Below are 144,179 nucleotides of genomic sequence, written 5' to 3'. Positions count from 1 at the left end.
TATCTAAATCCAGGGATCGAAGGTATCGCTGTACTCCTAATTTTCCCATTATCCAAGCCTCGGAATCGAGAAAATTGAAATACTGCTAGTTTTCAATTAACTGCCTTTTTCATCAGCATGCTAGGTTGTTCCACAACACTTCCGGCAGCAACTCACCCCAACGATAGACGTCTCATTTAAATGGAATCACATTTATTTGTTATGTCTTATACTTCCTTGTGTTGTGTACTTCTTATTTTACCATTGCGTTATTTAGATTATTTTTAGCCATTGGTGGAGAGGTACTGTCTACTGATGTGTGCTAGCCTTTTGGGAATAACAAGTAATTTATAAACCTTTATAAAGTGTATATATAGGGGCTATTAGTGAGGCACTGAGGTATTAGTAAGTGCATGTACTCACATTCATAAATGCACTCATTTATAAATATGTATATAAATGGTGAGTCAAACCATTAATCTACCATTAACAAATGCCTTGACAATAACTCTTTTATAACTGGTTTACAGTACATTAGTAGTACATTATTAATCATTTACAAATTGTGAACATAAAATCATCAAACACCTTATTTATTATATGATAAGTCATGAACAAATAATTTAAAATAGCGTTTATATGATGTGTAAATAACTATTTATAGATGTCTTATTGACATTTACAAATGTAGGAATAATGATTAATAAATGGTAAGTAAACTCTTTACAAACAGTTTTTTAAATGGTATATTAAGGGACCTTAATATAAAGTCTTACCGAACATGTTGATCCATCGATGAGACTTCATCAATACAATCCATTATCATTAGTCTCCTAACTCATGTATCTCTATGACATGAAACTGATGTGCTCTGTTTTTCCTTCCTCAGCCACCGTAACGCTCGGGTGAGGAGCTGCACTGCTCAGCACCTGGAGAGACTGGCTGAGGTCATGGGGATGGCTCGTCTCCTGTCTGTGAAGAAAGACCTCACTGACCATTTCTTGATTGCCGTCAGTAAACTGGCTGTGGACCCTGCACAGGAAGTCAGGTGGGAAGTTCCTCCTGTAAATCAGCTTGCTTCAACATAACAGTTAAGGCCGGGATTCAATCCATGGCTCGCTATAGCACTAGATTGCCGACAATGCAGCTTTTAAAGGTAATTTAGTCTTGAGTCAACATCTGCAGCGTTTACCACGAATACAAATTGAAATTGCCTTTAAAAGCCACATTGTCGTCTGTCTACAGCATCTATGCTAAAGGGTGTCATGGATTGAATTGCGGATTTTAGGTATTCCAAAACAACCAGAGGTTCTCTTGGAGGGAAATAGTATTTGAAAACAAAAAGGAAAAATTATAAACACAAATAAGTGCTACGTGGCATAGGAAAATCCAAGTCCAAACCCACTCATGTGGGTTTGAAAGTTAAAAAGCCAAAAGCTTAGCTGGGATGTTTGGCCGGCAGGGATGTTCTTCTCCCATCGCCAACTAGCGACCTCCTGTGGTGGGCGGAGTGCAATGCACGCTGACACTTTCACCAAGTGTATGGTGTTTCCTCCGACACATTGGTGCAGCTGGCTTCCAGGTTAAGCAGGCATTGTGTCAAGAAGCAGTGCAAGTTAGCTGGGTTGTGTTTCGGAGGACGCACGGCTCTCGACCTTCGCCTCTCCAGAGTCCTTACGGGAGTTGCAGCGATGGGACAAGATTGTAACTACCAATTGGATAACACGAAATTGGGGTAAAAATAAAAAATGTAAATGAGTCCAAATAGTCAATACCTGATTCAGTTTCCTTCCTTCTGTTTGGTGCCCAATGAAGACAACCCTACTTCATCACAATGGTCGACCTGAAACAAGCGCTGTGCAGATTTGCTAAGATTTCCATAATAACGAACGGTTAATACCCAGTTGTTAGATAGTTGAGGTGATTTGTAGATCAGGTAATGCGGTGATTTACTCAAACCGACCCTCTTGCAAATTCTACCTAATGTATGTCTTATTTTGATGGGATACTTTTTCTCATGTTGCCATCAACTGAGTACTGTTTTTAATCACAGACAGCAGAAATGATTTGATATGTTGCACGTTTAAGATGATATTAATATCTTTGTCTACAGGCATCATGGTCGCAATATCTTGAGAAACGTGGCCACCAATGGCGACTTTGCTAAAATGTGGGACAAATTCGCTCCGAGGAAAAAGCGAGAATCCTTGAGGGAGGTCATCTCAAAGGTTAACCTCAAAGAAAGGTACATTCTCTCTGGATGATTAGAAGTGTGACAAATGAGCTGATATGATTACAGAAATCCAATCTCACTGGGCACAGACATCAGTTCAATGTCTAGTTTTGATTTAAATTTGGAACTCAACCAAAATGTGAAATCAACCAAAAATGTTGGTTAAAAGTTGGGTGAAAAAAATCTAATTGTGTTTTCCACATTGATTCACCATCATCACATAGATTTTTTTGTTGTTGAAATGAGGTGGAAACAACGTTTATTCAACCAGTTTTGGCCCATTGGGATGAATTTAATATACTGTAAGATTATATCTTTCTGTCTTTTCTCTTTTTCAAAGGGATATCTGAATAATCCCCAACTTATTTGTATCTAAATATTTGCACATTTCCCAACTTGACTATTATCCCCTCCAGTCCCCAAACTCCAATACTTTCGCTCATTCTAAGAAATTTGACTCTATCATCCAAACCCCCATGTAAATACATCTTTAATCTGCATTGAGTCCTTGTCCAAGTCTTGAATCAAATCAAATCAAATTTATTTATATAGCCCTTCGTACATCAGCTGATATCTCAAAGTGCTGTACAGAAACACAGCCTAAAACCCCAAACAGCAAGCAATGCAGGTGTAGAAGCACGGTGGCTAGGAAAAACTCCCTAGAAAGGCCAAAACCTAGGAAGAATCCTAGAGAGGAACCAGGCTATGTGGGGTGGCCAGTCCTCTTCTGGCTGTGCCGGGTGGAGATTATAACAGAACATGGCCAAGATGTTCAAATGTTCATAAATGACCAGCAGGGTCGAATAATAATAAGGCAGAACAGTTGAAACTGGAGCAGCAGCACGGTCAGGTGGACTGGGGACAGCAAGGAGCCATCATGTCAGGTAGTCCTGGGGCATGGTCCTAGGGCTCAGGTCAGTTGAAACTGGAGCAGCAGCACGGCCAGGTGGACTGGGGACAGCAAGGAGTCATCATGTCAGGTAGTCCTGGGGCATGGTCCTAGGGCTCAGGTCCTCCGAGAGAGAGAAAGAAAGAGAGAAGGAGAGAATTAGAGAACGCACACTTAGATTCACACAGGACACCGAATAGGACAGGATAAGTACTCCAGATATAACAAACTGACCCTATCCCCCCGACACATAAACTACTGCAGCATAAATACTGGAGGCTGAGACAGGAGGGGTCAGGAGACACTGTGGCCCCATCCGAGGACACCCCCGGACAGGGCCAAACAGGAAGGATATAACCCCACCCACTTTGCCAAAGCACAGCCCCCACACCACTAGAGGAATATCTTCAACCACCAACCTACCATCCTGAGACAAGGCTGAGTATAGCCCACAAAGATCTCCGCCATGGCACAACCCAAGGGGGGGCGCCAACCCAGACAGGATGACCACATCAGTGAATCAACCCACTCAGGTGACGCACCCCTTCCAGGGACGGCATGAGAGAGCCCCAGTAAGCCAGTGACTCAGTCCCTTTAATAGGGTTAGAGGCAGAGAATCCCAGTGGAAAGAGGGGAACCGGCCAGGCAGAGACAGCAAGGGCGGTTCGTTGCTCCAGAGCCTTTCTGTTCACCTTCCCACTCCTGGGCCAGACTACACTCAATCATATGACCCACTGAAGAGATGAGTATTCAGTAAAGACTTAAAGGTTGAGACCGAGTTTGCATCTCTGACATGAGTAGGCAGACCGTTCCATAAAAATTGAGCTCTATAGGAGAAAGCCCTGCCTCCAGCTGTTTGCTTAGAAATTCTAGGGACAATTAGGAGGCCTGCGTCTTGTGACCGTAGCGTACGTGTAGGTATGTACGGCACTGGAGTAATATGATCAAATTTGTTGGTTCTAGTCAGGATTCTAGCAGCCGTATTTAGCACTAACTGAAGTTTATTTAGTGCTTTATTCGGGTAGCCGGAAAGTAGAGCATTGCAGTAGTCTAACCTAGAAGCGACAAAAGCGTGGATAAATTTTTCTGCATCATTTTTGGACAGAAAGTTTCAGATTTTTGCAATGTTACGTAGATGGAAAAAAGCTGTCCTTGAAATGGTCTTGATATGTTCTTCAAAAGAGAGATCAGGGTCCAGAGTAACGCCGAGGTCCTTCACAGTTTTATTTGAGACGACTGTACAACCATTAAGATTAATTGTCAGATTCAACAGAAGATCTCTTTGTTTCTTGGGTCCTCGAACAAGCATCTCTGTTTTGTCCGAATTTAAAAGTAGAAAGTTTGCAGCCATCCACTTCCTTATGTCTGAAACACATGCTTCTAGCAAGGGCAATTTTGAGGCTTCACCATGTTTCATTGAAATGTACAGCTGTGTGTCATCCGCATAGCAGTGAAAGTTAACATTATGTTTTCGAATAACATCCCCAAGAGGTAAAATATATAGTGAAAACAATAGTGGTCCTAAAACGGAACCTTGAGGAACACCGAAATTTGCAGTTGATTTGTCAGAGGACAAACCATTCACAGAGACAAACTGATATATTTCCGACAGATAAGATCTAAACCAGGCCAGAACCTGTCCGTGTAGACCAATTTGGGTTTCCAATCTCTCCAAAAGAATGTGGTGATCGATGGTATCAAAAGCAGCACTAAGGTCTAGGAGCACGAGGACAGATGCAGAGCCTCGGTCCGATGCCATTAAAATGTCATTTACCACCTTCACAAGTGCCGTCTCAGTGCTATGATGGGGTCTAAAACCAGACTGAAGCATTTCGTATACATTGTTTGTCTTCAGGAAGGCAGTGAGTTGCTGCGAAACAGCCTTTTCTAAAATGTTTGAGAGGAATGGAAGATTCGATATAGGCCGATAGTTTTTTATATTTTCTGGGTCAAGGTTTGGCTTTTTCAAGAGAGGCTTTATTACTGCCACTTTTAGTGAGTTTGGTACACATCCGGTGGATAGAGAGCCGTTTATTATGTTCAACATAGGAGGGCCAAGCACAGGAAGCAGCTCTTTCAGTAGTTTAGTTGGAATAGGGTCCAGTATGCAGCTTGAAGGTTTAGAGGCCATGATTATTTTCATCATTGTGTCAAGAGCTATAGTACTAAAACACGTCTCTCTTGATCCTAGGTCCTGGCAGAGTTGTGCAGACTCAGGACAACCGAGCTTTGAAGGAATACGCAGATTTAAAGAGGAGTCCGTAATTTGCTTTCTAATAATCATAATCTTTTCCTCAAAGAAGTTCATGTTATCACTGTGTTGTCTGTGAATTTATAGCACGACTTTTGATGGTCCTTGGTTGGGGTCTGAGCAGATTATTTGTTGCAATTGCAAACGTAATAAAATGGTGGTCCGATAGTCCAGGATTATGAGGAAAAACATTAAGATCCACAACATTTATTCCATGGGACAAAACTAGGTCCAGAGTATGACTGTGACAGTGAGTGAGTCCAGAGACATGTTGGACAAAACCCACTGAGTCGATGATGGCTCCGGAAGCCTTTTGGAGTGGGTCTGTGGAATTTTCCATGTGAATATTAAAGTCACCAAAGATTAGAATATTATCTGCTATGACTACAAGGTCCGATAGGAATTCAGGGAACTCAGTGAGGAACGCTGTATATGGCCCATGAGGCTTGTAAACAGTAGCTATAAAAAGTGATTGAGTAGGCTGCATAGATTTCATGACTAGAAGCTCAAAAGACGAAAACGTCATTTTTTTTTTGTAAATTGAAATTTGCTATCGTAAATGTTAGCAACACCTCCGCCTTTGCGGGATGCACGGGGGATATGGTCACTAGTGTAGCCAGGAGGTGAGGCCTCATTTAACACAGTAAATTCATCAGGCTTAAGCCATGTTTCAGTCAGGCCAATCACATCAAGATTATGATCAGTGATTAGTTCATTGACTATAATTGCCTTTGAAGTAAGGGATCTAACATTAAGTAGCCCTATTTTGAGATGTGAGGTATCATGATCTCTTTCAATAATGACAGGAATGGAGGTGGTCTTTATCCTAGTGAGATTGCTAAGGCGAACACCGCCATGTTTAGTTTTGCCCAACCTAGGTCGACACAGTCTCAATGGTGACAGCTGAGGTGACTACACTGACTGTGCTAGTGGCAGACTCCACTATGCTGGCAGGCTGGCTAACAGCCTGCTGCCTGGCCTGCACCCTATTTCATTGTGGAGCTAGAGGAGTTAGAGCCCTGTCTATGTTGGTAGATTAGATGAGAGCACCCCTCCAGCTAGGATGGAGTCCGTCACTCCTCAGCAGGTCAGGCTTGGTCCTGTTTGTGGGTGAGTCCCAGAAAGAGGGCCAATTATCTACAAATTCTATCTTTTGGGAGGGGCAGAAAACAGTTTTCAACCAGCGATTGAGTTGTGAGACTCTGCTGTAGAGCTCATCACTCCCCCTAACTGGGAGGGGGCCAGATACAATTACTCGATGCCGACACATCTTTCTAGCTGATTTACACGCAGAAGCTATGTTGCGCTTGGTGATCTCTGACTGTTTCATCCTAACATCGTTGGTGCCGACGTGGATAACAATATCTCTATACTCTCTACACTCGCCAGTTTTAGCTTTAGCCAGCACCATCTTCAGATTAGCCTGAATCCACTATAAGGCAATATGAACCACATTCAAAGCACTAAATTACCTTTCCTCGAAGCGCCTATCTGATCTACCAGTAGTGGTCTACTGAAACCATACACACCATCTCAGGGGGTGCTCAGATCATCAACCACTGACCTCCACACCATCCTCAAAACCAGCAGTCCTCTTTTGGAGGCAGATTGGTCAGTGCTCCTGTATGGCACCAACATTGTGGATTTTCATCCAATACTTCTGGACTATGAGAACATTCTTTGGACAATAAAATTAGGTAAAATGGAAGCTGGCTACAGTCTCAGTTTTATCCTCCAAGACAGTGTGAGGATGTGTAACAACAATACCTGTGGTTTAACTTGATGATCAGGGCCAGATTACCGAATGGGCACGCAGGGCACCTGCCCTGTGGGCCCCGACCTCCAGGGAAAATCATCATAACATCCAAAACTAAAAGTATTGTGGATATATATTACAGTACGTGGACGTTTTACAATTCGTGAGCTCGTTTCATAGTTTGTGGGTATGGTTGTGGGTATGGGTATGGTTATATCCTGCCTGTTTTGCCCTGTCCGTGGGTATCGTCGGATGGGGCCACTGTGTCTCCCGACCTTTCCTGTCTCAGCCTCCAGTATTTATGCTGTGGTAGTTTGTGTGTCGGGGGCTAGGGTTAGTCTGTTATATCTGGAGTATTTCTCCAGTCTTATCCGGTGTCCTGTGTGAATTTAAGTATGCTGTCTCTAATTCTCTCGTTCTCTCTTTCTCTTGTTCTCTCTTTCTTTCCCTCTCTCGGAGGACCTGAGCCCTAGGACCATGCCTCAGGACTACCTGGCCTGATGACTCCTTGCTGTCCACAGTCCACCTGGCTGTGCTGCTGCTCCAGTTTCAACTGTTCTGCCTGCAGCTATGGAACCCTGACCTGTTCACCGGATGTGCAAGCTGTCCCAGACCTGCTGTTTTCAACTCTCTAGAGACAGCAGGAGCGGTTGAGATACTCTGAATGATTGGCTATGAAAAGCCAACTGACATTTACTCCTGAGGTGCTGACCTGTTGCACCCTCGACAACCACTGTGATTATTATTATTTGACCCTGCCGGTCATCTATGAACATTTGAACATCTTGGCCATGTTCTGTTATAATCTCCACCCGGCACAGCCAGAAGAGGACTGTCCACCCCTCATAGCCTGGTTCCTCTCTAGGTTTCTTCCTAGGTTTTGGCCTTTCTAGGGAGTTTTTCCTAGCCAACGTGCTTCAACACCTGCATTGCTTGCTGTTTGGAGTTTTAGGCTGGGTTTCTGTACAGCACTTTGAGATATCAGCCGATGTTCGAAGGGCTATATAAATACATTTGATTTGATTTTGATTTGATTTAAGGCAATTTAGTGCTAAAGATGGCAGCGGTGTTATATCCCTTGTATGAACATCATAATGCTGCCAAAGTTTGAATTGACCAAAGAGATGACAATCATGAAGACTTGCACAAACAACAACAAGGAAGATAGCAGTGGGATTCAAACCCATGCCTCCAGAGAGACTGGAGCCTAAATCCAGCACCTTAGACCACTCAGCCACTCTACCCTGTGCTGTCAACAACCCCACAATTTGTCATCTGTTACCTAAGCATGCTAAGCGCCCATTGATTTCAGTCTCTTCTTTTTTCATTTTTCGTTTGTATTCTTCATTTATATCATGTTGCTTTTTCTTCCTGTGTCAACACACCATTTTTTTTTGCTGCTTTATCTGAAGAGCACGTTTGTAGAGCCCTTTAACAAGCTCAGAAAGGTGGCTCTTGGCCAGCTGGTGGGAGGGGCCACTGCTATAGAACAGGATGAGGTAGTTAAGGCAATGTAGTGCTAATTCAATGTGTTCTGCACTCGTGGGTTTGACTACACACAACATTTCTTATTTCCCTTGTAAGAATATTGAAACGCTGCAAAAGTATGGATTGAGTAAAGAGATACCCACACTGAAGCCTTGCACAAACATTGACAACGTCAAAGATGGCAGCATTGTGATACAAAGCCAATCCACCAGAGAGACTTGAGCCTAAATCCAGTGCCTTAGACCACTCTGCCACGCTACCCAGCCTCTTCCACAAAGCCAAACTTTCTCATCTGTTACCTAGGCTTGCTAAGCTCCCATTCATTTCAAAAACAGTGTCTCCCGTCATGCCGAACTAGAGGCATGACTGATAGGGATAACTAGCAGAATGTCGAATAGGGCCTAAAAAACGTTTTTCATCCTTGTTCATGAAAAAGTGCTGAAAAATATGTTTCAAATTCATGACCCAAAAACGGTGTCTCCCGTCATGATGAACTAGCGGCATGACGGATATTGACAACTAGCAGATGGCAGGGCCTAAAAAAAGTTTTCCGTCCTTGTTCATGAAAAAGTGCTGGCAAATATGTTTCAATTTCGTGACCAAGAAACGGTGTCTCCTGTCATGATGAACTAGCGGCATTCCAGTTGGCGCCAACAAACTAGTGGCATAACGGCTAGGGCCTAAAACAAGATTTTCGTCCTTTTAATTTAAAAAGTGCTGAAAAATCTGTTTCAAATTCGTGACCCAGAAACAGTGTCTCCCGTCATGACAAACTAGAGGCATGAAGGATAGGGACAACTAGCAGAATGCCGGATAGGGTCACAAAAAAGTTTTTTGTCCATGTTTGTGAAAAGTGCTGAAAAATATGTTTGAAATTCACGATCCAGAAACGGTGTCTCCTGTCATGCTGAACTAGCGGCATGCCGGATAGGGACAACAAAACTGGTTTGCATAACGGTTAGGGCCTAAAACAAGAATTTTGTCATTTGTCTTTAAAAAGTGCTGAAAAACATGTTTCAAATTCAGTATAGGTCTGGCCTGGTGTTCTGCCCTTAACCCTGTACTGCTTCTCCCCCACCTCACAGACATTAGGAGAGAGAAGATAGACAACTTATAAGATACAGCAAATAATAAAAGACCACATTATGTATTTTTGTAATATCACAAACCTGTATTCATCACTATTTTACCTGCTCGATGTCAGATGAGTTGACGATGCTCTCCTGGGCCAGAAAACATGAGCGCCGAGTTGACCTTCTGACCATGCCCAGCGGCCAAGGGCATTTTCAGAAGGTCAAATAAGGCAGGGAGATTGAACACTTTTGTCCTCTGGAGGATTTTATCCTTAAGGACCCGCATTGCTGCCTCAACAAAGTTATGTGTTGTTCCCTTGAGTTGGCAGCTTCTCCCGATAGTTGAGTGCCCAACACTCTCGACGACTGAACAGTCGATCGAAATAAGACGTGAATTTCTTCTACCTGTAATTAGGGTAAAATATGTACTTGAACAATGTCTTGTACTATAACATATTGGTTACAAAATATTGGGAAAATGTATCCAAAATAACAACATATCCCAAACATGGACTGGGCAAATGTCTTTGAGAAAAGACTAAAACTGATCAGCAAGTTCTGGTTTTATCGTAAAAAAGTTAATGAGAATAAAGCATAGGATAATAGATTGCACATCATTATACTGTTATACTACACTAACCTGGCTACAACTGGGTTTTGTTTGGCCTGCTGATAGAGGGGCTCAGCCATCTCTTCCCTGGAATACATGATGTCTTTGACAGTGAACTGGTTCTGCCTGTCTCTCAGGTCTACTCCACAGCCACCTCCACACTGCCTTGAGTAGGTGGAAGGTGCAAACGCTCAGTTTGGCTCCTGGAAATGCCCTCCCTCCGTCCCTTCTCTCCCTTGCAGTTATCTGTAATGATGATGTGAGGACCAGCCTGACCTCTCCCTGCAAAGGCGTCCTCCCTCAGTATGTCCTTCAAGAAAGAATCTCTGTGGCCGACGTGAGTAAGACGTTTAAGCATGTTAACCCTCGCGGGCCAGACAGCATCCCTTGCCGTGTCCTCAGAGCATGCGGATACCAGCTAGATTTAGTGTTTACTGACATATTCAATCTCTCCCTATCCCAGTCTGCTGTCCCCACTTGCTTCAATATGTCCACCATTGTTCCTGTACCCAAGAAAGCTAAGGTAACTGAACGAAATGACTATCGCCCCGTAGCACTCACTTCTGTCATCATGAAGTGCTTTGAGAGACTAATCAAGGATCATATCACCTCCACCTTACCTGACACCCTAGACCCACTTCAATTTGCTTACTGCCCCAATAGATCCACAGACGATGCAATTGCCATCGCACTGCACACTGCACTATCCCATCTGGACAAGAGGAATACCTACAGTGGGGCAAAAAAGTATTTGGTCAGCCACCAATTGTGCAAGTTCTCCCACTTAAAAAGATGAGAGAGGCCTGTTATTTTCATCATAGGTACACTTCAACTATGACAGACAAAATGAGGAAAAAAAATCCAGAAAATCACATTGTAGGATTTTAAATGAATTTATTTGCAAATGATGGTGGAAAATAAGTATTTGGTCACCTACAAACAAGCAAGATTTCTGGCTCTCACAGACCTGTAACTTCTTCTTTAAGAGGCTCCTCTGTCCTCCACTCGTTACCTGTATTAATGGCACCTGATTGAACTTGTTATCAGTATAAAAGACACCTGTCCACAACCTCAAACAGTCACACTCCAAACTCCACTATGGCCAAGACCAAAGAGCTGTCAAAGGACACCAGAAACAAAATTGTAGACCTGCACCAGGCTGGGAAGCCTGAATCTGCAATAGGTAAGCAGCTTGGTTTGAAGAAATCAACTGTGGGAGCAATTATTAGGAAATGGAAGACATACAAGACCACTGATAATCTCCCTCGATCTGGGGCTCCACGCAAGATCTCACCCCGTCAAAATGATCACAAGAATGGTGAGCAAAAATCCCAGAACCACACGGGGGGACCTAGTGAATGACCTGCAGAGAGCTGGGACCAAAGTAACAAAGCCTACCATCAGTAACACACTACGCCGCCAGGGATTCAAATCCTGCAGTGCCAGACGTGTCCCCCTGCTTAAGCCAGTACATGTCCAGGCCCATCTGAAGTTTGCTAGAGAGCATTTGGATGATCCAGAAGAAGATTGGGAGAATGTCATATGGTCAGATGAAACCAAAATATAACTTTTTGGTAAAAACTCAACTCGTCGTGTTTGAAGGACAAAGAATGCTGAGTTGCATCCAAAGAATACCATACTTACTGTGAAGCATGGGGGTGGAAACATGCTTTGGGGCTGTTTTTCTGCAAAGGGACCAGGACGACTGATCCGTGTAAAGGAAAGAATGAATGGGGCCATGTATCATGAGATTTTGAGTGAAAACCTCCTTCCATCAGCAAGGGCATTGAAGATGAAACGTGGCTGGGTCTTTCAGCATGTCAATGATCCCAAACACACCGCCCAGGCAACGAAGGAGTGGCTTCGTAAGAAGATCCAAAATGGCGTAGCAGTCAAGACGTGTTTGTCCTGTCGTGTCCCTTGTATATATCGTTTTACATATTTTTCGTCGCATATCCTTTAAAATATTTTGCTAAACCTCATCATCTAAATACTCTACTGCAACCCGCCTCACCCAATGTGGCGTGGATCTGCTTTTTTTCCCTAAAGTATTTATATTTACTTCGGATCTGGAATCCCTCAACTGAAGCTAGCCAGCTAACTACCAGATATTAGTCAGCAAACCATTGCCAGCGGTCATCAGCTAACCTTCAGCTCGGAAAGCTCTCGCCAGTTCGAACAACGTGACTCTAACCAGAGCATAACGGACCTGTTATTTTTATCCCCGGATTCCTACCGCAAACTGAACATTTTCATCTGGATCTTCACAACTAGCTAGCGTTTCCATCCCAGAGCAAGCACCAATTTAGCTTGAAGCTAGCCCGGCCAGGACTCTTGTGCTACCACCGAAGCATACTCCAGGGCTACAATATCGGCCTGCTAGCTACCTAGAGCTACTTGGAACCCTACTAATTCCACGACTGGTCTATTGACGTCACCGCACGAAGAGGCAAAAACAGACTTACCCCCATCGCGACGTCCTCCCCCCAAAGGCTAACTTTCTGGCCCCTGCTATCTGCTTGCTTGCTAACCCGGTCTGCTAACTGCTAGCTTGCCCTGGTCTACCAACTGCTAGCCCATGCTAACTGCTTGTTTGCTAACCCGGCCTGCTAACTGCTAGCTTGCCCTGGTCTACTAGCTGCTTGCTTGTTTAGCTCCGGCCTACTAACTGTTAGCTTGTTAGCCTGCTAACTCTCTGAATCGTTGTGTCCCCAGCCAGCCCAACCACTCACTGGATCCATATGTTCACTTGGCTACGCATGCCTCTCTCTAATATCAATATGCCTTGTCCATTACTGTCCTGGTTAGTGATTACTGTCTTATTTCACTGTAGAGCCTATAGCCCTGCTCAATATGCCTTAACCAACCATGTTGTTCCACCTCCTACATATGGAATGACATCACCTGGTTTAAACATCTCTAGAGACTATATCTCTCTCTTCATTACTCAATGCCTAGGTTTACCTCCAATGTACTCACATCCTACCTTACCTTTGTCTGTATGCCTTGAATCTATGCTATCGTGCCCAGAAACCTGCTCCTTTTACTCTCTGTTCTGAACGTGCTAGATGGCTAGTTCGTATAGTCTTTAGCCGTACCCTTATCCTACTTCTCCTCTGTTCCTCTGGTGATGTGGAGGTTAATCCAGGTCCTGCAGTGCCTAGCTCCACTCCCACCCCCCGGGTGCTCTCATTTGTTGACTTCTGTAAACGTAAAAGCCTTGGTTTCATGCATGTTAACATTAGAAGCCTACTCCCCAAGTTTGTTTTACTCACTGCTTTAGCACACTCTGCCAACCCAGATGTCTTAGCCGTGTCTGAATCCTGGCTTAGGAAAACCACCAAAAACCCTGATATCTCCATTGCTAACTATAACGTTTTCCGCCAAGATAGAACTGCCAAAGGGGGCGGTGTTGCAATTTACTGCAAAGATAGCCTGCAGAGTTCTGTATTACTTTCTAAGTCTGTACCCAAACAATTTGAGCTTCTACTTCTAAAACTTCACCTTTCCAGAAACAAGTCTCTCACTGTTGCCGCTTGCTATAGACCTCCCTCTGCCCCCAGCTGTGCCCTCAATACTATATGTGAACTGATTGCCCCCCATCTATCTTCTGAGCTCGTGCTACTAGGTGACCTAAACTGGGACATGCTAATTAACACCCCGGCCATCCTACAAACTAAGCTTGAGGCCCTCAATCTCACACAAATTATCAATGAACCTACCAGGTACAACCCCAAATCAGTAAACACGGGCACCCTCATAGATGTCATCCTAACTAATTCACCCTCCAAATACACCTCTGCTGTTTTCAATCAAGATCTCAGCGATCACTGCCTCATTGCCTGCATCCGTAATGAGTCTGCGACCAAACGACCACCCCTCATCACTGTCAAACGCTCCCTGAAACACTTCTGCGAGCAGGCCTTTCTAATCGACCTGGCCGGGGTATCCTGGAATGACATTGACCTCATCCCGTCAGTAGACGATGCCTAGCTATTCTTTAAAAGTGCCTTCCTCACCATCTTAAATAAGCATGCCCCTCTCAAAAAATGTAGAACTGTTACGGTGAGTGAATGAGGACCCAAAAGCGAACTAACTTAAACAGAGCTTCTTTAATAACCAAACATAGGTAGGCTCAGATGGACAGGCAGATTCCGACAGGACAGGACAAGGTTACAGCAAACATGACGATAGTCTGGCTCAGGCATGAAACACAACAAACAAGAATCCGACAAGGACAGGAACAAAAACAGAGAGAGATATAGGGACCTAATCAGAGGGAAAAAGGGAACAGGTGGGAAACGGGGTGAATGGGTAGTTAGGAGGAGACAAGGCACAGCTGGGGGAAAGAGGGGGAGAAAAGGTAACCTAACAACGACCAGCAGAGGGAGACAGGGTGAAGGGAAAGGACAGAAACACACAACATGACAATACATGACAGTACCCCCCCACTCACCGAGCGCCTCCTGGCGCACTCGAGGAGGAAACCTGGCGGCAACGGAGGAAATCCTCGATCAGCGCACGGTCCAGCACGTCCCGAGAGGGAACCCAACTCCTCTCCTCAGGACCGTACCCCTCCCAATCAACGAGGTACTGGTGACCACGGCCCCGAGGACGCATGTCCAAAATCCTGCGGACCCTGTAGATGGGTGCGCCCTCGACAAGGATGGGGGGGGGGGGGGAAAGACGAGCGGGGGCGCGAAGAACGGGCTTAATACAGGAGACATGGAAGACCGGGTGGACGCGACGAAGGTATCGCGGAAGAAGAAGTCGAACTGCGACAGGATTAATGACCCGAGAAATACGGAACGGACCAATGAACCGCGGGGTCAACTTGCGAGAAGCCGTCTTAAGGGGAAGGTTCTGAGTGGAGAGCCAAACTCTCTGACCGCGACAATATCTAGGACTCTTAGTTCTACGCTTATTAGCAGCCCTCACAGTCTGCGTCCTATAACGGCAAAGTGCAGACCTGACCCTCTTCCAGGTGCGCTCGCAACGTTGGACAAAAGCCTGAGCGGAGGGGACGCTGGACTCGGCGAACTGAGATGAGAACAGCGGAGGCTGGTACCCGAGGCTACTCTGAAAAGGAGATAGCCCGGTCGCAGACGAAGGAAGCGAGTTGTGGGCGTATTCTGCCCAGGGGAGCTGTTCTGACCAAGACGCAGGGTTGCGAAAAGAAAGACTGCGTAAGATGCGACCAATAGTCTGATTGGCCCGTTCTGCTTGACCGTTAGACTGGGGGTGAAAGCCGGAAGAGAGACTGACGGAAGCCCCAATCAAACGGCAAAACTCCCTCCAAAATTGAGACGTGAATTGCGGACCTCTGTCCGAAACGACGTCTGACGGAAGGCCATGAATTCTGAAAACATTCTCGATGATGATTTGTGCCGTCTCTTTAGCAGAAGGAAGCTTAGCAAGGGGAATGAAATGAGCCGCCTTAGAGAACCTATCGACAACCGTAAGAATAACAGTCTTCCCCGCTGACGAAGGCAGTCCGGTGACAAAATCTAAGGCGATGTGAGACCACGGTCGAGAGGGAATGGGAAGCGGCCTGAGACGGCCGGCAGGAGGGGAGTTACCGGACTTAGTCTGCGCGCAGACCGAACAAGCAGCCACGAAACGACGCGTGTCATGCTCCCGGGTGGGCCACCAAAAACGCTGGCGAATGGAAGCAAGCGTACCCCGAACGCCAGGGTGGCCGGCTAACTTGGCAGAGTGAGCCCACTGAAGAACGGCCAGACGAGTAGGAACGGGAACGAAAAGAAGGTTCCTAGGACAAGCGCGCGGCGACGGAGTGTGAGTGAGCGCTTGCTTTACCTGCCTCTCAATTCCCCAGACAGTCAACCCGACAACACGCCCCTCAGGGAGAATCCCCTCGGGGTCAGTGGAGGCTACTGAAGAACTGAAGAGACGAGATAAAGCATCAGGCTTGGTGTTCTTAGAGCCCGGACGATAAGAAATCACGAACTCGAAACGAGCGAAAAACAGCACCCAACGCGCCTGACGCGCATTAAGTCGTTTGGCAGAACGGATGTACTCAAGGTTCCTATGGTCAGTCCAAACGACAAAAGGAACGGTCGCCCCCTCCAACCACTGTCGCCATTCGCCTAGGGCTAACCGGATGGCGAGCAGTTCGCGGTTTCCCACATCATAGTTACGTTCCGACGGGGACAGGCGATGAGAAAAATACGCGCATGGGTGGACCTTGTCGTCAGAGAGGGAGCGCTGAGAAAGAATGGCTCCCACGCCCACCTCTGACGCGTCAACCTCGACAACGAACTGTCTAGAGACGTCAGGTGTAACAAGGATAGGAGCGGATGTAAAACGATTCTTGAGGAGATCAAAAGCTCCCTGGGCGGAAACGGACCACTTAAAGCACGTCTTGACAGAAGTAAGGGCTGTGAGAGGAGCTGCCACCTGACCGAAATTACGGATGAAACGACGATAGAAGTTTGCGAAGCCGAGAAAGCGCTGCAGCCTGACGCGTGACTTAGGGGCGGGCCAATCAATGACAGCTTGGACCTTAGCGGGATCCATCTTAATGCCTTCAGCGGAAATAACAGAACCGAGAAATGTGACGGAGGAGGCATGAAAAGTGCACTTCTCAGCCTTCACAAAAAGACAATTCTCTAAAAGGCGCTGGAGGACACGTCGAACGTGCTGAAGATGAATCTGGAGTGACGGTGAAAAAATCAGGATATCGTCAAGGTAAACGAAAACAAAGATGTTCAGCATGTCTCTCAGGACATCATTGACTAATGCCTGAAAGACAGCTGGAGCGTTAGCGAGGCCGAAAGGAAGAACCCGGTATTCAAAGTGCCCTAACGGAGTGTTAAACGCCGTCTTCCACTCGTCCCCCTCCCTGATGCGCACGAGATGGTAAGCGTTACGAAGGTCCAACTTAGTGAAAAACCTGGCTCCCTGCAGGATCTCGAAGGCTGAGGACATAAGAGGAAGCGGATAACGATTCTTAACTGTTATGTCATTCAGCCCTCGATAATCTATGCAGGGGCGCAGAGACCCGTCCTTCTTCTTGACAAAAAAAAACCCCGCTCCGGCGGGAGAGGAGGAGGGGACTATGGTACCGGCGTCAAGAGCTACAGACAAATAATCCTCGAGAGCCTTACGTTCGGGAGCCGACAGAGAGTATAGTCTACCCCGGGGGGGAGTGGTTCCCGGAAGGAGATCAATACTACAATCATACGACCGGTGTGGAGGAAGAGAGGTGGCCCTGGACCGACTGAACACCGTGCGCAGATCGTGATATTCCTCCGGCACCCCTGTCAAATCACCAGGCTCCTCCTGTGAAGAAGAGACAGAGGAAACAGGAGGGATAGCAGACATTAAACATTTCACATGACAAGAGACGTTCCAGGAGAGGATAGAATTACTAGACCAATTAATGGAAGGATTATGACAAACTAGCCAGGGATGGCCCAAAACAACAGGTGTAAAAGGTGAACGAAAAATCAAAAAAGAAATGGTTTCGCTATGATTACCAGAAACAGTGAGGGTTAAAGGTAGCGTCTCACGCTGAATCCTGGGGAGAGGACTACCATCCAGGGCGAACAAGGCCGTGGACTCCCTTAACTGTCTGAGAGGAATGTCATGTTCCCGAGCCCAGGTCTCGTCCATAAAACAGCCCTCCGCCCCAGAGTCTATTAAGGCACTGCAGGAAGCTGACGAACCGGTCCAGCGTAGATGGACCGACAAGGTAGTGCAGGATCTTGAAGGAGAGACAGGAGTAGTAGCGCTCACCAGTAGCCCTCCGCTTACTGATGAGCTCTGGCTTTTACTGGACATGAAGTGACAAAATGACCAGCAGAACCGCAATAGAGACAGAGGCGGTTGGTGATTCTCCGTTCCCTCTCCTTAGTCGAGATGCGGATACCTCCCAGCTGCATAGGCTCAGCTCCCGAGCCGGCAGAGGAAGATGGTAGTGATGCGGAGAGGGGGGCAACGGAGAACGCGAGCTCCTTTCCACGAGCTCGGTGACGAAGATCAACCCGTCGCTCAATGCGAATAGCGAGTTCAATCAAGGAATCCACGCTGGAAGGAACCTCCCGGGAGAGAATCTCATCCTTTACCTCTGCGCGGAGACCCTCCAGAAGACGAGCGAGCAAAGCCGGCTCGTTCCAGCCACTGGAGGCAGCAAGAGTGCGAAACTCAATAGAGTAGTCTGTTATGGATCGATTGCCTTGACATAGGGAAGACAGGGCCCTGGAAGCCTCCTCCCCAAAAACAGATCGATCAAAAACCCGTATCATCTCCTCCTTAAAGTCCTGATACTGGTTAGTACACTCAGCCCTTGCCTCCCAGATTGCCGTGCCCCACTCACGAGCCCGTCCAGTAAGGAGAGATATGACGTAGGCGACACGAGCAGTGCTCCTGGCGTAAGTGTTGGGCTGGAGAGAAAACACAATATCACACTGGGTGAGGAACGAGCGGCATTCAGTGGGCTCCCCAGAGTAACACGGCGGGTTATTGATTCTGGGCTCCGGAGATTCGAAAGCCCTGGAAGTGGCCGGTGGATCGAGGCGGAGATGGTGAACCTGTTCTGTGAGGTTGGAGACTTGGGTGGCCAGGGTCTCAACGGCATGTCGAGCAGCAGACAATTCCTGCTCGTGTCTGCCTAGCATCGCTCCCTGGATCTCGACGGCTGAGTGGAGAGGATCCGAAGTCGCTGGGTCCATTCTTGGTCGGATTCTTCTGTTACGGTGAGTGAATGAGGACCCAAAAGCGAACTAACTTAAACAGAGCTTCTTTAATAACCAAACATAGGTAGGCTCAGATGGACAGGCAGATTCCGACAGGACAGGACAAGGTTACAGCAAACATGACGATAGTCTGGCTCAGGCATGAAACACAACAAACAAGAATCCGACAAGGACAGGAACAAAAACAGAGAGAGATATAGGGACCTAATCAGAGGGAAAAAGGGAACAGGTGGGAAACGGGGTGAATGGGTAGTTAGGAGGAGACAAGGCACAGCTGGGGGAAAGAGGGGGAGAAAAGGTAACCTAACAACGACCAGCAGAGGGAGACAGGGTGAAGGGAAAGGACAGAAACACACAACATGACAATACATGACAAGAACTAGTAATAGATATAGTCCTTGGTTCACGCCAGACCTGTCTGCCCTTGGCCAGCACAAAAACATCCTGTGGCGTTCTGAATTAGCACCGAATAGCCCCCGTGATATGCAACTTTTCAGGGAAGTTAGGAACAAATACACACAGGCAGTTAGAAAAGCTAAGGCAAGCTTTTTCAAACAGAAATTTGCATCCTGTAGTACTAACTCAAAAAAGTTATGGGACACTGTAAAGTCCATGGAGAACAAATTCACCTCATCCCAGCTGCCCACTGCTCTGAGGCTAGGAAACATTGTCACCACCGATAAATCCGCTATAATTGAGAATTTCAATAAGCATTTCTCTACGGCTGGCCATGCTTTCCACATCACTACCCCTACCCCGGTCAACTGCCCGGCACCCTCCACAGCAACCCGCCAAAGCCCCCACTATTTCTCCTTTACCCAAATCCAGATAGCCGATGTTCAGAAAGAGCTGCAAAATCTGGACCCCTACAAATCAGCCGGGCTAGACCCTCTCTTTCTAAAATGATCTGCCAAAATTTTTGCTGCCCCTATTACTAGCCTGTTCAACCTCTCTTTTGTATCGTCTGAAATTCCCAAAGATTGGAAAGCTGCCGCGGTCATCCCCCTCTTCAAAGGGGGTGACACTCTAGACCCAAACTGCTACAGACCTACATCTATCCTACCCTCTCTTTCTAAGGTCTTCGGAAGCCAAGTTAACAAACAGATTACTGACCATTTCGAATCCTACCATACCTACTCCGCTATGCAATCTGGTTTCAGAGCTGGTCATGGGTGCACCTCAGCCACGCTCAAGATTCTAAACGACATCATAACTGCCATCGATAAGAGACATTACTGTGCAGCCGTATTCATCGACCTGGCCAAGGCTTTCGACTCTGTCAATCACAACATTCTTATTGGCAGACTCGACAGCCTTGGTTTCTCAAATGATTGCCTCGCCTGGTTTACCAACTACTTCTCTGATAGAGTTCAGTTTGTCAAATCGGAGGGCCTGTTGTCTGGATCTCTGACAGTCTCTATGGGTGTGCCACAGGGTTCAATTCTCGGGCCGACTCTCTTTTCTGTATACATCAATGATGTTGCTCTTGCTGCTGGTGATTCTCTGATCCACCTCTACGCAGACGACACTATTCTGTATACTTCTGGCCCCTCTTTGGACACTGTGTTAACTAACCTCCAGACGAGCTTCAATGCCATACAACTCTCCTTCCGTGGCCTCCAACTGCTCTTAAACGCAAGTAAAACTAAATGCATGCTTTTCAATCGATCGCTGCCCGCACCTGTTCGCCCGTCCAGCATCACTACTCTGGACGACTCTGACTTTGAATACGTGGACAACTACAAATACCTGGGTGTCTGGTTAGACTGTAAACTCTCCTTCCAGACTCACATTAAGCATCTCCAATCCAAAATTAAATCTAGAATCGGCTTCCTATATCGCAACAAAGCATCCTTCACTCATGCTGCCAAACATACCCTCGTAAAACTGACCATCCTACCGATCCTCGACTTCGGTGATGTCATGTATAAAAGAGCCTCCAACACTCTACTCAACAAACTGGATGCAGTCTATCACAGTGCCATCCGTTTTTTTCACCAAAGCCCCATACACTACCCACCATTGCGATCTGTACACTCTCGTTGGTTGGCCCTCGCTTCATACTCGTCGCCAAACCCACTGGCTACAGGTTATCTACAAGTCTCTGCTAGGTAAAGCCCCGCCTTATCTCAGCTCACTGGTCACCATAGCAGCACCCACTCGTAGCACGCGCTCCAGCAGGTATATCTCACTGGTCACCCCCAAAGTCAATTCCTCATTTGGTCGTATTTCCTTCCAGTTCTCTGCTGCCCATGACTGGAACTAATTGCAAACATTTCTGAAGCTGGAGTTTCACATCTCCCTCACTAGCTTTAAGCATCAGCTGTCAGAGCATTTTACAGATCACTGCACCTGTACTTAGCCTATCTGTAAACAGCCCATCTATCTACCTACCTCCTCCCCATACTGATATTTATTTATTTATTTATTTTGCTCCTTTGCACCCCAGTATCTCTACCTGCACATTAATCTTCTGCCGATCTACCATTCCAGTGTTTAATTGCTATATTGTAATTATGTATGTTTTGTTTATTCCACGTGTAACTCTGTGTTGTTGTATGTGTCAAATTGCTACGCTTTATCTTGGCCAGGTCGCAGTTGCAAATGAGAACTTGTTCTCAACTAGCCTACCTGGTTAAATAAAGGTGAAAAATAAATAAATTAATACATTTCAAGGTCCTGGAGTGGCCTAGCCAGTCTCCAGATCTCAACCCCATAGAAAATCTTTGGAGGGAGTTGAAAGTCTGTGTTGCCCAGCAACAGCCCCAAAACATCACTGCTCTAGAGGAGCTTCTATCTCCAGGCCATCAGACTGTTAAACAGCCACCATTAACATTGAGTGGCTGCTGCCAACACACTGACTCAACTCCAGCCACTTTAATAATGGGAATTGATGGGAATTTATGTAAAATATATCACTAGTTTCTTTAAACAATGCTACTGAATATAATGTTTACATACCCTACATTATTCATCTCATATGTATATACTGTACTCTATATCATCTACTGCATCTATATGTAATACATGTATCACTAGCCACTTTAAACTCTGCCACTTTGTTTACATACCCTACATTACTCATCTCATATGTATATACTGTACTCGACACCATCTACTGCATCTTGCCAATGCCGTTCTGTACCATCACTCATTCATATCTTTATGTTCATATTCTTTATCCCTTTACACTTGTGTGTATAAGGTAGTAGTTTTGGAATTGTTAGGTTAGATTACTCATAGGTTATTACTGCATTGTCGGAACTAGAAGCACAAGCATTTCGCTACACTCGCATTAACATCTGCTAACCATGTGTATGTGACAAATACATTTGGTTTGATTTGAGATCTGCATGGAGGAATGGGCCAAAATACCAGCAACAGTGTGTGAAAACCTTGTGAAGACTTACAGAAAATGTTTGACCTCTGTCATTGTCAACAAAGGGTATATAACAAAGTATTGAGATAAACTTTTGTTATTGACCAAATACTTATTTTCCACCATAATTTGCAAATAAATTCATTAAAAATCCTACAATGTGATTTTCTGGATTTTTTCCCCTCATTTTGTCTCTCATAGTTGAAGTGTACCTATGATGAAAATTACAGGCCTCTCTCATCTTTTTAAGTGGGAGAACTTGCACAATTGGTGGCTGACTAAATACTTTTTTGCCCCACTGTATGTAAGAATGCTGTTCATTGACTATAGCTCAGCCTTCAACACCATAGTAACCTCCAATCTCATCATTAAGCTTGGGGGCCCTGGGTCTGAACCCCGCCCTGTGCAACTGCGTCCTGGACTTCTTGACAGGCCGCCCCCAGGTGGTTAAGGAAGGAAACAACACCTCCACTTCACTGATCCTCAACACAGGGGCCCCACAAGGGTGCGTGCTCAGCCCCCTCCTGTACTCCCTGTTCACCCGTGACTGCGTGGACACCCACGCCTCCAACTCAATCATCAAGTTTGCAGACGACACAACAATAGTAAGCCTGATTACCAACAATGACGAGACAGCCTACAGGGAGGAGGTAAGGGCCCTGGCGGAGTGGTGCCAGGAAAATAACCTCTTCCTCAACGTCAACAAAATGAAGGAGCTGAACGTGGACTTCAGCTTGGCCCCACAAACTTTTACAGATGCACAATTGAGAGCATCCTGGTGGGCTGTATCGCCACCTGGTATGGCAAGTGCACCGCCCACAACCGCAAGGCTCTCCAGAGGGTGATTCGGTCTGCCCAACGCATCACCAGGGGCACACTGTCTGCCCACCAGGACATCTACAGCACCCGGTATCAAAGGAAGGCCAAAAAGATCATCAAGGACATCAATGACCCGAGCCAAGGCCAGAAGGCGAGGTCAGTAAATGTGCAACAAAGCTGGGACCTAGAGACTGAAAAACAGCTTCTATCTTAAGGCCATCAGACTGTTAAATAGCCATCACTAGCCCATTTGAGGCTGATGCCTTTATACATAGACTTGGAATCACTGGCCACTTTAATAATGGAACACTTGTCACTTTAATAATTTTTCAATAATGTTTAGATACTGCTTTTCTCATCTCATATATACATACTGTATTCCATTCTACTGTATGTTAGTCAATGCCACTTTGAAATTGTTCAATCTAATATTTATATATTTCTTAATTCCATTTTTTTTACTTTTAGATTTCTGTGTATTGTTGTGAATCATTTTTAGATACCACTGTACTGTTAGATACAACAGCACTGTTGGAGCTAGGAACACAAGCACTTCGCTACAACCGCAATAACATCTGCTAAATATGTGTATGTGACCAATAACATTTGAATTGATTTTAAAAGTAATGTTCACTAGATCGCTATCATGGTAACAACAGTAATACAAATAACAAAAAATGATTTAATGCTACTATTAATAATAATTGTAATAACAATATTAATACTATTATTATAATTACAATAATCCATTTCAGAAAACTTTTAAATCCAATTGTTAATTAGTCCATTCGTATTGCACGATGTTCAGTATGTTTTCCATATTGGACATACTGCACCGTAGTACACAATTTCCTGTACATTGTGTTGCAGTAAGATGGGGGTCCATTCTACTCAGGAGCACCTCTATTTTCCAAATCCAAAGTTTACAACACAAGGAACATCACAGCTCTTTCTGCTGCCCTTAACTAAAGACTGGCCTTTCAGCTTAAATCCAGTCAGTTTTTCATATTGGACATACATTCTGCACTGTACCGCAGGGGTGCAACTTTCACTGGTGATGGGGGGGACATGTCCCCCTTCACATTCTGAAATTGCATTTTTGTCTCCCCATTTTTATCATTGGAATGTGATGCAAAACAAGGCAAATGTGTGCTTTAGGACCATGCGGACGCCTCCGAGTGGTCGAGTAGGCTATTTGGAGTGTTTATCCGACTGGATAAAAAAAAAATATATATAGATGTTATGCCCCCACCCTTCAAAAACCAAAGTTGCGCCCCTTCCCTGTACATCGTGTCGCAGTAAAAGGGGTGTCCATTTTACTCAGGAGCACCTCTAGTTTCCAAATCCACCGTATACAACTCAAGGAGCATCGCTACTCATTCTGCGGCCCTTAAAGGCCAATCAGCTAAATGGTCAACAATATTTTTTGTTTGTGTACTCCTATAATTTATTGCACCATACTCAATATGTATGTCCAATATGAAAAATAAATACAAATGAATGACATAATATCTTATAGAAATACTTGTAATTATTATTTGTGTAATAACTAGTATAAAATCGTTCGATAGTTCCTTCTTTGCCCTAATTATTATTTTACAACGTATACAGGAAAGCACTTTTATTCTGAAGGATTCCAAAAATCCGTGACCTGGAAGTACTTCACAGCAGTGCATCGTTGGATACTTTCAAAGGTAAGCAACGGTTGTAGCTCGTTATAAGTATACATTTGTACATTTATTTTTACCTCGGCTTTTCATGTTCATTCCCAAATTATTTAAAAAACACTTTCATGAACACCTAAGACAACATAATACTATTTTAGCATGGTCTCGGAAAATGTCTACTATCTTATTTTTTTCCCCCTCGCGTTTGTTTTGTCTGCATTGCTTGACTACAGTTTTAGGTACTTTGCTTGTTATATTTGCCGAGTTTCTGGTTAGTTGTCATTGCCCTTTTCTTTACTGTTCTGTAAAACATATAGTGAACTGTAACTGAATATCTGATTTGTTGTACCTCTCTTGCCCTCATAATTCCGCGATGGCAAAGCCCGCCAGCCTTCCCAGCTAGCACGCTAAATCATAATTAAGTTCCCCAATCATTTGATCCACGGCGCATTTTTATTAAATTAGTTGTAGCTGGGTAGTTATTGAAACAAGTACCCAAAGGTTCACATTTGCTAGCTATTAGTTTCCAATTAACATTAAGGGTGGGTTCGTAAATTAACTCTGGCTATAAAGTCTGAGTGCCATAGCGCAGAATAATTGATGAATTTATGAACGGCCAGAGCGCACTCCAGATTGAATTTACGAACACACTGGACTGTGTGTGGACCTCAATTCGTCGTTCAATCACCCACGTGGGTATGTGCTCCTTAACACCAATGAGGTGAGGCGGGACTTGCAACGCTTTCAGCGTCACAATAGAACCAAGTTCTGTTATAGCGCCTGGCTACACAGTACACAGATGCGCGTGAGCAGTGTAGGTGCAATCAACAAGGCAGGTTTTGTCGCACCTGGACTATTGTTCAGTCATGTTGTCAGGTGCCACAAAAAGGGACTAAGGAAAATTGCATTTGGCTCAGAACAGTTGGATGTACACAGAGAGCTACTATTAATGTAAATCTCTCCTGGCTCAAAGTGGAGGAGGTTGAATGCACAGAGCTGTCTGAACTACTGGCGCACAGCTCTGATACCCATGCTACAATAGGTATTTTCACAGTCTGCAAGGCCAGAACAGACTATGGGAGGTGCACAGTACTACACAGATCCATGACTACATGGAATTCTATCCCACGTCAAGTAACTGATGCAGTAAAATTTGATTAAGATGAGCAGATAAAAATACACCTTATGGAACAGCGGGGACTATGTAGCAACACAAACATGGGCACAGACACATGCATTCACAGACACAATAACATACACACGTACACATACAACATACATACACATACACACGTACACATGGATTTTGTACTGCAGATATGTGGTAGTGGTGAAGTAGGGGCCTGTGGGCACACAGTGTGTTGTGAAATCTGTTAATGTATTGTAATGTTTTTAAAATTGTATAAACTGCCTTAATTTAGCTGGAACCCAGGAAGAGTAGCTGCAGCAGCTAATGGGGATCCATAAATACAGATGATTGAATAACATGTATGTGTAAATGTATTTTGCAATGCTCGCGCACGTGACGTGGCCAGTGTGGTAAGCATGTAAGAGTAAAATAAGACCATGCTGCAGATATTAATGTATTCCCGTATATGATTCCTATATTTTGGTTACAGCTAAACTTTTTTTGTTTTGCTGGGTGGATTCAGGTGTCAAAATGGAGTTCGGTAATGTTATGTTGGATATAGAGCAGATCGTTCTGGGGGAAGAGGTGATGACCAGTAGCACAGCATCCATCATCAAACCACAGACTGTCCCTGCTCCCCAACCCTGTAAGCACTCATTTTATTATTTCAGATTGTTGTTCATATGTATGAATTTCAGGTGCAGTATTGGTGCGGCAGGTAGCCTAGTGGTTAGAGCGTTGGGCCAGTAATTGGAAAGGTTGCTAGATCGAATCCCCGAGCTGACACGGTAAAAATCTGTCGTTCTGCTCCTGAACAAGGCAGTTAACCCACTGTTCCTAGGCCGTCATTGTAAATAAGAATTTGTTCTTAACTGGCTTGCCTAGTTAATAAAGATTAAATAAATAAATCTCCTCTTATTACAGATCAGCATGACAGCGTACAGTGTTTTCAGTGCTTCATTACATTCTGTAATGCCAAGTCCAGGGAGAGACACATGAGGAAGAGCCATCGTGAGGAATACAAGCAGTCGCTCCAGCAGGTATGGAACGGAGAAAATAAATGCAAGTGTAGGGTGAAGTTGCCCCTAGATGCTGATTTTGGGTGAGTTTAACATTTTTTTCAGTAGTGATTAAGTTTAACATTTTGGGGGTAGGGGGAGCTGATTCTACAGGGGAAACTTCACCCCGTAGCTGCAAAGCACACAGCAAAATGCTGTAGGCCTATATGCACAGCATAACTAAGACACTGTTAATTATTTGCTGTTTTATGTTATTCTGCAGACAGATACGCTGTTCACCTGTTATGTGTGCGATCGTACCTTCTCCTCCTCTGAGGAGCTGACGCAGCACCAGGCCTCACACAGCCTGGAAGACAAGCCCTTCTGCTGCACCCACTGCCAGGGAAGCTTCCGGACTTTCTCTGAGGTGAGAGTGGTCTTTCAATGGAAGGTGTAAAGTTTTAGTCTGTAATGACTTTTAGTTACGTGTAAGTGCCCCAGTAATCTCATTTAACCCAGAACTAAAACTTGCGTAATTTAAGTGATTTCAATGGCGCTTTATCCAATCTGATTTTTTAAAATGCAATTTCAAACCAAAATAATGTATCAATTTCTGCATTTCCTGCACTTTTGTTATCATTTACGCACTGCCACGCAGGGTTGCATGATATTGGCAAAAAATCTAGGCCTAGTTAATTGGTGAACTGTTGGAAATGGAAATATAATGAGTATAGTGAGCACCACCTTGAATACATAGTTTGACATGGCAACAAATGAATAAGTCAGGGAGTTATTATTGACAGGGTAGGGACTAAAGTGTTGCTTAGTTTTTCCATGGGACCCTAATTAGATGGTACATTACAGGTTTTCTTACCTCATGTAGTTAGCTAGCTAACATATTCATGCTTCACCAATATAATTCCTATCTGATTTAGAAGATACTGTTGGGAAAAACAACATTTCTTGGCATACACCAGCACTGGTACTAACTAGGCTATATTAGCTAGTTACGTTTGCTCTGACTCTTAGTACATTTAGCCAGCTAACTAGCGATTAACATTAGCGGCTAGTGATTTATTTACAACTTGCTAAGACAAACTACCAGACAGTCCCCTTGACTGTAATTATAGAACGCTTGTGGAAAGCACCATTGTTCTCACCAACATATTTTTGCATCTATCTGACCATGCAGGCGTCAGAGTGAACAGCAAGAAAGTACTCATGACTCCATGGTGGAGCAACTGCTCTCTCATTGAGTGACAGGGGGCGGGGCTAGGTGTGGGAAGCGGCATGCAGCAGGAGGAGAGGGAGAAAGGCAACTCAAGTAGCAAATGGAGTAAACTATAATAACGGACATCATACATTCCGGAGTTGCGTATCACATTTAAAAACCAAGCATTGAAATACCATTTATAGAAGGTCAAGTAAATCTCTGTAGTGTATCTGCCTTCTGTTGTCCATTGGTGCCTCTGTCTCCATGTTTGTTTCCTCAAGGTGGCCTGAGCCCAGGATTTCTGTTAGCCAGTTATTGCCAACTTTTGGCTGCATAAAAAAGTTGATAAGTAAATTTCCCGGTCAATGGTCAGAAAAAAAAGAAAAAAAAATCCATTGCTAAATTATGCATTTTAGCCTATTCATTGATTGAAATACCAGTTGATGTAGTGTGAGAGCTCAAACAACTTTGTTGCTGTTGGATTGAGACGTGCTTTAATATGCCCAATCATTGTGCAACAATTCTAAAGGTAAAAAAAACCAACAACAAAAACAATGGCCACGATTAAACATTTATTTATTTTATTTCTCAAATGGTAATTGAAGCATGCTTCTCATTCACCATTCAAGTGCATAGACACCTAGTTAGGCTTCAGTGCACCACACCACTTTGCAATGGGCTGGAGGCAGTATGTATTTTAAAAAGATATACTTAATTGTGTGAAACCTGAACATTTTACTACATATTATGAGGCATGTCTTACCTTGCTTCAAAGTAGCCAAGCCAAAATCCAATAAAACGTGCAGACAATTATTTTATAGTCCTCCATATGCCATTGTAGCCTTTTTCTCTCATGTTCTACTGGTTTTCAAATAAACTTTCTTTCATTGTTCAGTATCCAAAGTCACAATCCTATTCATATTAGCTACTCATGCTAGTTGTTGCGTATTTAGATCTTCTCTCTTTCTAAATTTCAAACAGATATTTTCATCTCTGTCGCATGATGGGCATAGCCCATCTGTAAATAGCCCGTCCAATTACCTCATCCCCATACTGTATTTATTTATCTTGCTCCTTTGCACCCCAGTATCTCTATAAGGCACATTCATCTTCTGCACATCTATCACTCCGGTGTTTAATTGGTATATTGTAAATACTTGTAAGATAGCCATGGCCTACTATTCCTAGATTTCATAGTCATAATTTTTGTCTAGAAGTATAACTCATTCATTGTTTAGAGTAGGCCTAGGCTATAGGCCAGTGGTTCTCAGCTGGTTTTGCCTCGGGACCCAAATTGAACCAGGTAGTCTGCCACGAGCGAATATTTGCTTTGCGAAAAAGAATCGCCAAAATAGAATCTGGACAACTATTTTTCATGCTGTATTGATAGTAAATGTAGCAATTATATGACAGGAGAACAACATTCCCACCATTTTCAATAATACAATTTTGACAATATTATTGATGAAGAATGTTAATGAACTCACTGGCTTGAGACCACAAAATATTGCTGCTAATAACTCTACTGATAATACTGTGATTGTGACCCTTTATATGACTGGAGACATGAGCAGAATCTTCTTTAATATGACACAAATTACAGGGTAACCTTCTCTGCTGACACTAACAAACAGATCAATAAAAACAACATTGTCCGAGTCATATATTAGGCCTATGAAAAGGAGAGACACAAATACAATTTGACATCCATCTAACCTGAAGGAGAAATGATTGTATTAAACAAGAAGTGGCACTAACCCAATGATAAAGACAGTAAATATGGACACTTACTGAGGACATGGCCAATATTCTTTGCTGGTGCCAATAAGATAGGCTACTCTTTGCTTAATTAAGTTTAACAGTTTCATAACTAAAAGACAGATTGGAGACGTTTCATTGTCTTCTCTTTACAGCAATAGCCATTTGTTTTCCAAACAGTTTTTCTGCAATTGTATTTTTAAATATTATGGTATGCCTGGCTGGGTCTCTATGCTTTTCACTGACAGTCTCAACTCGTCAATCACCCAAATTGCGGGCCCTTCCGACTGTAGGCTATGCCATTTTAAACAATCAACAGCTTTTGATTTTTAAATAAGTTAATGATCCTCTATGGCAAAATCATGCTTTCTGGTGTAGTAGCCTATTTTGAATCATTGAATGTATTTCTGTATAGACAGTATGCTAATTAGGATATATCATTTTGGAAATTCAATTCACTTTTGGTAAAGCTCAGCTTCCCCGAGCCTTATGGACGCGCCGTCTATGTATTCTAATATCTTCAGATTGCTCATGGGAGTTCGGTAAGAATGAGGCACCCCGTTGCATGTTCTGTTAAGATGAATTACCATAAACTAAATGTGTTTTCTGTCATTCTAAGAATCGTAGGTGGAAGCCCTAATCATATTACCCAACCAATGCATATGGGTCCGGTACCTTTTTTTAAATGTCGGGTAAATTAAAATGCTGCCAGGCGAATGTCCGGCGCTACCTTTTCATAACGGAAACCCTGCCTGAACCTCTTTGTAATTTTTTTGTCTCTTGATGTCTCTCACAGTTGACAGTCCACCGGCGACAGCTGTGCAAGGAGCGTCAGTGTGCGTGCAAGAACTGTGGCATGGTATTGCGGGGCCCAAACCAGTTACGCACCCACTGCCTCACCCAGCACCCCCAGCTGATGGAAGAGGAGGATGATGACACCAAGACTCATCGTTGTGGCAAGTGCGGCCGCAGGTTTGAGATGGAGGTGGAGCTTGTGCTGCACCAGGAAAACTTTGTGGGTCATCGGCATTGTGACGCAAAAGTCCCAGCCAAACAACGCGGACGCCCTCCCAAGAAAGTGTCTGTGGCTGAGCCAAAGTCTGCTGAGCGAGAGGCAGCTAATGGAGAGAAGAGTGGGAAAGCTGGCGATGGGGGAGAGGAGTTTGTGGCAAAAGGAGGGAAACGACCAGGTCTACCCCATAAGGAGGAGCTCCAAATTCCCTGTCCTAAAGCTGAGTGTGACCTCATGTTCTCCTCTGTTGCCCTTCTCCGGGCCCACAAGAAGGAGAAGCACAGGCGGCCACCTCCACCTCTCAAGACTCACCCCTGCTCTGAGTGTGAAGAGAGCTATACTCGACCGGAGCAGCTCAAAGCCCACATGGCCATGGCTCACGGCTACGGCCAACACAACTGCCCTACCTGCGGCAAGACCTTTGGCCGGGAGAGCAACCTAAAGGCACACCAGAAGACCCACACTGAGGGAGAGGCAACAGACAAATAAAATAGATAATCTGGGGAAAGGAGAATGTCATCATGGTCAATTTATGTAATGGTTAAAGGTGCAATATGCAGAAATTGCTTACCATTTTCTGGTTGCTAAAATTCTAATAGTTTGCCTAATTTTAGTTTGTGATAAAACAAGCAATGTATAGAATAGATAATCATTATACCATCTAAACCACTGTGAAATATATTGTCAGCTGTTTGAGACTGGTGTACAAACCCAAAAGTAAAAGCCACAAAATGAAACTTAAGGGAGTCATAGAAATAGCGCACATAGAACATATCTACTGCTTCTTAGACTTGTTTTCGATGAGTTGTTTGCTTTCTATAACTCATATTTCTATGTGGATTTGGTCGGGTTACCTAAAAAGTTTCATGCTGCAGCTTTTAAGGGTTGGAAAAATATAATTTGGTTAAAACAGGCATTGACGTGGGTGGGTTTTTTATGTTCAAGATGGGAGTTTGGAGTATGTGACATACCATTATGGATAAGCACTTGGTTGGATCATTAGCTTGTTCCTGGTTGCTCCCACGGATTATTTTGAAATGCTTTTAGAACCCTCTAATGATGTGTACATGATCGTGAATTTCAACTGCCAGCCCCCTTCCAGGGTAGGAATCTATTTCCATATTACCTCAAATGTGAGCAGATTTAGTAACTTATCATATTGATTTTAGTAGGAAATCAATGGGTTTTATGGTTTGCATTTTAGTCATTTAGCAGATGCGCTTATCCAGAGCAACTTACAGGAGCAATTAGGGTTAAGTTCTTTGCTCAAGGGCACATCAACAGATTTGTCATCTAGTCAGCTCGGGATTCGACCTTTCAGTTACTGGCCCATCGCTCTTAATCGCTGGGCAACCTACCGCCTTCAACATTCCACTCATCATTTAGTTTACGTTCCTGTCAAGGCATCTTCTGATCATGTAAATGTATATATATTGGTCCGGAGAATATATTATTCTGTGAAGGATGTCGTTGTTGTGATATGATCTTGTACTTTTTTCATCCATAATTAAAGAGTAAGGAGTAATTTTTAAATTGCAGTCTGTAATTTATGTGAATTTGAGGTTATGGGAAACTAGTGTGTGAACCTGAAATTAATGGAAAAGATGAGTACTGAGTAAGATTGTATGGTGCTTATCTTTTCCATTCATTGAGGTTGTGGCAGAAGGAGCTAGTGAGGATGGAGAATGAGGAGGAAATCAAAAGGCAGAAAAGGGAAAAGATCAAGGGTGAATGAAGGTAAAAAAAACTGCTTGTAGTTGAGAATGGGAAAGAGGAGAATAACACCTGGAACCAGATAAGGAGTGAGCTGGAGATTAACCTGGCTAAGAGGAGTGGGGGAGAAAAGGAGACGGGCTAAGGAGGGATGGGTCCAGGTCAAAACCATTCTGGAGAAGAGCAGCAGAGAAACAGGAAAGAGGGATGGTGCTGTGGAGGAGGAAAAGAGTAGATAGGTTTACGAGGGATTGGTCAAGAAGCAGTAGGGATCAGGATATATAAGGGTGGTGCTGTTGAAGGAGATGGATGCTCTGAGAGTCACCATATAAAAATACTGGCAGGTGTTGAGCCAAATGGAAATTAGTATCATGGAGAAGGAATGCAGAGAGGAATGACATCGATTTTGAGGGGTATTGCTGTGATCACCACTTAAGATCCTCATTACAAATAAGAATCTGTGTGGTTACCTGCACAACAATATATACATATTATGGCAGAAAGGAGAGGAACAAGTGGGCAGAAGGAAGAAAAAGGGTAAAAGTTGCAAACATTTACTGCAAGTGGACTGAATACTGAATAATAATGTATTTTACTATACATGTATGTTTATTTTATTTCCTTTTAATACTTTTTTACTTAATTGAAATATAAAACACGAATAAAACTAAATGTATATGTACTCCACATTCATAAACACTCAAAAAGAATGCGGAGAATTCTGAAACGCAACAAACTCGTTTTCCCATGATGCAACGGTATTTCCTTCCTATCTCGCGCCTTTCCATCTTGTTTCACCAGAAGCGCTACAGACACAGCGCACCACCACCGTTGTTGTTATAGTAGTGAATAATGGCGGCAGTGGGAGGGGGATTATCATCTCCCGCTAATGGCGCTTGTTCCAGCACGCCGGCCGTAGCCCGGGCCCGTTTCCCGGGCCGGCCATGGACATCTCGTATTCGGCTACGATCGGAGAAACGTCCGCAGCGGGGAAGGTTGGGCTCGGAAAGTGGAGGCATAGTCACTGGAGGCCGGAGGCCCATCAACATTGGACTAACGTTGAGCGAGGACCCGTCACTGCTGCGTTTACTCGGGATTGCTGATAAACATAGGCGCCAGAGAGACGCGGGTTTCTACTCAAGCGGGAGCGGAGAGGTGAGTTTCCAAGCCGTGCAACAGACCCAATTAACACGTGTATGTTCCACAGCCTTCGCGGTGTAATATAGATTATATTGAGAATCAAGTGTCTGACAACGTTCGTTACCTGGCTACAGTAGGTATCCAGCTATACAATTGTTCAAACTTGAATTCTTGCTGAACCAGAATCTGGGTTTACAGATGACGTTTTAGCCGTATTCAACGCCTCTTTATAAATCCATATTGTGGTTCAGATGTTTGCTAGTTACTGTACCAATCCACTGTACTCGGAGACAAGTACACGTTAGTAGCTAACAGTGAAAACATCTCCTGACAGCCTCCTAGACTGACATTAACGTTACCAGGATCTTTGATAATCGATGATTTTAGGCGGTGAAATTGGCGGTAGCCAACATTACTATATCTGGATACAAGTTTTTCTGCCAATTTAACTAACTGTACTAAAACAATGTAGTTAGCAAGGGATGCTATCTAGTTAGCAACTTTTGCAACAGTCACATTTTCACACAGCCACCATCACTCTACGTAGTATCAGCACATTATAACGTCTTTGGTATCGACGTAGCCCCTGTTCAGTCAGATTATGCCATAGTATCTGTCATTTGGTCCACTCCCGACAGCCCCCATCGTTCGTGAAAGATGTCTGGCCTGTGGAACAGAAGCGATTTTGAGACATTCCACTGCATGCTTTAAGTGGGCTACACCAAAAGCTTGGCCCGTGTGTCATTTAAACTAAGAGCAGTTTGTTCTAGCTTATATTTAACTGACTTCTCACACCATAGCCTACTAGTATTGACAGTTATCTTTTATGTGAGCTTGTCTTCGCATTCTCAATCGAATTGGCGCTCATGCCATGCTCACAACAACTAGGCTAATTGCTGCGTGACATGCCCCATTCGGCAAGCAATGTAGAACTGGTCTACTGAGACCAGTGGTCACCAACCATTTCTGAGTGAAGATAACTTTGAGTCAAAATGCAAGCCAAGATCTACCGATCAGAATACATTTTTTACATGACTTAAAAAACGTAAGCCTATGCAACATTAACGTATTAACAGCATTACTCTAGCAATGAGGTTTGCGAATCTAATAGCAACAATTATGATGTGTTGCTAATATGACTAGGATTGTGCCTTTGGATTTCTGGACAATGAGAGTTGATATGGAAATAGAATAGGAGAGAAATGCTGGTTAATTGCATGAAGAAGTCTTCATAAAATGCCTCCACATTTCTGCTGATGTATTTTCGCAAGGCAACTTTGAAGCAAGGTAAAACAGGCCTCCTTATTCAAATCAAGTCAAATGTTATTTGTCACATGTAAGGTCTACAGCAGGTGTACATTTCACCTCACAGTGAAATGCTTACTTACAAGCCCTTAACCAACAATGCAGTTTTAAGGAAATCTCTAAAAAAGTAAGAGAGAATTACAAATAATTAAAGAGCAGCAGTAAATAACAATAGCGGGACAATATACAGGGGGTACCGGTACAGAGTTTGTGTCAAAGTGCGGGGGCACCGGTGTCGAGGTAAATATGTACTTGTAGGTGGAGTGATTCAAGTGGCTATGCATAGATAATAACAGAGAGCAGCAGCCGTATGGGGTTGGGGGGACAATGCAAATAGTCTGGGTAGCCATTTTATTAGCTGTTCAGGAGTGTTATGGCTTGGGGGTAGAAGTTGTTTAGAAGCCTCTTGGACCTAGACTTGGTGCTCCGGTACCGCTTGCTGTGCGATAGCAGAGAGAACAGTCTATGACTAGAGTGGCTGGAGTCTTTAATTTTTTTTAGGGCCTTCCTCTGACACCGCCTGGTATAGAGGTCCTGGATGGCAGGAGTCTTGGCCCCGGTGATGTACTGGGCCTTACGCACTATCCTCTGTAGTGTCTTGCGGTCGGAGGCCGAGCTGTTGCCATGCCAGGCAATGATGCAACCAGTCAGGTGCTCTCAATGGTGCAGCTGTAAAACCTTTTGAGGATCTGAGGACCCATGCTAAATATTTTCAGTCTCTTGAGGGGCAATAGGTTTTGTCGTCCCATCTTCACAACTGCCTTGGTGTGCTTGGACCATGTTAGTTTGTTGGTGATGTTAACGCCAAGGAACTTGAAGCTCTCAACCTGCTTCACTACAGCCCCGTCAATGAGAATGGGGGAATGCTCGGTCCTCCTTTTCCTGTAGTCCACAATCGTCTCCTTTGTCTTGATCACGTTGAGGGAGAGATTGTTGTCCTTGCACCACAAGGTCAAGTCTCTGACCACCTCCCAATAGGCTGTCTCATCGTTGTCGGTGATCAGGCCTACCACTGTTGTCATCAGCGAACTTAACGATAATAATGGAGTCGTGCTTGGCCGTGCAGTCATGAGTGAAGAGGGAGTACAGGAGGGGACTGAGCACGCACCCATGAGGGGCCCCAGTGTTGAGGATCAGCGTGACGGATGTGTTGTTACCTACCCTTACCACCTTGGGGTGGCCCGTCATGAAGTCCAGGATCCAGTTGCAGAGGGAGGTGTTTAGTCCCAGGGTCCTTAGCTTAGTGATGAGCTTTGAGGGCTCTATGGTGTTGAACGCTGAGCTGTAGTCGATGAATAGCATTCTCACATAGGTGTTCCCTTTGTCCAGGTGTGAAACGACAGTGTGGAGTGCAATAGAGATTGCATCATCTGTGGATCTGAAGGTGCGTGGGTTATGCGAATGGAGTGGGTCGAAGTCAAGTAAAACATTTAGGGTTCAAAACATTTTACTGGCTCAAGCTCACATTGCAAAGTGCTGATAGTCAGGCTATAGTATTGACAGTTCTCTTTTTTTTTTGTGAGCTTGTCATCGTATCAAATTGGCGCCCATGCCATGCTCACAACTAAGCTAATTTCTGCTTGACATGCCCAATTCTGCAAGCAATTTAGAACTAGTCTATTGAGACCCGTGGTCACCAACCATTTCTGAGTGAAGATCACTTTGAGTCAAAATGCAAGCCAAGATCTACCGATCAGAATATTTTTTTTTTTACATGACTTAAAAACCGTAAGCCTATGCAACTATAACCTATTAAAAACAGTACTATAGAAATTAAGTCTGTGCAGTAGGCTATAGGCCCAATTAGGGATGCACATTTTGGCAAATTTTGCTGCTGACTAACTGACCCTCATCAACCTGTCAACAAACAGTTAAATTGTTTCTAAACAGTAAAATGAAGTGTCCAACAGAAAATACTATTAGAGATCTGTATATAATGGCGAGATGCTTATGTTTCCGTCCTAACAATTGGAGCCCAATGCTGGAAGGCAAGCAACAAGTTTAGACCCAAAATAAGCCCTAATTAACATATTGGTCTTATTTTGGACATATTTTTGCAAGGCAACTTTGAAGCAAGGTAAAATAGGCTTCATTATATGAATTAAAGTAAAACGTTCAGGTTTTAAACAGTTATACTACCTCAAGCTCACATTGCAAAGTGGTGGGTGACTGATAGTCAATGGTAGGCAGGCTATAGCCTATACGGGTGGTTCCCAACCCCTTTCGGGTATTGTACCCCCAACTGAATTTTGCTCTGCCCGGAGTACCCCTGAAGTACCCCCTTGTGCATTTTACCAGTAGGCCTATGGTCTCATGAGTCTTCTCACGTCCCCCCTGTGGATAGGCCAAGTACCCCTAGGGGTCCTAGTACCCATGGTTTGGAACAACTGGCCTATACACCTGAATGGCGAATGGCAGGCAAACCGGTAGTAGATCAGTTGTTTATTACTTGTGAGGAACAGCTGAGTGAGCATACATTTGAATATTTTACTGGGCTGATGGTGCCTTCATCTGATGGTCAGTCTCAGCGGAGGGAGAGAGCAGGAGGAGACTAAGGTTCACCTTTCAATGTCCCGCTACTCTCCCTTTCCTCCACTGACCGAAAAGGGACACTGTCTTCCAGCTAATGGCACACTTGAGTCGCACCGCATTATTTCTTCCTCATACAGAAATTCATGTTGCTACTCCTATGAACAGAGATATTTAAATATTTCTACATATAAAAAAAAGACCTAAGACGCTAATAATGATGCAAGCCTATCAATACACTTTCCTACTCATTCATTACAGCTGCAGTATTGGTTGCAGTGGAAGTAGGAAGAATGCACATTTTAATAGCATATAAAAGGGTTGACAGTGCTAAGTAAGAACTTAAACTCATAAAAACAGCAGCTCTTTTCTGTGTTCATTGACAGTCTCTCGGTTCATGGTTTTAAAAGTTTTGAAATCTCACAATATCAACTTTGTGCTAGCTTTCTTTTACGCCTGCTATGTTACTGCAGACATGGTAGTCTAAGCCATCCGATTGGCCAGCGTTAGGCCTATTGTGCACTTGATTTGTTCTCTAGGCCCGCCGGGAAGGCCGAATTTGTTACTTCAGACACGTGAAATGGTTCAAAATGGGAACACTGAGCCTTTCCGGTGTGCAGTACAGCAGTGGCATGGTTTCTCTGACAGGGATTTATTCATTCTGATTCATTTACATTTGAGTAATTTAGCAGACTCTCTTATCCAGAGCGACTTAACCCTAATTGCTCCTTTTAAGTCGACATATTTCACTTAGCCAGCTCTGAAATTCGAACCAGCAACCTTTCGGTTATTGGTCCAATGCTCTTAACCGCTAGGCTACCTGCCACCCCTGAATTAGAGGTTGACCGATTTATGATTTTTCAACGCCGATACCGATTATCGGAGGACCAAAAAAAGCCGATACAGATTAATCGGACAATTTTTATGTATATATTTGTAATAATGACAATTACAACAATACTGAATGAACACTTTTATTTTAACTTAATATAATACATCAATAAAATCAATTTGGTCTCAAATAAATAATGAAACATGTTCAATTTGGTTTAAATAATGCAAAAACAAAGTGTTGGAGAAGAAAGTAAAAGTGCAATATGTGACATGTAAAAAGCTAATGTTTAAGTTCCTTGCTCAGAACATGAGAACATATGAAAGCTGGTGGTTCCTTTTAACATGAGTCTTCAATAGGGTGTAGTTCTTATAGCACTATTTCTCTCTATACCATTTGTATTTCATAGACCATAGACTATTGGATGTTCTTATAGGTAATTTAGTATTGCCAGCCTAATCTCGGGAGTTGATAGGCTTGAAGTCATGAACATGGCTGTGCTTCAAGCATGGCAAAGAGCAGGAAAGTCCTGTCTGAATGAATGCTTACGAGCCTGCTGCTGCCTACCACCGCTCAGTCAGACTGCTCTATCAAATCATAGAAATACGAGCCGTATGTCATTATTATGTTCAAATCCGTAAACTATCATTTCGAAAACAAAACGTTTATATTTTCAGTGAAATACGGAACCGTTCCGTATTTTATCTAACGGATGGCATCCATAAGTCTAAATATTGCTGTTACATTGCACAACCTTCAATGTTATGTCATAATTACGTAGAATTCTGGCAAATTAATTTGCAACGAGCCAGGCGGCCCAAACTGTTGCACATACCCTGACTCTGCGTGCAATGAACGCAAGAGAAGTGATACAATTTCCCTAGTTTAATATTGCCTGCTATCATGAATTTATTTTAACTAAATATGCAGGTTTAAAAATATACACTTCTGTGTATTGATTTTAAGAAAGGCATTGATGTTTATGGTTACGTACGTTCGTGCAACGATTGTGCTTTTCTTCCAAATGCTCTTTTGTCAAATCATCACTCGTTTGGCGAAGGTTGCTGTCTTTGTTAGAAAGTCTTCACAAAGTTCGCAACGATCCAGGCGGCCCAAACTGCTGTATATACCCTGACTCTGTTGCACAGAACGCAAGAGAAGTGACACAATTTCCCTAGTTAAAAGAAATTCATGTTAGCAGGCAATATGAACTAAATATGCAGGTTTAAAAAATATATACTTGTGTATTGATTTTAAGAAAGGCGTTGATGTTTATGGTTAGGTTCACATTACTGCAACGATAGTGCTTTTTTCGCGAACGCGCTTGTTAAATCACCCGGCACCGCATCAATTATATTCAACGCAGGACAAGCTGGATTAACTAGTAATATCATCAACCATGTGTAGTTAACTGGTGATAATGTTAAGATTGATTGTTTTTTATAAGATACGTTTAATGCTAGCTAGCACCTTACCTTGGCTTCTTGCTGCCCTTGTATATCAGGTAGTCAGCCTGTCACGCAGTCTTCTTGTGGATTGCAATGTAATCGTCCATGATTGGTGTCCCAAAATGCCGATTACCGATTGTTATGAAAACTTGAAATCGTCCATTCCGATTAATCGGTCGACCTCTACACTGAATGAGATTTACCATTCGCAGAATGTGAAGATAGATGTGTGTATAAAATATGTATGTGTGCCAAAACGCACCTGTGCACTCTCAGTGAAGTTTATATACTGGTTGGTAAATGTTTGCCTACATGCATTGGTTTGTGTTAGATATGTTGCAACTTCTTCTTAAATGGGAATTATTTTTAGTCAAGCTTCAGTGAGATCTTTACTTTAAAATGGCCTTTGTTACATTGTAACTATAGCAATTCACATTTTCGATTGATTGCTGAATGCTGACTATATTTATGTTCAGGAAATGTTATGTAGGCTGTTCACTGATTCAGAGGTATAGTTAGAGGATACTCACCTTTAATTTATTTTATTTTATTTGTATTTATTTATGTACAGTACCAGTCAAAAGTTTACACACCTACTCATTCAAGGTTTTTTTAAAATTATTATTTTTTTTTTTACTATTTTCTACATTGCAGAATAATAGTGAAGACACAAAAACAATGAAATAACACATGGAATCATGTAGTAACCAAAAAAGTTTTAAAGAAATCCAAATATTTTATATTTGAAAATTCAAAGTAGCCACCCTTTGCCTTGACAGCTTTGCACACTCTTGGCATTCTCTCAACCAGCTTCACCTGGAATGCTTATCCAAAAGTCTTGAAGGAGTTCCCACTTTTGCTGAGCACTTGTTGGCTGCTTTCCCTTCACTATGCGATCCAACTCATCCCAAACCATCTCAATTGGGTTGAGGTCGGATGACTGTGGAGGCCAGGTCATCTGATGCAGCGCTCCATCACTCTCCTCCTTGGTCAAATAGCCCTTACAAAGCCTGGAGGTGTGTTGGGTCATTGTCCGGTAAAAAACAAATGATTGTCCTACTAACCGTAAACCAGATGGGATGGTGTATTGCTGCAGAATGCTGCGGTAGCCATGCTGGTTAAGTGTGCCTTGAATTCTAAATAAATCACTGACAGTGTCACCAGCAAAGCACCCCCACACCATCACACCTCCCCCTCCATGCTTCATGGTGGGAGCCACACATGCAGAGATCATCCGTTCACCTTCTCTGCGTCTCACAAAGACACAAAGACACGGGTTAAAACCAAAAATCTCAATTTTGGACTCATCGGACCATAGGACAGATTTCCACAAGTCTAATCTTCATTGCTCTTGTTTCTTTGCCCAAGCAAGTCTCTTCTCATTATTGGTGTCCTTTAGTAGTGGTTTCTTTGCAGCAATTTGACAATGAGGGCCTGATTCACGCAGTTGATATTGAGACGTGTCTGTTACTTGAACTCTGTGAAGCATTTATTTGGGCTGCGATCTGAGGTGCAGTGAATGCTAATTAACTCTGGGTCTTCCTTTCCTGTGGCGGTCTTCATGAGAGCCAGTTTCATTATAGTGCTTCATGGTTTTTGCAACTGCACTTGAAGAAACTTTCAAAGTTGTTGAAATTTTCCGGATTGATTGACCTTCATGTCGTAAAGTAATGATAGACTATTGTTTCTCTTTGCTTATTTGAGCTGCTGTTGCCATAATATGGACATGGTCTTTTTACCAAATAGGTTTATCTATTGTATACCACCCCTATCTTGTCACAACACAACTGGTTGATTCAAATGCATTAAGAAGGAAAGAAATTCCACAAATTAACTTTGAACAAGACACATCTGTTAATTGAAATGCATTCCAGGTGACTACCTCATGAAGCTGGTTGAGAGAATTCCAAGTGTTTGCGAAGCTGTCATCAAGGCATAAGGTGGCTACTTTGAAGAACCTCAAATATAAAATATATTTAGATTTTGTTTAAAGCTTTTTTGGTTACTACATGTTTCCATGTGTTATTTCATAGTTTTGATGTCTTCACTATTATTCTACAATGCGGAAAATAGTAAAATAAGAATAACCTTTGGTACTGTATCTTAGGGAAGTGCAAACCTACTAATGTGTTGAGTTTGAATATTAAACTAAATTGTCTGACGGAGAACCTTGAATCAGTAGTCTTTTGCATGAATACAAATTTTTAATGTGAATAAATGGAGAGTACCTTTTCAGTAATGAACTAGATGAGTAACTTCCAACCTAATTGATGGGTATTTTAATTTATTGTACAAAAACTAAAGTGTGCAAATGGATAACATCATTGCAGCACAATAGCCTATAGGAGGAGCCAAAATACAACAGAGGATTTCATCACATTTTAAAGTCAGCTATTGGAACTTTTAACTCAATCAACATCAATATGTTATTTTATATTCACTCACAAATATGGCATCACAATTTGTGTATATCAACACAATTGTTATTGTGGCAAAGTTGAAGGAAATGAACAAAGTACGTTCAAGAAGATGAAACTAGCAAATTGATTGGAGAAGTGGAAATATCAGCAAGATGTATGCTCTTTTGGTCTGCAATTTTGTGGTCATCCAGTGTAGTTTGTTGATGATAGGTTTGTAACCAGGAGTAAGACTCTTCCTCAGTCCTGTGGCTCTGCTCTTGTGAATACAGCCATGTAATTCTGGGCCTGTATTCAAAAAACATCTCAGAGTAGTAGACGGAGTGCTGATCTAGCATCAGTTTTTCCTTTTAGAACATAATGAATAAGCTTATGGAGGGGTAGGGTTGCAAAGGGTCGGAAGCTTTCCGGTAAATTTCCAGAATTGTTCTGGAAATGTTCCATGTGAGGATAAGCCCAGGAAGATAATTTTGCTCAAATTCATCCAAAATGTTTTTTAGTGGGATACACATTAGGCAATTCTAGGTCCTGTGGCATATTTTGGTTAAACTATCCCCAATTCTATGGAATTGCAACCCTCTGCATGCACAGTGCACTCTTCCATTACATGTAAAGCTGATTGTCAAGATCTTGCACACTAATGAGATGCTATTGAGCCCACACTACTATACTGAGCCCAGGATTACATGCTTTCTGGTATGTTCCGATTACAATACTGGGTGGGGTGAATATATTTTATATGACATACATGCTTCTTTGTTAACTAGTAAATAGTATCCTACAGCAAAGTGTGTTTAAATCATTTCTAACGTAACAATTTCTGCTTGTTTGTTTTTGCTACCATGTGGGTTTCTATACATATTTCATTTTAAAACATTTATCTTACAAATATATATATATATATTTTTTTTAAATTAATTATTTTACAGGAAAATGCAACGGGCACAATCTGATGTGTGGAGGCATTTCACTGTAGCTAATGTAGAAGGAAAAGCTGTGTACATTTGCAAGTACTGTGCCAAAATCATATGTGAAGAATGCAACAAAGATGCAGAATCATCTGGCCAAGTGCATAAAGTTCCCTCAGCGCTCACAACAAGCAACCTCTCACAAAAGTCCCTCTACTTCTATTTGAGGTGAAAATTATGAATCAGACACCTTATCGATAGCAACAGCTCATGGTCCTCCTGGAATCAGAAGTTTTTTTGACTCAATAGAGAAACGTAGTCAGAGAAATGCTGATGAATGTCTTGCTCGAGCTGTGAATGCAACTGGTTCACCTCGGATGCTCATAGGCAATGTGTATTGGAAGAGATTTCTGAATGTTCTTCTCCCAGCATACACCCCTCCAACCAGACATGCTTTATCTACTCATTTACTGGATGCACAGTTCAATATAGTTCAAGTGAAGGTCAAGCAAATCATAGAGAAAGCAGACTGTATTGCAATCATCTCTGATGGGTGGTCGATTGTTTGTGGGCAAGGAATAATTAACTACATCTCCACCGCTCAACCAGTATTCTACAAGAGCACAGACACAAGGGACAAGACACACCGGTCTCTTCATTGCAGATGAGCTGAAGGCAGTCATCTGTGGCCCAAGGTCATTGAAGGTATTTGCACTGGTGACAGACAATGCTGCGAACATGAAGGCGGCTTGGTCTAAAGTGGAGGTGTCCTGCCCTCACATCACACCTATTGGCTGTGTTGTTCATGCATTGAATCTGCTCCTCAAGGACATCATGGAACTGAAAACAATGTATACACTCTACAAGAGAGCCAATGAAATGGTTAGGTATGTGAAGGGTCATCAAGTTATAGCAGCAATCTACCTCACCAAGCAAAGTGAGAAGAATGTGAGCACCACATTGAAGCTGCCCAGCAACACCCATGTCATCAAGTTTGACAGTCTCTTGGAGGGGAAGGAGTTTCCAAGAAATGGCCATATCAGTCTGCCGATATGGACAGCCCCATCAAGAGGATCCTCCTGGATGATATATTTTGGGAGAGAGTGGTAAGCAGCCTGAAACTCCTGAAACCTATAGCAGTAGCCATTCCACGGATTGATGGAGACGATGCCATCTTGCCTGATGTTCAGACTCATCCGTACTGCCCTGCCCACTTCACTGTTGCTCTAAGCAGAGAACACTACAGTACTGAAATACATCAAAAAGCGTGAAGACTTCTGCCTGAAGCCCATACACGCAGCAGAGTACGTGTTGGACCCCAAGTATGTTGGCAAGAGCATCCTGTCTGGTGCAGAGATCAACAAGGCCTATGGTGTCATCACTACCGTGTCTCACCACCTTGTTCTGGATGAGGCAAGGTTCTTGGCACTCTGGCGAATTTCACTTCCAAGCAAGGGCTTTGGGGTGGAGAAGCAATATGGCATTAATGCCAACATATCTCATCAGCCACCTGGTGGAAGGGACTTTGGCAATCTCAGGCTCTTTCTGCTGTTGTCTCCATCCTCAAAATCCTACCAACATCAGCCGCCTCCGAGCGCAACTGGTCCTTGTTTGGGAACACACACACCAAAGCACGCAACAGGCTGACCAAAACAAGGGTTGAAAAATTGGTGGCCATCCGGGGAAATTTGAGGCCTTTTGAGCCTGACTACGAGCCATCCTCAGCAAGGTTGGACAGTGAAGATGAGGCCTCAGACTCTGATGTTTAAGAGGTGGACATTGAGGAGGTCCAGGGAGAAGACGTGGATGCCTGAGAGGATGACAACCAAAGCTTTAGTTTCTCTACTTTCATTTTACAGATGTATGTTGAAAGCATTTTTTTGGAGATGCGATGGATCATTGGGATCATTCAATATTCCCTTTTGTTGTTCAGTGAAATCATCCCATGTGAAGAGTCAACTCATTTAATTAAAGTTCAATTTGTAACTAAATGTTTATTTCTATTGGAAGGATTTAATCATTTGCAATTGTCTACTTTTGATAAGGTAAAAAGGTTTATGTTTCTGTCTCCATGTGATATGGTAAATATATCCAATGCAAAAAACATCTGTTTAAATGGTATTAATATTAATTTGCATATATTTCTGTAATTCCCATATTCCTTTTAATTCCCAAGGAAAGTTTCCACCTCTGAATGTTCCCCAAAATGTGCATCCCTATGGAGGGGGGGGACCTGATCCTAGATGGTTTGTGTTTACTGGCCCAGGTCCCCCTGTCAATTCATTATGATCTAAAAGGCAAAACTGATCTTAGATCAGCACTCCTACTCTGAGACGCTTTCTGAATACAGGCTGCAACAGGCAGCTCTGCATGTAACTTTATACAAACTCAGCTAGTCATGCGTGTGTCTTGTCTTTTCACAAATAAAGTTCCCTTTGCCACCCTGGTCTTTCTATATCCAATCCGATTTTACTTCCAGTAAAAAGCTAGTCTCCGGCCCCTATATCATCTTTGCAGTTTCTTTTGTCACGCTTGACTGACTGCATAAAACTGGGACAGATTGCATGGTCGTAGGTTGCTCTCTCGGATAGTGAGATGCTAGCTATATTTAGCCTATTAAGCTGATGCAGTTTTAGTCTAGATCAATTTTTGCCTTGTTATTTCTTATTGTTCCTTTTCTTACACATCCTCATCTTCCGGCAATGTGGAAAAATAGTATTCAGATCAGTATTTGTGAACATTGTACATTTCAGTGTACATTTCAGTGTACATTTCATGATGGTGTATGTTTTCTGTGGAAAGTAGAGTTTGATCAATGTTCACACTTTGCATTTGCAATAGCCTAGACCTAATTGAAATGGACACATTTGCAGTTATACCCCACTACATTTTGAAGCCTGATCTCTCAAATCAGTTCAGTGTGACGGTTTGTAACCAGATATCAGCTGGGTTGCTGCCCATGGATTCATCTGATCCCACCCCTTACCAACCCTGTGATGAGATCGAGGTGGCCTAAACATTTCATTATTAAGTCCTTCTGTAGTATACATGCAAAGTATTAAATTCGGCTTGTTATTATGTATTATATATTTTTTTGCTGAACACAGTGTGATGTGTGAACATTAAATTATGCATTATGTTCCTACCCTGGGTTTTTGTGTTTTAGGATGAGGATTTCCCTGGGTTTGGGACTGAATACCGGCCAACACTCTCAGCACACAATATCTCTGAAAGTAAGTAGGCTAATGATGAACAATAATGTGAGATATCAATTGTGCTCAGGAATTCTCACATTTCCTAGCAGAAATTTGCAGTAGCCTTCATGTTTGGGATTTATAGCTTTGGTAGCATACCTTATAATATGCATCAACTTATTGTCTGACATTGGTCTATTCGTATTAAGACACTTATGTTTCCCTGTCTTGTTTCTAGGCAGGCCTCTCCAATTATCATTGTTGAAGCCAGAAAATCCTCCCCCAGCTCCAGAACTTACAGCAAAGCTTGAGAAAAGTGGAGTGAAGGGCTCCAAAGAAGACCCTAAAGTTGGAGAGGGTCAGGAAGACGAAAACGCTGTGAAACCCCAAATAATTGCCAAACTGGCAGCCCAAAAAATGTCTCCCAGTTCTGGGATTAAATCTAGAGGAAAGCAGGCTACTGGAATAAAGGCCTCAAAAGGCAAGGGCAGTGCAAAATCAAATGGTTCCAACAGGAAAAGGGGAAGGAAGGTGGTGGAATCGTCTTCAACAGCCAGAAAGAGGAACAGGCAAGACCAAACAACAAAGGTGGGTAGGGGAGGCTCAGGGTCCAGCACAGCCCGACCCCAAACCAGCAGAGACAAGCAGGGAAAACTGGTGTGGACCCTGACAGTGGTCAAGGGCAAAGGGAAGGCCTCCAAGAGCAAAGAGGCCAGGGAGGTAACAGCAGACAAAACCGAACCAGACCAATCTGAGCCACAGATGTCTGGGAAGAGAAGAGGATCTCAGCAAGACCAAACAGGCCAAACTGGTGTGGACCCTGACATTGGGCAAGGGGAAGCACTGTCCCCTAAACCTGTGAATAAGCAGCAGCAGAGGAGGAGAGTGTCCAAGGGAACAGGGGAATCCCTTGAGGCTGGAGCTGAGATGGAGCAGAATCCAGCAATGTCCCTGAAAAGAAAGAAACCAGCACAGAATAAGCGCAAGTCCCTATTTGGCCACAGGAGGAAGCCCGGGAATGTGCAGAGGCTTAGTACGCCAGAGTCTGTTGTGAAACGCTTTCGTCGTAAGTTTGTCTTCTACACCTACGTGCCAGAGTACCTCCCAGACCCAGTGAAGCAGGAGGGAAAGGAGCAGCAGCCGCAGGGGGAGAGCACCAGGACAGAGGGCGAGCCTCTCCTGTCCCCTGGAGAGCTCGAGCAGGGAGCCAGCAGTAACTTCTCCTCGCCAGTGGTGAGCGCCAGATCTTCACGCGTCATCAAGGCACCCAAGAGGTTCCTCAATGACGAGATAATATCCTGGCACAGGGGCTCCCTGAAAAAGAATAGCCAAGGCAAGGTGAAGGTGAAGGAGGAGGATGCCATGAGCCTATCCTTTTATGATTCAGACAATGATGACATTGACCACTTGTCTCGAACCCCAGGCCAAAATGAGTTCAAACCTAAAGTTTCGGGCTCAACTGGTAAAAAAACACTTCAGACCAGCCTGTCCTCAACCCTGTCTGTGAAGGACTCAACGCTCAGCCCAGGCTCATCCCACCTCGAGGTCTACGAGAGACTCAAGAAGCTGACCCTCAGCCTGGCCCAGAAGAAGAAAGGCCTTGGTGCTGCTGAGGGTGAAACAGCAGAAGAAGAAGAAGCCCAGGAGGACCGGAGTTTGACCTCGCCGGTTAGGAAGAGAGGGAGGTCCAAGCTGAAAATGGAGGACCTCAACTCTCCTGGGGTTGTGAGGAAGCTGGCTGTGCAGGTCCGTAACGCTGCCGCTGAATCCCAAGCTGCATCATCTGTGACTATGGAGGAGGCAGCAAACGACACAGAACATTTCCAAGGTAAGGCATTTTGTGTGCTCAGTTACATACATTTGAAGTCGAAAGTTTACATACACTTAGGTTGGAGTCATTAAAACTCGTTTTTCAACCACTCCACAAATTTCTTGTTAACAAACTATAGTTTAGCTAAGTCGGTTAGGATATCTACTTTGTGCATGACACAAGTAATTTTTCCAACAATTGTTTACGGACAGATTATTTCACTAAGAATTCACTATCACCATTCCAGTGGGTCATACGTTTACATTCACTAAGTTGACTGCCTTTAAACAGCTTAGAAAATTCCAGAAAATGGTTTCATGGCTTTAGAAGCTTTTGATAGGCTAATTGACATAATTTGAGTCAATTGGAGGTGTATCTGTGGATGTATTTCAAGTCCTACCTTCAAACTCGGTGCCTCTTTGCTTGACATCATGGGAACATCAAAAGGAATCAGTCAAGTCCTCAGAAACAAAGATAATTGTAGACTTCCACAAGTCTGGTTAATCCTTGGGAGCAATTTCCAAACACCTGAAGGTACCACGTTCATATGTACAAACAATAGTACGCAAGTATAAAGACCATGGGACCACACAGCCACCATACCGCTCAGGAAGGAGACACGTTCTGTCCCCTAGAGATGAACATACTTTAGTGTGAAAAGTGCAAATCAAATCACAGAACAACAGCAAAGGACCTTGTGAAGATGCTAGAGGAGACAGGTACAAAAGTATCTATATCCATAGTAAAACAAGTCATATATCGACATAACCTGAAGGGCCCAAAACTGCTTAAGCCTGAACTGCTCCAAAACCGCTTAAAAAAAAAAAAAAGCCAGACTAAAAAAGCCAGACTACAGTTTGCAACTGCACATGGGGACAAAGATTGTACTTTTTGGAGAAATGTCCTCTGTTTGGCCATAATGACCATCGTTATGTTTGGAGGAAAAAGGGGGAGGCTTGCAAGCCGAAGAACACCGTCCCAACCATGAAGCATGGTGGTGGCAGCATCATGTTGTGGGGGTGCTTTGCTGCAGGAGGGACTGGTGCACTTGACAAAATAGATGGCATCATAAGGAAGGACAATTATGTGGATAAATTGAAGCAATGTCTCAAGACATCAGTCAGGAAGTTAAAGCTTGGTCGCAAATTGTCCATTTGGAAGACCAATGACCCCAAGCATACTTCCAAAGGCTTAAGGACAACAAAGTCAAGGTATTGGAGTGGTCATCACAAAGCCCTGACCTCAATCCCATAGATCATTTGTGGGCAGAACTGAAAAAGCGTGTGCTAGCAAGGAGGCCTACCAACCTGACTCCGTTACACCGGCTCTGTCAGGAGGAATGGGACAAAATTCACCCAACTTATTGTGGGAAGCTCGTGGAAGGCTACCGTAAATGTTTGACCCAAGTCAAACAATTTTAAAGGCAATCTTACCAAATACTAATTGAGTGTATGTAAACTTCTGACCCACTGGGAATGTGATGAAGGAAATAAAAGCTGAAATAAATAATCCTCTCTACTATTATTCTGACAGTTCACATTCTTAAAATAAAGTGGTGATCCTAACTGACCTAAGACAGGGAATTTTTACAAGGATTAAATATCAAAAATTGTGAAACTGAGTTTAAATGTATTTGGCTAAAGTTTATGTAAACTTCTGACTTCAACTGTGTGTGTGTAATATTTTGCTTAATGGATATTTAGGAACTATCTGTTTCTTTATTCCAGAAAATGATTTGGGCTTTTGTGATAAAAGTATTATTCTTCGATGTTTTAATGCATTTAGGAAACCACATTTTACCATAGGATTGAGAAGTATAGCTTGCCAGAAGGCTCTGGTTAAAAGTAGTGCACTATCTTCCTGTTTCCTGCTTACAAGCAAAAACTAAAGCAGGAAGTACCAGTGACTCGCTTAATACGGAAGTGGTCAGATGCGCGGGTGCTGCGCTACAGGACTGTTTTTCTGTAACAGACTGGAATATGTTCTGGGATTCATCCAATGGCATTGAGGAGTAAACCAACTCAGTCACCGGCTTCATCAATAAGTGCATTGACAACGTACGTAAATTTCCTAACCAGGAGCCATGGATTACAGGCAACATCCGCACCAAGCTAAAGGCTAGAGCTGCCAATTTCAAGGAGCGGGACACTAATCTGCACGCTTATAAGAAATCCCGCTAGGCCCTCAGACGAACCATCAAACAGGCAAAGCGTCAATACAGGACTAAGACTGAATCTGACTACACAACTCGTCGTATGTGGCAGGGCTTGAAAAATATTACAGATTACAAAGTGAAAACCCAGCCACAAGCTGCCCAGTGACGCGAGTCTACCAGATGAGATAAATGCGTTTTATGCTGCTTCTAGGAAAGCAACACTGAAGCATGCTTGAGAACACCAGCTGTTCAGGATGACTGTGTGATCACGCTCTCCGTAGCTGATGTGAGCAAGACCTTTTAAACAGGTCAAAATTCACAAAGCTGCGGGACCATACGGATTACCAGGATGTGTACTCAAAGCATGGGCGGACCAACGGACAAGTGTCTTCACTGACGTTTTCAACCTCTCTCTGACCGAGTCTGTTATACCTACAGGTTTCAAACAGACCAACAAAGTCCCTGTGTCCGAGAAAGCGAAGGTAACCTACCTAAATTATTACCGCCCCGTAGCACTCAAACACTTCATGGCTACTGACGTGAAAGGCTGGTCGTGGCTCACATCAACAACATCATGCCGGAAACCCAAGACCCACTCCAATTCGCATACCAACCCAAGAGATCCATAGATGACGCAATCTCTATTGCACTCCACACTGCCCTTTCCCCCCTGGACAAAAAGGACACCTATGTCAATCAATCACATCTTTTTTATAAAGCCCTTTTTACATCAGCTGATGTCACAAAGTGCTGTACAGAAACCCAGCCTAAAACCCCCAACAGCAAGCAAAAACTCACTAGAACGGTCAGAACCTAGGAAGAAACCTAGAGAGGAACCAGGCTCTGAGGGGTGGCCAGTCCTTTTCTGGCTGTGCCGGGTGGAGATTATAACGGAACATGGCCAAGATGTTCAAATGTTCATAGATGACCAGCAGGATCAAATAATAATCATCACAGTGGTTGTCGAGGGTGCAGCAGGTCAGTACCTCAGGAGTAAATGTCAGTTGGCTTTTCATAGCCAAGCATTCAGAGTATCTCTACTTCTCCTGCTGTCTCTAGAGAGTTGAAAACAGCAGGTCTGGGACAAGGTAGCACGTCCGGTGAACAGGTCAGGGTTCTGTAGCCGCACCTATGTGAGAATGCTGTTCATTGACTACAGCTCAGCGTTCAACACCATTGTCCACACAGAGCTCATCACTAAGCTAAGGACCCTGGGACTGAACACCTCCCTCTGCAACTGGATCCCGGACTTCCTGATGGGCCGCCCCCAGGTGGTAAGGTTAGGTAACAACACATCTGCCTCGCTGATCTTCAACACTGGGGCCCCTCAGAAGTGTGTTCTTAGTCCCCTCCTGTACTCCCTGTTCACCCACGACTTACGTGGCCAACAGTGGTAGGCCTGATCACCGACAACGATTAGACAGCCTATAGGGAGGAGACCTGGCAGTGTGGTGCCAGGACAACAACCTCTCCCTCAATGTGAGCAAGACAAATTAGCTGATTGTGGACTATAGGAAAAAGAGGGCCGAACAGGCCCCCATTAACATTGGCTGAAGTGGAGCGGGTCGAGAGTTTCAAGTTCCTTGGTGTCCAAATCACCAACAAACTATCATGGTCAAAACACACCAAGACAGTTGTGACGAGGGTACGGCAGCATCTTTTCTCCCTCGGGAGGCTGAAAAGATTTGACATGGGTCCCCTGATCCTCAAAAAGTTCTACAGCTGCACCATCAAGAGCATCCTGACGGGTTGTATCACTGCCTGGTATGGGAACTGCTCGGCATCTGACCATAAGGCACTACAGAGGGTAGTGCGTACTGCTCAGTACATCACTGCCGCCAAGCTTCCTCACATCCAAGACCTATATATATATCTCATCATAGGTACACTTCAACTATGACAGACAAAATGAGAAAAAAAAATCCAGAAAATCACATTGTAGGATTGTTAATGAATTTATTTGCAACTTATGGTGGAAAATAAGTATTTGGTCAATAACAAAAGTTATTCACTAGGTCCCCCCGTGTGGTTCTGGGATTTTTGCTCACCGTTCTTGTGATCATTTTGACCCCACGGGGTGAGATCTTGCGTGGAGCCCCAGATCGAGGGAGATTATCAGTGGTCTTGTATGTCTTCCATTTCCTAATAATTGCTCCCACAGTTGATTTCTTCAAACCAAGCTGCTTACCTATTGCAGATTCAGTCTTCCCAGCCTGGTGCAGGTCTACAATTTTGTTTCTGGTGTCCTTTGACAGCTCTTTGGTCTTGGCCATAGTGGAGTTTGGAGTGTGACTGTTTGAGGTTGTGGACAGGTGTCTTTTATACTGATAACAAGTTCAAACAAATGCCATTAATGCAGGTAACGAGTGGAGGACAGAGGAGCCTCTTAAAGAAGTTACAGGTCTGTGAGAGCCAGAAATCTTGCTTGTTTGTAGGTGACCAAATACTTATTTTCCACCATAATTTTCATTAAAAATCCTACAATGTGATTTTCTGGATTTTTTTTCTCATTTTGTCTGTCATAGTTGAAGTGTACCTATGATGAAAATTACAGGCCTCATCTTTTTAAGTGGGAGAACTTGCACAATTGGTGGCTGACTAAATACTTTTTTGCCCCACTGTATATATTAAGAGGTGTCAGAAGAAGGCCTCCCAAAAAGTACCTTGACTCACTTGTACCCCTGCACATTGACTCACTGCCGTATATTGCCTCATTATTGTTATATAATTTTCTTGTAACTTTTTTATTTATTTCTTAAATATTTTCTTAGCTCTATTTCTTCAACTTCATTGTTGGTTAAGGGCTTGTAAGTAAGCATTTCACGGTAAGGTCTACTACACCTGTTGTATTTGGCGCATGTGACAAATACAATTTGACATACAGGCTGTCTCAAGTTTGACACAGTCAGCCTTTTGTAAGTTAGTGACAGTTGACTGATTCTTCTCCCCAGGGGCAGAGTCCGCTCCTGAAGGAGTTTACGAAGGAGTGAGCCAGCCTAATGGGGGTGATGATGGGGTGGTGGTGGAACAGGGGGGCACCAGCCATCGTATCAACCTCACCGGCACCAACAAGAGGATGTTCCATCTGCTGAAGAGGGCCAAAGTTCAGCTCATTAAGATCGACCAGCTGAAGAGAGCCAAGCTGCAGCTGGTGAAGATTGACCAGCAAAGGCCGATGAAGTCATCACAGGTCAGAATCGGTGACCTTGATTGACCCTGTCTGCATCCCAAATGGCGCACACTTCCCTATGGTGTGCCCTAGGGGGTTTGGTTAAAAGTAGTGCACAACATAGGGAATAGGGTTCCATTTTGGACGCTACCATTGATTTACCCTGAATTAGCAGGGCTGTTGGTAACAGTTGAATGTCGGCTTACAGTGTATGAATTTGGCATAGATTTGTTGGATTAAAACCAATTTAAATTATTAGGCGGTTTCATTAATAAAATTTCACTTTTATACCCTTGTTTCTTTCAGCTCCTGTCTGGATCTGTAAAACTCAGTCCCAGAGATTTAAGAGTTGGAGGGGGGAGGAGGATAGGAGGCTCTGCTCAGGTGAGCCCCTGTTTCCTGACCCTGGCTATGTTTGTGTTTTTGTCTTTGTCTGTGTCCATCTCTTTTCTTTCCTCTCTGTTTTTAGATGTTGTGGTTTAACATTTCTGTATTGTTGATGTTTGTAGTACAGTGTTTTGTTAGTGGCCTGTCTAGGGTTTCTCTTGAAAATGCTTAGGCCATTTGTGCGGTGGCTGCAATTTGGTGTCTGTCTTTAGAGTGGAGTTTCATTGTAATAGTTTAATTTATGACCGTGTTCCCCACATAATCCTGTTCCCATAGGACCAGCTCCTTGGTGGTCCACGCATCAAGCATGTCTGTCGGGCAGCAGCGGTGGCGTTGGGGCAACCCCGTGCCATGGTGCCTGACGATATCCCCAGGCTTAGCGCTCTGCCCCTCCATGAGAGAGAGGGCATCACCACCTCACCAGCTGTAGAAGGTAACCTTTATGTTTATGAAGCACACTGCTAAGAACTGTAGTTACCACTTGTTTTCTTTTTCTGGTGTTTAGCTTTCTGTCGATTTCAGGTATTGACCTTAGGTGACTGAGCTATGTTAACAAATCATTTTTTTATCTCGCTCTCTCATGCTCTCTTTGTTTTTAGACATTGCTGATGACCCCTCTGATCAGGAAATCGAGCACACTCAGGAGCACAAGAGGACAAGACAGAAGCACAAGTACAGCAAGCAGCGCAAGTTAAAGCGGAACTATAACGAGGTTGGTCCTGGGGGTCGTGCCACCCGCTGTGGGTCCTGCCAGGGCTGCCTCCATGAGGGCGACTGCGGCACCTGCTTCAACTGCCTGGACAAGCCCAAGTTTGGAGGGCCAAACACCAGACGCCAGTGCTGTGTGTAAGTGCTCCTACTTTTCATCCACTATTATTAATCTACTCATGGACAAACACACACTGTATTTTTTCTTGGTTGTTTTGTGTACAAATTGAACATGATACCCATTTTAAAATGATAATAAATATTTCCCTGTGCCACCAGGTTAAAGCGATGTGTTCGGATTGAGGCGAGGAAAGTAAAGCGTGGCATGAAGGCATTCACAGGTTTGTTGGAGTTATGTTTAATACATCTGTATTTATATAATTTTACATTTGAGTCATTTAGCAGACTCTTGTCCAGGGCATCTTACAATTGGTGCATTTATCTTAAGATAGAGGGGTGAGACGACAACATCACAATCGTATCAAGTACATTTTTCATCAACGTATTTATCAGCAAAGTCAGTGTTAGTAGGACAAGCCAATTGCCTTTTTTTGGGATGCAGGCTCTTTAAACAAAATGTAATGTACTCTTCAAAGAGGCAGGATGATTTCGGGAGATTGGCAGGGACACCGCTGTCCTGACTTTAAGGGGAAGCGTGTTCCACCATTGGGGTGCTAGGAAAGAGAAGAGCTTTGACTGGGCTGAGCGGGAGCTGCCCTGCTATAGGTGGAGGAACGTAGTGCATGGGTTGGGATGTAGGGTTTGAGCATAGCCTGAAGGTAAGGAGGGCCAGTTCCCATGGCTGCTCCATTGGCAAGCACCAGGGTCTTGAAGACAGCAACTGGAAGCCAGTGGATCAATTACTAATGACTACAAGCCACTTGTGTGTTTTTGCTGTTATTACCAATTACATTGACACCTTTAACTGAAAACTACACCAACACGGTGGTCTGTCTCATGGCCCAAAAATTCAACCAATGATTTCAGTGTTACCATTGGGCTTCAATTTGTTGTGCAGTCCTTTCAAGGCGGCGACGCAGGTCATCAGCCAATGTGTTTAAGTCCAATGATGACGAGGGGTCGGTGTCCTGGGAGGAGGGAGAGGCAGAGGAGGGGTTGGACCCAGCAACCCCTGGAGACTGCCTGAGCCTTTCCACCAGAAAGCAGCCAAGGCGGAACGTGACACCTCGCTCCTACAGCAGCCTGCTGAAGTCCGACTCGGACGAGGACATAGGCGGAGAAGCAGCAGTCAAGAGTCCTGTAAAGAATCCTGTCGCCCCAAGCAACCAAGGTAATGCCGTACACAGGGATAGGAGCCTTAGTGTATGATGAAAATATAGGTCAATGCATATTTGTGCCTCACCTTTTGAGTTGCACCACAACACGATCCATTGAACTCCATCTTTGAAATGGAGTGATTTGACAGATAGTTGAAGGATTTATAGCCATTAGCCAGGCAGATCAGAAGAAATGGGGTGGATGTTAGGGACCATAGTGATTTGAGATTGAGGATGACTGTGTTTTGAGGATAGACTTGCAGGTCTGAAATGCCAAAATACCACAGTGGTTTCAGGGTATTGGTTTGAGTAGAGAGTTTGTTATGTTTTAAAACCCATTTGCTCCCTGACTGATGCGGCTCCCTCTGATCTCCTAGCTCCAGAGGAGGGCCCAGTGCCCAGTGAAGTTGTAAGGCACCGCAGACCTGGGCCACCCAAAGGACTGCTGGGCCGACGCAGAGTCGACAAGGTAATTACCCGTAGAACTGTCTCTGCCTGACATTACTCACTCACATTTAAATGAGTGAGTAGATTAACTGATCAGTCTCTCACACTCTAACTTCGTCCTCTGTGTGCAGGAGTGAGCAGCTCCAATAACCACTTCCATCAAAATGCACTGTTTATTTTCTAGTGTGGTCCCCTTCTTTTTGGTGCTGAAGCTTTAAATGTCTGATGTTGGGAAAAGCTTTCACATTAATCGCCGACGCATGCATTATACCTTCATTCAAAAACCTCTGGATCCTCTGCAATCTTGCTTAATTTTTTCTGGAATTTAATCATCTGGAATCCAAAGATGCCGTGACTCAATGTTTCTTTTGACAGGCATGATCTCGCTCACTCTCACCCACTCACAGTTTACTGTGGGTAATGGGTCCTCTTTCTGGTTTGACTAGGCATGCTTTAACAATGATTAACTTATCTAACCCTCTCTTACCTCCTCTCACAGTTAACTACTGTGGTAATGGGTCCTCTTTCTTTCTTTCTGGTTTGACTAGGCATGCTTTAACAATGATTAGCTTATCTAACCCTCTACCTCCTCACAGTTAACTACTGTGGTAATGGGTCCTCTTTCTTTCTTTCTGGTTTGACTAGGCATGTTTTAACAATGATTTGCTTATCTAACCCTCTTACCTCCTCTCACAGTTAACTACTGTGGTAATGGGTCCTCTTTCTTTCTTTGTTTCTGCTTTGACTAGGCATGCTTTAACAATGATTAGCTTATCTAACCCTCTCTTACCTCCTCTCCTTCACTTCTCCTAGCTAGACTTTTCTCTCAAAGCCAAAGGTAGTTTTGGTGGCACTCCTCTTTCCTCTACCTTGCTGACGCTACCCGCCACCTAGCATGTGACCGTGGTCGTGCTGTAACGCTGGTCCCCCCTCTTTTGCTTAAGCATTCCCCCCCTTCACATGCACAGGGGAGCAACTCAGAGGAGCACCATCCAGGGCTGCTGGTCACAGAGAGCCACATAACAAGGAGCCCCAGCGAGCCGTGCCCACCCAGGATCCCACCGTTGCGGTTACAGTGGCGACTGCAGGTGCAGCTGCAACGGTTGCCCCAATGTGTGGTGCAGTCGGTCATGCAGGAGGAGGAGCCAGAGGAGAAGGAGTCTTCACAAGAAGAGGAGGAGACTATTGTTAAAGAGGCTGTGCTGCAACATAATCCCAGAATTGATCCCCACTATGTCCTTCGTTCCCAGAATGCTGCAGAACACACACCAACTAACATCCTCGCCACGCTAATCAACGGACTCCCCCAAAAGGGCCACTTGAAGACCGGGACGCACAGGATCCGCGTAGACTTTAAGGTGAGGGTCTCTCTCATTCAGATTATTTTATTGGTTTGAAATACCATTTGTAAATATTGCCAAAGCAGTATAGTGGTATAGCATTTCATTAAATAGAGTACTTGCTCTCTATCTCCCTCCCATACAAACATTCATTAAGTCACACCATTATTGTGTTTCTTTCTCTCGTCTTTCTCCCAGGAGGACTGTGCCGTCCAGAACGTGTGGTTGATGGGCGGTCTGAGTATCCTCACCTCCATCCCAGTCACCCCTCATCCTGTCTGCCTGCTCTGTGCCAGCAAAGGACACCATGAGGTAACTGTGGAAATGCATTTACAGAATATTCTGTCCTGGTGTTTGCCATATTATCATTAGAATAATTAAATTTCATTGTAGATAAGTATTACTGTTTTGAGGAAAACTAGGAGGCTGCGTAGGCTTAATGAAGAGCTACCCTGGGTTATCTGGAAAACAGTAGGTTTTGTGCAATATGTGTTCTCCTGATGCTGACTGCCTTCTGCCTTACCACCTCCCCTCAGATGATCTACTGCCAGGTGTGCTGCGAGCCCTTCCACAGCTTCTGCCTCTGGCCTGAAGAGCGACCCCAGGAGGAGAACAAAGAGAACTGGTGCTGCCGCCGCTGCAAGTTCTGCCATGTGTGCGGCCGCAAGCACAAGAACAACAAGGTGTGCATGTCAGCAGGATCCTCAAAAGTGAATTGAGATTTGGTAGTGTTTTCACCCCAACTTTCACATTTTAAATGTACTGTTTCTTCCTTTAGCCTGTGTTGCAGTGCAGGAGGTGTCAGAACTGCTACCACCCCTCATGTCTGGGACCCACCTACCCAAAGCCCATCAACTGTAACATGCCCTGGGTAAGTACCAGGAATGTATTATTTATATTTCTGTTTAACTTTTTCTTCTCTCTTATCCCCATTCCGATTTACGACCATGTTTTTAACCTCTCCATGGTGTGTGTGACGCTACCGTCCCACCTGGCCAACATCCAGTGAAATTGCAGAGCGCCAAATTCAAAACAGAAATACTCATAAAAATTCATAAAACATACAAGTGTTATACATCGGTTTAAAGATTAACTTCTTCTTAATCCAACCACAGTGTCAGATTTCAAAAAGGCTTTACGCCGAAAGCATACCATGCGGTTATCTGAGAACAGCGCCCAGCAGACAAATCATTACAAACAGTTACCAGCCAAGTAGAGGAGTAACACAATTCAGAAATAGTGATAAAATTAATCACATACCTTTGATATTCATATGGTTGCACTCACAGGACTCCCATTTACTCAAATGTTTGTTTTGTTCGATAACGTGCCTCTTTATATCCAAAAACCTCTTTTTGTTTGCATTTTGTTCAGTAATCCACAGGCTCAAAGGCAGTCAAAACAGACAGACGAAAAATCTGAAAAGTATCAGTAAAGTTCGTAGAAAAGTGTCAAACGATATTTAGAATCAATCCTCAGGTTGTTTTTAGTCATAATAATCAATGACATTTCAACCGGACAAAAGCTTTTTCAATATAAAAGGAAAACAAGAAAGGCGTGCTCTCGGTTGCGCGCATGAAAAACCTCTGGGACAGTGAATGGTCCACTCATTCTGACTGGTCCCTCATTTTTCAGAATACAAGCCTGAAACAATTTCTAAAGACTGTTGACATCTAGTGGAAGGCATAAGAAGTGCAATTTGAGTCCTAAGTCAATGGATACTGTAATGGCATTCAATAGAAAACTACAAAAATAAATCCACCCAGGAAGTGAGATTTTTTTCTCACGTTTTTGCCTGCTGTATCAGTTCTGTTATACTCACAGATATTATTTGAACAGTTTTGGAAACTTTAGAGTGTTTTCTATCCAAATATGCCAATTATATGCATATCCTAGCTTCTGGGCTAGGATTTCTTTGGAATGAAGTACCTTGCTCAAGGGCACAACAATGGTGGATATGCTAGTAATGATCTGAAACCAGCAACCCTCAGTTCTTAGCCAATTCAGTTCCCACTTTTCTTCGCCCTACCCTGGACTTGAACCAGCGACCTTCCGGATACTTGTCCATCTCTCTAACCTTTGGGCTACCTGCCCCCGTCCCAGGTGTGTATGACGTGTATCCGGTGTAAGAGCTGTGGAGTGACCCCAGGGAAGACCTGGGACATGGCCTGGAACCACGAGCAGGACCTCTGTCCCGACTGCAGCACCCTCCACCTCAAAGGTAGGACCTCAGCGAAACATTACAATCTGTGTATTACTAGTAAGACATGATGTGGTATTAACCAGAATATTACAGATGAGACAAAAATGTTCACCTGGCCCTTTAATGTTACCATGGTAATGTGACTTGTTCGTACCTGGTGAGATTGAGTCTGGCTAGTAGAATCGCTGCCTTCTCTTCCCAAGCAGTTGAAACTCAAACATTGAAAAACAACCTAGCTTGTGAACAAAACATTGTACATTTCCAAGAAACACTTCATTAGACTTTCATTTCAAGTAAATTAGAACAACTTTTATGCCAGGCAACAGCGTTTCTAAAAATTAATCTTTCACTCAGCTCTTCACGTGCGCACAGCCCCCCAGCCAGGCGGGGTTGCAGCACCAGGTGGTATAGGTTATATAGGATTCGTAGTCCTTTGACTGTGTGCGATAATTTTACCAGCTATGGAAAATATAGATATAAATATAAATATAGATATAAATATAGAATAATCACCTAGCAGCATTTATTTTACTATAAATGTGATCATACTGGACTATTTTTATTTACAAATGTGTCCTGAAATGCTTGCGCTGTTGAGCCCTGACCAGCCGCCAACATGGCTGGTGATATAGACATCTTACCTGCCAATGACAAAATCGACCCGCAAGCTGGTGGGTGTTAATTTCATGCCCTGACGGTATAGACAAACTCCAGGAACAGTCCAAGAAGACCGGGATGAGAGCAGTTGTATAGGTGGACTGATACTTTGTCAGGACCTTCTTGTCATGTATTTGTTTAATTTAACCATTGATTACTGTAGTACATCTGATTTTGTTTTACAAGGGAACTTCTGCACTATCTGCTCCAAGTGTTACGAGGAGAACGACCACAACAGCCAGATGATGGAGTGCTCCAGGTGTAGCCACTGGGTACATTCTAAATGTGAAGGACTCTCTGGTGAGTGGGACTAATATTTCTGCCTCAGGACTGTCTTTATCAAGGGGATGTACAGCAGGGGTGGCCAACACTCATCTTAGAGGGTTTCTGGTTGGTATGCAGTATTTTGCTTCAGCCTTACACACACACACCTGATCCAGCTGTCACACACACTTGACCCAGAATCAGGTGTTTTAGAGATACGGGCTGCAACAAAATCCTGCAAGAGGGTAGCTCTCCAGGCAAAGGGGTGACCACCGCTGTTAACAGGATGTAGGGGAAGATGCCACCTCAATCAATATATAGGCCCTAACTTGAGGGATCAGAACAACTCTCTCACTATAAATCCATTCCATGACATTGAAATTCTTCCTCTCTTCTGTCTGTCAGATGACCTATATGAGATCATGTCCAGCCTGTCAGAGAGCGTAGTGTACTCCTGTACACCCTGCAGCCAATCACAGCCCAGCTCCTGGAAGGGTGAGCTGAAGGACAGGCTGAGGGCGGGGCTAGAGAAGGTGCTGGCCAACCTCCTTTCTGACTCCTCTGCCCAGCACCTGATCACCTGCAGGGAGGTACGGACTGCCTCCATCATAGTAGAGACATCAAGTAGTCACGAGTCAGACTTAATCTCTCACTTTCGCAACATGGTTTTGCTCTGTATCCAAAAACAACTAAAATGTTTAGACTGTCTTATCTATTGTATATCCCTCAACACGGACCCTCTGACAGCAGTCTACATGTACTATGCTGTTTCTTCCCCCTGTAGTGTGAGGAATCCACAGAACCAGATGCTTTCGGGGACAAACACCAGCCCATCTGCGACCTACATGCTGTGGGTCAAAAATTTGAAGGGCACCAGTACACTTCACTGGTGAGATACCTCAGTCCTTTTTTAAACTTTTGAATTATGCCACATGAAAACTATTTAGAGGTGGTCTATTTTGCTCTCAGGGCATCAATATTCTACTGTGAATCATGTATGTCTTTTCAGACCACATTCTGGTCACTTTCTACAGTCAGAGCCTTCAGAAAGTTTTCACACTCCTTTACTTTTTCCACATTTTGTTGTTAGCCCGAATTTACCATTTATTAAATAGAGCTTTTGTGTCACTAATCTACACACAAATCCACATAATGTCAAAGTGGAATTTTGTTTGTAGAAAACTCTAGAAATGATTAAAGAATTAAAAGCTGAAATGTTTTGAGTCAATAAGTATTGACTTTGTTATTGCAAGCCTAAATAAGTTCAGGAGTAAAAATGTGCATAACAAATCACATAAGTTGCATGGACTCATTCCGTGTTCAATAATAGTGGTTAACATGATTTTACCCCACACATCTGTAAGGTCTCTCAATCGAGTAGTGAATTTAAAGCACAGATTCAACCACAAAGACCAGGGAGGTGTTATGTTTTAAATTAACCGAGTAAAAACTCACGGACGATTGTTAAAGCTCAAACCAAATGTATTCCCCCAAAGGGTCAGACAGCTGATCAGACAAAGACATGTTTTCACCAGCACAAGTGTGTAAATATACCCCAATTTGGGTGCCGTCTCCTCCTTCCCTCTAAACATTACCTCTTTATTGCTAGGCAGGAAGTTAAGTGATGCGGGCAGTAAACTGTTCCTTCTCCCTTAATCTGACCTGACCTCAGCCCCCATTCCTCACTAATCCATGTCTCTCCATCCTTATCAGTGACTGACTGAAACCATGTGATTAGCTTTCCTTTTTTTTCAGTACATTCCAAGCTTAATTGCCTCCACCATATACATTCCTCCTACACATAACCATTCATTTCTGGTGTAGAAACCACACTATGGCACTCTTCATTTCCATAGGATACGTGATGATAAACAATATTTCAAGTTTAGGAGTCAGAACGCGTCAGTTGTTAGAAATTTTAAAAAGCAGACGCTGAATTTCAAATAAAATGGTATTTGTCACATGCCCCGAATACAACCAGTGTAGACCTTACTGTGAGATGTTTACTTATGAGCCCTTAATCAACAATACAGAGTAAAAAAACGAAAGGAGAAATACTACCAATAAAATAACAAGGCTATATGCGAGGGGTACCGGTACCGAGTTACGTTTACGAGTACGTTTTAGTCGAGGTACTTGAGATAATATGTACATGTAGGCAGGGGTGAAGTAACTATGCATATATAATAGAGTAGCAGCAGCATGTTTGAAGGAATGTTTGTGCATCCGCTTCATCTGAACACTTCCATATTGAGCGCGTCACTGGTACTCTTGGAAGCAGGAATCAGGAGGTTCGACTTGCTGGTAGAAATTAGGTAAAGGGGATTTCAGTATTAAAGTCTGGCACGAGGAGCACTGCCTCTGGATGAGCATTTTCTTATTTGTTTATGACCCTATACAGCTCGTTGAGTGTGGCCTTGGTGCCAGCATCGGTTTGTGGTGGTACATGATGGGGATTTGGGCATGGTCCGGGGAAGAGCAGTTTATCGTTCACGTCCGACTCATTAAATAAAAAATCATCATCCTGTTTGAGGTGAGAAATCGCTGTTCTGATGTACAGAAGCTCTTTTCGGTCATAGGAAACGATGGTGGAAACATTATTATTCCTAACTCGGTTACCAGAGAGGAAGGAAACTGCTCAAGGATTTTGCCATGAGGCCAATGGTGACTTTAAAACAAAGTTTAATGGCTGTGATAGAACTGAGGATGGATCACCAACATTGTAGTTACTTCACAATAATAACAAAATAAAATAATATTTTATGTATAGAATGCATAAAATAAAATAGAATACAAATATCTCAAAACATGCATCCTGTTTGCAACAACGCACTAAAGTAATACTGCAAAAAAGATTGCATAGAAATTTACTTTTTTTTCCTGAATACAAAGCGTTTTGTTTGGGGCAAATCCAACAACACATCACTGAGTACTACTCTTCATATTTTCAAGCATGGTGGTGGCTGCATCATGTTATGGGCTTGTCATCGGTGTTGGACTAGAGTTTTTTTTCTTCTTCAGGATAAAAATAAACTGAGTACAGCTAGAAGCGCAGGTAAAATCCTAGAAAACCTGGTTCATAAAACACAAGGCCAAATCTACTCTGAAGTTGCTTTACTTTGAATGTTCATGCGTGGCCTAGTTAGTTTTGACTTAAATCTGCTTTAAAATCTATGGCAAGACTTAAATGGATGTATAGTGGTGATCAGCAATCAACTTTTTAAAATAATAATGGTCAAGTATTGTACAATCCAGGTGTGCAAAGCTCTTAGAGACTTACCCAAAAAGACATCGCTGTAATCGCTGCCAAAGGTGCTCTACAAAGTATTGACTTGGGTGTGAATACTTATGTAAATTGGATATTTCTGTATTTCCTTTTCAATGAATTTTTTAAACATTTATATAAACGTTTTTACTTGGTATTGTGGGTGAAAATAATTATATATTTAAGCCATTTTGAGTTTTAACAACTATGTGGAATAAGTCACATTGTTTTTATAGTCTGAAGGCACTGTCTACATTTTGGTCATTTAGCAGATGCTCTTATAGCTCATATAGACACTCTAATAGTACAGTAAATTGAATCCTGTGTGTTGTGATAATTGCGTTGTTTGCTCTATAACCTGTTAATTAATATGCCTTGCGACTGTGATATATAGGCTTAAAGGCCGAGACAATAAGACAGTGGCAGAATCACACCCTTTTTGTTTTAGCACAAAACCGTATAGCAACCTCTGTCCACAAAGCATATTGCATGTACAGTAGCAGACAGCATGGTCAAGCAAGTTACTATTTCCGAGATTTTCGGACCACTAAGCAACTATTAATTTAGAACCGTGGAGAGTTACCGCAAGTCACAAAGAAAACAGGAGCTGCCTCCACTATTCCAGCACCATTTCCATTTCAACATCATCAAATCACCTCGGCTTAGTCTAATACACTGACAGCTAAAAGATAGCAAAAATATTTAGTCAATCAGCATAAGCTGTGGCTGTCGATGGTTCTGATTTGTGTGTGTGCACGTTCATGCAAGTAGAAAAACAGGACTCTCTACTTGTAGAGAAATTGCCATCCTCCTCTCCTTCATGTTGAAGAAACGGTCTAACTCTGTCATACAGTACACACCTTTTTAAATTTTTTTGTTGTCCTAGGCTATCTGGCCAAAATGCTTACTCGCTTGCCTAACTTCCATTAATGGGCAACGTTAGCTCGTTAACATTACCCTTCTACATCTAGCTACATATTGAACTTCCAGCGTCTCAGGCCAGAGACACAACAATAAATGAGTTAATGGTTGGATTAGAATTGCCGTTATAGTCATTGGCTAGTACGGAGAATTAAGTAAAACCACACATCCAAATCCCTGTTTCCATCCATGGCTAATTTAGGAAAGGGCACATTTTAGCTAAGTGACGTATGCTCTCAATGGAATTTGATAGGATGCCTATCATTTAAATTGTTTTATTATTTGTCATCTCCTAAACTTGACACCGTTTTTCCTTTTCTTTTGCACCCCAGTATCTCTACTTGCACATCATCATCTGCACATCTATCACTCCAGTGTTAATGCTAAATTGTAATTATTTCACCTCCATGGCCTATTTATTGCCTTACCTCCCTAATCTTACTACATTTGCACACACTGTACATAGACTTTTTCTATTGTGTTATTGACTGTACATTTGTGTTTGTAATTCTGTGTTTTTGTCGCGCTGCTTTGCTTTATCTTGGCCAGGTCGCAGTTGTAAATGAGAACTTGTTCTCAACTGGTTAAATAAAGGTGAAATAAAAAAAATCTATTTCCTGCTTTTGTCAACCAATCAGAAATCATTCCATGAGGATGTTGTCATGGTGATGAGGAAGTGGTTGAAGGAGGAGGAGTCTCTCCCTGAGGGCCTGAGTCCCACCTGTTTGGCCAGGTCTCACTACCTGAAGGTTAGTAGAAAGACCTTTCCTCCATTAATGCTATAGACATTATTAGGGGCCATACTTGGCTAAATCATTATTGTTTGCCTATGTACTCAGACTAGTATTAAAAAAATAGATTTTCTGTTTTATTAATTTCCTCAATTAATAAAACCGCATAAAATAACTCTGAAAGTCTCTCTAGTGGAACGTTTGCTTATTGACTCCCCTTAATGATGTACAGAGATCACTCACTGAGTATATCTGTCCTTTCAGTTGCTGGAGGAGACTTTCAGTTGGTTTCATAGCCAAGATCAGAAAATGTGGGACCCACTCTCCAAAGATTTCCCAAGGTAAATGGATACGCTATGTGTAGACAGTATGACTGTGTATGTTATACATTTTGACCGACTTTCTCACATTTCCACCAAGAAGATAAGAGAATCTCTATGACAAGAAATTGTTTTTCCTACAGATAAAGCAAGCATATAATACTTGTTTTTAAAAAGCTAGCAAAGGATACTACTTTAACCCCCTGGAGTGGATGTCCGCACACCCATGGAAGTCTTATTAGCATAATATCCACATGGCCGATTAATTTGGACCAATTTCAAGTTTTCATAGCAATTGGTAATCGTCATTTTTGGACGCCGATTATGACCGATTATGACCGATTACATTGCAATCCACGAGGAGGCAGCAAGGAGCCAAGGTAAGGTGCTAGCTAGCATTAAACTTATCTTATAAAAAAAAACAATCAATGTTAACATTATCACTAGTTAACTACACATGATTGATGATATTACTAGTTTAACTAGCTTGCCCTACGTTGCATATAGTCAATGCGGTGCCTGTTAATTTATCATCAATCACAGCCTACTTACTCCAAACGGGTGATAATTCAACAAAAGCGCATTCTAGAAAAAAGCATAATCGTTGCACCAATGTACCTAACCATGAACAGCAATGCCTTTCTTAAAATCAATATACAGAAGTATATTTTTTTAAACCTGCATATTTAAATTCATGTTAAGCAGGCAATATTAACCAGGTTAAATTGTGTCACTTCTCTTGCGTTCAGTGCAAGCAGAGTCAGGATATATGCAGCAGTTTGGGCCTCCTGGCTCATTGCGAACTGTTTGAAGATAATTTCTTCCTTACAAAGACCGTAATTAATTTGCCAGAATTTTACATGATTATGACACAACATTGAAGGTTGTTTAATGTTACAGCAATATTTAGACTTAGAGTTGCCACCCGTTCAATAAAATACGTAACGGTTCCGTATTTCACTGAAAGAATAATCGTTTCCGGATTTGACCATATTAATGAACTAAGGCTTGTATTTCTGTGTGTTTATTTTATTATAATTAAGTCTATGATTTGATATTTGATAGAGCAGTCTGACTGAGCGCTGGTAGGCAGCAGCAGGCTCGTAAGCATTCATTCAAACGGCACTTTCCTGCGTTTGCCAGCAGCTCTTCGCAATGCTTGAAGCACAGCGCTGTTCATGACTTCAAGCCTATCAACTCGTGAGATTAGGCTGGCAATACTAAATTACCTATAAGAACATCCAATAGTCAAAGGTATATGAAATACAAATGGTATAGAGAGAAATAGTCCTATAATAACTAAAACCTAAAACTTCTTAACTGGGAATATTGAAGACTCATGCTAAAAGGAACCACCAGCTTTCATACAGTGCCTTGCGAAAGTATTCGGCCCCCTTGAACTTTGCGACCTTTTGCCACATTTCAGGCTTCAAACATAAAGATATATAACTGTATTTTTTTGTGAAGAATCAACAACAAGTGGGACACAATCATGAAGTGGAACGACATTTATTGGATATTTCAAACTTTTTTAACAAATCAAAAACTGAAAAATTGGGCGTGCAAAATTATTCAGCCCCCTTAAGTTAATACTTTGTAGCGCCACCTTTTGCTGCAATTACAGCTGTAAGTCGCTTGGGGTATGTCTCTGTCAGTTTTGCACATCGAGAGACTGACATTTTTTCCTATTCCTCCTTGCAAAACAGCTCGAGCTCAGTGAGGTTGGATGGAGAGCATTTGTGAACAGCAGTTTTCAGTTCTTTCCACAGATTCTCGATTGGATTCAGGTCTGGACTTTGACTTGGCCATTCTAACACCTGGATATGTTTATTTTTGAACCATTCCATTGTAGATTTTGCTTTATGTTTTGGATCATTGTCTTGTTGGAAGACAAATCTCCGTCCCAGTCTCAGGTCTTTCTTCCAGAATGGTCCTGTATTTGGCTCCATCCATCTTCCCATCAATTTTAACCATCTTCCCTGTCCCTGCTGAAGAAAAGCAGGCCCAAACCATGATGCTGCCACCACCATGTTTGACAGTGGGGATGGTGTGTTCAGGGTGATGAGCTGTGTTGCTTTTACGCCAAACATAACGTTTTGCATTGTTGCCAAAAAGTTCAATTTTGGTTTCATCTGACCAGAGCACCTTCTTCCACATGTTTGGTGTGTCTCCCAGGTGGCTTGTGGCAAACTTTAAACGACACTTTTTATGGATATCTTTAAGATATCCATAAAGAGATATCTTCTTGCCACTCTTCCATAAAGGCCAGATTTGTGCAATATACGACTGATTGTTGTCCTATGGACAGAGTCTCCCACCTCAGCTGTAGATCTCTGCAGTTCATCCAGAGTGATCATGGGCCTCTTGGCTGCATCTATGATCAGTCTTCTCCTTGTATGAGCTGAAAGTTTAGAGGGACGGCCAGGTCTTGGTAGATTTGCAGTGGTCTGATACTCCTTCCATTTCAATATTATCGCTTGCACAGTGCTCCTTGGGATGTTTAAAGCTTGGGAAATCTTTTTGTATCCAAATCCGGCTTTAAACTACTTCACAACAGTATCTCGGACCTGCCTGGTGTGTTCCTTGTTCTTCATGATGCTCTCTGCGCTTTTGACGGACCTCTGAGACTATCACAGTGCAGGTGCATTTATACGGAGACTTGATTACACACAGGTGGATTGTATTTATCATCATTAGTCATTTAGGTCAACATTGGATCATTCAGAGATCCTCACTGAACTTCTGGAGAGAGTTTGCTGCACTGAAAGTAAAGGGGCTGAATAATTTTGCACGTCCAATTTTTCAGTTTTTGATATGTTAAAAAAGTTTGAAACATCCAATAAATGTCGTTCCATTTCATGATTGTGTCCCACTTGTTGTTGACTCTTCACAAAAAAATACAGTTTTATATCTTTATGTTTGAAGCTTGAAATGTGGCAAAAGGTCGCAAAGTTCAAGGGGGCCGAATACTTTCGCAAAGCACTGTATACAGTTGTAGTCGGAAGTTTACATACACTTAGGTTGGAGTCATTAAAACTCGTTTTTCAACCACTCCACAAATTTCTTGTTATCAAACTATAGTTTTTCCAAGTCGGTTAGGACATCTACTTTGTGCAATTTTCCCAACAATTGTTTACAGATTATTTCACTTATAATTCACTGTATCACCATTCCAGTGGGTCATACGTTTACATTCACTAAGTTGACTGCCTTTAAACAGCTTGGAAAATTCCAGAAAATATCGTCATGGCTTTAGAAGCTTCTGATAGGCTAATTGACATCAATTGAGTCAATTGGAGGTGTACCTGTGGATGTATTTCAAGGCCTACCTTCAACATCAGTGCCTTTTTGCTTGTCATCATGGGAAAATCAAAAGAAATCAGCCAAGAACTCAGGAAAAAAAGTGGTAGACCTCCACATGTCTGGTTCATACTTGGGAGCGATTTCCAAACTCCTGAAGGTACCACGTTCATCTGTAGAAACAATAGTATGCAATTATAAACACGATGGGACCACGCAGCCGTCATACCGCTCAGGAAGGAGACGCGTTCTGTCTCCTAGAGAAATGTACTTTGGTGCGAAAAGTGCAAATCAATTCCAGAACAACAGCAAAGGACCCTGTGAAGATGCTAGTGGAAACGGGTACAAAAGTATCTATATCCACAGTAAAATGAGTCAACATATCAACATAACCTGAAAGGCCGCTCAGCAAGGAGAAAGTCACTGCTCCAAAACTGTCATAAAAAAGCCAAAATACAGTTTGCAATTACACATGGGGACAAAGATTGTACTTTTTGGAGAAATGTCCTCTGGTCTGATGAAACAAAAATAAAACTGTTTGGCCATAATGACCACCGTTATGTTTGGAGGAAAAAGGGGGAGGCTTGCATGCTGAAGAACACCATCCCAACCGTGAAGCACGGTGGGGACAGCATCATGTTGTGGGGATGCTTTGCTGCAGGAGGGACTGGTGCACCTCACAAAATTGATGTCATCATGAGGAGGAAAATTATGTGGATATATTGAAGCAACATCTCAAGACATTAGTCAGGAAGTTAAAGCTTGGTCGCAAATGGGTCTTCCAAATGGTCAATGACCCCAAGCATACTTCCAAAGTTGAGGCAAAATTGCTTAAGGACAACAAAGTCAAGGTATTGGAGTGGCTATCACAAAGCCCTGACATCAATCCTATAGAAAATCTGTGGGCAGAACTGAAAAGGTGTGTGCGAGTCAGGAGGCCTACAAACTTGACTCAGTTACACCAGCTCTGTCAGGAGGAATAGGCCAAAATTCACCCAACTTATTGTGGGAAGCTTGTGGAAGGCTACCGTAAACGTGTGACCCAAGTGAAACAATTTAACCTGTAGTGACACCCCGTCCCGCGAATGGGACCATTGTCATCATCTGACACTAATTAGCATAACGCAACGGACATAAATCTTCCTAGAAAATATTCCTATTCATGATAATCACAAGTGAAATATATTGGAACACAGCTTAGCCTTTTGTTAATCACCCTGTCATCTCAGATTTTCAAAATATGCTTTACAGCCAACGCTAGACAAGCATTTGTGTAAGTTTATCATAGCCTAGCATAGCATTATGCCTTGCTAGCAGCAGGCAACCTTGTCACGGAAATCAGAAAAGCAATCAAATTAAATCGTTTACCTTTGATGAACTTCGGATGTTTTCACTCACGAGACTCCCAGGTAGACAGCCAAAGTTCGTTTTTTCCCAAAATATTATTTTTGTAGGCGAAATGGCTCCGTTTGTTCTTCACGTTTGGTTGAGAAATCGCCCGGAAATTGCGGTCACCACAACGCCGAAAAATATTCAAAATTTGCTCCATAATATCTACAGAAACATGGCAAACGTTGTTTAGAATCCATCCTCAAGGTGTTTTTCTAATATCTATTCGATAATATATCCGTCGGGACAATTCGTTTTTCACCAAGACCGATTGGAGTAATGGCTACCTCTGTATTTTTCTCAAGAATCTCTCTCGGAGCCACCATGTGACCACTTACGCAATGTGGCCGCCTACGGCTATTCTTCAACAGAAATGCGTAAAACTACGTCACAATGCTGTAGACACCTTGCGGAATACGTAGGAAGTGTAAGTTCGTTGATGGTACATTCACAGCTGAATAGGGAGTCATTGGAACGCAGCGCTTTCAAAACCTGGGGCACTTCCGGATTGGATTTTTCTCAGGCGTTTACCTGCAACATCAGTTCTGTTATACTCACAAACAATGTCTTTACAGTTTTGGAAACGTTAGTGTTTTCTATCCAAAGCTGTCAATTATATGCATATTCTAGCATCTTTTCCTGACAAAATATCCCGTTTAAAACGGGAACGTTTTTTTCCCCCAAAAATGAAAATACTGCCCCCAAGAGGTTATACACCAAGAGGTTATAGGCAATGCTACCAAATACTAATTGAGTGTATGTAAACTTCTGACTCACTGGGAATGTGATGAAAGAAATAAAAGCTGAAATAAATAATTCTCTCTACTATTATTCTGACACTTCAGTCTTAAAATACGGTGGTGATCCTAAATGACCCAAGACAGAACATTTTTACTATGATTAAATGTCAGGAATTGTGAAACTGAGTTTAAATGTATTTGGCTGAGGTGTATGTAAACTTCCGACTTCAACTGTGTATATGCATAAGTGTGTGTGTGTGTGTATAACACTGTTTACTGCCAAAAATAAGGGGTTAAGTACATGTAATAAAAAATAAATAATTGTTTTCTGATCTTTCTTATACTGTATCACTCAGATATACGGTGCAGTCAAAGTATTCAGGCCTCTTCACTTTTTCCACATTTTGTTACGTTGCAACCTTATTCTAAATGTATATTTGAATTGAGACTCAAAATTGAGCTCAGGTGCATCCTGTTAACATTGTGCATCCTTGAGATATTTCTACAACTTGTAGTCGAGCTGTGGTAAATTAAATTGATTGGACATGATTTAGAAAGGCACACATCTGTCTATATAAGGTCCCATAATTGACGGTGCATTTCAGAGCAAAAACCAAACCATGAGGTTGAAGGAATTGTCCGTAGAGCTCCGAGACAGGATTGTGTCAAGGCACAGATCTGGGGAAGGGTAACAAAAAATGTATGCAGCACTGAAGGTCCCTAAGAACACTGGCCTCCATCATTCTTAAATGGAATAAGTTTGGATCCACCAAGACTCTTCCTGGAGCTGGCTGCAGTGCCAAACTGAGCAATCGGTGGAGAAGGGCGTTGGTCATGAAGGTTACCAAGAAGCTGATGGTCACTCTGACAATCCTTCCGGAGTTCCTCTGTGGAGATGGTTGTGCTTCTGGAAGGTGCTCCCATCTCTGCAACACTCCACTGTGGTAGAGTGGCCAGACAGAAGCCGCCACAAATTTAAAGGCACATGACAGACCGCTTGGAGTTTGCCAAAATGCACCTAATGGACTCTTAGATTCTCTGGTCTGGTGTAAACAAGATTGAACTCTTTGGCCTGAATGCCAAGGGTCATGTCTGGATGAAACCAGGCAAACCTGGCAGCATCCCTACTGTGAAGCATGGTGGTGGCAGAATCATGCTGTGGGGATGTTTAGTAGCAAGGACTAGGAGACTAGTCAGGATCGAGGGAAAGATGAACTGAGCAAAGGACAGAGATCCTTGATGAAAACCTGCCCCAGAGCGCTCAGTACTTCAGACTGGGGTGAAGTTTCACCTTCCAGCAGGACAACGTCCCTAAGCACACAACCAAGACAACGCAGGAGTGGCTTTGTGACTCTGAAGTCTCTAAATGTCCTAGAGTTGCCCAGCCAGAGCCTGGACTTGAATCAGATCAAACATCTCCGGAGAGACCTGAAAATAGCTGTGCAGCGATGCTTCCCATCCAACCTGACAGCGCTTGAGAGGATCTGCAGAGAAGAATGGGAGAAACGTCCCAAATACTGGTGTGCCAAGCTTGTAGCATCATACCCAAGACTCTAGGCTGTCATCACTGCCAAAAGTGCTTCAACAAAGTACTGAGTAAAGGCTCTAAATAGTTATGCAAATGTGACATTAACTTATCATTTTTTTTTCAAACCTGTTTTTGCTTTGTCATTATGCTGTGTGTGTGTGTGTATTGTTTGTTATTTTTTAAATTAATTTTAGATTAAGGCTGTATCGTAACAACATTTGTGAACAGTGAATGTGTCTGAATAATTTATGAATGTATTTATTTATTTAACCTTTATTTAACCAGGAAGGGCTCATTGAGATTTAAAATCTCTTTTTCAAGAGCGTCCTGGCCAAGATAGGCAGCACCAAGTCATTACAAAAATGACAGACAAACAACGTGAAAAATGACAAGTAATCTAGTAAAAACCATAGAATTCACAAGAGTGTAACAAAATCAAAAACAGCAAATTAAAAACATTGACCGGTCAGGGAATCAGTCTCAAGATCATTCATCAGTGATTTAAAAATACCAATCGGGACAAGTTCTTCCAGTTTAAAAGTATTTTGTAAGGCGTTCCAAGACGATGGCGCAGAGTTCATAAAAGCCCTTTCACCAAATTCAGTTTGGACGTTTGGAACAGTTAGCAGGATAAAGTCCAGCGAACGAAGAGTGTACCCACCACATTTCTAAACAATAAAAATCCCCAAATAAAAAGGTAGTAAACTCAAAATGGCTTTGTAAATAAAAGTATACCGGTGACTGAGCCTACGAGTGACTAGAGAAGGCCAGCCAACCCTTGTATACAAAGTGAAGTGGTGCATAAGGGTTTTGCAGTTTAAAATAAATCTCAAAGTGCCATGGTAAAGGGTGTCAATTGATCTCAAACACTGAGCGGAAGCGTTCATATATAAAAATATCCCCATAGTCTCGTCTATGAATGCACTGTATAACAGACACTTGAGAACAAACTTCCTTTACATTTTTTTTTTGGGGGGGGGACTATTTGTTCCATGTAGTGTATCAAAGTTATTGAATGCGCTTGTATGGGCTAATAACATGTTTAATTAAATAATTGTTTTAATATTTCTTTGATACTTCAAGGGGTCTTACAATTCCAAGTCAAGTAGAAAAATGTGTAAAATCGAGCACACAGACATGCAATTGCCATAGACAAACATTGGCAGTAGAATGGCCTTCTGAAGAGTTTAGTGACTTTCAATGTGGCACCGTCATAGGATGCCACCTTGCCAACAAATAATTTCAGAGAATGCTTCTTGCCCCAATACATGGTGCCAACTGTAAGTTTGGTGGAGGAGGAATAATGTTCTGGGGCTGTTTTTCATGGTTCAGGCCCCTTAGTTCCAGTGAAGGGAAATCATAACGCTACAGCATACAATGACATTCTAGACGATACTGTGCTTCTAACTTTGTGACAGAATTTTGTTTCAGCATGACAATGCTCCCGTGCACAAAGTCCGGTCCTTATAGAAAATTATCTGTGTGGAAGAACTTCAAAGGCCTGCACAGATCCCTGACCTCAACCCCCATCGAACACCTTTGGGATGAATTGGAATTGCCCAACCTCACTAATGCCTTTGTGACTGAATGTAATCAAGTCTCTGCTGCAATGTTCCCAACATCTAGTGGAAAGCCTTCCCATAAGAGTGTTATAGCAGCAATGTTCCCAACATCTAGTGGAAAGCCTTCCCATAAGAGTGTTATAGGAGCAAGGGGGACCAACTTCCATATTAATGCTCATGATTTTGGAATGAGATGTTTGACAAGCAGGTGTCCACATATTTCTGGTCATGTAGTGTAGCTTAGTAGGAACCCCCCCTCACTCTTCAGGCTAAGACTGTTTAGTGCCAAAAATAAGGGGTTAAATACAAATGTTTCCTGATCTTTCTTAAATCGCATATTTTTTTATTTATATTTAAAATTATTTAACCTTTTATTTAACTAGGCAAGTCAGTTAAGAACAAATTCGTATTTATAATGACGGCCGACACCCTCCAAACCCGGACGACGCTGGGCCAATTGAGCCACCCTATGGGACTCCCAATCATGGCCGGTTGTGATACAGCCTGGATTCGAACCAGGGTGTCTAGTGACGCCTCTAGCACTGAGACACAGTGCCTTAGATATAGCATACACTTCCAAACAAACTTCCCTTTTAGAATATCTTTTTGTGTGTGGGGGTGGATAGACTCTCTACTGAATCTGTTATTCGTTGTGTTTGTATGTGCTAATAGCAGTAAGGCAAAATACTATTTTTCTTATATATGTTGGCTACTTAAAGGGATCGTAAAATTCCAAATCAAATAGCTAAATGATCCTTGGTATGACCTTAAAACAATTTCATATAGCTTGCAGCTACCCCCATCACCCCCTTCCCTAGACAGGACTTAGACTCTTATGGGTTAAAAATTCTCTGTTGCTGAGCAAGTCTCCCCCCTCTTCTGTCTCAGTGGTATGCTCCCAGAGGCAGTTCTTCCTCCATCTATGGAGCACAGCTATGCACAGTGGCTGGAGAGGACGTACCAAGTTACCAGTGGTTCAGGCTTTCTCCAGCAGGGGAACAGCGTCCCTCCCCCATCCTCAGGTACCACCCATCAGCCCTGGGCGCTGGAGGGCCTCCCACTCGAATCCCAAGGTATGTAGTCTATGGCTGTTTCCCAAATAGGGAGTCTGGTCATAGGCATAGGGCTATGGTCAACTGTAGCGCACTACACAGCTCTGTAAATGAAGAGACCACTGCAAAATTATCAGTTTCTCTGGTTTTACTATTTATAGGTACTTGTTTAGGTAAAATTTACATTTTAGTTTTATTCTATAAATTACTGACAACATTTCTCCCAAATTCCAAATATAAATATTGTCATTTAGAGCATTTATTTGCACAAAATGACAACTGGTCAAAATAACAAAAAAGATGCAGTGTTGTCAGACCTCAAATAATGCAAAGAAAATAAGTTAATATTCATTGTTAAACACAATGTTTCAACTTAGGAAATCAATATTTGGTGGAATAACCCTGATTTTCAATCACAGCTTTCATGCATCTTGGCAGCCTTTCACATTGATGTTGGGTCACTTTATGCCACTCCTGGCACAAAGATCTAAGCAGCTCGGCTTTGTTTGATGGCTTGTGACCATCCATCTTCCTCTTGATCACATTCCAGAGGTTTTCAATGGGGTTCAGGTCTGGAGATTGGGCTGGCCATGACAGGGTCTTGATCTGGTGGTCCTCCATCCACACCTTGATTGACCTGGCTGTGTGGCATGGAGCATTGTCTTGATCGAAAAACCAATCCTCAGAGTTGGGGAACATTGTCAGACTAGAAAGAAGAAAGTTTTCTTCCAGGACAACCTTGTACGTGTCTTGATTCATGCTTCCTTCACAAAGACAAATCTGCCCAAATCCAGCCTTGCTGAGCACCCCCAGATCATCACCGATCCTCCACCAAATGTCCATTGTACGTGGCTAGTTGGCATTTCCAGGTCTCGCAACCACTGTGAAATTTGGTGGAGGATCGGAAGGCTGGCATCAGGCAGATGTCTTTGTAAAGGACACATGAATCAAGCCACGTACAGTGTTGTCCTGGAAGAAAACTTGCTTCTTTCTACTCTGGCAATGTTCCCCAACTCTGAGGATTGTTTTTTCCAGCAGGACAATGCTCCATGCCAAGACGCATGAAAGCTGTGATGGAAAATCAGGGTTATTCCACCAAATATTGATTTCTGAATACTTCCTAAGTTTAAACAACATGATACTAGTGTTTTAACGAATATGAACTAATTTTCTTTGCATTATTTGAGGTCTGACAACACTGCATCTTTTTGTTATTTTGGCCAGCTGTCATTTCCTGCAAATAAATGCTCTAAAAATGTTAATTTGGGAGAAATGTTGTCAGTAGTTTATAGAATAAAACCAAAATGTTAATTTTACCCAGACACATACCTATAAATAGTAAAACCAGAGAAACGGCTAATTTTCCAGAGCTGTGTTAGGAATAGGGTGCCATTTGGGACAAAGCTTATGTCCTAGTCTTAAAGCAGACATGTAACCCCATTCACCAGCACAAGAAGATCTTTGTTGTGCGTAAAGAAATTGAGTGCAATGACTGATTTTTGCATTTCCCTTGATCCTAACAATGTGAATGGTCAATTAAATAATTCATGTGTTTGGTGTATCTTGTCTAGGTACAAATGGTGCTGTAACCGGGGCCCTGGAACTCGACCGGACCAAAGATGAGAGACAGTGTGCACTCTGCCAACAGTGTGGTGACGCCACACCCAACGTGAGTTCTTCTGCCCACCTCTGAACATATCCCACTCAGTAAAACCGGATATCATACATAGTGCATTCGGAAAGTTTTCAGACCCCTTAATATTTTGTTACATTACAGCTATATTCTAAAATGTATTAAAGTATCATCAATCTACACACAATACCAATAATGACCAAGCAAAAACAGGTTTTTAAAAATGAAATATCACAGTATTCAGACCCTTTACTCAGTAATTTGTTGAAGCACCTTTGGCAGAGATTACAGCCTTGAGTCTTCTTGGGTATGACAATCTTGGCACACCTGTATTTGGGGAGTTTCTCTCATTCTTCTCTGCAGACCCTCCCAAGTTCTGTCAGGCTGGGGAGCGTTGCTGCACAGCTATTTTCAGGTTCCTCCAGAGATGTTCGATCGGGTTCAAGTCCGGGCTCGGGCTGGGCCACTCAAGGACATTCAGAGACTTGTCCCGAAGCCACTCCTGCGTTGTCTTGGCTGTGTACTTAGGGTCGTTGTCCTGTTGAAAGGTGAACGTTCGTCTCAGTCAGGTCCTGAGTGCCCTGGAGAATATTTTTTTTGCGAATTGCTCTGTACTTTGCTCTGTTCATCTTTCCCTTGATCTTGACTAGTCACCCATTCCCTGACACTGAAAAACAACCCAACAGCATGATGATGCTGCCACCACCATGCTTCACTGTAGGGATTGTGCCAGGTTTCCTCCAGATGTGTGACGCTTGGCATTCAGGCCAAAGAGTTCAATTTTGGTTTCATCAGACAAGAGAATCTTGTTTCTCATGGTCTGAGAGTCCTGAGGTGCCTTTTGGCAAACTCCAAGCGGGGTGTCATGTGCCTTTTTACTGAGGAGTGGCTTCTGTCTGGCCACTCTACTATAAAGGCCTGATTGGTGGAGTGCTGCAGAGATGGTTGTCCTACTGGAAGGTTCTCCCATCTCCATAGAAGAACTCACCTCCCTGACCAGGGTCCTTTTCCCCCGATTGCTCAGTTTGGCCGGGCGGCCAGCTATAGGAAGTGTCTTGGTCATTCCAAACTTCTTCCATTTAAGAATGATGGAGGCCACTGTTCTTGGGGACTTCAATGCTGCAGACATTTTTTTTGTGCCGTTCCCCAGATCTGTGCCTCGACACAATCCTGTCTGGGAGCTCTACGGACAATTCCTTCGACCTCATGGTTTGGTTTTTGCTCTGACATGCACTGTCAACTGTGGGACCTTTTATATAGACATATATTTCTTTCCAAATCATGTCCAATCAATTGAATGTACCACAGGTGGACTCCAAGTTGTATTAACATCTCAAGGATGATCAATGGAAACAGGATGCACCTGAGCTGAGTTTCGAGTCTCATAGCAGAGGGTCTGAATACTTAGTTGAAGTCGGAAGTTTACATACACTTAGGTTGGAGTCATTAAAACTCGTTTTTCAACCACTCCACAAATATCTTTTAACAAACTATAGTTTTGGCAAGTCGGTTAGGACATCTACTTTGTGCATGACACAAGTAGTTTTTCCAACAATTGTTTACAGACAGATTATTTCACTTATAATTCACTGTATCACAATTCCAGTGGGTCAGAAGTTTACATTCACTAAGTTGACTGCCTTTAAATAGCTTGAAAAATTCCAGAAAATGATTTCATGGCTTTAGAAGCTTCTGATAGGCTAATTGACATCATTTGAGTCCATTGGAGGTGTACCTGTGGATGTCAAGTCCTCAGAAAAACAATAGTAGACCTCTACAATTCTGGTTCATCCTTGGGAGCAATTTCCAAACGCCTGGAGGTACCACGTGCCCTATTGTTTTTACAGATGAACAAGTATAAACACCCTGGGACCACGCAGCTGTCATAACACTCAGGAAGGAGACGCATTCTGTCTCCTACAGATGAACATACTTTGGATGAACATAAACATACTTTTTGCAAAAAGTGCAAATCAATCCCAGAACAACCGCAAAGGACCTTGTGAAGATGCTGGAGTAAACAGGTACAAAAATATCTATATCCACAGTAAAACGGGTCCTATATCGACATAACCTGAAGGGCCGCTCAGCAAGGAGGAAGCCACTGCTCCAAAACCGCCATAAAAAAAGCCAGACTACGGTTTGGAACTGCACATGCGTACAAAGATGGTACTTTTTGGAGAAATGTCCTCTGGTCTGATGAAACAAAAATAGAACGGTTTGGCCGTAATGACCATCGTTATGTTTGGTGGAAAAAGGGGGTGGATTGCAAGCCGAAGAACACCATCCCAACCGTGAAGCACGGTGGGGACAGCATCATGTTGTGGGGATGCTTTGCTGCAGGAGGGACTAGTGCACCTCACAAAATTGATGGCATCATGAGGGGGAAAGTATGTGGATATATTGAAGCAACATCTCAAGACATCAGTCAGGAAGTTAAAGCTTGGTCGCAAATGGGTCTTCCAAATGGACAATGACCCCAAGCATGTGTGGCAAAATGGCGTAAGGACAACAAAGTCAAGGTATTGGAGTGGCCATCACAAAGCTTTGACCTCAATCCTATAGAAAATTTGTGGGCAGAACTGAAAAGGCGTGTGCGAGCAAGGAGGCCGACAAACTTGACTCAGTTACACCAGCTCTGTCAGGAGGAATGGGCCAAAATTCACCCAACTTATTGTGGGAAGCTTGTGGAAGGCTACCCAAAACATTTGACCCAAGATAAACAATTGAAAGGCAATGCTACCGAATACTAATTGAGTGTATGTAAACTTCTGACCCACTGGGAATGTGATGAAAGAAATAAAAGCTGAACTAAATCGTTCTCTCTACTATTATTCTGACGTTTCACATTCTTAAAATAAAGTGGTGATCCTAACTGACCTAAGACAGGGAATTTTTACTAGGATTAAATGTCAGGAATTGTGAAAACTGAGTTTAAATGTATTTGGCTAAGTTGTATGTAAACTTCCGACTTCAACTGTATGTAAGTAAGGTATTCACTTTATCATTATGGTTTATTGTGTGTAGTTTTCTGAGAATATATGTATATATTTTTAAATAAAACTAATGTGACAACGTGGAAAAAGGGAAGGGGTCTGAATACCCTCCGAATGCACTGTATTAGTGTTTCTCAACTCCGGTCTTTGAGTTCCTCCAACTGAACGTAATATTGTGACGATAACTACTTTTCCCTGAAGGAGGGAAACGACGTACTATGGGGGAGTCGTGCTCTCGTAACATCGGCAGAAGTATCTAAAATCACGCCTGACAAGGCCAATGAAATGTACTCCTTGCTGGAAGCCCCGCATTCCACAGTTGATAAGCGTGAGGTTCGTATATCCTTACATTGATAAAGCCTCACAAAAGTATGTGATGATGCCCGACTCGCCGCAGCACAAATATCTCCTGCAGTCAACTCTTTAAACAACGCCAGACCCCTGGTGGTGTGGGCATGTACACTGCTAGGTAACCCTTGCTTCTTGCTGCAATATTTCAGGGAGAAAGCCTCCACAATCCAGTGGGAGAGACACTGCTTGGTAACATACAGTGCCTTCAGAAAGTATTCACAGCTAGGGCTGTGGAGGTCACGAAATTTTGTCCGCTGGTCGTTGTCAAACAAATAACTCAGTCTCGTGGTAATTTACTGTTTAATTAACACACACATTTAGCATTTCCTGGCTTCTACACATAGTCTACAAGCCACTGATCCAGACCTTTGGAACATCTACCTTTTTAAAAAAGTCTAATAAATCCATGTAATATAGCCTACACCGTCACAATAAATCAATTTATTTTAGACAGGTCTAAAGAAGCATGATTTGAAGAAAATGTAGTCTTATTTCAGAACAGAATAACATACTCTGAGTTGTCCCTATGTTAGGTCCTGATCTGGCTATGCCAAATGGCTGTGGGCTACACTAGTTCATTTAGCAGAAAACTTTTGCTTAGAATTCCGTTCCATTATTTTATAGTATGAACAACAAAAAACAAAACAATATGGGGATGTGGTAGTTGGATGGGCTATTTACAGATGGGCTATGTACAGGTGCAATGATCTGTAAGCTGCTCTGACAGCTGATGCTTAAAGTTAGTGAGGGAGATTTTTTGCAGTTCGTTCCAGTCATTGGCGGCAGCAGAACTGGAAGGAAAGGCAGCCAACGGAGGAATTGGCTTTGGGGGTGAAATATACCTGCTGGAGTGCGTGCTACGGGTGGGGGCTGCTATGGTGACCACTGAACTGAGATAAGGTGGGACTTTACCTAGCAAAGACTTATAGATGGCCTGGAGCCAGTGGGTTTGGTGACGAATATGAAGCGAGGGCCAGCCAACGAGAGCATACAGGTCGCAGTGGTAGGTAGTATATGGGGCTTTGGTGACAAAACGGATGGCACTGTGATAGACTGCATCCAATTAGCTTGAAAGGCTTGAGCTCTGTTTTGTTTTTTTGCGCAGGCTGTACACACTTCATCAGTCACTCATTCACAATTGGACAAGTACTTCACTGCGGCATTCCGACGTGTATGTTGAAGATATTGGAGGAACTGTCCACATTTACTTTTCATCAGCCATCAAGATGAGTAGGCCTAACAAACAGCAAAAACACTAGTTTATGTCAATCTACTATTCCTCATAATAAAAAAGTAGGCCCAAATGAATACAACCATTTTTTTGCGCAATGTGGCTGACGCAACGGATCAGAAAGTTTACCTTATAATGTTGATCAACTATTAAGCTATTTCTTCACATTATAAGCGCAGCAATGCGCTCATGGTAGTAGGCTGTAAGTGCAAATGTTCCATTAGCTGGAAAACACCATTGTCAAAAGTGACTACAAATGCAATTATGCATGTAATGCATTTATTATAAAGGTGCATATTGATGTTTAAAATTATTTTCCACAAACTTGAAACTCACGTGTTGCTTATGTACAGTGGGGCAAAAAAGTATTTAGTCAACCACCAATTGTTCAAGTTCTTCCACTTAAAAAGATGAGAGGCCTGTAATTTTCATCATAGGTACACTTCAACTATGACAGACAAAATGAGAAAAAAAATCCAGAAAATCACATTGTAGGATTTTTAATGAAATTATTTGCAAATGATGGTGGAAAATAAGTATTTGGTCACCTACAAACAAGCAAGATTTCTGTCTCTCACAGACCTGTAACTTCTTCTTTAAGAGGCTCCTTTGTCCTCCACTCGTTACCTGTATTAATGGCACCTGTTTGAACTTGTTATCAGTATAAAAGACACCTGTCCACAACCTCAGTCACACTCCAAACTCCACTATGGCCAATACCAAAGAGCACCAGAAACAACATTGTAGACCTGCACCAGGCTGGGAAGACTGAATCTGCAATATGTAAGCAGCTTGGTTTGAAGAAATCAACTGTGGGAGCAATTATTAGGAAATGGAAATCATACAAGACCACTGATAATCTCCCTCGATCTGGGGCTCCACGCAAGATCTCACCCCGTGGGGTCAAAATGATCACAACGGTGAGCAAAAATCCCAGAACCACACGGTTGAATCTTCTTCGACCTCTTCTTGTTGATCACCTAGTGAATGACCTGCAGAGAGCTCGGACCAAAGTAACAAAGCCTACCATCAGTAACACACTAAGCCGCCAGGTACTCAAATCCTGCAGTGCCAGACGTGTCCCCCTGCTTAAGCCAGTACATGTCCAGGCCCGTCTGAAGTTTGCTAGAGAGCATTTGGATGATCCAGAAGAAGATTGGGAGAATGTCATATGGTCAGATGAAACCAAAATATAACCTTTTGGTTAAAAACTCAACTCGTCGTGTTTGGAGGACAAAGAATGCTGAGTTGCATCCAAAGAACACCATACCTACTGTGAAGCACGGGGGTGAAAACATCATGCTTTGGTGCTGTTTTTCTGCAAAGGGACAAGGACGACTGATCTGTGTAAAGGAAAGAATGAATGGGGTCATGTATCGTGAGATTTTGTGTGAAAACCTTCCATCAGCAAGGGCATTGAAGATGAAACGTGGCTGGGTCTTTCAGCATGACAATGATCCCAAACACACCGCCCGGGCAACGAAGGAGTGGCTTCGTAAGAAGCATTTCAAGGTCCTGGAGTGGCCTAGCCAGTCTCCAGATCTCAACCCCATAGAAAATCTTTGGAGGGAGTTGAAAGTCCGTGTTGCCCAGTAACAGCCCCAAAACATCACTGCTCTAGAGGAGATCTGCATGGAGGAATGCCAGCAACAGTGTGTGAAAACCTTGTGAAGACGTACAGAAAACGTTTGACCTTTGTCATTGCCAACAAAGGGTGTATAACAAAGTATTGAGAAACTTTTGTTATTGACCAAATACTTATTTTCCACCATAATTTGCAAATAAATAAATACAAAAATCCTACAATGTGATTTTCTGAAGAAAAAAAATCTAATTTTGTCTGTCATAGTTGAAGTGTACCTATGATGAAAATTAGAGGCCTCATCTTTTTAAGTGGGAGAACTTGCACAATTGGTGGCTGACTAAATACTTTTTTGCCCCACTGTATGCCAGTTAGGCTCTACAGCCCTTGCCAAGTGGATTGTGCATAATTTTAAGAAGTTGTTTGGCCGCTTTAGTTGTGATACTAACCTTAACACATATATGCCTATCGGAGAGGTTACATGAGGTGTGCGACAATGATTAGAAAAAGTGGCAGCAAAAAGGCATTCTCAAGTGATAGGCTAATATTAGCACCCTTCAGACTATTCTTGATTTAATCTTGTCTTTACATATATTATTTAGTATATGTGTGAAATGTTTTATTTAGAATTAAGCATTATCATGCACCTGTATCACAACAGGGACAGCGGTAAAAAAGATACATGTCATCTATGCACTATTAAAATAGTGAATGGAGGACGCTTTTCCCGTGGTTCATTTTCATGCAAGCCAAGTAGGCTATACTCCTGTTGTAAAGATAAACAATGTCCTTAATATTAGGAAAGTTGAGAAATAAATATAGTAGGCCTATAGAAAGCTGATGGAGTCCTCTTTTTAGTAGAGGCCATCACTCTGTTTTCTCCCTCATAGCCTATAGAAATGTTGCGCAACACGAGCTCATGGGCTCTCATGAAGTGTTTGATTAGATTTTAGATGACATTTGCATCGATGTCAGACTGATTAGAGGGACAATAGAGTGCTGAGTACCAGGCAGTTAGCAAGTTTGGCAGGCTGACCAGCAGCAGCATCAGAGCTTGGAGAAGCCTAATTACACTGACTAAATGATCACGTGGACTCAGACTGCCTTCATGACCGCCGGTGTGGCGGTAACACGGTCACCGCAACAGCCCCATTCACACCCCTTTACTTTTTCCCATTTTAGCTGTATTTTTTTTATCGGTTTTAAAAAAATTGGTCACTGGCCTACACACAATACCCCATAATGTCCAAGTGGAATGATGTTTTTAGGACATATTTACAAAGGATTAAAACATTTTAAAGCTGAGATGTCTTGAGTTCAAGATTTAAAAAAGATTAAAACTTGTTATGTGTGCAATAATGCTGTTTAACATGATTTTTGAATGACTACCTCATCTCTGTACCCCAGACACACAATTATCTGGAAGGTCCCTCAGTCGTGCAGTGAATTTCAAACACAGATTCAACCACAAATACCAGGGAGGTTTTCCAATTACATGTTGGATGCTGTATCAATACACCCAGTCACTACAACAATACAAAACAGTTAACCGCTTAATGACTGTGATAGAACTGAAGATGGATCAACAACATTGGTTGGAGCCGACAGCGAGCCTCCTGTCAAGTGTAGTCTGGGAGTTATTGGTTATTTTTCCCTTTCCACCGCTCTCAACCACCACGTGTATAAATGTGGAGAAGGGACATTTTTCATTGTACCCACACGTGAGAGATGCAACACTTTTGTCACCTGTGAACATTATGGAACTTTCGTTTGACACAACTGTTTGTGCCAAGGTTTGCCTGAAGCCCGGTACTCTGGGTTCAGGGGCCCTGGCAATTAGTGAAGTACCCCGATTTGCAGTGCCCCTTGGGGGTACTTCTGTCACAACGAGCGTCAGTCGATTTAGGCGGTAAGATGCGTCCCAATAACCTGCTGGCACCCAGCACTGCACAGCTCCCATTAAACATTTACCCAGGAGAAAATCGTTATCATGATCGTTGTCATAGATACTGGTGCAACAGCACCTTGTAACCCAGCTGGAAAAGGGACAGACTGCTCTGAAAAACTGATCCCTTCTGTGGTAAGACAAGTGATTTGCAATTGAATTTAATTCACAGGGATGCAACCAATCGCTTATAGAACCTATAACCTGTATCACTAAGCACCTCATAGGGACTTGAGGTGCTTAGGAATCAGCAATGAATCCCAGTAGTGAGCCACCTATGGGTGAGTGCCCCCTTGTGGACTGAGAGCGAATCGCCCAATTTATAATTCTCACCCTGGGAGATTGATATAACCCTTGAACCCTGTGAACACCAAGGAACGCAGGATAACCTTTTGGGCACAGGCTGAGCGATAGGGCTTAAAAATTCTTTATTTTTTAAAATATTTTTTTTTATGTATGGGCTATTCACAATATACATCTAGATTTGTTTGTTTTCTCTTAAGCTTTGTTGTACTATTTTCAACTTCAAATGCACTGCATATCGACCAGTCGTCAATGATCAAATTTATTCAAGGCTTGTGAAATTATACCTAGACTAAATTAAAAAATATATAAGCTTTCCACAACCATAAGACCCACTAATGTCATTATTTTATCAAAATACACTGAACAAAAATATAAACGCAAATTGCAACAATTTCAAAGATTTTACTGAGTTACTGTTTATATAAGGAAATCAGTCAATTGAAATACATTTATTACGCCCTAATCTATGTATTTCACACGACTGGGAATATAGATATGCATCTGTTGGTCACAGATACCTTTAAAAAAAGGTAGGGGCATGGATCAGAAAACCAGTCAGTCAGTATCTGGTGTGACCACCATTTGCCTCGTGCAGCGCGATACATCTCCTTCACATAGAGTTGATCAGGCTGGTGATTGTGGCCTGTGGAATGTTGTCCCACTCCTCTTCAATGGCTGTGCGAAGTTGCTAGATATTGGCGGGAACTGGAACACGCTGTCGTACACGTTGACCCAAAGCATCCCAAACATGCTCAATTGGTGACATGTCTGGTGAGTATGCAGGGCATGGAAGAACTGGGACATTTTCAGCTTCCAGGAATTGTGTACAGATCCTTGCGACATGGGGTTGTGCATTATCATGCTGAAACATGGGGCGATGGCGGCGGATGAATGTCACGACAGTAGGCCTTAGGATCTCATCACGGTATCTCCGTGCATTCATATTGCTATTGATAAAATGCAATTGTGTTTGTTGTGCGTAGCTTATGCCTGCCCATACCATAACCCCATGGGGCACTCTGTTCACAACGTTGACATCAGCAAACCGCTCGCCACACAACGCCATCTACCCGGTATAGTTGAAACCGTGATTCATCCTTGAAGAGCACACTTCTCTAGGGTGCCAGTTGCCCACTGAAGTTGGTTAAGACTCCAAACTGCAGTCAGATCAAGATCCTGGAGAGGACGACAAGCACGCAGATGAGTCTCCCTGAGATGGTTTTGACAGCCGAAATGATTTCATTGTGCAAACCCACCGTTTCATTAGCATTCCAATGATCCCACAATTGAAGAAGCTGGATGTTGAGATCCTGGGCTGGCGTGGTTACACGTGGTTGTGAGGCCAGTTAACCGGCCTGCCAAATACTCTAAAACTGTCGGAAGCAGCTTATGGTAGAGAAATCAACATTCAATTCTCTGGCAACCGCTCTGGTGGACTTTGCTGCAGTTAGCCTGCCAATTGCACGCTCCTTCAACTTAAGACATCTGTGGCATTGTGTTGTGTGACACAACTGCACGTTTTAGAGTGGCCTTTTATTGTCAACAGTACAAGGTGTATAATGATCACGCTGTTTAATCAGCTTCTTGTAATGCTGCACCTGTCAGGGGGAAGGTTTATCTTGGTAAAGGAGAAATGCTCACAAACAGGGATGTAAACAAATTTGTGTACAAAATTTGATAGAATGGAAAATTGGGAATGCTTATGTATTGCTATAGCCAGGCCTAGGAATCTGAAGAATAACTAATTGATTGTGATTGGGAGGGGGGGAGAGCACACTCTACCACTAAGGGACAGTTTAGTTGGCACAACGTAAGATTGTCTCATGTTCCAATTGTTTGTTTTAGTAGCACGAAACGTTCCTGTTCACACCAAGGTGAAGAGCGGAATAACTGAGAGTGAATCTGAGTCTTACGCTTATCACCTGTGGAAGGAGGGTCTTTCAGCGAGGCGCAGATTTCATTGGCCTTGTCAGGTGTAATTGTAGATCCTTCAACCGAAGACGTGAGAGTGCAACTCCCCCATAGTATGTTGTACTGAAGTTAACTGACTGAAAGGGAACACATTTCAACTAGTCATCAAGCACTTGACTAGTTGAATTACGTGTGCTTTTATGCAGCGACAACAAAAATGTATTATATTTGGGAGTACTCGAGGACTGGAGTTGTGAAACAATTCTATCGTACATCATTCCCACAGTAATGGTATTACCAGCTATTGTCTCAGGTCCACTCTAAATCTGAACGTCCTCGTCTTTATTTTAGGACGCGGGCAGACTGCTGTACCTGGGGCAGAACGAGTGGGCCCACGTTAACTGCTGCCTGTGGTCCGCTGAGGTGTACGAAGACAACGGAGCTCTGCTCCAAGTACACAGTGCTGTCTCCAGGGGACGCCATATGGTAGGAATGCATAGAAATTCATCATAGTTGCATCTCAAATGGCAACATGTTCCCTATAAACTGCACTTATTTTGACCAGGTCCCATAGTGCACTGTGTAGGGAATAGGGTGACATTTGAGACACCTCCCACATATCAAGGCTGTAGTACATCCTTACTCGATAGGCTTTGTATTCAGGCATAACTATTCAATTGCCCGTTTGTAACATTGTCATAAGATAACTTTATTGTTCCAAAGAGAATTGTCAAGTCTGCTATTTAGTTAAAATGATCATGTTTACTCTTCAGGGACTTTTCCATTAGTCTTTCTCATTCATTGTTTTCTTTCCTATCCTTGCACTCATTCAACCTTTTCTTCCCTACAGCGCTGTGAGCGTTGTGGCCAGGCGGGGGCGACGGTGGGCTGCTGTCTCTCGTCCTGTCAGAGTAACTACCACTTCATGTGCGCCCGCGCCCGCAACTGTTTCTTCCAAGAGGACAGGAAGGTCTTCTGCTCCAGGCACCACGACCTCGTCAGTGAGAAGGTGAACCTTTGTATATGGGCTAATGAGGGACACACACACACATAAACAAACATATAGTTGTCTTTCCAACCTTGAGCACCACCACTTTCACTGTGACTTGTCAGCAGCATTCAAACTTCACACCTGGTCACTTATTGTGTAGCATTAGGACCAATGTTATGTCTTAGGACACACACACACACACCTACTGCACAGGATTTACACCCGTTTCCCCTCTTCTCCAGATGGTGTCTGGGAATGGGTTTGAAGTTCTCCGGCGGGTCTACGTGGACTTCGAAGGGATCAGCCTCCGTAGGAAGTTTCTGACTGGCCTGGAACCAGAGTCTATAAATATGACCATCGGTGTGTATGGTACATCCCCAAAGGCACCCTATTCCCTATGTAGTGGGAATTGGCCTATATGGATGGGGATAAATTGAAATATTTTTTACTTACTGAAGAAATATGGAAAGCATATGCATAACCATGGTAGCAATTAAAAGGGAACAGTTTGGATATTATGGGCAAATTATTAGACTAAAGGTGAGAACACAACAGTTCACCTAACACAAGACTGAATCCAAACATTACACTGTTCATTTTATGTGCATTTTACATTTACTGTACTTTTCGCCACATTTGTTGATAACAAAATCTGAAAATACTATGGATACATTCAGTAACTTAATATGAATATTCTTGAAAAAAATGTGGGTTAGGTTCAATTTACTAAGGAACTGTGTACACTTTGGAGGTGTGGCCACTTGGAGATACCAGTTTGACCTCACTCAAACCCCTGGCATTTTTTTTGGTCTTATACAAAAAAAAATGTATCACACAGTTACTGTTGTTTATCCAAAAACTGTCCATTTATAAATTGCCATCTGGGTCAGGTGGGCATCATTTGAAAGCTTGTTCTGTTACCAACATGACTAGCTAGATCTTGGTGTTAAGCTTTCACAAGGCAACTCAGAGAAGCAGTAATTTTTGGTGAGCATAGAATGGAATCAGGAGTGCATTTAGATGCGTGGACCGCTGCAAATTTGCTTCACAATACAGAAAACGTCTCATTTGGTTAAGGACCACCCAGGGTAAAACACCATGTCATCTTGTAACTTCATTACATTTTAGTGGTAGCCTACCCTACCCTGGTATTGATCCACTAATATTCAAATCTCCTGGGTATGAAAACAAATATGGGCATTGTGAAGGGCACCATTGTCTTCTGTTGTGTTATTTTGTTTCTACACATCAAACATAGTGATCGTAAACGTTGACTCTGTAAATTATGAGTTTTGTATGGAAATGCGAAGTGCACATTTAAGACTTGCTTTGTATGACACAAAACCGGTATTTATTATAATCCTCTACGTCTCACCTTTCAAAACAGATAGTCCTCTTTAATTTAGAGCAAAACACGCGACCCCAGTGCTCAAGTTCAGAACTGCTGTCAAGTCAAAACCTGTAAAGCGGAGACCCTGAGCTCTGACGTATAGCATAGAACTGTAGCCACTGCATTCCAATGTAGGAACATATCAGTGTCCAAATCTGCCATTGTCAACCCATATACGGGTATGAGTGTAAAGGGTTAACAAGAGCCCCGGGCTCTGGTCAAAAGTAGTGCACTACATAGGGAATAGGGTGCCATTGGGAACAAAGCCTCCCTGCTTTTTATTTGGAAGGTGTGACCCATATGCTCTAAAAGTATGGCCGGTCAGGGATTTATATTACCGCCAACAATCATTCCCCTTTTTATATGTGAAACCCTCTGAAACCATCCATCTGGCTCCTTCTATATCCAGGCTCTCTGCAGATCAACAGGCTGGGTGTGCTGACTGAACTATCAGCCAATGGAGCGAGGTTGTGTCCTGTGGGCTATCAGTAAGTGACCAATAATCCACGTGACCAGACATGGATGCTGTCAATTTTGATTCCTGTTGAATAATCAATTTCTGAATGATTTAATCAGGGTTGTCATTGTCTAATTTAATATACTGTTAATATAAGAAATGAATGGCAGTATAAAACTCCTTAGTTACTTTGTAGGATAGCTTCCCTCGAGTTCATTTTAGAATATTGTGTTTATATATTTTACTTTACTCACCTTTTTCCTCTTCTCCTTCCTCTTCCTCCGTCCAGGTGCTCTCGGCTGTACTGGAGCACAGTGGACCCTCGTCGGCGCTGCAAGTACACTTTTAAGGTGACAGAGGTGTGTTCTCCACTCGAAGAGAAGCCAGGGGAACCACTGTGGTGGGACCAGGAGGAGAACCGAACCATAGCCCACAGCCCCAGCTACTATCAAGGTCAGAAACCCATACCTGCCCCTATCTGATAGTAGGTGGAGCACTTCAATGGATAACTTTGATGTCCCCTATTTTATATTTGTTTATGTTCTATTGAAATAAATAACGGAAGGATAAGTATAACAACTTAATTAAGTACATGGGGATCATACAATCTATTCTGTTGATAAGGGACAATCTACTAATTCTCAAAATGGACTCTTCAAAGTAAATAATGCTCCTTTCTTGTTCCTTGACCAGAAATGGAGATTCCAGAGGCTGTGTTGAGTCCTCCGCCCATTGAGGTATCTCCCAGCACCACCCAGTCTCTCCTGAAACAGGAGACGGGGGCCAAAACCCCTGGTTACTCACAAACCAGGAGACCAGCAGGAGGAACATCTCGACCTCTTCCCTCCCCAGGTAACACCACTCCCTTAGACATTAAGTTTGATATCAATACCAGTTTATATTAGTTTCATATCTAAATCATTTAAAAGTTAAATATCTGCTTTATTGAGGAAAGTTTTTACTCGATATGATATGTTGTCTTACCTAGCAACCTTACATTGAATAAACTAAGTCCCTTAGGATAAGAGAGTTTGCTAAATGACCTCAATGTAAAATGTTAATATCACTTTTCTGCCATGACACTGACTGGTGATCCTCTTCTCTCTAGGGAGTGCCATGTCCAAATCCCACCACATCTTGACTCTCAGAGACCTGGACGATACCCGCCGGCCGCGTCGCCTGTCCCTGAGCTGCCACTCAGGGGACTCCTCCTCCCCCACCGACGGCCTCGTGGGACCAATGACACTCCGTTCAGGGGGCACCCTCCACCCCAGGTCCCTCCCCTTCAGTTCCCCTCCCAGAACCAGCGAAAACCTCCTGAGTTCCCCTCGGCAAGTACGACCTCTTGCTGGCTCCTCCAGCTGGGGTTCCCCTCCCTTGTCCCCCTCCAGTCTTACCCACCCTTTCTCCCTGCGGCCTGGCGCCGCCGGCAGCCCCCCCTCCAACCTCCATCTGGCCTTCCGCCACTCCTCCAGGATCAGACAGCCATTCAAAATCCGAACTCCAGTGTCCGCTGAGGTGCCACAGTACTTCTTAGCTTCATCCGAGCCAGAGAAAGCAGAGGTGGCGCCCTCAAACGGGATCACATTGACAGCAAATAACATGGAGGAAGACACAGATGTCAGCCCCCTGATGTCGGATCAGGACTTGCCCTTCACAACATTCGACGTGGCGGACGCAGACGTTGCGGTGGCCTCGGTGCTAAATGCCAAACTGGAGTTTGACGAGGCCTTGCTGAACGAGACTGTGGCGCTTCACTGTGGAGGGTCCCATACAGGTGGAGGAGATATGGAAGAGGTGGAGGCACTAGAGGAGGAGACCCAGACTCAGGGTAGGGACAATATGGACGCCAACAAGGCCTCAGTATTCACCAAAGACATGGCCTCTAAAGATGATCTGGAGAACGGTTCCTCAGACGAAGACATGGATCACTACTTGAAGTTCTCTCGTACGGTGGTGGTGTGCGAAGCCTCCAAGGACTCAGGGCAGGAAGGTCTCCCTCTCACCCCACCACTTCCTACGTCTCAGTCCATTGCTCAGCTTGACGGAGCGGATAATGGCTCTGAGAGTGACTCGAGTGAGGCTACTGGCGATCAAGAAGAGGGGAAGAGTGGGGAAGCTCAGGGGGCTGACAGTCAAGAAGTGTTTGAAACCTGTGACCCAAATAACGACATGTCTATTGAAGAGGAGGTTCTGATGGACTCTGACCAAACGGAATCCCAGAATGAGGTTCTTCTGGACCCAAGTAGTGGCCATTTTGTTTCAGCTGACGACGGCACCAGAGTGTACCTGGCCAATAATAAAAAAGCAGCTCTTGATGACAGCGATAGTGACAGCTCTGGCTCCTCTACAGATTCTCTCATTGGAGTGGACGACGAAATGGGAGACCCAGACTTCGAGCCGGAACCCAAACCCAAACCCAACCCAAAACATCTTGTAAAAACCATCAAAGTCATGCAACGCCCTAGTCCTGTGAGCATGAAAACTATTCCTCCTAAACCCACACCAACACAGAAGAAAATCATCAGGGTGTCCCTACCTTCTGCACCTGCTCTGCCTCTGAATGTGGCCTCCTCTTCCCCACCCATCATTGTTCGAAGCGTTCCAAGGACAGTCCCCTCCACCGCTTTTCCGACCCCGTTTGTAATAAACGGCATGAACTCTATACCCTTCCAGACAGGGGCCACTAGGGGCAGAGCTATCGCTATCCGCCTGGCCACCCCCAGACAAGAAGCTCAGCAGCAGCTGACGGCCACTATTCTGTCTGGTGCCTCCAACTCAGCCCCGTCCCCGCAAGTTCTGCTAGTCAACCGTCAAGGTCAGATTCTGATGAAAGATCCAAATACCAACACTTTCCAGACGGTCAGCACCAGTTCTCCGTCCTACAGCCGCATCAGCCAGATCGCCAAGATGATCCACAGCAGTGGTGCCCTGCCACGGGCAGTTCCCCAGGTTGTGGTCGTACCCTCTACGTCAACACCCTCACCACGGACAGCAGTCTTCCATAGTTCACATCTCATCACCACTAACAGAAACAACACCACCACATCAACCACCATCTCTAACAGAAACATCACACCAGCAAGCAACACCAACCTCCTGATCAGAGCCCCACAGAGTTTGCATGATGGGCGAGTGCTGGTCCAAGCCATGCCCGTGACGAGTGGAGCAAAACCAGTGAGGGTCAAGTGCGTCTCTTTGCCTGGCAACCAGGCCCAAGCTATTTTAGACAGAGCCATGGCTACTCATCGCGAGCCCTCTCGGATACGGCCTAATATCCTCAGGGTGAGCCCATCTCAGCTGAGCCCATCCCAGTTTCAGGTCCACCCCTTCCTCAACAAACTCCAGTCCCCTGTAGCCATTTCTGCCACTCCTGGACAGATGCTCCGTCACGAGCCGGCCATCGTACCCGAGTCTCAGTCCCAGGTCCGCGTTAAGAGAGTGTCCTCCGTCGCTGAGCGTCCCGGCAAGAAGAAGTGCAAGACTGATTTCCTCCCGCAGTTGCCCTCTAGTGACGTGGATGACCTAGATGGCAGCAGGTAAGGCAGAGTACCATATCTACGATATGAGATTTATTGTTTCTTCTTTAACTTTTTAATTTTGGAACCCTGACTGCACTACACATTTTCCAATTTGGACAATTAAAGATATTGATTGATAGATTTTTACAGACTAAGAGTCACTGTTTTCTTCACACAGAAATAGTGGTGTTCGAATCAAAGCCCCAACAATGAAAGATGTGCTGGATCTGGACCAGGAGAAGGTTGAGCTCAAGGTCATCCCACCACCACAACCTGAGAATATCAGGTTAGTTTCTTCTCAAATGGGACCATAGCAAGATGGATGCCAGAAATACACACAGCAAGGTTCATTTTAAATCCCTCAAATAATGTTATAATGCGTAGGTACGGAGAGCCTTAGTGGTCATGGTGAAGGAAAAGTACAGCTAGACTAACCCGTTCCCTCTGGGATTTTTATTCCTTCCCTATTTTTTTTTTTCTCCCTGAATATCAAAATTCGATCCCTCAATTTATTAATTTGTCTCCCCTGCAGATTCGAGCACATGTCTTTATCATGAATTGATCAGAGTTCATTGAATTCTACTAATCTAATCAAAGTTTATTAGTTGCGCACACAGATTTGCAGATGCTATTTTCTTCTTGTTTGAATATGTTATTGAGAACCTCACTCTTTCACTGCCTTTTTAGTCTATACTCCGGCAGAGTTCATTGCTACTTATCCTATCCTGTCATCGCAACAAATCAAATAGCTATCGGTTTTAGTTACGAACATAGATGGCTTAAAGCGGCTCTGGCTCTATCTGTGCCTGGTTGGTTAAGTCGCTGTACAGCTATAGCGAGCAAGATGCCTAGCTAGCAGCTAAATTAGTTAGTCACACATACGCATGCAAACACACACACGCAGCAGCATGTTTCTGAATTTCTGGGAAAGGAGTAGAGCGGGCGACAGAATGCCGATTCAGAGGACAATTACATGATTGAGGGAACAAATTCCTAAATGAAGGGAACGGATTAATAAAATTGAGGGAATTACTTTTTATATTGAGGGAACTAATGAAAAAACATATTAGCCTAGCTGTTATTTTTGTCTCCACCATGACCCATAAGGCTACTCTTATTGCTCTTTTATTAATACAAAAAAAGCTGCTGTCTTTTGACTTCAGTCGGTCCTCCATCACATTTCTTTTTTGGAATGGCTCAACCCAGATGAGCACCCCTTTCCATAGAAAGGCACATCAATATCTAAACTCTTTTACACCTTAGTTTGAATTCATATAACACCATGTCTGTGTGTCTTGTCTTATAGACCCCGTCCCATACCTCAGATGGAGCGTCAGCCCAACAGCAGCACCACTCAGAGTAGCAGCAACATCCATGGGAAAACCCATGTGTGGGTCAGCGCACGCCATGGAGATCTCTCTGACTGGGGCCCCTACTCAGGTGGGCAACCTTGAGCGGTTATACATATGATTATTTCATATTTTTTCCCCATTCAACCAAAACCCATATTTAAAAAAGTGTGTTATGAATGATAAAAAAATATGTATAATTTCTAATCAATAAAATCTGACTCAACCTTCCTATTCTTAACACACTTAAAACCGCTCAGGTTTTAGCTCAGACGAGGACATGCCGCCACCTAAACAGGACAAGACCATGTTCGCCCACAGGAACCAGCCCCACCTGCGCTTTGAAATCACCAGCGACGACGGCTTCCATGTACAGGCAGACAGCATAGAGGGTGAGAATCTCAGCCTAACTACAGAAACACTAGCTGTAACTTACATAGGTGTAACTATTCCTTTTTGTATATAAAAGCGTTCTCTATGCAGAATATGTTTGTACTGGCTTTTAACTCCAAGACTAGGCTTAGTCTGAGTCCAGTAAAACGACCCTATGCAGTATCATTCTAATACTTTCTTATTCATATCCTTTGTTTTCTTTCTTGCCTCTCCCTCCCTCAGTGGCATGGCGAGCGGTGATTGACGGCGTCCTGGAGGCCCGAGCAGGGTTCCATCTGAAGGCGTTGCCCCTCGGCGGGGTGAGCGGGGCGCGCGTTCTGGGCCTGCTCCATGACGCTGTCATCTTCCTACTGGAGCAGCTGCAGGGCGCCGCAGGGTGCAAGCAACACCGCTTTCGCTTCCACCGCTACGACACCCCTGACGACGAGCTGCCCATCAACCCCAGTGGCTGCGCCCGCGCTGAGGTCTACTCACGGTAAGAACCAAGCACTGATGTCTGTGGTTAAAATAGGTTTGTTGAGGACCGAGCCATCTCGCCATAAGGGCGCCATAACTTTATCCCTTAATAGAATGTAGAAGTGATTTATATTTTGAAGCTTACTGTCAGATTTGTAAAGTCATTGAATCTGAATGTTATAGCCCTAACCCTAACCCTGCATTTAAACAAATTCCCTCTCTGCCCATGTCCCCTCACAGGAAGTCAACCTTCGACATGTTTAACTTCTTGGCATCTCAACACAGACAGCTGCCTGACATCATGTCCACGCCATGTGACGAAGAGGATGACGACTTCCCACTGAAATCCACTAGGTTAGACAACTCCACAATTACCATTTGAGTTTATGCTGTCAATTAATTGTTCTGAGTGAAATAAGTTCTAACCTACTGGATTCTCCATGTTCCTATCTCATAGACGAGCCACCAGCACAGAGCTTCCCATGGCCATGCGCTTCAGACACCTGGAGAAGACCTCCAAGGAAGCAGTGGGGGTTTACAGGTCACTAAGAAACTATTTTAAAACGTTCTGATATTATTAATATTATGATTACTTTGTTTATTTAGGGTAAAATACTTCATATTTACTATTTTTCTTTTTCACTCTATATTTGATCTTCTCCTTATCCTAGGTCTGAAATTCATGGACGCGGTTTGTTCTGCAAGAGGAACATTGAGGCAGGGGAGATGGTGATCGAGTACGCAGGCAACGTCATCCGTGCTGTTCTCACAGACAAGAAAGAGAAATACTATGACAGCAAGGTTGGTCAACAACAATCAATGGAGCGATCATACAGAGGAAAATACATTTGAGAAAATACACCAAAGCAAAATATACAGCAATGCATCTCATTTCATTCAGTAACTAAGTATATTTTTACCATTCGCAATGATACATTTTAATCCACGCACTTAGATTTTTAACTTGCATTCATGGTGTCCGGCTTTTAGTGTGTGTCTTTTGTGTATTGGTGTTTTAATAGCTGGTGCAAACATTTCCCCTTTTGGGTTTTCAATAAAGTACTATCTAAAACCCTCTTATCTCCTCGTCAGGGCATCGGCTGTTACATGTTCCGCATTGATGACTTTGATGTGGTCGACGCCACCATGCACGGCAACGCCGCCCGTTTCATCAACCACTCGTGCGAGCCCAACTGCTACTCGCGTGTCATCCTCGTGGACAGCCACAAGCACATCGTCATCTTCGCCCTGCGTAAGATCTACCGCGGCGAGGAGCTCACCTACGACTACAAGTTCCCCATTGAGGATGATGGCAGCAAGCTGCACTGCAACTGTGCCGCCAGGCGCTGTCGCCGCTTCCTCAACTAAAAGACCAGCCAAACACACCACGTTGGAGGAGTACTTGAATTCATAGAGGAATATGGACCAGGAGACGAGGGAAAATGCAATGATATGGCGATAGGAGTGTTGCCAATAAGTACTGATGAATTGGAGCCTCCTCCGTAGTTAGTTTAATTTAAAGTCTGACTGATATGACTCATTTTAATTTAAAGACTGACTGGTGGACATTTTTGGGTTCTATCCTACAGCAGGGTTTCCCAAACTCGGTCCTGGGGCCCCCTGGATGCACGTTTCGGTTTTTGCCCTTGCACTACACAGCTGATTGAAATAATCAAAGCTTCATGATGAGTTGGATATTTGAATCAGCTGTGTAGTGCTAGGGCAAAAAAGGAAATGTGCACCCAGGGGGAGCCCCAGGACCGAGTTTGGAAACACCCTGTCCTAGAGGGCTTCTTGAGCCGCTCCCTCTGTCGCAGAAACCAAAAAGGGCGCCAAATGATACAACACGTTTGTGGTATGAAGAGCTATCAGTGTTTGTGAGACAAAATGTCTACAGCTACAGGCATTTATTCTAGGCCTGCAAGGCAACCCAGTTGATTCAGACCTCAGTAATTTCGTACACTGGTGACATTACGCAATCTCATGGTCAACTCGCTTGGTTTGTCTACGTTCTTTACTCAGTCGCCAATGGCCTCTAATAAAAATGGAGCGAAATATTCCACAGTTGTGGTGCTGATCACTTGGACCAGAGATGTGGTTGGTTATGTACTTCATTTCAGTTGTTTCTCATCAGTCAATTACTCTGTTTTAAAGAGGAATTCCATGTTATTGTAGCTATGACAATAGAAGGCTACATTCAAGTGGAGGCAACTGATTTTAGCACCTTATTTTCCATGGTCATAAGCGCAAGCATTGCTGTACATAAAAGGCAATGCTGACCTGTAAATTGGACGAAGAAAAGCCTGTTTTATTTTTTTACTTTGACCCAAGCCACCTCCAGTATACATTTTTAGAGCAGCTATATTTTAATTGTCCATTTCGATATTATGGAGACCATTATAACAGTCTGCATCCCAAATTCCCTACATAGTGCACTACTTTTGTCCAGGGCCCATAGGGAAAAAGGTAACATACAAGACAGAACTCTTATGAGCATGGGGCAAGTTCAGATTGTTGCTCTTTTATGAAGGTGCTGATGAAAACTACCCAAAAGGTTTGCTTTCACCTATGTTTTTAATGAAATCCCTACATGATTAAAGGTACACTCAGCGAAATGACGTTGCCACGAATAGCAAGGCTTCAATCTAACAAAGTGTCTGCACATGTGCGCACAAGTTCAGTTCACAAGGTTACAGCGTGTTAGCAAGGGCACCAAAACAGTGGCGAAGTTAAACCTCGTTCTTAAGTGTTCTAGTTGTTGCAGAAATTGACCCATTATGCTGTTTTACTTTCTGCATCTACATCATATCGCTGAGTCTACCTTTAAACATGTTCTTCACTCATTTCTCCCCTGTACTTGAAATTAGAATGTCATGCTTTAGATCTGTGAAAACATATCTTGTGACGCACCCCTCTAGAAAGAAATAATGAAACATGTTTTTAGTCTGCCAGGTATACTTTTTTTCACTATTGTTTTTGTGCCGTTTTGTTCATGATCTTCCAGACTTTAATATTGGGGAAAATAATATGGTTTGGGGTGAGGGAAAAAATGCTTTGATAGTACTCTACTCCCTCCCTATCATTTTACAACCCAATTTGTATATGTATTGTTGTATATTGGTATAAATGAATAATCAAAATGCTAATGAAAATAAATAAATATGTGTTGTCAAATATTAACCTGGTTTATATTCGCTACTGAACACCCACTAATTTTAAACAGGGGCATGAAACTTACAGTACAATACCTGGTCGAAGCCTATGTTCAGTTAGTCGTCCTTTATCTTCTCTGTTTTCCCCTTCTACTTACCTGACAGTGACACTCCTCTCCCCTGTCTCTTGCGGGTGTACTACCTCTGTGGCTCACCATGGCATAAACAAGAGAAGATAATGACTGTTACAGTAACTACTTCAGCCAGCGCTTGAGGTGCTGGAACTCAGTTTCTGTTTGTTCCAGCCCAAGTCAAGCACTGACTGTAGCATACCACTTAGAATGCATGGCCAATCCAGCTTCGTTCTAAGTGATATGCTAATATGGATATTGTAACTTGCTCTTGGTTTCCAACTGGTGCTGTGCTGGCTCGAATGTGCAACCCAATTTAGGGCACTGAGCTGGCTGTGCATGCATCAAAGGACACAATCTACATGTTTTGGATTTTAGTTGGGGTTTGGAGAGGTCTCTGCCCCAGAGTAATGAATAAATGCAGTTTGTGTTATTTCTGTAGGATTATTTAAATATATTTAAAATAAAAATGAATCTCATTGCGTGTTGAACATGGTTGTTACCTTGGCACAAAGCGAACTTTGTCTGTACATAGTTGTATACAACATTTCTAAACCTGTTACATCTTTTCTACGCACTTTTTATTTTATTCTTGATGTTCTTGGCTTAATAAAGATCTTGAAAGGTTTGAAGAAATGTTACTGAGGGATTTGTTTTTGATTCGATTCAATAGAACTTTAAATGATGATTGTTATAAGCTCTACTGTCTGTCTTAATTTAATTTGTGATTGTGTTAGGTAACAGGGTGGGGTTGGGGGAGAAATTAGTGGGAGCATGATTGAGCTCACAGTGCACCAGATAAGACAGGCTGACCCTAGCCCACTGGTACATACAAACTGTTGCAGCATGCATACTGGGGACTGAAACGGGGATCGTGAGACACCGTGGTTCACCAGTAGTCGGTAATGCGTTGATTAATTGACTGGCTGTTTTGACACTTTAGTGTACTTCAAAATGTGCTTGAGCATCAGCAGTTTCTCTTGTTTTGTCACTGATAGTCACTCAATTAGCCATGTCAGCTAACCATTTTTAGATTAATTTACCAATCTATCCAGTTATCTAAACTTATAGTAATCATGGCCGAATACCGACCGGGTGCCCAGGGGCCCTGACCTCCAGGGGGCCCCCCATTTGATTTTGTTAATCACTCTCACTCTGATATCATTAAGGTGAAATAAGCAGTGGTGGAAAATGTATCCAATTATCATACTTGAGTAAAAGTAAAGGGTAACACTTTACTTGACATGTCATTTGACATAAAAGCTGACAACTTGTTATTGTAATGACATATATTTAGACCTGTTGTGGCATATGTGTTATTTTATGGCTGTTATGACACCTACATAAATGTCAACACATTCCATTACACCATAGCCTACGTGTTAACAGTATGTTTATGTTAACTTTTTTATTTTATTGACCATATTCATTATTGTAATTGCATACACATTGCTGTCAGACATGTGCCTGCCCCAATGCTCTGTTGCTGATGAATGCAGGAGAAGACACTTTTTTTTTCTTTTTTACGGATGACTGATATAAGGGCATGTACATGATAACCCTATCTGGCTTATATGATTGGTCATAGTTTTTTTATTTGTATGTTTTATTTCACCTTTATTTAACCAGTTAGGCTAGTTGAGAACAAGAACACTGAAAAGTATCTAGACATTATCTCAAATTTATTTTAGACAAAAATGTGGTTTCCACCACAGAGATTTGTATGTTGGAGAAATGTCTCCAACATTTGCAACATTGTTTCAATATTCAAATTCGATCTCCAGCTGTCCCATAGTAATAAACGTAACGGGAGTCGGGACGAAACAGACAATTGAAATCATGAATCAGCTGGCTTCATTTTTATGGATATATGCAAAGAAATGTCAAACGAAACAAAGTGCAGCTGGTTTGCAGTCTTTCCAGCGTCCATAGACACAGAACAAAAAGACTGAATGACTGGGTCGTGTCTCTAGCAACCGAAACGGTAGAACGAACGACCAGCCGACTTGGGTAGAAGCCCTAGATTTGTGTCGGGACTATATCTTGTGGAAGGTTGAGTAGAGAATTGCATTTTTTTTAATAAAATTGCAAAATGTATAGAACTGCAGAAAACCTGCTTTAAAACTTAAATTTTTCTCTCCAACATGAAGAGGTTGGCCCCTAAAAGGCTAATCCAAGTCACTCATTTCTACATAAAAGCAGGCTCTAAAGCCTTGTTCACACTGCAGGCCTGAAAGATCAAATCAGTTTTGCTTTAAAATCCATTTGAAATACTGACTACAAACAGTAAGTTACAAGTGACTAAATCGGATTTCTAGGTGTTCGGGCAGCAGTAATTTGCAGACATGGCTATGCTTGTTGTCATAGTAACGATGGGTGTATGTAAGCTGATTGGTGGTGGTGCTCGTGGTTCCTACTCTGGAGTTATGTAGCAAGCTAAGTAGACGTGGAATGTTCAAAATCATAGTGTAAGAAAACTTTGAGCCTCAAAGCCTCAAAGGAAAAGATGATCAAAGTAATTTTTGGCTAGCTACTGCAGTCAGCTAGCGAGCTAGGTTGGGGTTTAGCTTTCTAGCACATTCACTAATTTGTTTGTGAACAATTAACAAGCTAGTTAGCTACCACATGTTCTTGTCAAACTGTCAGAGTAGCGAGTAGTGTGCCAAAAACACTTGAGGGCAAATACATCATATTTGACCATTCAGAGACAAGTCGCATGACCAGCAATCAGACTTTTATCTGTGGCTTGAAATATCTGAATCCATGTTATTTTTGGTTGTTCAAACTGCAGGAAAAATAACAGATTCAAATCAGATTCTTTAAAAAAAAAATAGGACTTGAGTCACTTCAAACTGCCAGTGTGAACGAGGCTTAACTGCCCTGACAGCAGGTCTACCTGGACAACCACAGCCAACTCATAATGAACAAGCTGGTAGCTGTAATTTTCATACGTGTAAACATACTGAATTGTAATTGGATGCATTTTACCGCCATATCATACTGTGCTATGATTGGTTAAGACCACCCAAATGGTTAGGTCATGGTCAGTTTGATCCTGGTTGGCTGTACGTGAACATGCCAGTTATAGCTAGCTAATAAAGAGCTACATTAAGAAATATCCTGTAGTACTGCATTTTATTATTTTGTACAAAGTGTGCAAAACAAGACATGTTGTCAGAGTAAAAGGTCTTACAAGATGGATTTTTCTGGAGTTCCTTCACCTCGAATGGACTGGGAGTCAAACTTACCCGATGCATGACGTAAGTACAAACAGCATGTGGCGCTAATGTTCACGGGTCCTCTGAAGGACAGAGGAGAAGAGGAAAAATGCAGCAACCTGCTCCTCTGGATCGGTGAAAAAGTGAGAGAGATTTACAACACACGGACACTAACCGAGGCTGAATCAAAGGTACTGAAAATATACTACGATCGTTTCGAAGCATATGTTGCGCCGAAGACCAATAAGATTGTCGCTAGGTACAAATTCCATGAGAAAGTACAGGGAGCTAGCGAGTCTTTTGAACAGTTTGTGACAGAGCTGCGTCTGCTTGTGAAAGACTGTGATTATGCAAACAAGGATGAGATGGCCAGGGACCGTATTGTATTTGGAATACACTCACCGCGAGTGAAAGAAACTTTTGAATGTTGGGTCTGAGGTAAGGATGGACAAAGCTATCGACATAGCCAGATCTCACGAGCTAGCACAGGCTCAGATAAAAATAATTTCGCGCGGTAGCACGAGCGCATCACGTGAACAAGCAGTGCACGCAGTCAGGCAGACATCAAAGCACACCTCCGGTGCACAGAGAGCGCGTTTTTAGAACGGAGAGACACGTAACTCCAAAACAAAGCGACACAGACTCAAAACATGTGGATATTGTGGATACAAAGTGCATGGCGAACAAGGAAATTGCCCAGCTAAAGGTAAACAGTGTACTAAATGTTGCAAAAGTGTGCAGAGCTTACCGTGGAAAAACAGTACACACAGTAAGTGAAGATGAAATGTCAAACGCTGATGAACTGTTTATTGATTCAGTGACACAGAAGTAATATATCAGAGACAGAGCAAGTCTTTGCTGACATTGAGATAGGAACACAAGGCACAAAGCTAAAGTTCAAACTAGACACTGGTGCACATTATTCCTCTGAATAAGTACTGCAGCTTGACATCTGATACAGCCCGCCACACGCAGACTGACTGGTTATGGTGGTGAACAGCTCCCAGTAAAAGGCACATGCACTTTCAAATGCAAATACAAGGAAAAGTGACATGATGTTAGACGTTTATGTTGTTGACACTAGAGCACCTGCAGTGCTAGGTCTTAAAGCATGTTTAGACATGGACCTCATCAAGCTAGTTTTATCAGTGACAGCACCAGTAGAGACAGACAATTTACTGGAGGAGGTTGCTGATGTTTTTACAGGAATATGATTATTCCCAGGAGAATGTACCATTCACCTTGACCCAGATGCAACCCCTGTGGTCTACCCACCGAGAAAGATTCCCCTTGCTCTCCGTGCCCGTCTGAAGAAAGAGTTGGAGAGCATGGAGCAATCTGACAGTCACCAAGGTTACAGAACCGACTGACTGGGTAAACGCGTTAGTGGTGATGGAGAAAGCACGCACAGGCTCCGAGTATGTCTCGACCCAAGAGACTTAAACAAGGCTATCATTGTCCTTTACCGACGCTAGATAGAATCACACACAAGCTAGCGGGAGCACACTACTTCAGTGTCATGGACGCTAGATCAGGCTACTGGGCTATCAAGCTCACAGAAGAGTCATCTAAGCTCACAACATTCAACACACCGTTTGGACACTACAGGTTCCGTCGCCTGCCTTTTGGGATTATCTCAGCCCAAGACGAGTTTCAGCGAAAGATCGACGAAGTGTACGAAGGCCTCGACGGAGTTGTGGCAATTGTGGACGACATCCTTGTCTATGGTCGAATCAAAGAGGATCATGACCGAAATCTCTGTTTGATGCTGCAAAGATCCCGCGAGAGAGGAGTCCGGCACAACCCCGAGAAGAGCACAGTTGGCGCTACAGAGGTCAGCTACTTCGGACATCTTCTCACAGCAACTGGAATCAAGCCAGATCCACAGAAGGTCTTACCCATAAAAGAAATTGAGCCACCAAAGAACCATGCGGAGCTGGAAACAGTGCTTGGCATGGCCAACTACTTAGCCAAGTTCGCACCCAGCCTCTCCAATGCTAATGCACCCCTGCGTCAACTGCTAAAGCAGTCCAGTGAGTTTCTCTGGGACAAGCAACACAACATTGCTTTCCAGAATGTGAAAGACTTGATCACGAGAGAACCAGGACCAATCATTGCCTACTACGACCCCAACAAAGAGCTCAGACTCCAAGTGGACGCGTCGAAGTATGGACTAGGTGCAGTGCTACTGCAAGAAGGAAAGCCCATCGGCTACGCTTCCAAATCTCTCACAGACTGTGAAATCAACTACGCTCAAATCGAAAAGGAGCTCTACGACATTCTGTTTGGATGTAAACTTTTCCATCAGTATATACAATGGGGCAAAAAAGTATTTAGTCAGCCACCAATTGTGCAAGTTATCCCACTTAAAAAGAGGAGAGAGGCCTGTAATTTATCATAGGTACACTTGAACTATGACAGACAAAATGAAAAAAAAAAAATACAGAAAATCACGTAGGATTTTTAATGAATTTATTTGCAAATTATGGTGGAAAATAAGTATTTGGTCAATAACAAAAGTTTCTCAATACTTTTATATACCCTTTGTTGGCAATGACAGAGGTCAAACGCTTTCTGTAAGTCTTCACAAGGTTTTCACACACTGTTGCTGGTATTTTGGCCCATTCCTCCATGCAGATCTCCTCTAGAGCAATGATGTTTTGGGGCTGTTGCTTGGCAACACAGACTTTCAACTCCCTCCAAAGATTTTCTATGGGGTTGAGATCTGGAGACTGGCTAGGCCACACCAGGACCTTGAAATGCTTCTCACGAAGCCACTCCTTCGTTGCCCGGGCGGTGTGTTTGGGATCATTGTCATGCTGAAAGACCCAGCCACGTTTCATCTTCAATGCCCTTGCTGATGGTAGGCTTTGTTACTTTGGTCCCAGCTCTCTGCAGGTCATTCACTTGGTCCCCCCGTGTGGTTCTGGGATTTTTGCTCACCGTTCTTGTGATCATTTTGACCCCACGGGGTGAGATCTTGCGTGGAGCCCCAGATCGAGTGAGATCATCAGTGGTCTTAGTATGTCTTCCATTTCCTAATAATTGCTCCCACAGTTGATTTCTTCAAACCAAGCTACTTACCTATTGCAGTCTTCCTAGCCTGGTGCAGGTCTACAATTTTGTTTCTGGTGTCCTTTGACAGCTCTTTGGTCTTGGCCATAGTGGAGTGTGACTGTTTGAGGTTGTGGACAGGTGTCTTTTATACTGATAACAAGTTCAAACAGGTGCCATTAATACAGGTAACAAGTGGAGGACAGAGGAGCCTCTTAAAGAAGAAGTTACAGGTCTGTGAGAGCCCGAAATCTTGCTTGTTTGTAGGTGACCAAATACTTATTTTCCACCATAATTTGGGATCATTTTCAAAAGGAATAAGAGAGTTGGTTGCAGTGTTGCCAACTAATTTTCAGGGTAAGTTGCGTCATTACGTAGATTACACAATAACGTTACTCAAATTGATTTGACAGTTGTTCAGATACAGACTCCCACTCTTTTCTGTACTTCTGGCAGTACCATTTTGATTGATGTTGTAAGTTCTGTTCAAGATCAAACATTTGTGACCAACTATATTCATTGGGTTTGGCTTGTCGAACCCATACTACTGCTGTCAGCCAACAATGATTTGCAATTCGCTGAAACTGCTGCTGCCTGGGTACGGGCTGAGCGCCTGCTGCTGACGTCACTCACAATGCACTTTTGCAGCCAGGCAATGATGTTGTGACAGAGAAAATTGTTTGTGTCATTTAGAGGGAAAATGCGTGCATTATAGCTTTGAGTCACTTTTAAAGTTGCTAAAAGTTCCAAATACATTTTTAAAAGTAGCCACATTTGTCAGGGCAGTCTGAAACGATGCTAAAACTAGCAACAAAATTGCTAGGTGGGCATCACTGGTTGGTGCCGCTCACTGGGCTATATTTGGCTGTAAGAGATGGAGGTCTGAATAGTTGAATCGTACAAGTTTTGTGATAGTTCCTAGTTATTGATTTTTGGTTTGATTGTTTAGGTAACACCAGTGAATTTGAACAGGAAGTTAATGTATTCTAAACATTATCTGTTTCCATTATGTGGAACCATGTCGGGAAAGGGTATTGCAGGTTGAGTTAATTTTATTTTAAAGGGACAGTGCACGTTAATCACAGTTGTGGGTGTCTGATGGTGTCACGCCCTGGCCATAGAGTCATTTATTCTCTATTTTAGTTAGGCGCCGCCTCGCTTCGCGTTCCTAGGAAACTATGCAGTGTTTTGTTTTTTTACGTGTTATTTCTTACATTAGTACCCCAGGTCATCTTAGGTTTCATTACATACAGTCGAGAAGAACTACTGAATATAAGATCAGCGTCAACTCACCATCAGTACGACCAAGAATATGTTTTTCGCGACGCGGATCCTGTGTTCTGCCTTTCACCCAGGACAATGGAATGGATCCCATGCAGCGACCCAAAAAAACGACTCCGAAAAAGAGGGAAACGAGGCGGTCTTCTGGTCAGACTCCGGCGACGGGCACATCGTGCACCACTCCCTAGCATCCTTCTTGCCAATGTCCAGTCCCTTGACAACAAGGTTGATGAAATCTGAGCACGGGTAGCATTCCAGAGGGACATCAGAGACTGTAACGTTCTTTGCTTCACGGAAACATGGCTCACTGGAGAGACGCTATCGGGGGCGGTGCAGCCAGCGGGTTTCTCCACGCATCGCGCCGACAGAAACAAACATCTTTCTGGTAAGAAGAGGGGCGGGGGCGTATGCCTTATGGCTAACGAGACATGGTGTGATGAAAGAAACATACAGGAACTCAAATCCTTCTGTTCACCTGATTTAGAATTCCTCACAATCAAATGTAGACCGCATTATCTACCAAGAGAATTCTCTGCGATTATAATCACAGTCGTATATATCCCCCCCCCCCAAGCAGACACATCGATGGCTCTGAACAAACTTTATTTGACTCTTTGCAAACTGGAATCCATTTATCCGGAGGCTGCATTCATTGTTGCTGGGGATTTTAACAAGGCTATTCAGATTAGATTAAAACAAGACTCCCTAAATTTTATCAGCATATCGATTGCGCAACCAGGGGTGGAAAAACCTTGGATCATTGTTACTCTAACTTCCGCAACGCATATAAGGCCCTGCCCCGCCCTCCTTTCGGAAAAGCTGACCACGACTCCATTTTGTTGATCCCTGCCTACAGACAGAAACTAAAACAAGAGGCTCCCACGCTGAGGTCTGTCCAACGCTGGTCCGACCAAGCTGACTCCACACTCCAAGACTGCTTCCATCACGTGGACTGGGACATGTTTTGTATTGCGTCAGATAACAATATTGACGAATACGCTGATTCGGTGTGCGAGTTCATTAGAACGTGCATTGAAGATGTCGTTCCCATAGCAACGATTAAAACATTCCCTAACCAGAAACCGTGGATTGATGGCAGCATTCGCGTGAAACTGAAAGCGCGAACCACTGCTTTTAATCAGGGCAAGGTGACTGGTAACATGACCGAATACAAACAGTGCAGTTATTCCCTCCGCAAGGCTATCAAACAAGCTAAGCGTCAGTACAGAGACAAAGTAGAATCTCAATTCAACGGCTCAGACACAAGAGGCATGTGGCAGGGTCTACAGTCAATCACGGACTACAAGAAGAAATCCAGCCCAGTCACGGACCAGGATGTCCTGCTCCCAGGCAGACTAAATAACTTTTTTGCCCGCTTTGAGGACAATACAGTGCCACTGACACGGCCTGCAACGAAAACATGCGGACTCTCCTTCACTGCAGCCGAGGTGAGTAAGACATTTAAACGTGTTAACCCTCGCAAGGCTGCAGGCCCAGACGGCATCCCCAGCCGCGCCCTCAGAGCATGCGCAGACCAGCTGGCCGGTGTGTTTACGGACATATTCAATCAATCCCTATACCAGTCTGCTGTTCCCACATGCCTCAAGGGGGCCACCATTGTTCCTGTTCCCAAGAAAGCTAAGGTAACTGAGCTAAACGACTACCGCCCCGTAGCACTCACTTCCGTCCATCATGAAGTGCTTTGAGGACCATATCACCTCCACCCTACCCGACACCCTAGACCCACTCCAATTTGCTTACTGCCCAAATAGGTCCACAGACGATGCAATCTCAACCACACTGCACACTGCCCTAACCCATCTGGACAAGAGGAATCTCCTGTACGCCCTGTTCACCCACGACTGCGTGGCCACGCACGCCTCCAATTCAATCATCAAGTTTGCGGACGACACAACAGTGGTAGGCTTGATTACCAACAACGACGAGACGGCCTACAGGGAGGAGGTGAGGGCCCTCGGAGTGTGGTGTCAGGAAAATAACCTCACACTCAACGTCAACAAAACTAAGGAGATGATTGTGGACTTCAGGAAACAGCAGAGGGAACACCCCCCTATCCACATCGATGGAACAGTAGTGGAGAGCGTAGCAAGTTTTAAGTTCCTCGGCATACACATCACAGACAAACTGAATTGGTCCACTCACACAGACCGCATCGTGAAGAAGGCGCAGCAGCGCCTCTTCAACCTCAGGAGGCTGAAGAAATTTGGTTTGTCACCAAAAGCACTCACAAACTTCTACAGATGCACAATCGAGAGCATCCTGGCGGGCTGTATCACCGCCTGGTACGGCAACTGCTCCGCCTACAACCGTAAAGCTCTCCAGAGGGTAGTGAGGTCTGCACAACGCATCACCGGGGGCAAACTACCTGCCCCCCAGGACACCTACACCACCCGATGTTACAGGAAGGCCATAAAGATCATCAAGGACATCAACCACCCGAGCCACTGCCTGTTCACCCCGCTATCATCCAGAAGGCGAGGTCAGTACAGGTGCATCAAAGCTGGGACCGAGAGACTGAAAAACAGCTTCTATCTCAAGGCCATCAGACTGTTAAACAGCCACCACTAACATTGAGTGGCTGCTGCCAACACACTGACACTGATTCAACTCCAGCCACTTTAATAATGGGAATTGATGGGAAATTATGTAAATATATCACTAGCCACTTTAAACAATGCTACCTTATATAATGTTACTTACCCTACATTATTCATGTCATATGCATACGTATATACTGTACTCTATATCATCGACTGCATCCTTATGTAATACATGTATCACTAGCCACTTTAACTATGCCACTTTGTTTACATACTCACCTCATGTATATACTGTACTCGATACCATCTACTGTATCCTGCCTATGCTGCTCTGTACCATCACTCATTCATATATCCTTATGTACATATTCTTTATCCCCTTACACTGTGTATAAGACAGTAGTTTTGGTATTGTTAGTTAGATTACTTGTTGGTTATTACTGCATTGTCGGAACTAGAAGCACAAGCATTTCGCTACACTTGCATTAACATCTGCTAACCATGTGTATGTGACAAATAAAATTTGATTTGATTTGACTAGGGTGGGCATTTTATGTTCTTTTTTTCTATGTTTTTGTATTTCTTTGTTTTTGGCCGGGTATGGTTCTCAATCAGGGACAGCTGTCTATCATTGTCTCTGATTGGGAACCATACTTAGGTAGCTCTTGCCCACATGGGTTTTGTGCGTAGTTGTTTTCTGTATAGTTAGTTTCCTCACAGAACTGTTCGTTTTCCTCTTTGTTATTCTTTGTTCTAGTGTTCTGGTTTTAATAAAATATCATGAACACGTCTCATGCTGCGCTTTGGTCCAGTCATTCACAGGAAGAGGATCGTTGCAGCGTGGCCAGGAGAGGCAGCCCCTTTACATTTTGGGGGGGAACACGGGACGTTCGGCAGAGCCGAGGATGCTTTTCTAGCTTTGGCTGTAAAGCATATTTTGAAAATCTGAGATGACAGGGTGATTAACAAAAGGCTAAGCTGTGTCTCAATACATTTCACTTGTGATTTTCATGAATAGGAATATTTTCTAGGAATATTTGTCTGTTGCGTTATGCTAATTAGTATCAGTCTATGATTACGCTCCCTCACGCGGGATGGGGAGTCACTAGAGGTTAACCTGTTAACTCTAGGGGCAGTATTTCATTTTTGGATGAAAAACGTTCCCGTTTTAAACAAGATATGTTGTCACGAAAAGATGCTCGACTATGCATATAATTGACAGCTTTGGAAAGAAAACACTGACGTTTCCAAAACTGCAAAGATATTATCTGTGAGTGCCACAGAACTGATGCTACAGGCGAAACCAAGATTAAACTTCAAACAGAAAGTGAGCAACATTTTTGAGGCGCTGTTTTCCATTGTCTCCTTATATGGCTGTGAATGCGCAAGGAATGAGCCTACACTTTCTGTCGTTTCCCCAAGGTGTTTGCAGCATTGTGACGTATATGTAGGCATATCATTGGAAGATTGACCATAAGAGACCACATTTACCAGGTGTCCGCCTGGTGTCCTGTGTCGAAATTGGTGCGTAATCTCCAGCTGCTCGTACTTTTCCATTTGATATAGGGGAGAAACCATGTGTCCAAGAACGATGTATCAATGAAGAGATATGTGAAAAACACCTTGATGATTGATTCTAAACAAAGTTTGCCATGTTTTCAGTCGATATTATGGAGTTAATTTGGAAAAAAGTTCGCGTTTTGAGGACTGAATTTTCGGATTTTTTTTGGTAGCCAAATGTGATGTATAAAACGGAGCTATTTCTAATACACAAAGAATCTTTTTGGAAAAACTGAGCATCTGCTATCTAACTGAGAGTATCCTCATTGAAAACATCAGAAGTTCTTCAAAGGTAAATTATTTTATTTGAAGGCTTTTATGTTTTTGTTGAAATGTTGCGTGCTGGATGCTAACGCTAATGCTAACGCTAAATGCTAACGCTAGCTAGCTACTTTTACACAAATGATTGTTTTCCTATGGTTGAGAAGCATATTTTGAAAATCTGAGATGACAGTGTTGTTTACAAAAGGCTAAGCTTGAGAGATGGCATATTTATTTCATTTCATTTGCGATTTACATGAATAGTTAACGTTGTGTTATGCTAATGAGCTTGCTGATAGATTTACACAATCCTGGATACAGGGGTTTTTTCATAGCTAAACGTGACGCAGAAAACGGAGCGATTTGTCCTAAACAAATAATCTTTCAGGAAAAACTGAACATTTGCTATCTGAGAGTCTCCTCATTGAAAACATCTGAAGTTCTTCAAAGGTAAATGATTTTTATTTGAATGCTTTTCTGTTTTTTTGTGTAAATGTTGCCAGCTGAATGCTAATGCTAAATGCTACGTTAGCCATCAATACTGTTACACAAATGCTTGTTTTGCAATGGTTGAGAAGCATATTTTGAAAATCTGAGATGACAGTGTTGTTAACAAAAGGCTAAGCTTGAGAGCTAGCATATTTATTTCATTTCATTTGCGATTTTCATGAATAGTTAACGTTGCGTTATGGTAATGAGCTTGAGTCTGTATTCACGATCCCGGATCCGGGATGGGGAGATCAGAAAGGTTAAACCAGCCAGGGCCTTGGTCACTGATCCATCCGGAGCTGTGTTATTTGGGATGAAGGTACAGCACATTGTTCCAAATATCATGCACCTGTTATGACTTCTATGAATGGTGAGTGGAGGAGTCAAGCGCAGAGAGCAGGTAATTCTGTACGTGGATACTTTTATTCCAAAGACAGCGGAGACACGGATATGCAAAACACAAGGGCGCATGAAACAACCCGTTCAAAATAAACAGGACTAAAACTGTCCGGAAAAATAGAGACCACACTAATCAACCAACACCAATAAACAGAGAACGAGCCCGCACAATACCCAGCGGGCCTAGTGCCCTTAAATAGCCTACAAACAAAACTAACTCAAAACAGGTGTAACCAATTAGACCCAACTAACAGAAACAAAAGGGAATCGATGGCAGCTAATAGGCCGGCGACGACGACCGACGCCCGAACAGGAAGAGGCATCATCTTCGGCGGGATTCGTAACAGTATCCCCCCCTGACGCGCGGCTCCCGCAGTGCGCAAACCCCGGCCTCGAGGACGACCCGGAGGACGATGCGCGGGGCGTTCCGGTTGGAGGCGGTGGAAATCCTTCAAGATGGAAGGATCTAAAATGTACCCAGCACCTCTCCTCCGGACAGTACCCCTCCCAGTCCACGAAGTACTGCAGGCCCCTCACCCGGCGTCTCGAGTCCAGAATAGCTCGTACTGTGTACGCCGGGGACCCCTCAATGTCCTTCTTGTAGGGGACCAGCTACCACCGGCCCGAGGAGAGACACATGAAATGAGGGGTTAATGCAATAGTAAGAGGGAAGTTGCAATCTATAACACACCTCGTTTATCCTCCCGCTTTGCCCTCTAGTGGGTGGTCGAACACAGCTCGAAAACGGCGGGTGAGCTCCAGGTAGTGGTCCCGAGCCGAGTCTGGGCTGTTCCAGACAGCGTTGGCCCAGTCCAGGGCCCTACCCGACAAACAGGAGACGAGGAGGCTCACACTCTCCTCACCCGAGGGAGTCGGACGCACGGTAGCCAGGTAGAGCTCGAGCTAGAGCAAAAATCCCTGGCACCCAGCCGCCGCTCCATCGTACTCCTTCGGGGGGGAGAGACGCAATGTGCTGGACCCAGACGACGACGTAGGTGGAGTGGGTGGCGTCGTCTGTGGGGGAGCTGGGGTAGACGTTGGTAGACCACTCCTCTCCCATCGCTCCATCATCTGGTCCATCGCTGAACCGATCCGATGAAGGACAGCTGTATGATGATGGACGCGCTCTTCCATAGTTGGGAGAGGGGTGGTCGCTGCTCCTGCTGACTCCATTCAGTGTGTGCGGGCTTCTGTTATGACTTCTATGAATGGTGAGTAGAGGAGACAAGCGCAGAGAGTAGGTAATTCCGTACGTGGATACTTTTATTCCAAAGACAGGGGAGACACGGACATGCAAAACACAAGGGCGCATGAAACAACCCGTCCAAAATAAAAAAAAATAGATCACACTAATCAACCAACACCAATAAACAGAGAACAAGCCCGCACAATACCCAGCAGGCCTAGTGCCCTTAAATAGCCTACAAACAAAACTAACTCAAAACAGGTGTAACCAATTAGACCCAACTAACAGAAACAAAAGGAAAGGGAATCGATGGCAGCTAATAGGCTGGCGACGACGACCGCCGCCCGAACAGGAAGAGGCACCATCTTCGGCGGGATTTGTGACAGCACCCCTCCCTTCTCAGCTAGTAGCGTATCTAAAGTTATCCTATTCTGCTATGCCATCAAACTAGTCGCTTCTGTCTGTTCTGCCAATCATTTTATTGCATCTCTAGGATAATTGATGAAGCGCTGTTGATTATAATATATATATATATATATATATATATAATTGATCCAATCCACATTCTTATTGAGAGTTGACCAACAGAAAATTCTTGATTCTAATCCTGCTAAGATCTGATTTCTTGCTTTAAACTCGTCTGGTACCCCAATATTATCAATATATACTCTATCGTCAAAAGACCCAGATGGAGAGCTTCTTTTTTCCCATCTTGCCAACACTATGTCATGGTGTTGGATGAGGGTGAAAGGCATTCCTAAATGTACAAGAGCACATAGGCCTGTCTAATTCGTAGGCAGATTCGGCCATAACGTCATTCCCCCACACAACCACCAGACGTCAGCCCTTATCCTCTTTATCTCACTGAAATCCCCGGAGCTCAACCAGCCTGTCAGATCCCTCATAGTCTCATCAGTTGTAACGTTCTCTGTCCTATTGCATGTTCTTACTTTCCCTACGTCCCGTCCGTGTGTGATGTATCGAGCTATACAATAATAATGTCTCCTGTAACTGAAAGGGGGAAGTCTGGATGTCCTGGGCACATGGGGATACATGCAGATCAATGCAACTGTCATTTTCTGGCTTCCCTGCCTTCATGAACAGCTTTACCATACAGGCCATTCCCCTGGGTGAATCAATTCCATCAAATGGAAAGGGGAAGGGGATAGTTGTCAACTGAGGTTTTGCTGTGGCTCAGGCATAACCTTATTCTTTCGCTACTGATCTGGCTGTATAACCATAACCAGTTTCCACCTCAATCACTTCCTTAAGATCTTTCGTCTGAGCTATCCGCCCCGGCCCATGGCTCTTTACGACTCCACTGTCAGTATCTGTTTTGTCAGGGGCTCTGCTTGTATTCTGGCTGACTATAGAGCTATCACCTGCCCTAACCTCTTCTACCCGGAATGGCACTAGGGTATCAACTGAAACCTGATCAAATCCAACATACCATAACCCGAGATCCTCTTCCTTTACGTTTTTAATAGTAATTCGTACCTTTACGCAATATTTATCTCGCTCCGGATTACAGTCCAAAATCCTCACCTTCACTGTACTTCACCTTCTTCCATCTCGGATGGGTCATGATGTATTAGGACGAGGGCTCCCACAATAAGACAGCTCAGACCAATCAGCACTCCTGTAAAGCCCCACCCTTTCCTGGAGAACATATCCTCAGCCAGAGGCCAGCCCACACTTTCACTTCTACGAACGCACACAGGGAGGATAGGGCGGGGTCAGGGAATCTTTGTTAGAGAAGTAACCCCCGAACCCTATTGGTATTCAGTTCTTCTCCTAACTCTGTGATTGTTCGACAGTGTTAGTGTGTCTTACCCTCTTGCAATGTGTGATATGAACCCCGGTAGCTCTTTCAGCTATTCTCACGGTGAAGGCTGTCACCAGGAGTACTTGGTATGGCCCCTCCTAACGGGGCTGCTTCCCGTCTATTCTCCTCAGGGACTGATTTGAGTGAATCACCTTCTCCTGTAATTCACCTGTAGAGCATAAAATCTTGGACATACAGGTTTAGTTAAAAACGACCTGTTATTGGCAGAGAGGTTTGAAACTCTCTGTTATGGGTCTATTAACTAATACCGCATGGGGATGTCACCAGGCAGGCCAAAACACCCATTCAAAACGAGCTGAAAATTCTGTCTTTTCAAACAGCTTTTACACTCAAAGGGTATTATCATCATTTTAAAATGTCTAACTTCAAACTCTCAAAACTTCAAATTTCTAACTCTCACTTCATCCGACCAGTACCCTAATGGCCCTCATGCCCAGGCCCTAGCTCCAGACCAAGGGGATGAGGATGTCCCATCCTATGATGATGGCGGCGAGGGGATTAGAATCCTCTTCGCAGCAGACAAGGAGGAGATGGAAGCTGACAAATCCTCTTCCACCCTTAGCGGGGCATCGTCACCGGATGAGAGATACTATTCACTGCTCGATGTCTGGAAACGGGCAGCGGTGAGACTCAACATTTAGTGGCCTGAGCCATTGGGGAGCGGCGACGCAGACAGGGACTTTTACGATGGGCGGCATCTCCCTTCTGGTACTGTTCCAGGCATGCAGTTCCTCTCAGCTGTCCCAGCATGCATGATGGAAACCAAGGGCAATTTGGTCAACCCCCTCACCTCCAAAGCTCAGACCAGGCATTTTGCCAACATGGAGGTCAGGGACATAAAGGACCTGGGTGTCGGCAGTCCACTGGTAATTGACCTATAGTTTCCCAAATACCTTAACCCTGGTTCTTCGTCTATGACGGGGACACCTCTATTCCTGGAACAGCGGATCGATTCTTCACTTCCATTTACCAGAAGGTTTACCTGTCTGCCGCATGTTCAGAAGAGTTCTGAATGTGATGTCCCTGCTCCTGGTGTACCAGGCCAAACTGATGCAAGGCTATCCAGGACGTCTAGGGGAGCCATTCAAGGCTGTGGCCGTGCCATTAGCCTGGTGGCAGTAGGAGAGCGAGCCTTGTGACACAACCTGTCAGGTCCCTTGGACAAGGAGAAAGATGATTTCCTTGACAACCCCGTGGTGCCCAAGGTGCTGTTACAGCCTTCTGTTGCCACCATATGACAGAAGCGCAAATTTTACACTGACCAGCCTTCAACTGCAACCCAGGCTACACCCCACCAGCATATGATTTTTAAAGGAAACGATCTAGGCTACATAACAATATCAGAAATGACTTGCTCGGTCGGCCCTTAGGTGGGGGTAAGATGGTGGACAGAAAAAACGTGAAAAGTGGAACATGTTTTGAGTGAATATGGAATGGTGGATCACACAGAATTTATGGCAGAGCTACAGAAGGAAATTGAGCATGAGAGTGAGAATGAGTTAACTGCAGTGGCAAGTGCGGTGAAGACTGCCGGGTTTGCGCCTCCTCCTGGTGATGACAAAGATGATTCTGGTCCAGTGGGAGAGAATGGATCCTTGCCTTCTAGCAGATTAATATGTGGTGTTTGGTTGGATGGAGAAGAGGTTGGGGACTGTTGAGTTGGTGAAAGCAACTTGAAGTGGATTTGTGATGATTTTTTGCGTTTCTTCTGTCCAGAGGGAGCGGGCGCTCTGGACCACACGACTAGGGACAAGAGCTGTGACTTGCTTTGCTCTCCGAAGCAGGTGGCGTTAAAACTGCAATATGTTACTTTTTGCGCGACCCAACCAAATTGACGTAGAAATGTGACTTATAGATCTGTCATTCGCATTGAAAGCTAAGAAGCTGTAGATCTGTTCTGTGTGCTTTATTTCTATGCCTCATGTTCTTAGGTTTAGTTTTTGCATATTTTACTTTTGGTTTTGTACACCAGCATCAAACAGCTGAAAATGCTTTTGTCCCGGACCCATTATGGTGTTTTAGGTGACAAGCTTATGGTCATGTTGCAGCATGTGTAGGAGAGAGATTCTTATATGTGAGAAGAGTGCAGGAGGGCATGGCACAAAGGACTGTGTAGTATCGATTTTAAAAGTTTTGTGTGTTAGCTGTGGGGGTGCCCATGGTGCTGGAGCTCGGAAGCGTCTGGTGAGAGGAAGGCATGTTGAGTTTGCCAGGATCAGAGTAGTACAGAAGATGTTGTATGCTGAGGCAGTGAAGTAGTAGAGGAAGATTGGTACAAGGTAGGTCTATCAACATACCTAATTGCCACGCACAATTTCCTGTCACAAACTCGGATACCTCCTGCACATCGACCTGTTGTTTCCTAAGTTTTATTTTTGTTTTGTTCAGAAGTGCTTGTGTCAAAACCTGCTACTGGCTAGCTGGGCTGCAATGGAGCCCGCTTCGTCTGGAATAGTTCAAACATTTTCAGCGCTGTAAAGCTGTGTTTATTACACTTTTGTCTGGGACAATATTGGCAATTCGGGGTTCCAATACGGCAATTGTTTGCTAATGGAGGATTACAGAAATGAGCTGGCTATGCTTCTCAATCTCAATTATGCACGGATTTATGGGGAAAATGCAAATTGGAACAGTCTCAACTCCTGTGGCTGGATGCCTCTCGGGCCTAATGGATGTTTCCCCGCCTTGTCATCTGTCCCTATCCAAATGGCCTGTAAATACATGGAACTTGCCTAGCAATGAAGTCGTCTCCATCTGCTTCTCCTCCATCTAGTAGTGGAGTAGATGGAGAACAGCTAGAAGATTTGTTCCAATCAGCGCTGGTCCCATGTCACAACTTGTGGAAACCGAAGGCAGCGGCATGCTGCTAAGTGAATGGGAGTGACTGCGAGAGGTTCGTAGCAGATTGACATAGGGAATAGCTCTGCTGCACTTGTTCCTGATCTACCTGCGCCTTTATCGCTGGGATTCCTCGTGTCAGTGATGGTTGTGCTGACTAAAGCTGCGGATTTATCGTCGAGTTTGGCTCCTTTTCCTCTCTCTGGATCTGAGGGGGCACTGCACACCGTGGAATGTTCGGACTTATCGCCGGGAGAAGCTATCCTGCTTCTCGTGGGCCTGTGAAAGGTTCAACGAATTGTGAGAGGGGTAGGAATGGGCAGATTTCTCCACCCCATTCTCCGGCCGTTGTATTGGGCAGTTCAATGGTGAGAAATGTCTCAGTCCCTGGAACAAAAACGTTGTGCTATCCAGGAACACAAGTACAGAACATCAATAAGCTGCTCCCAAATGCACACTACCACTACTACCTTCGTGGTTGGGGAGTCCATAGTCAGGAATGTAACAGTCCACCATGCTTTACTGGGATCTGCACTGGTGCAATGTTCTCCTGGAGTCCATGTTATGGATCTAAACAAGCAGCTACCCTGTGTGTTTTGTCCCATAGTTGTGCATGCACCGGTTTTGTTGCTAAACAACGAAGCCGTTTTATTATGTGAGAATATTACTTTTGTCATACAGTAGATAACATGTGTATCCCTATATAACACAGTATCCCTATATGTTGCAAGTTTAGAGGGGCTCCCGAGTGGTGCAAGCGGTCTAGGGCACTGCATCTCAGTGCTAGAGGCGTCACTACAGACCCTGGTTTGATTCCAGGCTGTATCACAACCGGCCATGTTTGGGAGTCCCATAGGGTGGCGCCCAGCGTCGTTAGATAGGCTAGATCGTCATTGTAAGTAAGAATTTGTTCTTAACTGACTTGCCTAGTTAAATAAAGGTTAAATAAAAAATAAAGAAATATGAAAAGTTATTATCTGGTCGTATAGACGGGTTAGCTGACAACGTCACGAAAACAATGTGCACACTTCAATGGAGCAGAAGGCAGTGTGTTGTTGTGATTCTGGATGGCCAGATACTGTAGCTAGCAACAATGACAAGAAGCTCGGGTACTATGGTGTATACTTGGAGGGTACTATACTTGGAGGGTACTATGGTGTTAAATGCTGAGCTGTAGTCAATGAGCAGCATTCTTACATAGGTATTCCTCTTGTCCAGATGGGTTAGGGCAGTGTGATTGCGATTGCGTCGTCTGTGGACATATTGGTGTTGTAAGCAAATTGAAGTGGGTCTAGGGTGTCAGGTAGGGTGGAGGTGATATGATTCTTGACTAGTCTCTCAAAGCACTTCATGATGACAGAAGTGAGTGCTACGGGGCAATAGTCGTTTAGCTCAGTTACCTTAGCTTTCTTGCATGTGGGAACATCACACTGGGATAGGAATTGATTGAATATGTCTGTAAACACACCAGCCAGCTGGTCTGTGCATGCTCTGAGGACGCGGCTAGTTGGAGGCCTATAGTTTATTCTTATGTTTGGAATGTCATACAGTAGATACCATGATGTGACTCAGAGGAATGTGTGTGAATCTGAATTATCCTATGTTATTGAACACCTTTTTTTTACAAACTACTGCACAGGCTCATGTTTCAAGGACTGTTAAACTCTTAGGACATGCTATCTCATATGTGTCCCAACATTTCAAAAGGCTACTCAGAAGTACATTTTAAACAAACACAACTAATATGATAAGGGCAGAACTGATAAGGTTATCTGAGTTGACATAATATTCCTTGCTGACCCTGGCTAGGACAGGAAAGGAGCACCCAGAACAGTATTTATTTATAAATAAAAATAATGTGCTGATATATACAGTATTCCTATACGTTGCAAGTTATCATGTATTATGTGAGAATATTACTTTTTGAGTCACTGAACACACACAATTACTTCAGGTGTCTAGGTAATTGTCAAATTACCTGAGTCTATAGTTTATCATTACGTTTGGAATGTCATACAGTAGATAACATGACGTGGCCCCTAGTTGGAGGCCTATTGGTTCCATACTACACCCATATTGAATTAGGTAATGGCTCCATGTGTTCTGGAGCCATATGCCCTCTTCCCAGGAAGAACTGGTTTTAACAGTACCTTGAAAAAGGGGAGATAGCGTGGAGTGGTACAGTGTATATATAGCCTTGGTTGTGTGAGCGCCATACGTACAAACAAACATGAAAGCCCTGATTCTTCTGGCTTTGCTCGGAGCAGTGTGTAAGAAAAACAAATCACTCTACAGGAAAGTGGACTGATGTGCCTATCCTTGTTAACTAAACTGTTTTAAAAATCTTCTTTGTTAACGGATCCATCAGCTTATGGCTCTTATGATCTACTCTTCTGGATATAAGTATGATCGGGCTTAACTCCACACCTGATTGTTTCAGTTGCTGCCCCGGTGGAGGAGAGGGATGAGAAGGTTGTCGGAGGGTATGAGTGCCCTGCCCACTCCGTGCCCTACCAAGTGTCTCTGAACGCTGGCTACCACTTCTGCGGTGGCTCCCTGATCTCCAGCCAGTGGGTGGTGTCTGCTGCCCACTGCCACAAGTCGTAAGTACTGACAGGGCTTTATTAAACTGATGTAGGCCTATTTGATGTCAGCCCATGGTGTTTTAGCCTTTAATTGGGCCCACTTGTTATAAACTATAACAAGTGGGACACAGTCTTTCTTGGTAAGATAATCATATGGTCAGGAAAGAGTCCGGTATAATAGGTGATGTTGGTCAGGTAGTAGTCTAAATGTATTGTTTACTACAGAACCACATTTCAATATATGCCATTTCACAGTCGCTTTTTTTCCAAAGCGACTTACAAGTAGCGTGTGCATACATTTCCGTATGGCTGGCCTACCGCGGGACTTCACACAATCTTAGATGTGTTCTTTACTTTTCGTTCACTCCAAAATGATGGATTTCCTAAAACCCTCTCCTGATCCTCAGTCGTATCCAGGTGCGTCTGGGTGAGCACAACATCGAGCAGAACGAGGTCACTGAGCAGTGGATCGACTCCGCCAAGCTAATCAAGCACCCCAACTACGACAGTTACACCCTGGACAACGACATCATGCTGATCAAGCTGAGCAAGCCTGCCACCCTCAACAGGTGATTAATGAGCAGTGTTGTGGAGTAGTGAACTACATTTAGTTCAACTAGTAATTCTGTGTTCGTTGAACTAAATAATATATTGTTTGTGTTTTCAGTAGTTAATTACTGTTTTGCCATGTAGTGGTGTAGCTAACTACTGGAACTACACTACTCTTCTTTCTAAAATAACATATTGGTTGTGTTTTCAGTAGTTAATTACTGTTTTGCCATGTAGTGCTGTAGCTAACTACTGGAACTACACTACTCTTCTTTCTAAAATAACATATTGGTTGTGTTTTCAGTAGTTAATTACTGTTTTGCCATGTAGTGCTGTAGCTAACTACTGGAACTACACTACTCTTCTTTCTAAAATAACATATTGGTGAAGTAGGCAAGAATTGACATACTTTCTTTTTTGGCATCAGACTTGTCTAATTCTCACTTGAAACACTTGTGTACCTAATTCTCACTTTTTTGTGTTTAATAGGCTAAATTACACATTTTGACTGGCAATTTGTAGTCTATAACATTTCATATTTAGATATGATAATTTTTCACGGAGTAGTTTGATGTAGTGCACTACTTTTTCTAAGTAACTAGTTAAGTAAAGTGTATTTTTCTTAAGGTTAGCTTTAATGTATCTTAACTTCTTACAGCGTGAAGTAATTGGTAGCTTGGTAAACTATATTTTCAGAGTAGCTTCTTTAAGTCTTGAATATCCTTTTTTTTTGTCCTTTTATCAATTTATAAATAAATATGTATTTAGTTAGGCCTATGCCATTTGTATGCTTGTGGGTTTCAATTTGTACCGACTGCTGCTATTTAGGTGGAATATAACATTTGAACATGAACTTTACAGCTACGTCCAGACTGTGGCCCTGCCCTCCCGCTGCCCCCAAGCCGACGAGAACTGCCTGGTGTCCGGCTGGGGCAACACCATCCCCAATGGAAGTAAGTGAGAGGCTGGAAGCTAAACGTAGAAGTTGCACCTAACCGTAGGCTTAGGATGCGACTAGCCAACCCACAATCTTAAACGTAAAACAAAATAATCCTGTATTAGTGGTTATGGGCCCTTTCTACAGTTCCATAACTATGCCATGATAAAGAGGACACACACTACAGGGGAAATCAGAGGGGATTGGGATTTGAAGTTAACAAGTGCTTTCTTTGATTAAAGCAAATTTACTTGAAGGGTATGCTTTTTTTGTGTAGATGATGCATAACATTTCAAACGCAAACAGTCTAGGGCTGACTTGAATGCACACAACACAGCACCTCTCGTGAAGAATACTGTATGTTGAATGAGAGGCTGTGTAAGTGTGGCATAGCATATTCATTGATTTATTTCTGCTTTGCCAGACAGCTTTCCTACTAAACTCCAGTGCCTGAGGCAGCCCATCATCGATCACAGAATCTGCGAGAATGCTTACCCCCATCTGTTCACAGAGAACATGGTATGCTCCGGATTCATGCACGGGGGAGCCAGCAGCTGTCAGGTTAGTCGGCCTAAACCACTGAGAAAAAGGGGGTGGAGATACCGATATAGGACTGTTTGACTATACTATCAGGTTCAGCCACAGCCTTTTCCTGCTTTCATTCTTCATCCCCTACCACTTGTATTGATAGTATTCTCTAACCCTCTACCCAACACTCTCCTTTAGATTGTCTTACTACAGTTAGTCTCCTGAGAATATTCACTTTAATTCTGACCTTTTTATCCTCTCCCTTTCTCTGCCTTTCTCTCTGTGTGTGTGTGTGCACGCAGGGGGATTCCGGTGGACCCCTGGTGTGTAATGGTCAGCTGCAGGGTGTGGTGTCCTGGGGTTACGAGTGTGCCCAGGAGGGACACCCCAGTGTCTATGCCCGCGTTTGCCAATACAACAACTGGATCAGCGATATCATGAGCAGCAACTAAACACAAATACACAGTGTTGCACACACACACATGTACTGTAATGCTCACACACTCATTCAAGGTCACACTAACTATGCCAATCAGAAACATTCACTCTACCTCTGAGTCAACAGCCAGTGTATCAGTCAATACGTTGGGATACTGTGCAGCACTCTCACACCCTGTCAGTAATATACCGTTTGGAACACACACTATATCCCGTGCAGACTACAGCCTACCCCCAGAGAAGTTTAGGTTATATCTATGAAATGAACTACAATAAATCATATCAGTGTGTTTTTTTCTTCTTCAAAATGATTCAAACTGTTCTTCATAACACAGACAGGTACAACACATTGTGATGGGAACAGCATGTGAGCCACACAGTTGTTGGGGGGGGCGTTGCGTTTTCTCAACATTTTGTTTCACAGCAGTCTGAGAAGGTGATGTTCACAGACAGTCTAGTTGATAATATTGGGCTCCTCCTTTCAGGAATACATGTGGACATTTTCAAATAACATGTTCTAAGAGACCTCTCATCTCTCAATGAGCTGTAGCCTGCAGTATGTTACCCCCCCAAATGGCACCCTATTTCCTATTTAGTGCACTACTTTTGACCAGGGCCAACAGGACTCAATATGTCAAAGTAGTGCACTATATAGGGAATAGGGTGCCATTTGAGATGCATTCCAAGCCTGTCACAAGGGATATCAACTATTGTCTTTTTCAGGTTGTTAAGAATAGGTTGTAAGGGAAAAATGTGCATTACTTTAAGGTTTATATAAATGATAGGTGTGTACAATCCTATTACTCTGGATGTGCAAGTTGCTGTTTTCACATAACTCTGTACCTAATTCACCACGGCTCTGCACATCTCGTGTTCTTACCCCCGTTCTCTATACTCTGAAACCTGCATGTTCAGAACGAGGTGTCTCTGTTCTGAATGAAGTCTCTCCTTGTCATCTATTCTAAGAACAAACAGTTGTTAGGACTTGCAGGAGAACACAGAGTATTCTCCGAATATAGATATCTGTTGGTTTGGCACATTGATATAGTTGTGGTGGATGAAGGAAATGTAACAAGGTTGGGCTATATAAGGCAAGCCTCAACTCAGAATCATTGGTTTCTCAACGAATCACCTACGGGTGAGTTGTTGACCAGCTACATTATTGCAATAATTAATCAATGGTTGTTTGAAGAAGTCTCTCTCACTTGATTAGGATTTTTCACGACAAGGTTCACTTGCAGTTCAAATGGAGGTCAAAGTGCAGGGAAAACATGACAGGAATGTGTGCTTCTCTTCTATCATACTTCTTGTGAACTTCACTCACTGCTTGTTGTTTGCAGAAGGAAGCTGTAAATAGAGAGACATAAGTTGATCAGTATGGTACACCCTTCTAACCTCCATCTTAACTCCTCCTCCATATTTACTGGATTGGTTCAATAGTGCAGAAGAGGACCTCCCCAGAAAGAGAGAAACGCAGCTCAGACATTTATTTTTCGCCTGCTACGTTAGGTTATGACCTATCTGACCAGCAATTCTATCTAGCTCTCTTTGGCCCTGAGGAATGAGTCTTCGCCCCCTGCAAGAAAGAACAAATAACAAACATGATAACATCAACCAGTTGCGTTTAAGTGTCACTAAGAGGCTATTCATGAGCCTATTCAACATGCAATTCAATCTAGTACAGGCGTACCTAAATGAACAACAGAGATAGAATGCAATATGACATTTTATTAAATAGTTTGGGGAATTCGTCAAAGGAAGATCCTCGGAGCCAGAGGATGTGATGGAAGGTAGCCCTATGCCGGGCTGCTGGGAGAAAGGAGTTCCAATTACAGGCCTTATAAGGTTAATATACACTGCTCAAAAAAATAAAGGGAACACTAAAATAACACATCCTAGATCTGAATGAATGAAATATTCTTATTCTTATATTCTTTCTTTACATAGTTGAATGTGCTGACAACAAAATCACACAAAAATTATCAATGGAAATCAAATTTATCAACCCATGGAGATCTGGATTTGAAGTCACACTCAAAATGAAAGTGGAAAACCACACTACAGGCTGATCCAACTTTGATGTAATGTCCTTAAAACAAGTCAAAATGAGGCTCAGTAGTGTGTGTGGCCTCCACGTGCCTGTATGACCTTACAACGCCTGGGCATGCTCCTGATGAGGTGGCGGATGGTCTCCTGAGGGATCTCCTCCCAGACCTGGACTAAAGCATCTGCCAACTCCTGGACAGTCTGTGGTGCAACGTGGCGTTGGTGGATGGAGCGAGACATGATGTCCCAGATGTGCTCAATTGGATTCAGGTCTGGGGAACCGGCGGGCCAGTCCATAGCATCAATGCCTTCCTCTTGCAGGAACTGCTGACACACTCCAGCCACATGAGGTCTAGTATTGTCTTGCATTAGGAGGAACCCAGGGCCAACCGCACCAGCATCACAAGGGGTCTGAGGATCTCATCTCGGTACCTAATGGCAGTCAGGCTACCTCTGGCGAGCACATGGAGGTGTGGCCCCCCCAAAGAAATGCCACCTCACACCAAGACTGACCCACCGCCAAACCGGTCATGCTGGAGGATGTTGCAGGCAGCAGAACGTTCTCCACGGCGTCTCCAGACTCTGCCACGTCTGTCACGTGCTCAGTGTGAACCTGCTTTCATCTGTGAAGAGCCCAGGGCGCCAGAGGCAAATTTGCCAATCTTGGTGTTCTCTGGCAAATGCCAAACGTCCTGCACGGTGTTGGGCTGTAAGCACATCTGTGGACGTCGGGCCCTCATACCACCCTCATGGAGTCTGTTTCTGACCGTTTGAGCAGATACATGCACATTTGTGGCCTGCTGGAGGTCATTTTGCAGGGCTCTGGCAGTGCTCCTCCTGCTCCTCCTTGCACAAAGGCGGAGGTAGCGGTCCTGCTGCTGGGTTGTTGCCCTCCTACGGCCTCCTCCACGTCTCCTGGTGTACTGGCCTGTCTCCTAGTAGCGCCTCCATGCTCTGGACACTACGCTGACAGACACAGCAAACCTTTTTGCCACAGCTCGCATTGATGTGCCATCCTGGATGAGCCTCACTACCCGAGCCACTTGTGTGGGTTGTAGACTCCGTCTCATGCTACCACTAGAGTGAAAGCACCACCAGCATTCAAAAGTGACCAAAACATCAGCCAGGAAGCATAGGAACTGAGAAGTGGTCTGTGGTCACCACCTGCAGAACCACTCCTTTATTGGAGGTGTCTTGCTAATTGCCCAGAATTTCCACCTGCTGTCTATTCCATTCGCACAACAGCATGTGAAATTTATTGTCAATCAGTGTTGCTTCCTAAGTGGACAGTTTGATTTCACAGAAGTGTGATTGACTTGGAGTTACATTGTGTTGTTTAAGTGTTCCCTTTATTTTTTTGAGCAGTGTAGTTGGAGGTGGAGAGTTGTCGGTAACTTTTGCTGTATCACAGCAAGAAAGAGAACATGGGTAAGTTTGACATGTAAATACATCCCAAGATTTATGACCACAGAAAGGTGATAATTGTAAGAGTGAGAGCGTATGTGAGAGGAATATGCGTTATTGTGCTCATAGGTTGTGGTAAATGGGTGAATGACAGTCCCCACGTGGTTAATAGAAAAGATTAGGAGAGATATGACGCTATGCTAATGATGATAACGTTTGTAACTTCTAACATATACACTGAGTATACCAAACATTTGCCCTCAGAACAGCATTCATTCGTTGGGGCATGGACTCTACAAGCTGTTGAAAGCTTTCCACACGGATGCTGGCCCATGTTAACTTCAATGCTTCCCATATTTGTGTCAAGTTGGCTGGATGTCCTTTGGGTGGCGGACCATTGTTAATACACACGGGAAACTGTTGAGTGTGAAAAACCCAGCAGCGTGTCAATTCTTGACACAAGCAAATGCGCCTGACACAAACAAATTATTTCAACGCTTAAAAATCCTTCTTTAACTTTTATCCTCCCCTCCATCTTCTCTGAATGAAGTGGATTTAACAAATTACATCAATAAGGGATCATAGCTTTCACCTTGATTCACCTGATCAGTCTATGTCATGGAAAGAGCAGGTGTTCCTAATGTTTTATATACTCAGTGTACATTCCCACTATGCACATAGAATAGGAAACTGTGACTTATATTATGCTTACTGTATTCAGTTAATGTAAACTAGTTAACGTAAACTACATTTCAATCTACAACAGAGACGGAATGCAATATGACATTTTATTAAATTGTTTGGGGAATGGCCTTGTCTCCAAGGGAAGATCTTCGGAGCCAGATGATGTGATGGCAGGTAGCTCTATGCTGGGCTACTGGCATCGAAACCCTCCAAAAATAATATAAGTTACTCACCAGGGAGAAGCAACAATTGGATTTTAAGATTGAAAACAATGATTCCTTACACAGGCATGCATGCCGTAATGCGAAGCGATAGGGACATGTGCCCAAGAGTGTCTGACCCAATGTTGGTCTGCTGAGTGGCTTGCACTGTTACATTTGAGAAGGTGCAATAATTAATGGCTGCCATCGTTATGGAAACTTGACAAGTGGTGTTGCCAACTACTAGTGGTTGTTCAATTCTGAGCAAGTGACCAGTGGTGGTGTTGCGGTGAACGATTACACTGTTGCATTACTCAAAGGTGAGAAGTAAATCAGAATTTGGAAAGTATAGAAGAGAGACGAGAAAAGGGATGATGTGGAGCAGAGACAGTTCAAGTGAGAAGATATTTAACATGGAAACATAACTAAATAATTTAGTGTTTAAGCGAGCTATAATCATAGTGCAGCATAAACCCATTTGGAGTGCCTGAGAGTAAGGAAATAAGGAGTAGGGTGGAAAACCAGATCGGCCAAACATATGTCACGGGAAGGAACAAAAGCCCCCAAAATAAGTTGTAAACTCACCACAAAGATACCATAGGGAAGGGAAGGGAAGGCGATACCTAGTCAGTTGCGCAATTGAATGCGTCAGGAATCAGAGCCGGATTACCGAATGGGTTCCAAAAAAAGGTACAAATAAAAATATACATGCAACTGATAAAATGCCTATTCAGCACCTACGAATCACTCATTACTGTCGTGCACAGGTCAGAAGTCTGCAACAGCTCAATACATAATTTAGATATTTTTTGGAAGTAGATACCGGCCCGTAACAGAGGTAAATGACAATAGTTGCTCAGCAAAACTCATATTTTGTGAGTAACGACGTATTTTGACATTATAACACTTACAGAGTTGACTAATGGGAGTTTGAATCAGAGTTACCTGGTCGTTAGAGAGGGGACATGTCATACTCATAGTAGACATACAGTGTCTAATGCATAGATACTGGGGCAACCTATTCCACCTCAGGAGACTGAAAAGATTTGGTATGGGTCCTCAGATCCTCAAAACGTTCTACAGCTGCACCATCTAGAGCATCCTGACTGGTTGCATCACTGCCTGTTATGGCAACTGCTCGGCCTCTGACCGCAAGGCACTACAGAGGGTAGTGCGAACGGCCGAGTACATCACTGGGGCCAAGCTTCCTGCCATCCAGGACCTCTATACCATGTGGTGTCAGAGGAAGGCCCTAAAAATTGTCAAAGACTCCAGCCACCCTAGTCATAGACTGTTCTCTCTGCTACCGCACGACAAGCGGTAACGGAGCGCCAAGTCTAGGTCCAAGAGGCTTCTAAACAGCTTCTACCCCCAATAAGACTCCTGAACCCCCCCCACCCTTTACAACACTGCTACTCTCTGTTGTCATCTATGCATAGTTACTTTAATAACTCTACCTACAACTAACAGGTGCCCCCGCACATTCACTCTGTATCGGTATCCCCCTGTGTATAGTCTTGCTATTGTTATTTTACTGTTGCTCTTTAATTACTTGTTACTTTTATCTCTTATTCTTATCCATATATTTTTTTAAACTGCATTGTTGGTTAGGGGCTCGTAAGTAAGCATTTCACTGGAAGGTCTACACCTGTTGTATTAGGTGCATGTGACTAATAAAATTGTATTTTATTTTATTTGATTCCCTACTATGCATTGCGTGCCGACCGTTAATAAAGATTGTATCAGTCAGCAAGCTAACAATGATGGTGTCAGGTAGATATATAAGCATTAATTACTTTTTCAAGCCACTTATCCATGTAATGCTACCCATAAGCTATGCGCCCCTGCACCTGCAAAGAATAGATTTGGATATACTGTATCTCTGTGCACTTCCTGCAAAATAAAGTATATGACACAAGACGTATTGCTTACCAAACAGGCCTAAGTGGGCCTGAATATTAATGATAGACTTCCTTCAGCAGAGAGACTCTACCCTTGCTCCATCCAATGATTGTATCTTACAACTTACTGAACTGGTATTATCCCATAACTACTTTGTCTTTGAGTCCGACCTTTTCCTTCAAATTCAGGGAGTAGCCATGGGCTCCCCTTTCCCCCCCTGTATGTGGAACAATTTGAAGAAGCATTCCTTTTTAAAACAGAGACACACTCCTTTACTTTCTAAAATACTTTAATGGAAGAGATACATAGATGATGTCTTTGTGCTCTGGGAAGGAAGTCAGCAGGAAGTAAATTAATTCCAAACTCTGCTAAAGGAGTGCTCTGAATACCTCAAATACACCATGCAGACGGATGAGCGAAAAATAAACTACCTGGATTTATGGATCATCAAAGAGAATGATGCATTACACACAGACTTGTACACAAAGCCCACAGACCGCAATACCTTGCTATGTGCGGATAGTATGCATCCCCTTCCCCTCAAGAAGGGTCTACCATATAGCCAGTTGTGCAGGGTTCAACAAATCTGTGGCCACCAGACAGATTTTGACAGCAATGCTAAAACAATGACAGATAAATTCAAAGGATAAAACTCTTGAAGCTGCAATGATGAAAATATCTCAAAAACCATGAGATTAATTACTAAAAACTCAACTTAAGAAGAAAAACAACGCAACCGTCTTTTGTACTATGTACACCAAGTGTTCAGAGAAAATGAAAGCAATCCTGAAAAAGCACTGGCATGTTCTGCAATCAGATGAAAAAATGGTGCATCTCTTCAAGGAACCCCCACTGGTGGTCTATAAGCGTGGTCGCAATATTGGAGATAGTTAGGTGAGATCTGACCTGACCCTGAGCCCACTCAGACACTCTTGACACCTATCCCAAATGGGAACTACAAATATGGCTCATGCGCACAGTGTAATAGCACTATAAAAACATCCTTCTTCAGACACCCACATACAGGTGGAAAAATCCCTGTTAGGGGAATCATCTCATGCAAGACCAAGGGAGTAATCTATCTCATCACCTGTTCATGTGGAAAAGCCAACGTAGGACAAACGAAAAGACAATTAAAACAACGCAGAGCTGAACACCGCAGCTCAATCAGGTGTAAGAACATTGACTATCCAGTAGCAGCTCACTTTGTTGAAGCTAACCATCCCATCTCCTCCCTCAATACAGGCATTGAGCATGTCTACCAAGGGGAGGAGGTAACATTGAGATTCTACTACTACGAAGGGAGGCTTACTGATATCCTCTCTAAAACATTGACCCCTAATGGTCTGAATATTGACTTTGATCTCAGGCCCTTCTTATGACCATATTTTCCTTTATGAACAAGTCTTATAAATTGAACATTTATTTTTACAGCTTATTAGCATATACCTAATACGTTCCCCCTGTTGATGATGATCATTATATATTAAGGTTGAACCAATATTACATGTAACAAAAATGAAATACGAAATTATGTGAAATTGAATGAAACAATATTGTATGTTGACGCTAATATAATGTACAATATTCCATTATGTTTCTATATGATAACAATAGCATAATATATTTAAAATGCCATATAATATGTAACAAGGTTGGGCTATATAAGGCAAGCCTCAACTCAGAATCATTGGTTTCTCAACGAATCACCTACGGGTGAGTTGTTGACCAGCTACATTATTGCAATAATTAATCAATGGTTGTTTGAAGAAGTCTCTCTCACTTGATTAGGATTTTTCACGACAAGGTTCACTTGCAGTTCAAATGGAGGTCAAAGTGCAGGGAAAACATGACAGGAATGTGTGCTTCTCTTCTATCATACTTCTTGTGAACTTCACTCACTGCTTGTTGTTTGCAGAAGGAAGCTGTAAATAGAGAGACATAAGTTGATCAGTATGGTACACCCTTCTAACCTCCATCTTAACTCCTCCTCCATATTTACTGGATTGGTTCAATAGTGCAGAAGAGGACCTCCCCAGAAAGAGAGAAACGCAGCTCAGACATTTATTTTTCGCCTGCTACGTTAGGTTATGACCTATCTGACCAGCAATTCTATCTAGCTCTCTTTGGCCCTGAGGAATGAGTCTTCGCCCCCTGCAAGAAAGAACAAATAACAAACATGATAACATCAACCAGTTGCGTTTAAGTGTCACTAAGAGGCTATTCATGAGCCTATTCAACATGCAATTCAATCTAGTACAGGCGTACCTAAATGAACAACAGAGATAGAATGCAATATGACATTTTATTAAATAGTTTGGGGAATTCGTCAAAGGAAGATCCTCGGAGCCAGAGGATGTGATGGAAGGTAGCCCTATGCCGGGCTGCTGGGAGAAAGGAGTTCCAATTACAGGCCTTATAAGGTTAATATACACTGCTCAAAAAAATAAAGGGAACACTAAAATAACACATCCTAGATCTGAATGAATGAAATATTCTTATTCTTATATTCTTTCTTTACATAGTTGAATGTGCTGACAACAAAATCACACAAAAATTATCAATGGAAATCAAATTTATCAACCCATGGAGATCTGGATTTGAAGTCACACTCAAAATGAAAGTGGAAAACCACACTACAGGCTGATCCAACTTTGATGTAATGTCCTTAAAACAAGTCAAAATGAGGCTCAGTAGTGTGTGTGGCCTCCACGTGCCTGTATGACCTTACAACGCCTGGGCATGCTCCTGATGAGGTGGCGGATGGTCTCCTGAGGGATCTCCTCCCAGACCTGGACTAAAGCATCTGCCAACTCCTGGACAGTCTGTGGTGCAACGTGGCGTTGGTGGATGGAGCGAGACATGATGTCCCAGATGTGCTCAATTGGATTCAGGTCTGGGGAACCGGCGGGCCAGTCCATAGCATCAATGCCTTCCTCTTGCAGGAACTGCTGACACACTCCAGCCACATGAGGTCTAGTATTGTCTTGCATTAGGAGGAACCCAGGGCCAACCGCACCAGCATCACAAGGGGTCTGAGGATCTCATCTCGGTACCTAATGGCAGTCAGGCTACCTCTGGCGAGCACATGGAGGTGTGGCCCCCCCAAAGAAATGCCACCTCACACCAAGACTGACCCACCGCCAAACCGGTCATGCTGGAGGATGTTGCAGGCAGCAGAACGTTCTCCACGGCGTCTCCAGACTCTGCCACGTCTGTCACGTGCTCAGTGTGAACCTGCTTTCATCTGTGAAGAGCCCAGGGCGCCAGAGGCAAATTTGCCAATCTTGGTGTTCTCTGGCAAATGCCAAACGTCCTGCACGGTGTTGGGCTGTAAGCACATCTGTGGACGTCGGGCCCTCATACCACCCTCATGGAGTCTGTTTCTGACCGTTTGAGCAGATACATGCACATTTGTGGCCTGCTGGAGGTCATTTTGCAGGGCTCTGGCAGTGCTCCTCCTGCTCCTCCTTGCACAAAGGCGGAGGTAGCGGTCCTGCTGCTGGGTTGTTGCCCTCCTACGGCCTCCTCCACGTCTCCTGGTGTACTGGCCTGTCTCCTAGTAGCGCCTCCATGCTCTGGACACTACGCTGACAGACACAGCAAACCTTTTTGCCACAGCTCGCATTGATGTGCCATCCTGGATGAGCCTCACTACCCGAGCCACTTGTGTGGGTTGTAGACTCCGTCTCATGCTACCACTAGAGTGAAAGCACCACCAGCATTCAAAAGTGACCAAAACATCAGCCAGGAAGCATAGGAACTGAGAAGTGGTCTGTGGTCACCACCTGCAGAACCACTCCTTTATTGGAGGAGTCTTGCTAATTGCCCAGAATTTCCACCTGCTGTCTATTCCATTCGCACAACAGCATGTGAAATTTATTGTCAATCAGTGTTGCTTCCTAAGTGGACAGTTTGATTTCACAGAAGTGTGATTGACTTGGAGTTACATTGTGTTGTTTAAGTGTTCCCTTTATTTTTTTGAGCAGTGTAGTTGGAGGTGGAGAGTTGTCGGTAACTTTTGCTGTATCACAGCAAGAAAGAGAACATGGGTAAGTTTGACATGTAAATACATCCCAAGATTTATGACCACAGAAAGGTGATAATTGTAAGAGTGAGAGCGTATGTGAGAGGAATATGCGTTATTGTGCTCATAGGTTGTGGTAAATGGGTGAATGACAGTCCCCACGTGGTTAATAGAAAAGATTAGGAGAGATATGACGCTATGCTAATGATGATAACGTTTGTAACTTCTAACATATACACTGAGTATACCAAACATTTGCCCTCAGAACAGCATTAATTCGTTGGGGCATGGACTCTACAAGCTGTTGAAAGCTTTCCACACGGATGCTGGCCCATGTTAACTTCAATGCTTCCCATATTTGTGTCAAGTTGGCTGGATGTCCTTTGGGTGGCGGACCATTGTTAATACACACGGGAAACTGTTGAGTGTGAAAAACCCAGCAGCGTGTCAATTCTTGACACAAGCAAATGCGCCTGACACAAACAAATTATTTCAACGCTTAAAAATCCTTCTTTAACTTTTATCCTCCCCTCCATCTTCTCTGAATGAAGTGGATTTAACAAATTACATCAATAAGGGATCATAGCTTTCACCTTGATTCACCTGATCAGTCTATGTCATGGAAAGAGCAGGTGTTCCTAATGTTTTATATACTCAGTGTACATTCCCACTATGCACATAGAATAGGAAACTGTGACTTATATTATGCTTACTGTATTCAGTTAATGTAAACTAGTTAACGTAAACTACATTTCAATCTACAACAGAGACGGAATGCAATATGACATTTTATTAAATTGTTTGGGGAATGGCCTTGTCTCCAAGGGAAGATCTTCGGAGCCAGATGATGTGATGGCAGGTAGCTCTATGCTGGGCTACTGGCATCGAAACCCTCCAAAAATAATATAAGTTACTCACCAGGGAGAAGCAACAATTGGATTTTAAGATTGAAAACAATGATTCCTTACACAGGCATGCATGCCGTAATGCGAAGCGATAGGGACATGTGCCCAAGAGTGTCTGACCCAATGTTGGTCTGCTGAGTGGCTTGCACTGTTACATTTGAGAAGGTGCAATAATTAATGGCTGCCATCGTTATGGAAACTTGACAAGTGGTGTTGCCAACTACTAGTGGTTGTTCAATTCTGAACAAGTGACCAGTGGTGGTGTTGCGGTGAACGATTACACTGTTGCATTACTCAAAGGTGAGAAGTAAATCAGAATTTGGAAAGTATAGAAGAGAGACGAGAAAAGGGATGATGTGGAGCAGAGACAGTTCAAGTGAGAAGATATTTAACATGGAAACATAACTAAATAATTTAGTGTTTAAGCGAGCTATAATCATAGTGCAGCATAAACCCATTTGGAGTGCCTGAGAGTAAGGAAATAAGGAGTAGGGTGGAAAACCAGATCGGCCAAACATATGTCACGGGAAGGAACAAAAGCCCCCAAAATAAGTTGTAAACTCACCACAAAGATACCATAGGGAAGGGAAGGGAAGGCGATACCTAGTCAGTTGCGCAATTGAATGCGTCAGGAATCAGAGCCGGATTACCGAATGGGTTCCAAAAAAAGGTACAAATAAAAATATACATGCAACTGATAAAATGCCTATTCAGCACCTACGAATCACTCATTACTGTCGTGCACAGGTCAGAAGTCTGCAACAGCTCAATACATAATTTAGATATTTTTTGGAAGTAGATACCGGCCCGTAACAGAGGTAAATGACAATAGTTGCTCAGCAAAACTCATATTTTGTGAGTAACGACGTATTTTGACATTATAACACTTACAGAGTTGACTAATGGGAGTTTGAATCAGAGTTACCTGGTCGTTAGAGAGGGGACATGTCATACTCATAGTAGACATACAGTGTCTAATGCATAGATACTGGGGCAACCTATTCCACCTCAGGAGACTGAAAAGATTTGGTATGGGTCCTCAGATCCTCAAAACGTTCTACAGCTGCACCATCTAGAGCATCCTGACTGGTTGCATCACTGCCTGTTATGGCAACTGCTCGGCCTCTGACCGCAAGGCACTACAGAGGGTAGTGCGAACGGCCGAGTACATCACTGGGGCCAAGCTTCCTGCCATCCAGGACCTCTATACCATGTGGTGTCAGAGGAAGGCCCTAAAAATTGTCAAAGACTCCAGCCACCCTAGTCATAGACTGTTCTCTCTGCTACCGCACGACAAGCGGTAACGGAGCGCCAAGTCTAGGTCCAAGAGGCTTCTAAACAGCTTCTACCCCCAATAAGACTCCTGAACCCCCCCCCACCCTTTACAACACTGCTACTCTCTGTTGTCATCTATGCATAGTTACTTTAATAACTCTACCTACAACTAACAGGTGCCCCCGCACATTCACTCTGTATCGGTATCCCCCTGTGTATAGTCTTGCTATTGTTATTTTACTGTTGCTCTTTAATTACTTGTTACTTTTATCTCTTATTCTTATCCATATATTTTTTTAAACTGCATTGTTGGTTAGGGGCTCGTAAGTAAGCATTTCACTGGAAGGTCTACACCTGTTGTATTAGGTGCATGTGACTAATAAAATTGTATTTTATTTTATTTGATTCCCTACTATGCATTGCGTGCCGACCGTTAATAAAGATTGTATCAGTCAGCAAGCTAACAATGATGGTGTCAGGTAGATATATAAGCATTAATTACTTTTTCAAGCCACTTATCCATGTAATGCTACCCATAAGCTATGCGCCCCTGCACCTGCAAAGAATAGATTTGGATATACTGTATCTCTGTGCACTTCCTGCAAAATAAAGTATATGACACAAGACGTATTGCTTACCAAACAGGCCTAAGTGGGCCTGAATATTAATGATAGACTTCCTTCAGCAGAGAGACTCTACCCTTGCTCCATCCAATGATTGTATCTTACAACTTACTGAACTGGTATTATCCCATAACTACTTTGTCTTTGAGTCCGACCTTTTCCTTCAAATTCAGGGAGTAGCCATGGGCTCCCCTTTCCCCCCCTGTATGTGGAACAATTTGAAGAAGCATTCCTTTTTAAAACAGAGACACACTCCTTTACTTTCTAAAATACTTTAATGGAAGAGATACATAGATGATGTCTTTGTGCTCTGGGAAGGAAGTCAGCAGGAAGTAAATTAATTCCAAACTCTGCTAAAGGAGTGCTCTGAATACCTCAAATACACCATGCAGACGGATGAGCGAAAAATAAACTACCTGGATTTATGGATCATCAAAGAGAATGATGCATTACACACAGACTTGTACACAAAGCCCACAGACCGCAATACCTTGCTATGTGCGGATAGTATGCATCCCCTTCCCCTCAAGAAGGGTCTACCATATAGCCAGTTGTGCAGGGTTCAACAAATCTGTGGCCACCAGACAGATTTTGACAGCAATGCTAAAACAATGACAGATAAATTCAAAGGATAAAACTCTTGAAGCTGCAATGATGAAAATATCTCAAAAACCATGAGATTAATTACTAAAAACTCAACTTAAGAAGAAAAACAACGCAACCGTCTTTTGTACTATGTACACCAAGTGTTCAGAGAAAATGAAAGCAATCCTGAAAAAGCACTGGCATGTTCTGCAATCAGATGAAAAAATGGTGCATCTCTTCAAGGAACCCCCACTGGTGGTCTATAAGCGTGGTCGCAATATTGGAGATAGTTAGGTGAGATCTGACCTGACCCTGAGCCCACTCAGACACTCTTGACACCTATCCCAAATGGGAACTACAAATATGGCTCATGCGCACAGTGTAATAGCACTATAAAAACATCCTTCTTCAGACACCCACATACAGGTGGAAAAATCCCTGTTAGGGGAATCATCTCATGCAAGACCAAGGGAGTAATCTATCTCATCACCTGTTCATGTGGAAAAGCCAACGTAGGACAAACGAAAAGACAATTAAAACAACGCAGAGCTGAACACCGCAGCTCAATCAGGTGTAAGAACATTGACTATCCAGTAGCAGCTCACTTTGTTGAAGCTAACCATCCCATCTCCTCCCTCAATACAGGCATTGAGCATGTCTACCAAGGGGAGGAGGTAACATTGAGATTCTACTACTACGAAGGGAGGCTTACTGGATATCCTCTCTAAAACATTGACCCCTAATGGTCTGAATATTGACTTTGATCTCAGGCCCTTCTTATGACCATATTTTCCTTTATGAACAAGTCTTATAAATTGAACATTTATTTTTACAGCTTATTAGCATATACCTAATACGTTCCCCCTGTTGATGATGATCATTATATATTAAGGTTGAACCAATATTACATGTAACAAAAATGAAATACGAAATTATGTGAAATTGAATGAAACAATATTGTATGTTGACGCTAATATAATGTACAATATTCCATTATGTTTCTATATGATAACAATAGCATAATATATTTAAAATGCCATATAATATGTAACAAGGTTGGGCTATATAAGGCAAGCCTCAACTCAGAATCATTGGTTTCTCAACGAATCACCTACGGGTGAGTTGTTGACCAGCTACATTATTGCAATAATTAATCAATGGTTGTTTGAAGAAGTCTCTCTCACTTGATTAGGATTTTTCACGACAAGGTTCACTTGCAGTTCAAATGGAGGTCAAAGTGCAGGGAAAACATGACAGGAATGTGTGCTTCTCTTCTATCATACTTCTTGTGAACTTCACTCACTGCTTGTTGTTTGCAGAAGGAAGCTGTAAATAGAGAGACATAAGTTGATCAGTATGGTACACCCTTCTAACCTCCATCTTAACTCCTCCTCCATATTTACTGGATTGGTTCAATAGTGCAGAAGAGGACCTCCCCAGAAAGAGAGAAACGCAGCTCAGACATTTATTTTTCGCCTGCTACGTTAGGTTATGACCTATCTGACCAGCAATTCTATCTAGCTCTCTTTGGCCCTGAGGAATGAGTCTTCGCCCCCTGCAAGAAAGAACAAATAACAAACATGATAACATCAACCAGTTGCGTTTAAGTGTCACTAAGAGGCTATTCATGAGCCTATTCAACATGCAATTCAATCTAGTACAGGCGTACCTAAATGAACAACAGAGATAGAATGCAATATGACATTTTATTAAATAGTTTGGGGAATTCGTCAAAGGAAGATCCTCGGAGCCAGAGGATGTGATGGAAGGTAGCCCTATGCCGGGCTGCTGGGAGAAAGGAGTTCCAATTACAGGCCTTATAAGGTTAATATACACTGCTCAAAAAAATAAAGGGAACACTAAAATAACACATCCTAGATCTGAATGAATGAAATATTCTTATTCTTATATTCTTTCTTTACATAGTTGAATGTGCTGACAACAAAATCACACAAAAATTATCAATGGAAATCAAATTTATCAACCCATGGAGATCTGGATTTGAAGTCACACTCAAAATGAAAGTGGAAAACCACACTACAGGCTGATCCAACTTTGATGTAATGTCCTTAAAACAAGTCAAAATGAGGCTCAGTAGTGTGTGTGGCCTCCACGTGCCTGTATGACCTTACAACGCCTGGGCATGCTCCTGATGAGGTGGCGGATGGTCTCCTGAGGGATCTCCTCCCAGACCTGGACTAAAGCATCTGCCAACTCCTGGACAGTCTGTGGTGCAACGTGGCGTTGGTGGATGGAGCGAGACATGATGTCCCAGATGTGCTCAATTGGATTCAGGTCTGGGGAACCGGCGGGCCAGTCCATAGCATCAATGCCTTCCTCTTGCAGGAACTGCTGACACACTCCAGCCACATGAGGTCTAGTATTGTCTTGCATTAGGAGGAACCCAGGGCCAACCGCACCAGCATCACAAGGGGTCTGAGGATCTCATCTCGGTACCTAATGGCAGTCAGGCTACCTCTGGCGAGCACATGGAGGTGTGGCCCCCCCAAAGAAATGCCACCTCACACCAAGACTGACCCACCGCCAAACCGGTCATGCTGGAGGATGTTGCAGGCAGCAGAACGTTCTCCACGGCGTCTCCAGACTCTGCCACGTCTGTCACGTGCTCAGTGTGAACCTGCTTTCATCTGTGAAGAGCCCAGGGCGCCAGAGGCAAATTTGCCAATCTTGGTGTTCTCTGGCAAATGCCAAACGTCCTGCACGGTGTTGGGCTGTAAGCACATCTGTGGACGTCGGGCCCTCATACCACCCTCATGGAGTCTGTTTCTGACCGTTTGAGCAGATACATGCACATTTGTGGCCTGCTGGAGGTCATTTTGCAGGGCTCTGGCAGTGCTCCTCCTGCTCCTCCTTGCACAAAGGCGGAGGTAGCGGTCCTGCTGCTGGGTTGTTGCCCTCCTACGGCCTCCTCCACGTCTCCTGGTGTACTGGCCTGTCTCCTAGTAGCGCCTCCATGCTCTGGACACTACGCTGACAGACACAGCAAACCTTTTTGCCACAGCTCGCATTGATGTGCCATCCTGGATGAGCCTCACTACCCGAGCCACTTGTGTGGGTTGTAGACTCCGTCTCATGCTACCACTAGAGTGAAAGCACCACCAGCATTCAAAAGTGACCAAAACATCAGCCAGGAAGCATAGGAACTGAGAAGTGGTCTGTGGTCACCACCTGCAGAACCACTCCTTTATTGGAGGTGTCTTGCTAATTGCCCAGAATTTCCACCTGCTGTCTATTCCATTCGCACAACAGCATGTGAAATTTATTGTCAATCAGTGTTGCTTCCTAAGTGGACAGTTTGATTTCACAGAAGTGTGATTGACTTGGAGTTACATTGTGTTGTTTAAGTGTTCCCTTTATTTTTTTGAGCAGTGTAGTTGGAGGTGGAGAGTTGTCGGTAACTTTTGCTGTATCACAGCAAGAAAGAGAACATGGGTAAGTTTGACATGTAAATACATCCCAAGATTTATGACCACAGAAAGGTGATAATTGTAAGAGTGAGAGCGTATGTGAGAGGAATATGCGTTATTGTGCTCATAGGTTGTGGTAAATGGGTGAATGACAGTCCCCACGTGGTTAATAGAAAAGATTAGGAGAGATATGACGCTATGCTAATGATGATAACGTTTGTAACTTCTAACATATACACTGAGTATACCAAACATTTGCCCTCAGAACAGCATTAATTCGTTGGGGCATGGACTCTACAAGCTGTTGAAAGCTTTCCACACGGATGCTGGCCCATGTTAACTTCAATGCTTCCCATATTTGTGTCAAGTTGGCTGGATGTCCTTTGGGTGGCGGACCATTGTTAATACACACGGGAAACTGTTGAGTGTGAAAAACCCAGCAGCGTGTCAATTCTTGACACAAGCAAATGCGCCTGACACAAACAAATTATTTCAACGCTTAAAAATCCTTCTTTAACTTTTATCCTCCCCTCCATCTTCTCTGAATGAAGTGGATTTAACAAATTACATCAATAAGGGATCATAGCTTTCACCTTGATTCACCTGATCAGTCTATGTCATGGAAAGAGCAGGTGTTCCTAATGTTTTATATACTCAGTGTACATTCCCACTATGCACATAGAATAGGAAACTGTGACTTATATTATGCTTACTGTATTCAGTTAATGTAAACTAGTTAACGTAAACTACATTTCAATCTACAACAGAGACGGAATGCAATATGACATTTTATTAAATTGTTTGGGGAATGGCCTTGTCTCCAAGGGAAGATCTTCGGAGCCAGATGATGTGATGGCAGGTAGCTCTATGCTGGGCTACTGGCATCGAAACCCTCCAAAAATAATATAAGTTACTCACCAGGGAGAAGCAACAATTGGATTTTAAGATTGAAAACAATGATTCCTTACACAGGCATGCATGCCGTAATGCGAAGCGATAGGGACATGTGCCCAAGAGTGTCTGACCCAATGTTGGTCTGCTGAGTGGCTTGCACTGTTACATTTGAGAAGGTGCAATAATTAATGGCTGCCATCGTTATGGAAACTTGACAAGTGGTGTTGCCAACTACTAGTGGTTGTTCAATTCTGAACAAGTGACCAGTGGTGGTGTTGCGGTGAACGATTACACTGTTGCATTACTCAAAGGTGAGAAGTAAATCAGAATTTGGAAAGTATAGAAGAGAGACGAGAAAAGGGATGATGTGGAGCAGAGACAGTTCAAGTGAGAAGATATTTAACATGGAAACATAACTAAATCATTTAGTGTTTAAGCGAGCTATAATCATAGTGCAGCATAAACCCATTTGGAGTGCCTGAGAGTAAGGAAATAAGGAGTAGGGTGGAAAACCAGATCGGCCAAACATATGTCACGGGAAGGAACAAAAGCCCCCAAAATAAGTTGTAAACTCACCACAAAGATACCATAGGGAAGGGAAGGGAAGGCGATACCTAGTCAGTTGCGCAATTGAATGCGTCAGGAATCAGAGCCGGATTACCGAATGGGTTCCAAAAAAAGGTACAAATAAAAATATACATGCAACTGATAAAATGCCTATTCAGCACCTACGAATCACTCATTACTGTCGTGCACAGGTCAGAAGTCTGCAACAGCTCAATACATAATTTAGATATTTTTTGGAAGTAGATACCGGCCCGTAACAGAGGTAAATGACAATAGTTGCTCAGCAAAACTCATATTTTGTGAGTAACGACGTATTTTGACATTATAACACTTACAGAGTTGACTAATGGGAGTTTGAATCAGAGTTACCTGGTCGTTAGAGAGGGGACATGTCATACTCATAGTAGACATACAGTGTCTAATGCATAGATACTGGGGCAACCTATTCCACCTCAGGAGACTGAAAAGATTTGGTATGGGTCCTCAGATCCTCAAAACGTTCTACAGCTGCACCATCTAGAGCATCCTGACTGGTTGCATCACTGCCTGTTATGGCAACTGCTCGGCCTCTGACCGCAAGGCACTACAGAGGGTAGTGCGAACGGCCGAGTACATCACTGGGGCCAAGCTTCCTGCCATCCAGGACCTCTATACCATGTGGTGTCAGAGGAAGGCCCTAAAAATTGTCAAAGACTCCAGCCACCCTAGTCATAGACTGTTCTCTCTGCTACCGCACGACAAGCGGTAACGGAGCGCCAAGTCTAGGTCCAAGAGGCTTCTAAACAGCTTCTACCCCCAATAAGACTCCTGAACCCCCCCCCACCCTTTACAACACTGCTACTCTCTGTTGTCATCTATGCATAGTTACTTTAATAACTCTACCTACAACTAACAGGTGCCCCCGCACATTCACTCTGTATCGGTATCCCCCTGTGTATAGTCTTGCTATTGTTATTTTACTGTTGCTCTTTAATTACTTGTTACTTTTATCTCTTATTCTTATCCATATATTTTTTTAAACTGCATTGTTGGTTAGGGGCTCGTAAGTAAGCATTTCACTGGAAGGTCTACACCTGTTGTATTAGGTGCATGTGACTAATAAAATTGTATTTTATTTTATTTGATTCCCTACTATGCATTGCGTGCCGACCGTTAATAAAGATTGTATCAGTCAGCAAGCTAACAATGATGGTGTCAGGTAGATATATAAGCATTAATTACTTTTTCAAGCCACTTATCCATGTAATGCTACCCATAAGCTATGCGCCCCTGCACCTGCAAAGAATAGATTTGGATATACTGTATCTCTGTGCACTTCCTGCAAAATAAAGTATATGACACAAGACGTATTGCTTACCAAACAGGCCTAAGTGGGCCTGAATATTAATGATAGACTTCCTTCAGCAGAGAGACTCTACCCTTGCTCCATCCAATGATTGTATCTTACAACTTACTGAACTGGTATTATCCCATAACTACTTTGTCTTTGAGTCCGACCTTTTCCTTCAAATTCAGGGAGTAGCCATGGGCTCCCCTTTCCCCCCCTGTATGTGGAACAATTTGAAGAAGCATTCCTTTTTAAAACAGAGACACACTCCTTTACTTTCTAAAATACTTTAATGGAAGAGATACATAGATGATGTCTTTGTGCTCTGGGAAGGAAGTCAGCAGGAAGTAAATTAATTCCAAACTCTGCTAAAGGAGTGCTCTGAATACCTCAAATACACCATGCAGACGGATGAGCGAAAAATAAACTACCTGGATTTATGGATCATCAAAGAGAATGATGCATTACACACAGACTTGTACACAAAGCCCACAGACCGCAATACCTTGCTATGTGCGGATAGTATGCATCCCCTTCCCCTCAAGAAGGGTCTACCATATAGCCAGTTGTGCAGGGTTCAACAAATCTGTGGCCACCAGACAGATTTTGACAGCAATGCTAAAACAATGACAGATAAATTCAAAGGATAAAACTCTTGAAGCTGCAATGATGAAAATATCTCAAAAACCATGAGATTAATTACTAAAAACTCAACTTAAGAAGAAAAACAACGCAACCGTCTTTTGTACTATGTACACCAAGTGTTCAGAGAAAATGAAAGCAATCCTGAAAAAGCACTGGCATGTTCTGCAATCAGATGAAAAAATGGTGCATCTCTTCAAGGAACCCCCACTGGTGGTCTATAAGCGTGGTCGCAATATTGGAGATAGTTAGGTGAGATCTGACCTGACCCTGAGCCCACTCAGACACTCTTGACACCTATCCCAAATGGGAACTACAAATATGGCTCATGCGCACAGTGTAATAGCACTATAAAAACATCCTTCTTCAGACACCCACATACAGGTGGAAAAATCCCTGTTAGGGGAATCATCTCATGCAAGACCAAGGGAGTAATCTATCTCATCACCTGTTCATGTGGAAA

At 43.4% G+C, this 144,179-nt stretch overlaps 3 protein-coding genes across 7 annotated transcripts; all 3 read left to right on the top strand.

The window, feature by feature from the left end:
• The first annotated feature begins 24,799 nt into the window (after window positions 1-24,799).
• LOC110496099 (zinc finger protein 182) lies at window positions 24,800-32,504 on the top strand. 4 transcript variants are annotated; one of them, XM_021571793.2, is made up of 5 exons: window positions 24,800-24,888; window positions 26,514-26,636; window positions 26,915-27,030; window positions 27,272-27,415; window positions 30,756-32,504. In XM_021571793.2, the coding sequence occupies exons 2-5, from the start codon at window positions 26,522-26,524 to the stop codon at window positions 31,458-31,460; spliced, it is 1,080 nt and encodes a 359-aa protein (XP_021427468.1). In that variant the 5' UTR covers window positions 24,800-24,888; window positions 26,514-26,521; the 3' UTR covers window positions 31,461-32,504. The 4 variants fall into 4 exon arrangements, with proteins under 4 accessions (XP_021427468.1, XP_036808519.1, XP_036808520.1 ...); XM_036952624.1 differs by lacking the exon at window positions 24,800-24,888 and adding an exon at window positions 24,898-25,100; XM_036952625.1 differs by lacking the exon at window positions 24,800-24,888 and adding an exon at window positions 25,226-25,582.
• Window positions 32,505-33,419: 915 nt separating this feature from the next.
• On the top strand, window positions 33,420-100,118 carry LOC110496098 (histone-lysine N-methyltransferase 2B). 2 transcript variants are annotated; one of them, XM_021571791.2, is made up of 37 exons: window positions 33,420-33,839; window positions 46,430-46,496; window positions 46,696-48,285; window positions 53,374-53,612; window positions 53,898-53,975; window positions 54,255-54,411; window positions 54,578-54,824; window positions 54,966-55,027; window positions 55,705-55,977; window positions 56,341-56,432; window positions 57,379-57,768; window positions 57,949-58,062; window positions 58,287-58,433; window positions 58,529-58,621; window positions 59,854-59,971; window positions 60,797-60,910; window positions 61,280-61,464; window positions 61,659-61,763; window positions 65,699-65,809; window positions 66,056-66,132; window positions 75,519-75,703; window positions 77,254-77,351; window positions 87,989-88,123; window positions 88,488-88,646; window positions 88,871-88,988; window positions 90,428-90,506; window positions 90,765-90,928; window positions 91,169-91,327; window positions 91,584-94,014; window positions 94,175-94,282; window positions 95,303-95,436; window positions 95,606-95,737; window positions 95,961-96,213; window positions 96,435-96,548; window positions 96,652-96,735; window positions 96,866-96,995; window positions 97,287-100,118. In XM_021571791.2, exons 1-37 carry the CDS (start codon window positions 33,537-33,539, stop codon window positions 97,560-97,562), a joined length of 9,321 nt encoding a protein of 3,106 aa, XP_021427466.2. In that variant the 5' UTR covers window positions 33,420-33,536; the 3' UTR covers window positions 97,563-100,118. The 2 variants fall into 2 exon arrangements, with proteins under 2 accessions (XP_021427466.2, XP_021427467.2); XM_021571792.2 differs by having other exon boundaries at window positions 33,421-33,839; window positions 57,661-57,768.
• Window positions 100,119-120,279: 20,161 nt separating this feature from the next.
• Window positions 120,280-123,515, top strand: LOC110496097 (trypsin-3). Its single transcript, XM_021571789.2, has 6 exons — window positions 120,280-120,440; window positions 120,611-120,773; window positions 121,163-121,324; window positions 122,166-122,257; window positions 122,666-122,802; window positions 123,072-123,515. Exons 1-6 carry the CDS (start codon window positions 120,401-120,403, stop codon window positions 123,219-123,221), a joined length of 744 nt encoding a protein of 247 aa, XP_021427464.1. The 5' UTR covers window positions 120,280-120,400; the 3' UTR covers window positions 123,222-123,515.
• The last annotated feature ends 20,664 nt before the right edge of the window (window positions 123,516-144,179 follow it).

Source organism: Oncorhynchus mykiss, chromosome 18, assembly GCF_013265735.2.
Source record: "Oncorhynchus mykiss isolate Arlee chromosome 18, USDA_OmykA_1.1, whole genome shotgun sequence".
Taxonomy (NCBI): domain Eukaryota; kingdom Metazoa; phylum Chordata; class Actinopteri; order Salmoniformes; family Salmonidae; genus Oncorhynchus; species Oncorhynchus mykiss.
This window is presented reverse-complemented; position numbering and strand designations above follow the sequence as displayed.

Excerpts from the sequence above, each read along its gene's own strand:
- LOC110496099 (XM_036952624.1), top strand. The coding sequence starts at position 24,953 with ATGTTCATTCCCAAATTATTTAAAAAACACTTTCATGAACACCTAAGA. Across the intron at positions 26,637-26,914 it reads TGTCCCTGCTCCCCAACCCT|ATCAGCATGACAGCGTACAG; the intron begins GTAAGCACTCAT and ends CTCTTATTACAG. Across the intron at positions 27,416-30,755 it reads GCTTCCGGACTTTCTCTGAG|TTGACAGTCCACCGGCGACA; the intron begins GTGAGAGTGGTC and ends TGTCTCTCACAG.
- LOC110496098 (XM_021571791.2), top strand. The coding sequence starts at position 33,537 with ATGGCGGCAGTGGGAGGGGGATTATCATCTCCCGCTAATGGCGCTTGT. Across the intron at positions 46,497-46,695 it reads AGCACACAATATCTCTGAAA|GCAGGCCTCTCCAATTATCA; the intron begins GTAAGTAGGCTA and ends TCTTGTTTCTAG. Across the intron at positions 48,286-53,373 it reads CGACACAGAACATTTCCAAG|GGGCAGAGTCCGCTCCTGAA; the intron begins GTAAGGCATTTT and ends TCTTCTCCCCAG.
- LOC110496097 (XM_021571789.2), top strand. The coding sequence starts at position 120,401 with ATGAAAGCCCTGATTCTTCTGGCTTTGCTCGGAGCAGTGT. Across the intron at positions 120,774-121,162 it reads GCTGCCCACTGCCACAAGTC|TCGTATCCAGGTGCGTCTGG; the intron begins GTAAGTACTGAC and ends CCTGATCCTCAG. Across the intron at positions 122,803-123,071 it reads GGGGAGCCAGCAGCTGTCAG|GGGGATTCCGGTGGACCCCT; the intron begins GTTAGTCGGCCT and ends GTGTGCACGCAG.